The sequence below is a fragment of the Boleophthalmus pectinirostris genome, unplaced genomic scaffold, assembly GCF_026225935.1.
Source record: "Boleophthalmus pectinirostris isolate CB_2022bp ecotype Guang Dong unplaced genomic scaffold, ASM2622593v1 HiC_scaffold_14, whole genome shotgun sequence".
Taxonomy (NCBI): domain Eukaryota; kingdom Metazoa; phylum Chordata; class Actinopteri; order Gobiiformes; family Gobiidae; genus Boleophthalmus; species Boleophthalmus pectinirostris.
Genome location: NW_026571047.1, coordinates 16,978,701 through 17,122,879, shown reverse-complemented (window position 1 = coordinate 17,122,879; position 144,179 = coordinate 16,978,701). Strand labels below are relative to the sequence as shown.

Sequence of the window (144,179 nt, the reverse complement as noted above, 5' to 3'; positions counted from 1 at the left end):
ACGTTTGTGGGTAAAAACAACAAAATATTTTATCGGAAGTGCCTTTTGTTTAGACGGTGACGGCGTTTTTGGGGCTTAAAAACGCAAAAATCTGAAACTACCCTCCAGAGTGGAAAAGTTGAATACACTGCCCAAGATGCAAAACTCTGGTCAGATCTGCTCACGTCGCATACGTGCTTACGTCACATACATCACCACCTAGCGTCACCATCTAGCCGCCTGGCATGCATACCCATTCGAATTCCACACACTTTTGCGTCACTGTATACACACAGATTTCCTCCTGATTTTCCTCCTCATCTAAACGCGGAATAAAAAGTGAAGACGCGACGCCTCTTCATATAATCATAGCCTCAATATGCAGGGTTTATGTGTTAAACATGTGTGAATGAAGCAAAACACAACTCGCGGTATGTCTGTGATCAGGAAACAACGTTATAACAGTGAATATTGTAATATAGGCCCTTGAATAGAGAGACACTCAAAGGTTTTGTTTTAAAATCATATTCACTGACTCATGGTTCTCGTCAGTGTTCAATGTTTGATGAAGACAAATGAAGAGTTGAGGTTTGGTCAGGTACCTTTTGACGCTCCGAGTGTCCCGGCTGTTCTTGGAAATCGGTTTTGGACGCAGCCCTGTACAGTCATTTACTTATGCATATGGGCACCTTACCAGACATGATTCTAAATTTCTAACTGTGGAGGAATCGCTGTCTTCAAACGTCGGCCTGCCAGTCACGCTCCTCCCGTAGTGTAAAAGATCTGAGCCCGCGGTGATCACGCGCGACATCTTTCTGAAAAAACCAAGAGTCGATCAGCTTTGATGGAGCACATACGCCATGACAGGCTACTGAAGAGCCCGCTAATGAAGAGGGGAGGGGCCTGGGGGGGAGGGGCTTGGGGAGGGGGGGGCGCCGCTTAGCATGGCGGCGAATGGGCACGTGAGTGAGGGCTCGACGGACGGACGCGCGGACGAGGTGAAGCATCATTGACTCAAAGACATGGGAGATGGTTTGGACGGAGTCGTAAATGATATGATGATGATGTGTTAAAATCAGAGGAGCAAACAGATCCCAGAGCCCACCAGGCCCCACCACGTAATTAAATATTTATGATGTAAGCAGTCCCAGAGCTGGTCCTTGTGAGACAGGAAGTGGCGTTGGGCCCCGTGGAGTCTCATTTATAGAACTTCACATAGATTTGTACTAAAAGTGTGCCGTTCATCATGTGTAAAGTGTTTTTATAGATCACATCACATTTTTGTACGTACACACACTTTGACCAATCACAGTGAAGTGTGAAAGTAAACAACAATCTCCTGTCAAAATCATTACAGAATATGTTCAAAATCCAAAATAGTCAATATTAGCTCAGGGGTATGGCCATGTTTATCAAAAAGAAAATCTGAACAAACGCTATGAAATTTTGTGTTTCTATTGAAGGGGTGGACCTCTGGAACAGCAACCAGGTCAGGAATGGAAATACACTAGACGGTTTGCAAGAACCCCAAAAGCTCTAGACCGCACACCGGCCAATCAGTGAAGAGATGTGAAGCCATGACGTCAAACTCAAGCGCCTGTCTGTGTCCTTTTTGTGGTACAGCACAACAAAAAACAAAGCGGTCGAGATCGATGTAGACAAAGCCATATATTCTGTGTTGTCAACGATTCCCGAGATTGAGGATTTGAAGCCGGAACAAAGCGAATGTTTGGTGAATTTTATCAAGGAGAAAGACGTTATTGCTCTTCTTCTTACAGGATTTGGGAAAAGCTTAATATACCAGTTAGCTCCATTAGTGGCACATTACATGCGTCACAACCAAATAGTGGTGATTGGTTAAATAAAAAAAAGTACCCGCCTACCGTCGAGCGAACGAATCCTAATGCTGCGAGGTCAGACCATTTCCACAAAGTGAAACTGTCTGATGAATCAGGTTAACCCTCACCTCCCCCAGTTGCACAATATCACAAAAGCATACACTGACAGTTGGTAGAGCGTATGTCCACTGATCTGAAGGTTGGCAGTTCGAATCCCTCTCTCCACATAAACCTCATTAGTTGAGCGGTCAGATCCACACACCCACAGGTTGCCGGTGCGATTTCAGCTCCCACAGATGAATGTTGTTGTTGTGTTTTGACGTAAAGTGCTTTGAGTGCCTTGAAGGTGAAAAACGCTGTATAAAAATGCAGCCGTTTATCATTTATCTAGTATTTTTTTATGATTCTGATGCACCAGATGCCCTTCCTGCACCAGTCCATTTCATTTACAGACTCGGGACAGACACAAAGCACACCTAAGATCATGTGAAGCAGCGTGCAGTTCATACGCACGATATTTCCAGTTATTAGTCTCTCTTACAGACTCCCTCCCAGGTGGACACTAAAGCACACACTTATCTATAGAGAAGGATGGGGACGTGGCAACAAAATGCACAAGTTTTTGTTCATCTCAAGGACTTGTGATGCCCCAGTGAACTGTGAGAGGCCATATTGATTTTCACTGGTTTCAAGCTGCGACTCTGGGATTACCCATTTTCTCATTCATTTTTAAACACAACTTGTGAGATTCCCACTTCCTCTTTTGTGTTTTTTTCTTTTCTTTTTCGTAACTACCACCCCCATTGCCGCAGCGTAGCCACCTCTCGTCTACAGTAGTCCCTCCTTGACCCTGAAAATTGTAATTCTGCCATAGATCACAGCTGTTGAATATTAGGGCTTACAAAAGCAGTTAAATAAAATATGTTGAAATGGTGGTGATCCCGAAGGCCGTAGCAGAAATTCTAATCAGGTGAGAGAAAGAAGGAGCTGTCCAGGGATTAGTGTTAAAGAGAAGGGCCTGGATTCAGCGGGTAGCAGTTGACAGCCAGATACAACTGAGCTATGTGAATTTACTGGAGACAAGCCACTCACTCTGCTTCTCTGACACGGTACAATTTATAGATTATGGGTTTGGAAAAGCTTTTCTTATCTCGAGAATATTCAACAACTAATTTATGAACATGGGGTAAAAGTATCCATAAAGTGTCAAGGTTTAGACTTATGGGAGAGGTATTTTTCAAATTTGTGTGTGGACTTTGTATGTGGAGTTTGTCACCGCATCAGCTTACACATATTCCATCTAGGTATTCCAGCTCCAGTCTGGAAAAGGGCCCATGGTTACTGCATAGTCTAGTATTGCAATTGGATTAGCAGTTTGAACATTGGCCACACTTTGCAAATCTTTATTTAAAGGTGCACTGCGTAATATTTCTAGTGGAGTGACCTTGCAGCATTAGGATTCGTTCGCTCAACAGTAGGTGGGTACTTTTTTTATTTAACCAATCGCTGCTATTTGGTCGTGGCGTATGTAATGCGCCGTTAACGAGACTTACTGGTATATTCAGCTTTTCCCAAATAGGAGGAAGGGAAATAACGTCTTTCCCCTTGATAAAATTCACCGAACATTCTCTTTGTTCCGGCTTTAAATCCTCGATCTTAGGAATCGTTGCCAACACAGAATGTATGTATTTGTCTACATCCATCTGGACCGCTTTGTTTTCTGTTGTGCTGTACCACAAAAGGGACCCAGACAGGTGCTTGAGTTTGACGTCATGGCTTCACAGCTCTTCATTGATTGGCCGGTGCACAGTCTACAACTTCTGGGGTTCTTGGAAACCGTCTCGTGTACTCTGATTCCTGACCTAGTCGCTGGAGAGAAATGAAATTGAGCAGAGGCACTAGGTGGCTCCAGCCTGGCTACAGCCATCCAATGTCTTCATGAAAATGTCATTGCTTTGTCTAGAATGTTCCACAGTATACACTAAACCTACCTATCACTAGAAAGACAAGCAAAATGTAATGTACGCAACATTACAGTTCAGATCTGTGGAGAGTTGTTCCTGTTCAAAGAAGGAATTATTGAGCTTTTGAGCAAAAGAAACACAAGTAATGATTAAATGCTCGATGTTTAATGTCATACCATCAAACATCACAAGCAAAGCAAAAACATCTCCATGGAGACAAGCAGAAAAGTTGAGCAATGTATTTTTACGTAACATTTTCTCCTGCAAAACAACTTTACATATTGTCTCATGTATAATGTTTTTATATTCTTAATTTAGTTTATAATTAAGGCCGCCACACATTACATGAGAATGTGTAGATTTTGGCTGTGATTTGCTTCTCCCTGAGTTCGGGGAGGGGTGACACGACTTTGTGTCTTTGTGTGCGATTTTGTAGCCGCTGCATTCCTCGTGTGTGTGTGTTTGTTTGTGTGTGTGGTGTCAGTGTGATTCTGAGCTGCTCTGTCTGATCATAACCATCAAATTTCAACAGTGCTATAGAAATAGCCAATAAACCATAGTGTCAGGGGCAGAGGAGTGACGGACACAGAGGCTAAAGATACAAACTTAGGAAATAGCTAAAATTATTCTGACTCACCTCTCTTAAAGTGATAAATTTAAAGTGCAGCATCTCATCCACATTATCCATAGAATTTGTCCGCACATAATGACACCCACTCCACAAAACAGAGCTGTTAATCCAGTTTGAAGCGTTCTTTAAAAGTAAAATGGCGTGACTAGTTCCTCACGTGTGTCTGTTCACATCCACAAACTGGGGTAAAGCTGCAGATTAGTGAAAGTGACTCTACTTCCTTCATTGCCAACTTTCTATGCATTAAAAATCATGTATCTGAAGTTTTGCATCACATGTCACACATAATAATAACACTTTTGTTTGGCATCTAAAGTAGAAGTGCAGTGCTTTGATCTTTTGAACACTTAAGAGTCTCAAAGCAAGTGGTTTTAGTGTAGACAGGAAACAGTTGACGTGAGGTGCACTCACAACTTTTAGGTCTGTGGTATGTAGCCGTATCACGCTGCAGTCTTTGTGAACGGAGATTTAAAATCTCATGAGATTCTCCTCGTGTCTGTGGTGTGCACTTTTTGTCGTGTGTTTAAGAATCGTTTAAGACGGAAAAATCCTGTAGTGTGTGGCGGCCAGATCAGAAAATAGCATAAGATTGTCCCTTTAAGCCACTGACATTCATGTTTTGAGTATTTTACTGTCTAAGCACTTTATGATCACAATGTATATTTGAGTAAAGAATCATTTAACCTTATGTTATCTATGTAGGCATTTAATAAAAGTATAAAATTGTACTCCACACAGCACCACATTTGGTCTGATATCCGCGCTCACACGTGGGTTAAGAATCAAAAATACATTATGATTTACTGTAACCCATGCCATACTCTCATCCAGCGCTTCTGGCTAAAGGTCTTCAAAGTGGGCAGTGTTTCATAACCTGCAGTATCGAAACAACTATTTGCAAAATAATTGACTCTCTCGATATTAATACACTCACTTTATGCTAAATAATCCAAAAACACAGTTAGCCTATAGGGCCTTTCCTGACCAGCGTGGGAGGAGGTCAAAACACATTAATTATTCTGTTGGCATGCTTGTTAAAGAAAGGTTTTCCCAAATGTGTATCGGGACAAGCCTGTTTTTTTTTGTTCGTAGTATTTCGTATATGAGGTTAAGAAAAAGTGATTTGAAATAGGCTGTCAGGATTTATAAAAGCGAAAAAATAAATGAAAGACTTGAATGTAAGGGGGTATTTTGAAGTAGACTCGCAGCCTAAATAAATATATCTTTAAGTGTAGTTATGTTTTGGTGTCGGGGTGTGGAGGTCCAGGAGCAGTCACTTGTAAAATGGTGGGACAGTCCTGAGCGGTGATTGATCGCAGCCGTATTCTGTAGTGGGTCAGTACACAGGACGCTTGATTACTCCCAGTGGAATTAACAGGGAAAATTGGACTCAAGACCTTTAGCTGAACAAAACAAGTCAGCAGTACACAAGTTTGAATTATCTTTAACTTAAGTGCGTTGGTTTGTTTGTTGTTTTTGCATTTTCCTCTTCAAAACACTTACAATACCCTGTTAACCCAATTGAATTATCACATTTTCACAGTCAAATAACAAAATCAAAAGTCAAATAATTTAGATGTGTAGATTTAAAATACTTTCCTTCATTTTCACTATGCAACAGTATGGTATTAAACATTAGGGATGCACCGATTCATTTTTTTCAGTTCTGATACCGATATAAATACTTTGACATTAAGTATCTGCTGATATATTAACTGGTACCAATGTACCAAGGAAAATGCCACTGATTTCCTCAAAACACATTTATCATATAACACAAGAGATGAAAATGTGTTAAAAGTCATATATCTTCAAATGACGACTTTGTATGAATAAAAGTTCAAACATTATGAGATCAGCCAGTAAATAGTTGTATTACATCCAATTAAAGGCTCAACCTGGATATCGATTTAACTGAACTCATGGAAACAATACACAATCCAGCAAAATGTTCAGTATTGGTGCCAATATTTAATACCAATATCAGTGTTGGCACATCCCTCTTAAACTTCTGTAAGTGATGCCACCAGGCTAAGATACAGATCTGTGGAAAGATTATCTCACTCACACCAAGAATGCAGGTCTTTTGAACATCAAAACACCTGGAATTTATTAAATCCAAGACAGATTTAAGTTTAATGCCATACTGTGGTAGCCAGGCTGGTGCCACCTAGTGCCTTCACTCAATTTCATTTTTCTCTAGCGACTAGGTCAGGAATCTGAATACATTAGAGGGTTTACAAGAACCCTGGAACTTGTAGATCGCGCACCGGCCAATCAACGAAGAACTGTGAAGCCATGACGTCAAACTCAAGCGCCTGTCTGGGTCCCTTTTATGGTACACCACAACAGTAAACCAAGCGGTCGAGATGGAAGTAGACGAAGCCATGCATTCTGTGTTGGCAACGATTCCCAAGATCGAGGATCTAAAGCTGGAATAAAAGAGAATGTTTGGTGAATTTTATCAAGGTGAAACACGTTATTGCCATTCTTCCTACGGGATTTGGCGCATTACATACATCACGACCAAATAGCAGTGATTGGTTAAATAAAAAAGTACCCGCCTACCGTTGAGCGAACAAATCCTAATGCTGTGAGGTCAGACGGTTTCCATGAAGTGAAATCGGCTAATGAATTTATACTGTGGAGCATTCCAGGCAAAACAATAACATCATCATAGTGACAAGCAAATGCTTCTCCACTACCAGAAAAGTTACGTAGAGAACATAAAACATTACATAAAAAACATATAACATAAATTTTTTTTAAACTTAACATAATAGGAGTAACGTGTAATTTTATTGAGTGTATGCATCAGATCTTGTATTGCAGTGAAGACTCCTAGATGAAAGCTGGAGAAACATACAGTCCAGTGGCTACTTTACATTTGATTAAAAGTTTATATTTTTATTTTTGAGGAATTACAATCCATGTTTTTGTATTTATTTACATTTTTATTTAAGTCTACAATAAAGTGCTATTCAGTGATCTTGATATTTCTCCCCTTGTCTTTTCAAACACAGTTATCCTCAGTGAACATGTGATGTTTGTTCTCGAGTGGCCCTTTTTCAATACAGAAGAAAAGAACGAGAAGTCAATGTGAAGTAATTTAACGGTGATTACAGTGCGACTGAATCCACTGCACATCAGATGGAGTGATTGTACTGTGGCCTTGGGCGCGTATTGTTAGATAGTAAAATGCCTCCACAATCACATTCTTTATGTGATGTTGCTTCTGCATTTACACACTGGCTTTTGTATTAGACTCGAGATTAACAATAAAAATCTGAAAAAGCTCACAGTAGTACTTTTGTCTTGTATGAACAAAAGAAGTTAGCTTTTATTTAGTTTGAAACACATACGCTGTTTATAATGTAAAAATAAATAAAGGTCCTATATTATAGTAATTTGACTCTTGTGAGCTTTAAGACATGTTATTATGTTGTTACCTCATGAAAAACATACTTGGAGTTGTGCTTTGTTTCATTCACACATTTGAGTAATTGATCTGGGCTGATATCATCCAAATGATTCTAATGAAGGTGTATGGAGTTTTAAAAACACAGTAGAGCACTTCCTGTATTACCACATGACAGAAAAACGCGGCTTAAATATGCAGGATTTGTGTGTAAATTGAAACAAAACATGACTCTACATATGTTTATGAAGAGGAAACAGCATTATAACAACAACAACAAAAATCAGAAAACAGCATGAAGATACATAATATAAAAGATAAATATGTGTACAATATTTGACTAGTAATGTTAAAATGTACTTATGTTAGTTACTATGTTATATGAACTTCTAAACCAGAGACTTGTGGATTTCCGGTTGTGTCTGTCTGCATAGTCACAAGAGTCCAGGATTGCTTCAGCTGTCAGTCTGTCACATGTTGAACTGTGGAAGACTGAAAGATGGCTATCCACCTGAGAAGACCCCATCCACACAAGTCCAGACAAGACCAAGTCCGAGTGAACAAGCAGACCATGGTTCACAGGCTGCACTGAAGAACAAGAGGAGCTGGAAACTTTTAGATCACATTTGGGTATTTTCTGAGTCAGTTTCTGTCTTATTAATTGTTGTAGTTATCATTGCTGGTGTTTTATAAAACCGATGTAATGCTCTCATTAAGATGTGTAAATTTAAAAGGTCCAATTACTGACCCTTGAGGAACTCCACATGTTATAGCCCTATAGTTATAAAGTTGGTTCCCACCCAACAACCCTCTTTTGTGAATATGAATAAAATATGTGAGTTATAAAATTATTTTCCTCTGAGTAATTTAGAGTGACCAGTTTACCTGTCCAGTAGCTGATTGTTAAATGTGCACTATGTCACCTTTCTTTTGTTGTGTCTGTTACCTGCTTTTCTCATTAAGCTGTTATTGCTTTGCCAGGAATGTTCCACACTATGGTAATCACACTTTCTATCATTTATTAAATTACGGGTGATGTTATTGTGCAAAAATACCTTGAGCAGGGTCCCCTCTCCACAGATCTGACCTGTAATTTGACATGGTGGCATCACCTGATTGTATCGTAGTAGACAGTTCAATATTCAATGCCTTACTGTGTTAGCCTGATTCATCAGCCCGTTTCACTTTGTGGAAACCGTCTGACCTCGCAGTGTTAGGATTCATTCGCTCGACGGTAGGCAGGTACATTTTTTTATTTAACCAATCACTGCTATTTGGTCGTGACATATGTAATGCGCCAAATCCCGTAGGAAGGAGGGCAATAACGTCTTTCCACTTGATAAAATTCACTCTTTGTTCCAGCTTTAAATCCTCAATCTTGGGAATCATAGTCAACACAGAATGTTCGTCTACATCCATCTCGACCGCTTTGTTTACTGTTGTGCTGTACCACAAAAGGGACCCAGACAGGCGCTTCACAGCTTTTCACTGATTGGCCGGTGCGCGGTCTACAACATTCGGGGTTCTTGAAAACCATCTAGTGTATTCTGATTCCTGACCTAGTCACTGAAGAGAAATTCATTTGAGCGGAGGCACTAGGTGGCGCCAGTCTGGCTAATACTGTGGAACATTTCAGGCAAAGCAACAGCGTCTGTATGGAGATGAGTTTCATATTGCACCTTTAAATGTATAGCTCAAAATTGTTTCATTTTATGTTAGTCTGTTTACATTTCCAAAGCTCAAAATGCACTGTTCCACCTTGTGATGTCATGATGTCAAGATAACAGCTAAGTTTTACTGTTAGCTCAGTAAAGATGGGAAACTGCAGAGCTCAAATGATCCAAATGAGTTTTATGGAGTTTAAAACACAGTTAACCAGTCGATGAGAAAACAACATAACAACATAGGTCAGAAAACAACACAATATGGACTCTTTAAAATGTGATTTGATTCAGCTATCATGTGCTATTACCTCATTATTTTTAATCCAATGAAGTTACCACACAGTTATCTTTCAGCCACAAAGCAGCTCTATTACCAGAGAAAAACCAAAGTGAATCACGCTCATGGCCAGAGATGAAAAAGTTGTTTTACATGTAACACACACCGATACAGAGCTAGACAGGTTGGTTACACTGCATCTTTTTAAAAAAACACAAAACCAAAAACCAAAAAAAAAAAAAGTCCCCCGGCGCATCTCCGCGGCAGCTATAGGGAGCGGGGTCACCGGATCACGCACGCTGATGGATGGCACTCAGGAACGAAATGCGCGCCCAATCCACTGTAGCCCTAACCGCCGAGAGAGGGCCCCTACGCCGGTGAGAAATAAATAAATAAACAGCAACATCAAAGGCGTGTTCAAAAGAAAAACAAAGCCCGCTCACGTTCGTTCGCTAACACACACACACAGACGCACGCTAGCGAGAGAGAGAGAAAAATACAAAGGACTCCGGCATACACATACTTTAGTCTCCAATGACACCGGGTTTGAAGAAAATCTAGACAAAACAAGGCAGATTGGTGAAAATTGGAGCGTTTGATGGTTTGATATTTGAGCCGAACTGACTTGGTAAAAAACAAAGCGCCAGGCCAAATCCATATACACTTTCTGGTTTTCGTACAACACCCAAATGATCTCCAGAGTTTTAGATTTGTTTTAGGGTGGAGTTTGACATGAATTCACTCAGAGCAACAACAGACGGGGTTAATGAAGCTGTTTTTATCTGAAGAATACCCAATGTCCAGTCAACTTACTTTTTTATGTTGTTTCAAAATTCTACTTTTAACTTCTAGTTGGGGCAGAGTTGTTTTGAGGTTTGGTTTTGTTCATCTTAAAATTTTTATCTACTGAGAAATTTATTTCAAGAGCCCATATTACATGTTTTCTGATCTATGTTAAAATGTTGTTTACTTCTTGCAAACAGAAAACACTCGGTTCCACCTTGTGATGTCACCTGGTAATACATGCAGCCCAAATTTCGGACTTCCGGTCATCACGCAATTCATACTGGTAAGGATCCTCCGAAAAAGTGAGCATCAAATCGCCATATTTGATTTCCCAGTGTGATGTGTCTATTGTCAAAATCGATCTTTTCAAGTCTTTTGAACCGTATCACATTTGTTACTGGTTCTGATATTGTCATATTTGAGTTTAGTTATGGGATTCGGACATCGTAATTGTGTGGTTGTTGGATGTCCTAACAGTGGAAAACGGCTTAAGAAATGGGCTTTGGAAGTGTGCGAACTCCATAAATGCAAAAGGGAATCAGATCTGTGTGACTGCAAACCTCTGTTCAAACTGTTTCTCTTCCTAATGAAATTGAAAAATAGTGAAAGGCGAAGGCAGTGGGCAGTATTGATCCACAGGAAGGACGAAAATGGTAAAATCATCACAAGTTTGCAGCGAATATTTTGTATGTGGGGCGTCAACAAAGTAAAATCCAGTTTATTAAGCGAGAGGTACAGAAAACACGCAGGCTGAGCTGGCACTTTCTTGTTCAACTGACTTTACAGCAACATCACGTCTTGGTCGTTTTGCAGTCGAAGGTGTTTCTTGGCGAACTGTTGGTGCCTTTCGCTTTGGCGTTTTAAATTCGTAACCAAGGTTGACCGAGAGATTGGGATTTTGCTTTGTTGGCGCTCCACATACAAAATGTTCGCTGCAAACTCGGGATGATTTCTTAGGCAGTCAAAGGTTTCCTTTTTCGTCTTTCCTCTGTATCAATCCTGCCCATCATCTTCGCCTTTCACTATATTTCAATTCCATTAGGAACAGAAACAGTTTGAACGGAGGTTTGCAGTCACACAAATCTGAATCCCTTTTGCAGTTATGGAGTTCGTAAACTTCCGAAGCCCATTTCTCGAGTCGTTTTCCACTGTTATAATATCCAACAACCACACAATTATGATATCCAAATCCCATAACTAAAATATGACAATATCAAAACCAGAAACAAAAACGATATGGTTCAAAAGACTTGAAAAGATCGACTTTGACAATAGACGCATCATGGCGATTTGATGCTCACTTGTTTGGAGGATCCTTCCCAGTATGCATTAAGCGATGACCGGAAGTCCGAAATTCAGGATGCATGTATACAAGAAGTGCTCTGTTGTGTTTTTAAACTCTACGGTAGAACATTTCAGGAAACAAGTTCTTCATCGAGTCAAGCAGATGCAGACCGTCTACCAAAAAAGTAATGCAACTCACCTTTAACAAGTAAAAATATTATACATTGGCTTACTAGGTAACATGAATTGGGAAATAAATTAATAAAAATATCTTTGTCAAGGTTAGATGTAGTTCTCTTCTCCTCAATGGGACCAGCACACATAGACCAAACATTTCTCCAAACCAACAAATAGAAAGTACTAGAGTAAAAAGTTGGACAGCATTGTATGTATGAGGTAATACCACGCAATCATCGGTGAAGTTTGGGCTGAAGAACTTATAACTTCTTAGACCCACAGGAAGGCCTAGTAATTGTTGCACCCTCAAAAATTCACAAAGTTGTCTTTTTGTTTTCCTTTATTGCACCATGTGTCCAAACAACGCCATTGCACTTTCCCAACTTGTGAAACAGCATTTGAACGCAGCCTGGTCAGCTCCCTTTCATGACGGCCATTTTGGATTCTCTACCTTTGTCTCATTTATCTGATTCTGGGGAAATACAGCTTAAATGTTATTGTTTGTGCGATCGACAGTATTGGCAGGAGTGAACCTCAGCAGACTCGTGAGCTCTTTGGTCGGTGAGGGAGCCAGGCTTGCATGGCCTTGAGTTAGTCAGCGTGGGCCCGTCCCATGAAATATTGAGGAGGCTGGAAGGGTAGGGGCGGGACTGTTCTGGCTGTGTGTGTGTGGAGGGAGGGGAGGGGGGGCATAGAGGGGATTGCCTGACGGAGAGAGCCGTGGATGTTGTGTCAGCTCCCCCCAAACCAAAACAAACTCCTCACTCAGCCCCCAGCACGCTCCTAAAAACCTAAAAAGCGGATTGCAATATACAGTCAATTGAAAAAGATAGTCTTCTCTGTCTGGAAGTTCACCCTCCCCTCTGTACACACTGCTTTATTCTCCAACAAACAATAGTCTTCTAATTTTCATCTATGCTGCAGTTCCATCTCCTTTATCTCTTTACATTTCTGTTTCTCCATGCTAATCACTACAGAAAGATGAAAATTCTATACTGTAGTAAAAGTTTAAAGTTACTTAGTACAGTACAGTTCAAAATAGGCCAAATAATTCTTCCTGTAGTTATAGTCTGACCACTTACTACCATTGTTCTTTGTGAGGACAGGACATGTGGAGGCCATTCAGCTCTGACAGTCGCTCTGACCACCACCTGCACTCAACTGTTTGCTTAAATGTATTTTTTCAGTGCAGTTTGTGGCCGTAGTTGCTTGTCAATGAGTGACCTTGTCAGATCTCAGAGGCTAACCAGGACTGGGGCATGGAGGCACAGTGGAGCAGCGGTTAGTGCAGCAAGAAGGTCGTAGGTTCAATTCTTTGACAGCACAGGGCTTTTCTGTGTGGAGGTTTCATGTTCTCCCTATGCTGGCATAGGCTTCCTCCAGGTGCTCTGGTTTCCTCTACCACTAAAAACACACACTGTAGAGCTCCGTCTGGAGCCAAGACTCACCTGAAAAAGAGACTCATAATCTCACCGGGACTGTCTCAGTTAAATAAAGATCAATAAAATGGAAATAGAACTTAGATGAGAGACCACTGGAATTGCAGGTGCCACAGTGGGGTGATAGTGGCTCTAGTGGAATTTGTTGTGGTGCCCTTAGGCAAAACAGTTCACCCTCATTGCCTAGTTTGAATGTGGTGTGTGTGGATGTTGGTGGTGGTCGTAGGAGCAAGGGTAGGATAGAGCAGATTGGCAACCTTGTTTCCGTCAGTCTGCCCCAGGGCAGTTGTGGCCACAATGAATGAATGAATGAATAATGCATAATAAGGTGCTATCTCATGAATGATTGTTATTAACATTATGTCACTTTTAAGTAAATAAATCTTAGTTAGAGTGCATATTTTAATTATCACAACACACAGAAGAATGACCAGTTGGCAGATATAGTTTCTTAAAAATTCTGTAGTAAAAATATGTAGTTCCTCCCCACAGTTACTTGTCTTTCTTCTCTCTCCTTCCTCCTCTGCCTTTGTTTTTCAGTGTGCGTGTGTGTGTGCTGGTGTACAGTTGAAAGAACACATCACATCTGCCCATCTCTCTCTCAGGGCTGATAATACGGCCCCTCTCACCTGTTATAGGAACTAGTGAGCCGCTCCGCCTCCCTTTAAATGGACTTCAGAGGGGCGCGTCGGATTGACAGGAACACAGCGAGGCCTGCCCCGTCTGACTGGACGTCCTGACAAGGCCAACCCCAAGGCACTCCCCTCGGCCCGCTCCTCTTTCCACTAGGCTGCCTCTAAATGCTGCCGTAATGACCTAAACACGTCTGCTGCTATTGTGCGCCGATGAGAGAGAGGAGCTTTAAAGGCTTCATTTAACATCAGCTGAGGCTTTAATAAGCAAAGGTGAGGCAGCACAGGTGAGGATGTTGTTTTTGTATTCAGTGGAAAAGTTTGGTTTGGTGTGCCCCCACAAACTTCAAATACACAAATTTCAACTGCTGTTAAAGGTGCACTGTGTAACTTTTCATGTAGAGGAGGGGGGTGGGGTCTCCCTTCTTGTCTCCATGCAGGTGTTATTGCTTTGACTGAGATATTCCCAAATCTTGGAAATAAGTAATACTTGAGAATAAGGATATTATAAGTATTGCACCAAGGCATCATCTTATATTTTCACTTTTCCAAAATGACTTGCCCTGATGATGTCACCTGAATGGGGTAAAAACATTTGGATCATTCCGGGCAAGTAATACAACTCCATGGAGAAAAGGTATATAGTGTACTTTTAATAGTTGTGAATCAATATCTAATATGGGGGAGAAAGTAACAAGTGAAATGTTGCGTGTTAATTAATAGTCTCATATGTGGAAACACACACTTGATTGATTATGTTCTAAGAATCATAAAATATACCCAGATATCTTGAAACTCTAATGCTCAAAAGATTATAATAATGTTACTATATCTTTTACCCTGTTCTCCTGTAGTGTCTGGCCTTCATCTTAGTTTCAAACAATGGCATAAGAATATAAGGCTGAGCTTGGTAAGTGTTTGAGGAGCCATTAGGGGTCTGTGTGTGTTCCCCTGACAGACTGTGCATAGTAATGCAGGCTGTGGGGAAGCCTCTGTTTCAGCCCTGTAATAGTCCGTATGATGAGACTTTATCTATAGTTTGTGCAGATAATCACCAAACCAGAGGGGCCGACCCCAGGGGCAGAGGTGCCCCCGCTGACACTTGACATCTCTATAATTAACGGAGAAGGTCTAATCTCTGGCTCCAAACTGATGCACGGCCACACACCATTTAATATGCTTATAAGCACCATGTATTATTCAAATATGCAGATGAGGCCTGCAGAGAAAACAGACTTTTTGACACAGGTTTTCCTCCAGCGTCGTGGCGGGCTAAAGGGGGCGCCGACGAACGTGCGGAAATTTTTATTGTCAAAGTTTGCTTCTTCTAACATCTTTAGTAACTAAAGAGCCTGTTTGTAAGATACTGAATACTTATAAATAAAGGCAATACTTTCACTCTAAGTCAGACTTGTAACAAATCTGAAATGTAAATTCATTCTGGAACAGAAGGTACTCTCCCTTCTTTTATGCTGCCTTTGCCCATATTAAACGACATCACAGCAGTGTTACACAAACATTTTTTTGTCTGTGTAACAGAGGTGTGCTGTTAGCATGTTAGTTGGTGGCCTTATCCTCTGAAAGTCGTAAAAAGCGCCTAAAAATTGTTTCATGAGCAAATAATAACGATGCTAAGAATGTGTTTGGAAAGTGAACAAAAAGTAAAAGGAGTTAACTTGAAAACTCCCACTACATGACATCACAAGGTAGAACTGAGCATTTTGAGCTTTGGGGATGTAGACGGACTAATAAAATACTAATAAACCAGGGTGTTTTTTTGATGAGGTAACAACATTCTAACATGGCTTAAAACTTAACAGTGCATAATATAGGAGCTTTAATGTACTCTTCACCTTCCTCATTTGTCTTTGTCTCCTCATGTTAAAGATGCACTTTGTACAGTTCTCTGGTGGAGGGTCAGCCACCTGCATGTCTCCATAGAGATGTTATTGCTTAGCCCAGAATGTTCCCCAGTAAAGTCTTTTACTCCACAGAGACAATCAGCTGATGCCACCAGGCCAAGGTTCAGTCAGATCTGTGGAGAGGTAACCCGCTCACAGTAGAATGCATGTTTTTCAAGCTATTTTGAGCAGTAATGACACCTTCCTTGGATATATGCAGGATAAGTTTAATGCAATACAGTAGGAACATGCCAGGCCAAGCAATGAGATCACCCCACAACAGAAAAGTTACATAGCGCATCTTTAATATGATGTTCAGAGAATAGTTGGCCATCTTTGGGGGCTTTTTATGGATGCAGCGCTGGAAGAAAGGCGCTCTTATGTTCACTTTTGGCATGAGTTGCTTTGGAGAGGTGGGCTGTGAGGTGGGCTGTGGCCGGGTCAGACGATGCACTGAGCCGGTAACACTACATGAAGGTTCAGTCCTCAGAGGGCCTGGCCAGCACGAACGCACACACACAACCACACACGCACGCAACCACACACACAAAACCACACACACTTTCATTTTAGGAGAGGATTTCAAAAAGCAGAAGTGTATGGTGCATTCTCATTCATTTGCCTGTTTGAAATCCATATTCATGATTATGAGATTTGGAGCTGAATTAAAAAATCAATGCCTCACAGCAATTCAGACTACAGCGGGGTCATACAACAGGTCCCTTCAGTTTGGCAAGAATCCACGCAACATTATCATCACTGTATTTAGTGAATTTATCATTTAATACCAAACAAGAAATCTATTTTATGCTAAGCTGTTTGTAATATTTAGATGATCTAAAATTGACTTTATAGAAGATCTTACAAAACTCTTTTATTTTCTACAGGTTTAATCTGAAACATTTTTCCGGTTTTGACACATCATTTTGAATAGTCCAATAGTCCCCAAAACATGTATTCATTTAGTAAATACTTATATATTCTTTGACACTTTTTAAACTAAACTTCAGATACTAGACACTATTCTCGACTTACACCTATTTTCTGGAATTATTTTTTAATCATTTTGGTTTTCTTTAAAGAGGTACTACGTAACTTTTCTGACTGAGTTCCACCACGTACAGTACTTGTCCCCATGGAGATGTTATTGCTTAACCTGGAATATCCCACAGTAAAGCATTAAACTCTCTAAAGAGACACCACTAGGCTAAGTCCGATCTATAGAGATACTAGAGTAGTATTTATACATATATTTATTTGCCATAAAAACATCTGTAACTGAATAAGTGACATATAGAGGAGTTTAATGGAACGTTCCTGAATTCACATTTTTATATAGAGCATCTCCACCTTCAAGGCACTCGAAGCACTTTTACATCAAGGAACTGCTCACACATTCACACACACATGCTTTTGGAGGCAAAGTGGGTTAAGTGTTTTGCTCAAGAACACAACAACAGCATTCGCCCTTGGGAGCTGGAATCGCACCAACCTGTGGTTCAGTGGATCTGACCGCTCTATCAGTGATCACCTCAACTAGTCTGATGTTTATAAGTGCAGTGTGTAACTTTTCTGGTGGAGGGTCTGTCAAATTATTTTCTCCACAGAGATGTTATTACTTTGTTTGGAATGTTTCACAGTATGGCATTAAACCTTTCTGTCTTCATGGAGACCAAACATGACCAAGTAACTTTAACTTCTTGGGTTCTTTTTAAAGACATACAGTAAAGTGTATTTACCTCGTTGATCTGTTTCGGCTGCTGCTTTCATCTTCAGTACTGTCCCCGGTGTTGTTGGTGACGTGTCGTATATCAGCTGTTGTTACTTCCTGTAGGCGTGGTCAGCCTGATGGATCTGGCAGGTCGCTCAGACTGACCACACCTCCCGTCGCTCGGTGTTCTCTGAAGGAATGCTCCATCATCACGGTTAATGCTGTCCGTGCCTTATTTCCTGATTTTAGTGGCCTCCTTCATCCAGCGTTTGAACTTATTGTTTTCCGATCCAGTGACCAGTCCCTGTGACTTCATGACCAAGTTACAGGTCAGATCTGTGGAGAGGTGACCCCACTCACAGTCAGAATGTCTGTTTTTCTAGGTGTTTTCGAGCTATAAAACCGCCTGTAATTGAATAAATGTAAGGTAGAGCTTATGGTTAATGTCATACTTTGGAACATTCCAGGCAGAGCAATGACATATCCAAAGAAACAAGCAGGTGACCGACGCCCAACTAAAAAGTTACACAGTGAACCATTAAAATGAACCAAGTAATTTGTCATATTCACTGCCAGCACCAGCACAAAGAGGGGAAAGCTCAGTGCACAACCTTAACACGGGTTCAACCATTAACTAACCTCTAATTGTTAGTAACAGTATAACTAAACTCTTTGCTTACTTGGTCGCACATTCAAATACCACTAATGCTACAAATGAAATCACATATAGAGTGAATATTCTGTTTACAGTTTGAATTACCATGTTGGATTAGCCTCTCTATTGTCTCATTTAAACAGAAATCAACCCAAAACCCTGTCTGCAGTTTTTGCCCCCAGTGTCAGACGTATTCCCCCTTCACAGTTTGTCTGCTATTGAACCATCCAGTGATCGTTTTGTTCCTTAAAGCTGCTAAACATTTGTAAATGAGAGTTTGCATGTATCAGGCTCCATCCCTGGTGTGAGCCGGTGCCTGCAGCTGCCCTCTGCCCAAAACCCCACTGTCTCACCCCATCGCAACTCTGCTATTCAAACACTTCCACTTGTCTGATGTCCATTCTGTGAACATCCAAGTGTTTTTTATGTTTTGTTTTATTTTATTTTTATTGTCCCATTATTTAGAGCAGGTCCCTTTTTTCATTGATGTCAAATTGCAAAAAAACTAAACTAAATCTGATCTGTTATAATGTTTCTTCATCGAAAAAATACTTGGAGATTTGTATTGTTTCATGGGCAAATGTGTGTCTCTTCCACTTTGTGATGTCATGTGGTAATACAGGAAGTGCTCCACTGTGTTTTTAACTCCATACACCTTCACTAGAATCATTTGGATGATTTCAGCCCACTACATGACATCATAAGTTGAGAAATCATATGTTGTTATTTCAGTGAGCTTAAATTTCCTGAGTCCATTCAAAAACTGGAGTCTTTTTGAGTTTACAATTTAAGGAGGTCAAATCAAACTCCTGATCAAGATTTGGAGAAGGTTCTTTGGACGGTGCGCTTTCTTCTACTCCCCACAAACACATCTAATAATTACAGGTTTATATTACCATTTTTCATCCATACAGTTTAAACACTATTATCTCTCCAGGCTTATAAAACATATACTTTCCGTGTTTAGGCCATAACACACAATTAGGCTCATTTTATGATCTGGTAAACTGGTCTTAAAGAGTTGGTATGTTTTGGGCTGGGGTTACATGGGGCTGCTCCAACAGACACATATAAAGTATTCAGTTAAACAGCATGTGTGCCTCATTTATGGTTTTACATTGTTCTCACCACAGCAGCTATACGGGCTTTTCCTGTGCTACGTTCAGATAAGCTGCACAGACTTGCTTACACACATACTGTACTCATATTGATTTCAGAAAGTATGTTTTTCTCACCTAAGCTTTGAGCACTGTGATATATGAATACTGTATGTTATGGTGGAAAGTTGAATCATTTGTTGTAATATTGTAGTGGCTGGAGTGTCTTTATCTTGCTTTTTTCAATTGTGTTTTATTGCAAAAAAGACCTTAAAAACACACACATTCCTCCTGTGAGTGGACTGACCTGACCTGCCCTGTACCTGGTCTAGTGACGTCACTTGCTTGTCTCTAGATCAGTTTAATGCCATGCTGTGGAACATTCCAGGTATACAAGTGTGTCATTTACATTTCTTTAATTTTCATTAAAGGTTGTATGGAGGATTTTTTTTGTTTGTTTCAAATTGTCAATGAAAGTTTAAATTCCATTACAGAGATGCAGCAGCCTTGTAATTATGGTGAAAAAAAAAAAAAAATTATAATAAGAATGAAAATCTATCAACTGTGGACGTAGTGAAGCCAGAGAAAATCAGCCAGTAGAAAACGAGGCTCCCTCATTTTCTGTTGGCTGTTAGGTTGTCAATCAAACTCCCTAGTGTAACTGACTCGCCAGTGCTTGGGGATTAAGTGGTTTATGCAGCGGTTCTTTTTTAAACTGTAGCTTCCTCGCAGTTTGCACAAAGTTTGTTGCGATGGTGAACGAGAAACCACGACCAGTTCGCCACAAAAGAGGTCGCTGAAAGAAGAAGAGAAGGGGAAAAGGAGCAAAGCCAAACTGAGGTGATTCTTGGAGGTGTCTTCCAGCGATTGCATGAATGAAGCAGACAAAGGGTCTAAAAACTGTCTAAAAAAATTATTTCTACACAGGTCACTTCAACAGTAATTCTGAACACCCACTGGCTGTAATCGAGCTGTGGAGGAGGAAGGTGGTGTCGTGCATGCACAACATTTGTAAAAGGACTGTCACTGTATTTCTTTTCCCTTAAAAAATCCTCTATACAGCCTTTAATTTTATTTGTCTGAGCAAGGTACAACAAAATTCAAAAACAATAACACTAACAGGGATATGTAAATGAACATTTGTGGGACCTGGTGCTCAAAAGGAGTAGGATGAAGTTTAAAAAAGTTATAGTGTCCTACCCCAATGTAAAAACTACTAGTGCTTGATACAAAATTAGACGCTAGAAAATACGGCATATGTGATGCAAGGGAAATATATTTTAATGTTCTTGTAAAAACAAACTATTAAAGGGCTGTATTATTCTGCTCTATGTTGGATTCTAGCCCTGGAATTGGTCATCTGTGCTGAACTAAAGGTAAAATTTTGCTGTTAACTTGAAAACTACCACTTAATGACATCATGAGGTGGAAGAGAGCCTTTTGAGCTTTGGAAATGTAGACAGACTAATAACGCAGGATTACTCAAACATGTGTGAATGAAACAAAACACAACTCCACGTATGGTTTTGATTAGGTAACAACAAAACAAGGCTTAAAGCTCACAAGGGTTCATTTTGTGTAATATAGAACCTTTAAAAAAATTTTTGGCCATTACAATCAGTAAAAATGGGTGGTATTTTGACTGTACCAGGATGTGCAATATTTCTTGTAGAGGATGATGTTCAGTGCTAAACTTTTTTTTTTGTCATTTCCTCTAAAAGGTGCATTGTGTCACTTTTCTGGTGGAAGGTCCTTCAAAAGCTTTTCTTCATGGAGATGTTATTGGTTTGTCTGGAATTATTCACAGTACGGCATTATTAAACCTTCTTATCTTCATGGAGCCCAAACCAGGCCGAGTTACAGCTCAGATCTGTGGAAAGGCAACCCCGCTCACCATCAGAATGCCTGTTTTTGATCTATAAAATCTTCTGTAGTTGAATAAATGTAAAGTGTAGCTGTTAAATGTCATACTGTGGAGCATTCCAAACAAAGCAGTGACATATCCATAGAAACAGGGACCAAAAAGTTACATAGTGCACCTTTAACGTTACCCTGTCTCCTCTCTTTCTTTGCCCTTCGTCTCTCTCTTCATCCCTCCATCCCGCTGCCCGGCCGATCACCACCAAATCCAGTGGTCCGATGGAGAAGTGGTGTTTTTCCTGATTGAAGATCAAAGTGGCAAAGTCTGGTCCCTGAAGCCCGCCCCTTCTATTAGCTGCCCTTAAGAACAGAGGAAAACAGCCATTCCTCCTACATCAATGGGGCTTCATAATCAATTGAAAAAGACACTTGTATGGGGATGCAAATGTTATCTTTGTCTTATTAGCGCTTTTAGAAGACGCATGTCAGGATTGAATGTTATGATATGAAAGGGGGGCGCTTGTTTTAATCTAAAGATGCAGAGGCGTTAGTAATGGTCCGAATCAAAGCGCTGGGACTATGGTAATTACTGGGGGAGTTTGCCTATCCTTATTAATATTGATCAAATATGACTGTGATCCAGACTCGCTCCTCTGATGAATTTGGGAGGTGGTTAACAAGCACAAAAGACCAATGGGCCTCTTGTTTCTGAGTGAAAATCATAAACTTTGCTTGTCAGAGAAAGAAAGTGTTTGGCTTAAATCTGCTCACAGTGAAGATCATTCAAGGTCACTTTTCACCGGGTTAACTTGTAGAGTGAAGTTCAGGTTCACATGCGTTCACTTTTTGTGTCTTTTCTTAGTGTCAGTATCTCAATAATATTTGATTGAAATTGCATGTTAGTGCTGCTGAACAACTTGAGTCATGACATAACATATAATTCTACCACAAACAGACACCATTTGGTAATTGTATTGATAAAGGTAAAAACCCTGCACCAATCTGATACTGGTCTCTGAAAAATGAGCTGGATTGGATATAAAAATATCAGTTCAGGCGATATCCTGTTTGGACATATAAACCGCTGTAATAAGGCTATTTACTGGTTGTACTTGCCTCAAAAAGTCTCATAATCTTTGAACTTTTATTTATTTAAAGTTGTTCTGTAGTTACTTGAGAGATAAATCACAGCTACATAATGCATTTGGATCAATTCCTGTTTTCAGTTTCTGCATTGGTATTGGTTATTAAAAGCTTTAGTGTCGGAATCAGTATTGGAACTGAAAAAGCTGGTTCAGTGCGTCCCTAAATATAGCTACACCCATTTAGACTTAATAAAACATAAATGAAGACTTAATTAATACCCAAATCCTAACCCTAACTCTTAACTCCTTAATGAAGTAGTTACTAAACCTGAATCATTCTTCATAAACTCTTTTTCATTATGAGTTAAGTCTTTGTTCATGCTTTATTAAGTGCTTTACAAGTGTAGTTATATAAACTGTCTCCAGTTGATGTATTCTCTGCATGCTGTACATGTGACTGCAGGCCTGATGTGCGGCTCTGATAAAGAGGTCTTAAATTTTCTGGACAAAACGCGGCGGTGATCACAGAGCGTTAAAACAAGAGTATTTTGAAGTGTAAATAAGGCCTCTACTCTAAGTGCTACACAGTGTCTTCTCACACTCAGAGAGCCATCCACAGTTAAGTGAGACCTAAGTGGTGACCAAAGACGTGCTTAGGAAAAGACATCAAACATCACAGAAGACGCTGCAAAAAGGTGGAAGTGTATTAGTTTCATTGTGATTCAAAAAGCAGCTCCTGCAGCTATAGCAGGCGCACAGAGCCACCCATGTGGAAAGCATCGATCGCTGCTTACAGAAGCCTTCAGGAGCGGCGGACACAAAACTTCAGGCCAATTGATTTTTCTGCATTAATTTCTCAATTAGGAGAGCGGAGGATGACCCACAAGGGCCACAGCCAAAAACAGTGAGTCTGCAGGCCTTTGCTGGGAGATGTTCCGTGTCCGTGTGGTAGACCTCCCAAACACAGAAGCTGTGTTTTATGATTTTGAATGATTTTAGGATCAATGTTTGGGAAAAAGGAATACCTGAGAGCTAATCAATAACTGAGCCAACTGCGGCCTCCATCAGTGTTGAACATTAAAACAGAAAAGAGGAGACCTGTTACTGTAGCTGAGAGCGCATCCACAACAAAGACTTTAAACAAAGAAGAGAATATGCATTTAGAAACACTTTGTCTCCACTGCCTCTTCACTTTCACTTTACAAACTACATTCAACTCTTACTTTCTGACCTTAAGTTAAGCTAATAATTATCAGTTGCTAATTTCTGGTGCTTTGTTGGGGTTGCATTGGTTCTATAAGCTACGATAATGCTAAAATAATCACTAACATGGAAGGATGGATTTTGTTTCTTTCTCAAAAAATCCTCATATAGAAACTTGCTAGTGTTGAGTTATTTCTTCCATACAAACCAGCTAGAGAAAAAGTTTAGTTAAAGTCTAATAAGGTTCATTTGCTACCGCTATTTTATGTTATTAGGTTCTTTTTTCAGACCAAGAGTTTGTTTTCATACCAGTTTTGCTCATCCTCAGGGTGGTCACATGATGTTGCTGTGATGTGTCCAGTCAGTTGATTTATACAGGTTTTGGTGCTGTGTTCCTACTGGTGGAGGCAGGATGACCGTGCCATCTGTAGTCCGACTTCCGAGGTTTGTGAGAGTAAAAAAGCCCCCTCATCCTGGTTTATAGTCCCACAGCAACATCACATGACCACTCTGAGGAAGAGCGCTAGTCAGGTATGAAGACAAACTCTTAGTCAGAAAAAAGAACCTAATAACATAAGTTTAGTTAAATCTTAAAGGTGCACCATGTCTTTTCTCTTTTGCTTGGCATCAAACTTATTTATCTCCATGAAGACAAGCTGTTGATACTACAGGCTACGCTACAGGTCAGGTCTGTGGAGAGAGTCGACTCCACTCACAGATGGGTTTTCCGATGTATTTTTGAGCAGTAACAAAACCAATCAGTGGTTAAATGCAAAAATATATGCGTAAAATATCATACTGTGGAAGATTTCAGGAAAAGCAAAAATATCTCAATGGTGGTGGACGTTTAACTAGAAAATTTGCACAGTGTAATACAAAGCCAATTCCAGTGAAGTTTGGATGCTCCGTAAAACTTAAAAAAAATACAGAATACCATGATTTGCAAATCCTTTTCAACTTATATTGAACTGAATAAACTACAAAGACATGATATTTAATGTTCAAACTGATAAACTTTATTGTTTTTATGCAAATATTCACTCATTTTCAATTTGATGCATGCAAAAGGTTCCAATAAAGCTGGGACAGGTGCAATAAAAGAATGGGAAAGTTGAGGAATGCTTCAAATCCACCTGTTTGGAACTTTCCACAGGTGAACAGGTTCACTGGAGACAGGAAACAGGTGAGTGTCATGATTGGGTGTAAAAGGAGTTTCCCCGAAGGGCTCAGTCATTGACCAGCAAGGATGGGGCAAGGTTCACCACTTTGTGAACAACTGTGTGAGCAGCAGTTTAAGAACAGCATTTCTCAACATACAATTGCAAGGAATTTAGGGATTTCATCATCTACGGTCCATAATATCATCAAAAGATTCAGAGAATCTGGAGAAATCTCTGCACGTAGGAACGTTGGAACGTGTTGCAGGCATCAAATTGAAAATGAGTAAATGTTTGCATAAAAACAATAAAGTTTATCAGTTTGAACATTAATATCATGTCTTTGTAGTTTATTCAGTTCAATATAGGTTGAAAAGGATTTGCACATTATTGTATTCTGTTTTTTTTTTTTTTTTTTTTTTTTTTTTTTTTTACACAGCGTCCCAACTTCACTGGAATTGAGGTTGTACAAATACTCAGGCCTGTCAACAGAAATTTGGGGGTCCAGGGCATGAAGCCTCACATAGCCCCCCTCTAATTTAAATGAAATGGAAGAGGATCTAATTCTGGGCCCCTTAGAGCCCGTTACCCCGCTTCATATACTTTACAAACACACACACACACATATTATATCAGTATCATTTTGATCTGTATACTGTGAAAAATACAACTCTAAAATCCACTATCATGTCTTCCTATTTGAACAATGACTCTATCAAGGTAAGTTTTGTAATCACATCTTGTTCTTCTTCTCTTCCCAAAGTAAAGTCGATGTTATTCACAACACAATCCTGAGTCTGATTAATAGATTTGCATTTGCTATTCTCTGCAGGGGCTTTGTTAGTGCACAATGGTGGCAGTGTGTGACAAGTCTTTACATCCACTCTAACCTGCTCACAACTTAACCTTGGACGGTGCTTTTCTTTTTGGCTTCCTATTGTACAAAGCCCATAGAGTGATGTCTCATTACCACAGCTCCTTTGCCTATTCTTCTTAATGAAAAACATGGGCAAATGAACGCTACATTATTTTCTCTTTTTCTTCCTCTTGATAAACCGTGGCACTGAAAGGCAACCCATTTGGCTCAAGGTCATAACGCGCCGCTTTAGCTTGTTAATAAGTGTGATTGTTTCGGGAGCACCGCTTACAGGAACTTACGGTAATCAAAAGAAAACTGTTGTGGCTTTATCGCAAATGAGCAAAGGTGTCAAGTTTGAAATTTGAAGTTTTCACAGTTATATCGATTCATTTTGTGCAAGGCTGATGCTATAATGTATTAGTGAATAAAATGGTTGCACAAAACATAGCCATGACCGAGGTAATAGCTTTTTCAATGTCTTTTTTTTATCAGTTTAATGTCAAACAAACTTTCACTTTATTTATTTATTTTTCTTCTCTCAGCGTAGCCACTCAAAGGAACTGACAAAAGTGAAGCAGAGTTTAAAAGAACACACACACAGCTCTCAACCTGCCCTTCAATTTTTAATTACTGAGTCATTGTCCGAAGAAGACACCGGTCCTCCTACGGCTTCCTATTTGGGGCAAAAATACTTCCAGAGAAAATCACACAATCAGGGATAATGCCAGACCTGAAGCTCCATTCAAAGCGCTGGAGGATCCAGTGTGAGCCCAGGAATTTGACAAAGCAGGGGTCAACAGGAAGGACTTTCTATGTGTCCATCTGCCCAGCTAAAAGAGCAATTATCTGCCATTGATTCTGACCAGGAGGTTAGGAATTATGTATGAATAAAGCCGTACTATATATTCAATTAGATTAGACTAATTACACATTACAACTCTTTATCCATTAGCTGCTAAATACTTCATTTCACTATCAGCCTTATCGTTGCTTGCTAATTGATTTTGATAGTAGCATTTTGGGCTATTAGGCTACATTATATCTTATGCTGCATGTGTGTAATTAAAGGGCCCATATTACGCTATTTTCTAATCTATGTTAAAATGTTGTTTCCTCATCACAAACAAACCTGAAGCTGTGGGTCTTTTTCATTCGCAAATGTTTAACACACAAATTCTTCATGTTAAGGCTGTGTTCTCTCAAAGTGAAAACACTCTCTTCCACCTTGTGATGTCATGTGGTAATATAAGGAAGTGCTCCACTGTGTTTTTTAAACTCCATACATTTTGGGGAGTCCCTGCCTCAAGTGGAGGGGTTTAAGTATCTCGGGGTCTTATTCACGAGTGAGGGGAGGAAAGAACATGAGATTGACAGGAGGATCGGTGCAGCGTCGGCAGTGATGCGGTCGCTGTATCGGACCGTTGTGGTGAAGAGGGAGCTGAGACAAAAGGCAAAGTGCTTGATTTACCATCAATCTACGTTCCACCTATAGTCACCATATGGTCATGAGCTCTGGGTAATGACAGAAAGAACGAGATTGCGGATACAAGCGGCTGAAATGAGTTTCCTCTGCAGGGTGGCTGGGTGCTCCCTTAGAGATAAGGTGAGGAGCTCAGTCACACAGGAGGAGCTTGGAGTAGAGCCGCTGCTCCTCCACGTTGAGAGGAGCCAGCTGAGGTGGCTCGGGCATCTGTTCTGGATGCCTCCTGGGCGCCTCTCTCAGGAGGTGTTCCGGGCATGTCACACTGGAAGGAGGCCCCAAGGAAGACCCAGGACATGCTGGCTATGACTCTGGGCTGGCCTGGGAACACCTCGGGGTCCTCCTGGAGGAGCAGGAGGAAGTGTCCGGGGTGAGGGAAGGCTGGGAGTCCCTGCTCAGACTGCTGTCCCCACAAACCGGCCCGGGATAAGCAGAAGATAATGGATGGATGGTATGAATGAAACAAAACACAACTCTGGGTTTGTTTTTGATGAAGTAACAACATTCTAACATGGCTTAAAGCTAACAATTGTCAATTTTGCATAATGTAGGACCTTTAAAGTATACACGTTCTTTTTTGTGTGTTGGAAAAGTAGAAGAATTTTTAAGTTCATCTGCCGAAAATAAAAGTAGTTACTGTCCATGTTTGGGTCCCCAACCAAAACTTGGGAAACTTTTTTGCTTTTTCATGCTGTCTGGTTGGTTAGAATAGAGCACGTAATACGCATAACAGAAAATAGTGAAACTGAACAAATGCAACAAAGTCAACGTAACAGTGAATAAATATAGCTAGTGCCAGCATATTAACCATGATTCTTGGGTTGCATCAGTCTAAATACATGCATTATTAATAGCATTAGCATTTAGCACTTAAATTCTATGGTTTGTGTAAGCAAGTTGGAAAATACGAGGTGTGGTTTTCACTAAGGTTGGTTCGATAAGGATTTACTTGCCCATACAGAACATTTTAACATACGTAGACCCTCAAATGCTAAGTTATATTTATATTCACTAATTAATTTTTTACTTTTGTTTGATTTGGGCATGATTGACAGGTGAATTAGATGCACAATCCATCCTCTCCAAACAAACATAGCCACATACAAGGAGAGAAGAATGGACTGAAATCACCTGTTAGTCACCCACACGCTTAATGTCACACTGAGGAACATCCCAGGCAAAGCAAAACCATCTCCAGGGAGACAAGCAGCAGAAAAGGTAGATAGTGCATCTTTAATAAAATATGATGCATTTTCTTTGGTATGTGTATACTTAAGATGATAATATAGTTAATAAAGAAATTAAAACTGTCACTAATCTTAACTTAAATGTCCTATATCCTCTTGAGACCCGGCCCATTAATTTGTGTTCTCTATAGTGGACACTGAGTTAACCTGTCGATCTTTTAAGTGTTTTGAGACAGACTCTTAATGGGAGGGGACTAGGTTCATGTCCAGGATAGAAAAAAATAATTGAGTTAGTTTGTGGCTGCACTGTGATTAAAAAAAGAAAGAAATTAAAAGGGAGTCTAAAAACATTTTGAGGCGACTGTAGAAGCTTGTAAGAGATGTTGGTCATCAAAAAAGTTGTTATGATTTGGTGGTTAACTTCACATGGATTTAACACCAAAATGTCCCCGGTATCCATTACAGAAGACATGTTATAAAATTATGAAAAAAAATAAATCTAAATGTTAAGGTGCTCCAAATAGATAGAAAATTACACACACACAAAATTGCAATGCGCTTTTTTTTTCTTCAGGTCCCAGGAGGATATAACACTAAATTGCCTCTTTGAGCCACATTTTAATGTTGTTACCTTATCAGAAACATACCTGGAGTTACATTTTGTTTTATTATCACATTTGAGTAATTCTGCATTATTAAACTGTCTGCATCTCCAAAACTCAAAATGTTCTGTTCCACCTTGTGATGTCATGTAGTCGTAGTTTTCAAGTTAACTTCTACCTTTTAACTTTTGCTTTGTATAGATTGAAATTTCATTCAGTTTATTCTAGAGAAGCAGCACGGAGCACTTCCTGTATTACGACATAACATGAGGTCATTTTCATAGAATAATTCAGCCTAAATATACATGATGATTCGTGTGGTAAACATGTGTGAATGAAACAAAACGCAACTCCAGATATGTTTTAACTGAAGAAATAACATTATAACATAGATCAAAAAATAGCTTAATATATGACATCTTTAACCAATCACCCACCGCTATGACCAATCAAAAATCTAAAATATCGTACCAAACCTGAGCCACTTGAAGCCATAAAGAACAGTGCTCTTTTTGTCTCATTTGCCACAATTGTACTTTACTTTCCTGTTCCCATTGTAGCTAATCCGTGATGTTTATATAAGATGACTGACTGCCTGTAGTCATGTACAACTTCTTTAGTCAATGCACACACTATCCTCTTTATAGACATTTCTAAAGCACTCGTAAATGTGACTTCAGCTTTGCACTCGCTCCATTGTGTCAAGCGATTACAGCGCTGGGTCAAACAAACTACTTTTCTATACGCACAATAGCAGGAAATAATATATTAATCTACACACATGAGCCGCGCAGCCATTTTCTCTTCATTTGCACTGTTTTGATGTATAGAAATCCCAGGCCTGGAGTGACTGAGCACAGATTTGCACACAGTAATTAGAATAATTGCAAAACCAGAAAGTTGGACTGTAAAAAGTGCGCATGTGGATTTAACAAGCACCAGAAAGAGTCTCCCATTAACACGCTGTCTTCATATGTGTGTCCTCTTTGCCTTTTTAAATGTGACTTTACCAAAATAAGGCCATTAGGTTACATGTAATTATGCCCAAACCACTGTATTAGACTTGTGACAGTAAATGGCATCCGCAACAAAAGAGCAAATTTGACAAAAAGCAGCTAAAGCTAAATGTTAAGTTTCTCTGATTATCACTGGAACGAATCAAAACGCATTCACAATGAAACAGGCATAATTTTGCATACAAATGTCCAGTAGTAGTACTATGATAATGAGCAGGCTTTTTAGATGGAGAAATGCATGATGGGTATTTGTACAAATAATGTCAAGGGATACTCAAAGATGGGTGGTAATGAGTTAACATTTAATTTACGACTACTGTGACTTTTTAAAGTAACTACATTTTGGAAGGCCGTTTGAATGCACATTTACTTTTTCTCAATACTTAAAGAAAAAAAATTGTTTTAAAGGGCCCATATTATGCAATTTTCTGATCGGTTATAATGTTGTTTGCTCATCAAAAACATACCAGGAACTATGTTTTGTTTGATTTGCATGATTTACAACACACAAATATTACTACTACTCAACGCTCAAATAGAAAACACTCTGTTCCACCTTGTGATATCAGTTGGTAATACAGGAAGTGCGCCACTGTGTTTCCAAACTCCACGCACCTTCATAAGAATCATTTGGATGGATAATTACAGCCCTAGAATTGCTACTCTCTTCTGAACTAACTGTAAAAGGTAACTGTTAACTTGAAAATACCACTACATGACATCACAAGGTGGAACAGAGCATTTTGAGCTTTAGAGATGTAAACAGACTTACTCGAGGATTACTCAAATGTGTGAATGAAACAAAACACAACCCCAGTTTTTGAGGAGATAACATTATAACATGATTTAAATCTCACAAGAGTCCTTTTTGCGTAATATAGGAGCTTTAAATTCAAACAATATTTTTACCTAATAGCCTATGACAAGATGTTAAATTTGATCTTCCATTCAGAAAGTCTTTGCTTGGTTTGACATATTGTAAGATTATATAAGACATCCCAGGTTAAAGTGCCAAATTTAAATCTGTAAGAGTTAGGGATGTAACAATAACAAATAAATAAATATTGTGATATCGTATCGTCAAAAGTCTCACAATAATATCATGGGCTGTTACAATATATATCGAATTACAAGTTCCTTTGCTTAAATGCATGGTTTTATAATAGCAACAGCTTATAAACATCGGGAACTACATATCCCATGATTCATTTCAGTGCAGACGACATGAAGATATATGTTTTTTTTGTTTTGTTTGAATTCCTGGGATTATGACGGAAATAATTCACACCAAAAATAAAGTATTTTGGTAACACTTTATTTTAAGATGCATTTATTAACATCTAAATACCTGCTAATTAGCATAGTTGTAAATGGTTTATTTGTCATTCATTAGTATTTATTCAATCCTTATTAATGTCTAATTTCCCATAAGCTTATTCTGCCATTAGTTAGACATTTACAAACACTTTCCTATTAATACACTCCTTATTACTGCTTATTAATATGATGCTAGTCCATTTTTGTACATGAATTATGATTTTAATAAGCTTTTGGTAATAAGAGTGTTGTTAAGGACTAAATAAATACTAATTGATGACAAATTAACCATTTACAACTATGCTAATTAGTGGGTAGTTAGATATTAATAAGTGCACCCTAAAATAAAGTGTTACTGGTATTTTAAAAGCAATAAAGTGTCCCATCTACAATTATAGTAGCCTCTTCAAAATATCGCAATAAATATTGTACCGTGAGATGCATATCATGATAATATCGTAACTAAGGATTTGGATATCGTTACATCCCTAGTACCTTGAAAAGTGTGCTATAAGTTCTGGGGGAGGGTTGGCTACACAGCAAAAACTGGAGGGTTAAAATTTTAGGGTAAAATATTTCAGAGTTGTTTTTAACACCAAAAGTGTTATTTTAACTATTTGAAAGTTAAATGGGGGTTTGAGTTGGAGTTATTTGTCAGCGTTGATGTGGTTGAAGTTAATTCAATGTTCTCTAGTGTTAATTCAACTTCCCTTAGTGTTAATTTGGCTCCTACCATTCACCTCTTCAAACTCTTGTGAGAGAAGACCAGTTTGAACCAGTTTTGTACATAATTTCATCTTAAATTAATGAAAATAAAGTAAAAATAAAATAAAACAAAACAGATTGGACTCATATAAACTCTGAGAAAATGTTAAAGTTGATTCTGTGAGAGTCAATTTTAACACTCCACTTTTTGCTGTGTACCTGCTTGTCTCTGTGCAAAATTTAAATGTATTGGCTGGGATGTTCCACAACATGACATTAAACTTATTTCTCTCCATAGAGACAAGCAGGTGACTCCACTAGACCAAGTTACAGGTCAGATCTGTGTTTCTGAGTAATAAAAACACGTAGTAAAAACAGTTATATCAGTGATAGATCAATATGTCTAATGCTGTATGGTGGAACACTTAGGCAAAACAATAACATCGCCATGGAGACAAGCACATGGCAGATCCTCAACCCGAGAAGTTACATTGTGAACCTTATCACAGTAATAACTAACAAATTTAAAAAATAAAGGATTAAGCCGTATTGTGGACCCCATATGACCTGACCACATGAGTGAATGTATTTTTTGCCTTCCTTTTCTGACCTATACACAAACATTATGTGCATTGGGATTGAAAAACCCTTCAGAGCTCCCCCTAACAAGTGCTCTTCAGCTAAAGCCTTATTTACTTTGCGTATTCAAACAGCGGGTAATGACCGCAGCTCTACTATTAAATTATTCAAACAATCCATGTCCCTTGAATCTCCTAATGGCAAACAATGGTGAGAGCTAAAATGTCTGCTGTGTAAAGAGTCCTTATTTTTATTCTCAAATTGTCCTGTTTATGGCGTCAGCTTGATACATACATTTCAAGGTAAAGATATTTTTCCTGTACTTTATTTGTTATAGATATGCGGCGTATTGTGCGTTTGCCTCAAGGTCTTTAAATACAAAATCCCATATAATGAAGGAGCCCAAGTATATTGTTACACATAGGAAACAATTGCTCTTATATTTGAAAAGAATGATTTGGACAAAGCTACGAAAGGTTAAAACTCTAAAGAAATCTGAAAATCTCTTAGCAACACATTTTTACAACAGAATATAAAAACAATATATACAGTGCTAAGTTTGTGATATTTAAAATGTAATCTTTCAGTTTGAGGTCTTGAAACTGAAATAGATCAAAACGAAACTTTTTTTTTTACATTACATTTCAATTGTGATTAAACATTACCACCAAATAAAACACTTTAAAAATATAATATTCCTTAAAGGGTCAAGTAAATAAGGTAATATGTTTAACAAGCAGTCTATGTTGTCTTACGCAAACGCCCAATGACTTAATACAACCAGGTGGATTGTCTCTTTACGGCTTACTTGCTGAAATAGGACATTGCCACCTCTCAGGTCTACACGCTGTACTGGGAGCGAGGGAGAGAATGAGGAAGAGAGTGAGAGAAAGAGAGAAAGCGAGTGAGAGAAAGAGATGCTGACTTATGTGATCCGTTCCTGTCTTTTCTGTGGTCTGGTCATGGAGGATCCGGAGCAGCAGGATGTCTCTTCTCGCAAACGCTGACCATCAAACACAAAGACACACCCCCTCCTCCTCATCATCATCATCAGTCTAGTGCGTTAGACTTGGTTACTGAAAAAAACAAAAACAAACTAATGTTGCATAAATTAGTAAAAGAAGAAATAGTAGCAACTAATTAACAGTAATAGTAAATCCATAAGAGTGGGGCCTTATTTTACAATAACAGCCATTGTAACTATGATTAAAATATATAGATAACAACATTTATTAAGTAGCAGTTCATTTTAATGTAGGTACTGTCTTAAAAATATTGTAACCGTCTTCTTTCACTTTCTTAGTATTAAAAATAATGACTTATTAGGTTAAAAGTGCAGAAATAAAGTATTAATAAATATGTAATTAACAGTGTATTAACTAAGATCCTGTTTTATTAATAGATTTATATGATTTTATATGATGTATAGTGTGTATTATTAGCATTACATTAGCTCCTTTATAGTTTAGTTACTTAATCTTTGCATCTTGTTTATTCCACAGTGTCAATATGTTATCTGTAATGATTGTCTATTGTTGTTTTTAATGTCTCAAGGCATGGTGCACTTGGAGCTTTTTGCAATGTTTTTTTTTTTTTTTTTCCAGTGTGGCTTTTAATTATAATTGGCAACTATTACACATTCATAACAACACAATGGTAACTACTGTAGTAATTATGAAATTTAATGATAGGTCATGAATAATTAAATAATTTATTGCTATGAAAATGCAGTTCTGGTTTATGAGGCAATTTAAAAGCAGGTCTTTACTTTTATATGACAAAATACTGTATGATTTTATTGTGAAATTCAAATCCCTGTCACTGCCCTGCCCCCATGTTCATCAATGGAGCAGTGTAGCGTCCTAACATTGTGATGTGTTTCCTATAGGAGACAAAACCACAGCACCAGGCTACAGTACTACTGCATAATAATTCCCCAATCGCTGCATTTTTGACAAGCCTCCTCGGCGCATACAGAGAAATTACTGTCATAATATTTGTTTATAGCACGCTAACACATGTCTAACAATAATACTGCAATCGGTTTTGATCTTATGCAAATTTTCCTTTAAAAAAAAGAAGGGGGAGTCAAATGTGTAAGTGTCAGATTCAGGAACACAGTGAGACAGTAGTAATCTGCAGCACAGTAAAAAAAAAAAAAAAAAAAAAAAAAAGAAGTTCAAATTGCTTTCTTCAAAAATGTGCCATATAAAAAAGTGCATTTCCTGGTTTGGGGAGATAAGGTTACCCAATCAGCTCACACAGACACACACACTCACTTCCTTTATGGCAACAGATATTTTTTCATTATTAAATCTTGGTTTATCTGTGCTGTTTTATGCTACTATTAAATATCTATGTTATTTGCATGTAGAGACCTAAGTGAAATTATAATATTCAAATTGTAATAACGTGTTTCAGTGTTATAATTGGTAACATAATAAAGGCTATAATATTATGCATGTATTAAAATTGTCAACAGTATATTTAAATTTCTGATTGAAATGCTAATTTAAATCCACTAAATCTTAATTTCGCGTCCAGTCTGGTTGGAGCCGTGATAAAAATAATACAAATACAATAAATATTAAATCCTGTGTGCATCCAGTGAGGAATTCAGCTCCCATAGGATTTCACACCTGTCAAGCCACCCCTCGAAAAGCAATAACAACCTCAATCCAAAAAATAGATCAGAGGAAGCATTATCTAATGTAATGAAAAATAGATCAAAAGAGTGTGACAAAGCAGGTAAAACGGAGAAAAATAAAAGGTGGGAGGAGTTGTGCTTTGATAGGCCTTATTTCTTAAAACGACATTAAAATCAGCAATATATGAAGATTTGGAGTGTAAAAAATACGCAGCGTTATTGCCGGAGGAAGTGGCCCCCTCTTTCACCTTGAACCCGCCCAGAGGCTGTGTGCTTTTGGTGCATATTCTGCCCGTGATCCCTGTCCTGCTCCAAACGGGCTCCTTCCTGCTCACTTTGCACCACTGGCTCTTCCCTCTCCGCGCGCTCTCTCTCTTTCTCTCTCTCTCCCCCCTCGTTTTTTCCTCCTATTTATGAAAACGTCACTTCAAGTCCCTCCCTGTTTGAATCTCATTAGTTTCTTGTGTGTTTCTCCCTGTCAATAATCCCGAATCCAGACTCTCTCTATTTCCATCCCTCTCTATCTGTCAATCAGCGCCGCCTTTGAACTGAAAACCACTCCGACCAACTTCAACTCACTCAATCCGAGCGCCTCGCCTCCTTCTCCGGCTTCCCTTTTCTGCCAACATTCCCTTCTTTTTGACTTTTCTACCAGGCAGCCAGAGCTTTGGAAAACGCCGATACAAGCGCCGAAACTTCAACACGGACTTTCTACTCCATCGTCGCGGGTTTAAAACTTTGTGTTTTGCCCCCTGCAGAAGACAAAATAGCGCTTGGGTAAAATGCCGCAACTCAACGGCGGTGGAGGGGACGACCTGGGTGCAAACGATGAAATGATTTCCTTCAAAGACGAGGGAGAACAAGAAGAGAAAATTTCGGAGAACTCCTCGGCTGAAAGGGATTTAGCAGATGTCAAATCGTCTCTTGTAAACGAGTCAGAAACGAATCAAAACAGTTCGTCGGATTCAGAGGTAAGTTTGGACCTTTACGCCTCGGCTCCCGGCGCTGGAAGTTACTGGCCTACATTTTGTACATTGTTAAAGTTAACTATCACCCTCGTCCCTTGTTTTTTAACGCAATCCCTGTGTTTTCATTGCATTTCAAGGCGGAAAGACGGCCTCCGCCTAGATCTGAAACTTTCAGAGACAAAACAAGAGAAAGTTTAGAGGAGGGTGAGTGAATGCTATTTGTTTTTTTACTCCTTGTCAATGTAATGTGCTTGGTGGGGAGCGTAGTGAACACCCCGCGCTATTACGCAAATGTAATAAAGAGGAATTAAACTTATACGGCCAGTTTATAAAAGTTTTTCTCCTTTTCCCCCGCCATGTTAGCTGCGAAAAGGCAAGATGGAGGGCTGTTCAAGAGCCCACCGTACCCGGGCTATCCGTTTATAATGATCCCCGATCTCACAAGCCCCTACCTTCCCAATGGATCACTTTCTCCAACAGCACGCACAGTAAGTTCAATTCTTTGCCTATGTCTCTGCACAAACACCGCAGACGCACAGTCACGCACACGGGGGCTGGGGAAACACGGAGGAAAGCGGGAATACGGGGCTGTCACCGCAAGTGCAGCGGACAGCGAGGAGAGAAATGCAGGAGCTAAGTTTTGCCAACTCCCCGTGAAGTGTACAGTACAGCGGCATGCACGGCGGGGACAGCAGCTAGCAGGCTAACTATGCTAACTAGTCATTGCACTAATATGTATGGGAATATAGCAGCTCTTGTGCTAACATGTAAAAAGATAAAACATTATTATTATTATTATTATTATTATTATTATTATTATTATTATTATTATTATTATTATTATTATTATTATTATTATTATTATGTGTATTAATATTGTTGTACATGGCTGCTATATTCCAGGTGCATGATTTTAAGCCACTGAATAATGCAAATGGATTGTGTTTGCACAGCCTCATCAAAAATGCTCTTTTTTCTAACACAAGCTGCATGTAACCAGACCTTTACACTGGCTTGTGAGCCCTTTAAAGCAGTGTAAAAATGGCATCCATACAAAATCAATATGCAAATGAGTCTCAATTATTAGCATGTGTCACATTGTGCTTAGACATTATGTGCAATTTGCATGTGAGGATTTTTACTACTTTTTAATTAAAACTGAAAACCACCTTTATTTTGTTTTTAAAAATTTATTGTAAAACATATTTATTTATTATGATGCTGCCGTGGCAATGAGTTTGCATGTGCCCTTTATTTTCCTATACTGTGGTCAATGCTTGAAAGAAAAAAAAAAGAGCACGTGCCTTGATAATCATGTTTATAAATAAATTCATGTTATTTATTTAGCTACAATCAGCCATCCTATAATTATGCACACTTACCCATTTGCTCAGCACCTCGCCGGTCCCACTGGGCAATGGCAATCCTTAAGCGGCATAATTTTCTCAAACCACGGGGTGTTTTTTTGCCCCCCTATTTTAAACGCTTGCAATTACAAGTCTGCACTTTAGGACCTGTCATCTCATTTTACAAGGTTAAGGCAAAGGCAAGCGTTAGGGAATCTGACCCCTCTGTGCCCCCCACCACTTTACTAACGCCTAATAATGAAACAGATTTTTATTACCTATATTTTTATACACACCTTGAAAAAAATTACATTTGACACATAATACTTTCTTTTGAGTTGAACATGATCACCTAAGGCTTTTTACCACATATTCCCAGCTGTGTATGCAATTGTCTTTATATGTTTTTTATGTGTGTTGTTTTATAGATTGAACATTACTAGCATATGCCCATTCGAGAACATTTTACCATTCTTTCCCGGTTAGTCAGCCAGGCTTGTTAACGCTACCGACTGCTTGCTGGAATTAGTCACTCATTATTCCCTTTCGTGCTGGCATAAACACACATGTGAGGTGAGCTCTAGTTCCTTATTTCAGTGGCTGCGGTTGTCTGTGTGGCTATCACTATTATCTCCTATTCGACAGTGGACATCATATTTATTTATTATTACGCCGTAGTTACAAAAAATGAAAATTATGTGTGCATTTTATTTGCTCATATTTTATTTATCACATTTTAAGCATATATTCAGTCTCGTACAATTCTTTGCCAGGTTTATTATCTCTGAAGCTATACCTGAAGTGTGTCATTTCACGGTGGTCTTCCTACTGCAAAGGATTCGGCCCCCTCTGTCTGCGGCGCCCACTGTGTCCAGCCATTAGCTTTGAAGTCAGCAGTCCCTGTAATATAAATGTATTAGACTTAAAGCCGGCATAAATAATTCACCTGGACATTGATTAGCTGTCTTGCTCCCTAACATGGCGTATGTAAGGCTCCGAATATGACTGTTCTTGCAACGAGACCATCTCTCTTTTGTCACGGGAAGCCTTTGATTCTCCCTGCTTTTCCCTTCCTGCGGCTGCTCCACCTGCTTCATATTTTCAAATCAAAAGGCCTTTAAATCATTTTAGCTGTGTAGTCATTATTTATTTATTTTGTTTAATGTTTGTTTTAATTGCAACTCATGAATGAATAATTAGATCCCACTTTTTTGTTATCGGTTGCCGTGCACCTATGCTGTTTTTATTTTGTTTCTCTGTGTTTATTTTTTATTTTTTTGCATGACCTCAGGGATTTAAAAATTCCTCCTTGTGGCCGTTACCATAATTCCCCTGACCTCTGTGAGCTATAACCAGTAAGAATTTTGTGTTTCCTACCATCTCCGTCCAAGAAGGATCACAATTTAGTATCATTTAGCAATTTGACATGATGCTATGCCCTGGCTTCTTCACTCCCCCTCCCCAAAGCGCACACAAAGGCCCTGGATCTCCGGGTGCAGGTTGAATCAGGAGAAGTGGCCTAACAGTGCACCCTGGTTGGCTGCGTCTCTCCCATGTTCGTCTACCTTTTGTCTCCTAAGGGTGCTAGTGCAGGGCTTGTGCCAGAAGGCAATGGGTTAACTCCGGCGCTGTGGGCTATCGGCACACCTCGGCAGGTCTGTGGAGGCTACAGGAGGGAGAGAGGAGGTGCAGGGCCGTAAATCCACCAGCTTTATTTACTACCTCTCGGACTTATGAATGTTAAGATATTTGACGCCACCCCTGGCCCCATAATTCTCCAGGCCTCGAGACTTTTGGCGGAGGTTTTAAGTTTCGACGTATAATTACGAGTAGTTTAAAAAAGAACAAGTAAGTGGAAGAAGGAGGGGTGGATGAGAATGCAACACAGAGCTTTCAGCGCTGTGTTGGAGTGAAAAAAGATGCTCCCAGAACCCGTGGCGATTCCACTACAAGGCTTTGTGCCTGAAACAATAGCTCTTCTCCCCTCTTCTCCCTTTGTTTGTGGAGTTGTCGTGATGCGCCGGGATCACCTTTTGGAGAAAAATAGACCACCCTCGCACACACTTCTTTTTCTTCCTTTGTCATTATTTTTATTTCAGGAAGAAAAAATAGCGGATTTTCTGCCCAGATTATTGTAATAATAAACACACCTCCATTGTGCTCACGTGCATGGCCTTATCAGCCTGGACTAACACTGTCTGCTAAATGTGGCAGCAGCATAAGCATAACAATGGTATATCATATGGATTATGTTGCTTCGGCTGCTGTAAACGGATTTTTGGCTGTGACAAGAGGAAAGATAGTGTAATGCGGATTTAAGGGACAGGGCCCACACCTTATCAAATTGGCTTTACATGTTAATGGGGCCTAATTGGTGTCCGTGGGGGGTTCCATGGCATGAAGCGGCCATATTCCGTGCCTCTAGCTGCAAAATGCACTCTGAATCCAGTCGGAAGGTTGCGCTCCTTTTGTCTTGCAAATCACTTTTGTTTACAAAGTATGGCGGAAACGGCTCCCGCTCACTCCATTTCCCTCCCACTACTCTTTTTGTGCGGCATCTCTTCCTCTCTCCCTCTCTCATAGCCACAGAGGAGGGAGAGAAATGGTCCTTATTTTTCTTCTACTCAATAAACAGTCATAAAAAGTACAATCTGCTTTGGATTTGAGGAGTTAAGTTCGAGCAAGGGGAAGGGAGGGGGCCGCAAGGCAAAGTTTGGCACCATAAACTAAAATTGGGGCCTGCTAGACATTAGCGGCGCACAGCACATTCTCCGAGCTTAATTAGTCCGAACTGTAATTGTTCATGGTCTGCCAATAGGAGTAATGCTCAGGAAAAGTGGAGTTGCTCTAAATCGGCCCTGGGTTTTTAAAACAATAAATCACTCGCATATTTGTGCCGTGATTCAGATGGAGGCTCGACCTCTCCCATCTCGACATGTGGTAAATTGTAAAGTCAATGAATCGCAGATGTAGGGGTGGTGGGGGAGACAGGGGAAGACAGGGCCAGAGAGTACAGTAGGGTTTTGTTGGTGCCTGGCAAATGATTGGAAAAGATTTGTGCCGTAAATATTTACCGAAAAGAGATATATTTTTTGCTCTCCATGTGAGCGAGGTTTAATTGTCTAATGCTGATGATGTTGGCAGGCTGAGCAGCGTGCGCACATGAGTGTCGATCTGTCACTCTGCGTGAACCACAGAAGCACAGGGAAAAAAAAGAGTTTGGGGGTGTGTTTCTAATCAGATTTTTAACTCGTGCAAAGGGAATAGTCTTTCCCTGGTGGAGGAGGGAGCTATGGGTGTAGCTGCTGGAGTCAGCTCTGCTTTGGAGCTACACCTTGTTTTAATTATCTCGTCAGTGTTTTTAATTCAACAACAGCTAACGTGAAAGCTAATTTTGACAGCATTCTCATGGAGTTTATTTTTTGCATTCCCTGTGTCTGTCAGTGAGCCACCACCACTCTGTGCTTCTCTCCCTCCACGTGAAGAAAAGGGGAAAAGGCATTAGTTTAGCAGCTGTGCTCTGGTGCCCCCCGCCTCACCACAGCCGCGGCCCCCCAACCCTTAGTGTAACCCCCCCAGCGCCATCTCCCAGCGCCCGCCCTCCCTCCCTGCTCCTTCTTTTCTCCCATGCCTTTCTATAGAGTGTGCACACAAAGATAGCACTGTACATCTGGAATGCAACTTTTGTCATCTGTTAGATATAGGCTCACTGTGCTGCAGGGCCATGAGGAAGCTCCAACATGTAACTGAAATGATTGTATCAAAATGTTTGGAGAAGAAAGCTTATGTCACATGTCTTTGTGTAGAAAATCAAATAGTTATACATTTGACTTCTGTTTGATCTAGAAAATTATGACAGCAAAATAAATTGAAAGATAGTTTGGAGAAATGCTGGTCGTTTTTGAACCCAGATAAGACACAAAAATTTAGATTTACCAACTAAAATTGATTGACCAATTATCTTCAAAATAGCTTGTAATTGCAAAATGACTGTATTTTGGAGAAGTGAATGCCCCCATGCTGAGTAGGAAACATTAATAGGCCTGCCGAGGTATCACCAGAAATACTTGTGGCATGTACACTTCCTCTTTTCCCCCTTGTGTGAATCTGCATATTTCTCTAAGTTCATTCATAATGGGAGCTGAGAGCTGCAGTAGCCCAATAGAGTTTAGCGGTAGTCGTGTGAGAGGGAGGGAGGGAGGGGGGAGAGAGATAGAGAGAGAAGGAACGAGAGAGAGAAGCGGGAACTGTGTGTGGAGTGGCTGGGGTAAGGGTTGGGGGGGCCCAGCGGAGAGGGGGCCTAGGGTCGGACACACAAAAGCCGTCTGAATAGAGCGCATAATTGCTGTTAATGCCAGGGCAATGAGAGCAGCCACAGTTCCTGGTTAGATGTCCAAACAATAGTGCCCCAAGGCTTCACATTTATCTTCCAGTAAAAAAAAAAAAAAAAAAATGGGAGAAAGTTTCTTGCGTGTGGTTGTTGGCCCCCTCCCCTCCATGTTCAACCTATATACTCTGGTCACGTTCCAAGCCGTGCCTCCCACCCTGCTCGTCATCAGAAATATGTGCCCTTAAATGCTCAGGGTGCGAGTGACGCTAGAGGAAGGAATCCCGGGTCTGTTTGGATTGCAGAGCGCGTTTGGAAAGGGTCAAAGTTCGCCAGTGCTGACATGCTTTTTGTTAAGACCCCCCTCTAAACAACTGATATGGAGTGCTGGAGTGTATCTTTTTCTTTTTTCCCTTATAGCTCACTGCCATCATAGCACTTAATGATCATGTTGGGGGAAATAATGAGTAGTGATGCTAGTGTGCGGCGAACACCTGGGTATGGCTTTTTATGGTTAGGATGAAGCCCTCATTCTTACTATATGCTACGTAAAATGCTAATTTTAGCTAACGCAACAATGCAACATCAGCCATGACAATATAGCTCAAATTTAGCATACATCCAGCACTTTCCATTGTTATTATACATGAATTGTATTACCGCCAACACGTTCAGTATATTATGCGGTTTTTCGGCAGCCCTGTTTTCTTTCCCTATCTTAATGTAGTCAAGGGAGACGTAGATAATCTTTGGAGAAATGGGGTCCAATACGAACACTTTGTATGCGCTAAACACATAATGCTTAGAGTTTACGGCAATAAAACTCCAGCCTGCATATTTTTGATCTGCTAATTAAACTTTTAATTGTAGCCGGATAAGCCACGAGGAGCGGGCGCGTAGAGGAAGCCTTAGCGATAATGAGGTGATGGCGTGCCTGTTTGTCTTAAAGGTGCTGGAATCATAACTGCCCGCGAAAGGTGAAGGGAGGCAGAAACAAATTCATCTACTAATCTACAGCTTAAGCTCGGATTTAGAAATGTTGGCGAGATTACTTAGAAAATGCACAAGGCTAATAAAATGTAACCTCCTTTAGCCCTGCGTCAGATTTGAGTTCTTGTTTTTTTTCGGTTGATGAACCAATTCCAGTGCCAAAACAGATTAAGTAAATTCCCATGTTAGCTCTTTAACCAGCTGTTAGAAACCTATTTACTCACAATCATAATGCGCTTCTTGTTAAGAGACAGCTGTCAGCGTGTGTACGGCGCTAGATAACATTTCATGTGGACAGATTGTCACATCCCCACATGGCCTGGCACTGCCGATCCAATTGTCCACCATTGTGCAGGTAGTGGTGAATAGAGTGTTAATAATGGCAGTGTGTTCAAAATTCGTTTTCATTTTCCATTTGCAATAAGCTTTGGATTTGTGCTCTACAAACATGCGTGCACATTGTTTGGCATGTTACTAACGGCATCACAGCAGTCTGGCTCGAGTAAGGGGCCTTCGTGTCAGCCGTGTTCAGGGTCAATTCCAAAAGTGAACAAATTGACTCGCAGCTCTGAGTGAATTGTCAATTGGCTTTTCCTCCCCGAGGGGTCACAACCAATGGTGGGTCTTGTTTGGACAACTGTCCTGAGGTGAAATGAGCGGCCTTCACCATCCAGGCCAATGGGACAGACAGACACAGAGACACATAGTTGATCCAAATGAACTGGTAGAGAGAACAGGATGATGCTCTTGTGTTGGAAAACAATGCAATCTAGTTCCTTAAAAAGTGGGCTTGCTCTGTTGTAGTCTCTGTTTGGGATTTGGTGAAAGATTGCAAATGGAAAAAGCAAAATGAATGAACAAGGTCTTAAATCAATATTATGAAGAATAGTTTGCGATTGTTTCGATGATTGAATATTTCCAACTTTTTAGTACAAGCAAAGGTGGCTGAAATGTGTCTGGTCATTATGAAAGTTAAGATGAGCCTGGGTGTCGTCATGTGATGCACGTCACTCTGCCCTTTAGAACCAGGACATGTGTAATCTCTTCTTTATTGTCCCCTTTATCTTTATGGCCCACCACACTTTGCATATTTCATATGTCAATAAAGATAAATGCAGTGAGTTGTCATTTGAGGGGGTTGAGATTTTAGGAAGAGGCCTTTCTTTCTAAGGACATATTCACTATTACCATTCTTAGTGGGGCCTTATTGTAGACATAGGAGATACAGTACATAGAAAATGTCATAATATTACCGCAGTTGTTATTTCAGAGATATGCATCCATGTCCATTATATTGTCTAAAACTATTAAACATGAAGAAACAAAAAGTCAAATGTATTTCTCTGAAGCAAGAGTATAAAGCAATATTTCTTCCCTTTTGTGGTTAATTTTATGGTCCATTCACATTTAGTGCTAGGCTTTAACCTCAACCAAGGCATTTACAGGAACATTTTAGCACATTCCTTTCCATGCATTATTAAAATAGTGTCTGAATTTCAAAATAAATATACAGTATTTTCCATTCACCAACAGGGCACACAAACTTGTAATAATTTGGTATTGGCTTTGGACCAGATGCCCTTGATGTCTTGGACCATTTGTGACTAGATAATGGGTGTAACTGTAATGCTTCAACATAATAAACCTTTACACATTTTCAGTTGGATTGCTAGTTAAGAAATGGTGTATGAGTTAGTGCTCAGTGTTGCTTGTGGATGGTCCATAAAGGCCTTTTGAGTGTGTGATGACCCTGGCCCCTGACTCCTGTATCTCTCCTGCTCTTATGGCCAGAGGATGCAGCAGCTGGACACTGGAATGCTGTGTGTGCGGTTTAAACAGTGGCCCATCTCAGCTCAGGCGGAGAAGGAAGTCTCTGCGTGTTTACATAGCTGAATTGTCCTTCGAGCCCCCCCAGCGTCTAATGCACTTCTGTTCAAACATTCACAAGTGTGGAGATGACCCCCGCTGATGCTGGAGTTCACAGCCATGCTTTCACCCCGACTCGCCCGCCTCTTTCTCTGTCAGAACAATAAAAAGTCAACGCTCCAACTGTGGCCGTTTGTTGCTTTAACCTGCAGGTTCGGAAGATAGATACAAACTGTTACATCGCCCAATTTAGCCCACTGTGAGAAGTGTTAGCCTGACTGATGAGGAGATAGGAGCCACCTCATTGGTCTGTCCGCCTGTCAAGAATCTCCCAGCATCACCATACGGCGGCGTCAAGTTAATTGTTGTTTGAATTAGCTGTTATGATCCGATGACAAATCTCTGCTGCTCCCGCCACTGGAGCGGAAAATGTATCCGGGGGATTGGCATGATCTTTGCGAGTGTGTAAACCTGGCTTCAACAAGATGGATAAATGCAATTATTGGACAGACCTGGAGAGGAGAAAATCCATTTAAAGCCCGTAAAGCTAAGCAGGGGCCGTGGTTAATTCATTTGGCCAATTTGCGGGTGATGTACGAGTGTCAGGCCACATTAGTCAGGCGGGAGAGTAGATGCGTGTTGGTTTTGTCTTTTTGGCTTGCCCGTGAAGGCGTACTTTGCTTGTAGAGCAGTTTGTACAGACCTTGCCTCTCTCCTGACCCATCCCAGTGAGCAAAACAAATGGACCTTAGACAGGGGAATGACAAAAAGATGCAGTGAGCTCGGGGGAGCGGAGTGGCTGTGCAAATGAGCTATGGAAACATGGCTGTGGTCTGCTGGGCGCCATGACTGCAACTGTCCTAAAAACTACTCAGGTTTGTCATCACCACACTTCCCCCAAGTTAAAGAAAGATTTTTTTTAGAACTTGTAGCAGTTGTGGCCACAATAAACCAGTGTTAGAGATGTGTTCATACTAGGGCTGGGCGATACGGTTTTAAAAGTCAAATCATGATCTTATTTGGGATGTTGGTGAAATTCGTGTATCATGATTCAGTAATTGTCTGTTTAATTCAGCTGTCTGCTCAAACACAGATACGTTTCCCACCTATTAGTTAGTGCTCTGATTGATTGACAGATGGTTTCAACCAATCACAGTGAAGTGGGAACTCTCAGAAGAAGCAATTACCTTTACATGAATTGTGATCAAATTGTAAATGTAATCTCTAGCCAAAAAAATTTAAAATACAAGAAAGTTTAAAATAATGTGATTCCAGTTTTGCACATTCATAAAAGCTAAATCAATATATGTTTTGTGTAGCATCATTGGTCAGTTTGCAGTGTCATGTTCTCTGCACAGGTCCAACTGAAATTACATTGGTTTGATAAACAAACACATTTTGCAGTCGCTCTGTTCTCTATTTATATGCCATTTATCAGTGAATCCAATTTATTCATTTGGTCCATACTACACAAGGCTTATTCATGTGTTGACCCAGCTTGACTTGTCACTCTGGCTGAACTCAGAGAACTTTTAGCGAAGTTAAAATTACATTGTGGATGGCGATGTTTACTTTGAGCACCAAGTCTGCTCAGGACAGCGACAGCCTTCATGGAGAAGTCTTAGCATTTGACACCCGCCATGTTTGTCTCGGCAACTGGCAATTTCACCCTATTTTCTCTCCGTCTGTTGTCATAAAACGCACAACTGTTACTCAATGCCGTGAGTGTCTGTGTGTGTATCTTGTATTTGTGTTTATCAACTCTTTGCTTTGACGTTAGATGGCTTGCCTCTTTGCTTAGTCTGTTACACCGCCTTTGTCTCGTTGGAGCAAAACCACTCAACGGTTACACAAGCGCGGCGGTATGCAAAAACAGTGGTTAGCGCGTGGTCGGGGTTGTGAGAGGAGGAGAGGGAAGTTCTAAACCAGAGCCTGAATCAGGGCTGCTATCAGACTTCTCTCTCTCTCACTACTGTACGATGCTGGATTGTTCAAGTGGCTGGGATCATTCTTAAGAGCCTCTTGGTTGACTCGATTTGGCCCGCTGGTGTGCGTGTGTGTTTGTGCACTAAGTGTGTGTTAGTATTTGTCACCTGACTGGCAGGGAGCAGGCCTCAGGAAACCAAAGTCGGTGTGAATGCCGAGGCTTGTCAGTGACAGGTGCCGGCGTTGCGGATACTGCCTGTTGGAGCGGCAGCTGGGTGGGGAGAGAGAAAGAGCGCAGGGCCCATGGTCAAGTGTGGGCCTTAGGGACACAGGCCCAGCTTAGGTTCACTACTGCTGAGCGGAAAGAAAGGACTCAAGGCGGTGCTATGGATAAGAGCTGGTACATGTTATGTATTCAAGACTATTCAAAGATGTCTGCTCTGATGTACTACCTCAAGATATGTAACATTTTCTCATTTTAATATAGTCGAAAATCACAATTAGGGACTATACTGTAAGTGTGTGACTGAAATACAAGGTTTATTTGAGGTTATTCGTGGATTTCAAAATATTTGGGTCACTTGTCATAGTGATTAACAATTAAAATATTAACAATTTAAATTAAAATATTATATGTTTTGAATGGGGAAAACATTGCATATAACAGGAAGCTGAAACCCCTGAATATCACTGGGCTTGTATTACAATGCTCTAGGACATGGTGTTTTAAAGGGGGTGGAAATTTGTAAACACATTCTTCAAATGACATCTTCCCAAAATTAGGTCAGAATTTCACAATTATTTGGAACTCAGCTCTTTCAGCAGTTTTATGTAGTGCTTTTAATGATTGTGTAAAAGTATAATGATGCAGTACATTCCTCTTACAAACCTCTATGGTCATGTCAGGCTGACTGAAACTCCCAGTGCTGAAGGACACAGTGCAGTGGTCCTCCCTAGTCGCACAGCAGCAGTGGGACAGGAAACCTCCCTGTTTTCTAGATATGAGTATTCTGGAGTTATTTCTGTGAGCCCTCCAAGCTTGTCTCTCTCTTTTGCTGCTTTGGGATGACTTTCAATCGTTCCAGTTTCAAAATCTCCAGCTCTGTCAATATAGTATGCAGTCATCATCTCCTGTTCTCCCGTTCACTTCTCCTTCTTCCCAGATGCAGCCTTCAGCCTCGTGGGAGAACAACTGCTGTCTATAGGCCAGTGGAATTCCTTTCTCTGACAGAAAGAGAAAAACGTGTGGAAGTTTTCTATATGCTCCCGGATCATTTTACACCAGTGGACGTGCCTCTCCACACAACTGTTCCCAGTTAGTGGAGATCTGCCAGTCTAATTACAGTCACCAGTAGGACAAATGTTGCTGGCTACAACTGTCATGTACTTCATGGATGAGGTTGTTTTGATGTCCAACAAGCTGATTCAAGTTGTGGATTTACACAAATAGCTTATATAGGGCTTCCCAACAATAACAGAGCATTGGAGTGTAATATGACACTTAAATAGACATAGGGGAATGGAAGTGAATGTCCTCATCAACCAGTCACCTCAGGGACTATATAACCAAGCCAAAGCATATTTTGTTAGGAACTACCTTTTGGTCCAAGAAATGTCCTACAACAAATGTTATTCCTTGATGATAACGACAGTAGACAGCATTTAATTTAATGTCATTTGGTTTCACTATCATGTGAAACATTTGGTCAAACATGCCAGCAGTGAGTAAGTTGCTGGAGTCATCTTTGAGCATAAAGAGGACAGACACTATTGGACATTTAGCTTTACTGTCAGAATTTTCTGGTCAGAGATTGAGATGCTGTGGTCTAGAACGCCGGGAAAGTCGACCTCTAATTGTTCACAGAAGCCACTGGCAGGAAAAATGAGGCATTGGCGAGGGCGGATGCTGAGATGAGAACTTACACTTGCCATTCAAGCAAAAGAAGTCAAGCCAGCCAGGATGCTACTCACTGACAAACTAGTTCCTTTACTGCAGCAAACAACTAGGAGAAGTCTTTCTTTGGGAGACAGACACTTTCTTCAGGTTCTAAATTGGCCATGTCATGTGGTTTCCTCTACTGGGCTGCCGGGAGCTGGCTGTTCCCACACAGAGCCAATGTTCTGTACCAGTTTGGAGAAAAGTGAGGGTGTTGTTTTTACTGGCACTGATCACTGCTGCATTAAACCTCCCGGTCGTCCAAATGTTAACGGTCATGTGCTTGTGTTCTTCACGCCTTTTTGATGGGAACAGTTACAAGAGACAAGACTCAGTGTCCCCGACCTTTTAAAACCTGCCCTCGCCCCATTTTGAGCACAAATCCAGTGTTTGTGGTTAGAATTAAGCAAATAACATCAGAAATGATTCAATTGGGCATAAAGTAATTGAGAGGCGGCCTGCTAACCATCTGTCTGCTGAGATTACCACTTTCTGTGTAATTAAACGTGTGACCTTGTGGTCGTAGAGGGAGGTGCCAGTGGGTAGCCGTGGCCAGAGCAGGCTGTCTTATTTGAAGTTAGGCTAGTCTGGTCAGGGCGATGGGAAGGGGTGGTGGTGCAGTGTTAACTGTTTAGCCCAGCTGCTAAAGATAGCATAGTGAGCCAAGCTTAAGTGACAGTGTCTTTTACATGGATGCCTCCCGTGTTTGTGTGCGTACAGTGACACATGAAGAAAGTGTGTCAAAGCCCAATTTATGAAGCCTTAGTCAATTTGGTGATGCAGAGGTCGAAGTGATCCCTGTGTGCAGCCAGTGTAACAAAGGCTGTGTATCTGAGCTGCTGTTTTAGCTCCAGTTTCTATGTGGTTTTGTTTAGACGATCTTGGTTTGCTTTTCACTTGGACAGTGTCCAGAGATTACAAGGCCTGTGTCTGCTGGTCCACCGTGAAGGGCCCTGCACAGACTGTTATTGGATTTAGTGCTGATCTGGTTGTTTTGGTTGTAAACAGGACATTAAAGACAATGGAGATGGTACTAATGAGTAAGCAGGGCTAGTCCACCACAGTGTCACACAGGAGGAGAAACCCAAACTACCTGGACTGCCCTTTCTATTCACCCACAGAAACAGCACAGACTTTACTACTTAAAAAGACATCATTTACTCAGTGCGGCTTCTCTTGCAATACTTCCGCCCTGCACTCAGAAAAATCCCTCTTGTTGGCCCAAACAAAAATAACCATTTTAATTACTATGCTGGAGACAGGAGCAGCCACAACGCCGCTGGCAGGACAGGGCTGAGGTGGCACTGGCCACTGGGGATGGGGACGAGGCCTGGACCAGCCCGCAGGGAAATTACAGGGTGGTGTGTGGGGCAGGCACAGGAGGAGGGGGGAGGTGGGGGGCTCTGCTCTGCTGTCAACTTAGCACGGACCACAACATGGGCACAACAGTTAGGTGGAAAATACCCAGATTTGAATAACTGATAATTGAATGTTCTCCAGGAAAGTAAATTCACCTCTACAATATTTTCTTGAGTAAGTATATACTTTGATTAAATTAGAATTTAGTGGTGGACGTTGACTTCCTCTGGTTAATAATACCTTAAAGTAATAGAAAATAGAGTTTAATACTTTACCTTAATATAAAACAGCTTTGTGATTAAACTAAATCCCGCAGCAACAAGCATATTACAGAATGACTGGTTTGTTTATATATTGCCCATGCCTGTGGCCCTTGTCATCACAGCCCTCTTTATTGTATGTAATGTCAAGTAAAGTGAGGTGCGGGCCTGTCTGCTCAGCATGCACAGTTTGTTTCCTCATTCCAAGTGGTCTCGTCTCTCTCCACACATTCTTGCTGTTTTCTCTCTCGCCCCCTCAGCCTTCCCTCCTCTCTCACCATGCGCTCTGATTACCTCTCCAAACTGGCAATAAGTTGATTGCTTTACAGAGATGATGTAAGCCCCTGCCCTAGGGTACATCAGGTTGGATCTCTCCCGCTTTATCTTGTAAAGCCTAAATTAACAGCTGGTTTGGTTGGAGTTCTCCTGGATCTGACTAAAGGATTAGGCCTGGTTCTCATGCGAGTCAATCCGGTTTGATTTATCGCAGGTCTATCAAAAAAGATCAATGGGAGTCCTTTTGAAAGTAAATCCTTAATCGCGCTTTGCACTTACGTGTCATCATTGGGAGTTTTTTTTTCCCTTCTCTTCTTTCTGGTGCTCTCTCGCTTCTCAATTTCTCACTCCCTGATTCTTATTCTCCACCTAACACCCCTGCCCTGTGTCTTTCTTTTTTTTTTACTTTTTCCATCCTACTTTCGCTCCGTGTCCAATATGCAGTGAGGTTGTGCCCGTGTTGGCGATATCAGGGCCAATAGCAGTGAAGATTTCACTGGGTTCTCATTAGATTTCATTGGGGTAAGGCAGCCCCCGAGCCTGGCTTTAACCTCCTCTGGTCGTGATCACAGCCTAAATCAGAGGGTGCCTTCTGCCCTTGTTTTTCACCAAACTTCACCCAAATCATGCCCTTCCATCTTTTCTCAACATTACGCTTGTCACTCACTCCTGGCTCGAGGTAACAAGTCGGAATTTATGTTTCCCTTCCTTGGCCTGGACCTTCCTGCCAGTGTAAGTAGTAGACAAAATACTGACTGAAAATGCATCGAGATGGTCATTGTGGACAACGGAGAATGTGCACATCTGAATATTTCACAGTTTATTTTTCCTTTCTTGTGTCTAATTTATGATGGTAGAGTATTACACAATGAGGTGGAAGGTTCAAATTCCATGCTGACCTATGTGAATGTAAATTAATTCTCACTGTCAACAAACTAGACACTGTCACCCTCATAACTGGTTGAAGTCTTCTGTTTCATTCTTATTACCCCAGATTTTTATTTGCTAAATTCTGTCTATAGCGAACCAACAAAACCTATATAATACTATATACTGGGCCTGCTTTAGACAAGGCTAGGGTTATAGTTACCTCCTCACCATTGTCCAGATTCTCAATGGCGACACATTCTATCCATGTGCTCAGCCTATTCCCATATAATCTATACTTTTAGCCAACGCGCATGTTGCAACGCCACGCTTCTATTCCTGCGCATACTTCTCTGTCGACAAAATGATATAACGCTCCAACAACACCCGGGTGCATATTTTCTTGCAGACGTTGGTAAAGTGACCTGGCAGCTGCTCAGGAGTGGGGGTGAGGGATGGGGTTGGGGGGGGGCGGGGTGATTGGGGTGGTCTTGTACAGAGTTCCAGAGACTTCTTTTTTTTTCAGTGTAAAATTTGAACTTGGTTGAGTTTTACTTTTTACTTATTTATAACAGAATCACAGTCAGGGTCTGTAAGGCTGCGTTCAGACTGCAGCTTGAAGTGACCCAAATCCGATTTTTTGGCTTCTATGTGACCTGTATCCGATCTTTTAATGACAGTCTGAACGGCACAGATCCGAATTTTTCAAATGCGACCCAGGCCACATGGATATGTGGTCCTGAATCCAATACATATCCGATCTTTTGACATGCGACTTCAGTCTGAATGGCCAAAGCGCATCCATCCGACCTACACGTCATTAACAAGCGACAAACGTCACTATTCTGCGCTGAAGCAGGCGGAAACCGGAACTGTAAAATCGCCGGGTGCTCAATGCTCGCGACCATATTTGGACAACTTCCGTAAACACAGAGCACGCTCGCTGCGGTTGACGCATGGGGTTGACGTCATCGTGTCCTCCAGTGCGCATGCGGGCTGTTTACCGTTCACACTGAAGTCACAGACAAGTCGCATTTAATTGGAAATGTGAACAACCTCGCAAAAACTTCGGCTTTCACAAAAAAATCGGAATTGAGCATTAAGCCCTGCAGTCTGAACGTAGCCCAAGTCTTCAACAAAAATTCCAGTATGACTTTTACTTTATCCAAAACTAGGGATGCTATTATTGTGTGGAGTTGCTAACAGAATTGAAGAAATGCTACTTTTTCTTTTTAAAAAGCATTGACAGGCCTTTGGGGCTATTATATTAGTGTCATAGTCCAAAAAATAAAAATTCTAAAGTTCTATATAACAGTCATTTCGTCTGCGTTGACATGGAACAAAAGAGGATGGCCTATGTAGTTTCCTCCATTGTTAACTGTCCAACATTTAAGCAAAGAAGCTTATGATTCAATATATTGTGACAGCCCCCGATATTATTTTGAGAAGTTTGACGACATCACGATATTTCGGTTCATATTAAATCGATATTCAAAGCAAATATCCACTACATTGGCGTGACAACTGACCATCACAAATCTAATGTAAACAAACTGAAATTCAAATACTGATAACTGAATATGGATTTCGGTCAACATTATTTTATTACTGCAGTAACTTTATTCTGACACTCAGTAATAGTCTGTTTGCAATCCGCACCTACTGTTAACGTTTTGCAGCTCTAGTCGCTCTGGGCCAGTCCATGTCAAATACAGGTGTGTCTTCTTGGCATCCTCTCCGCAAACTCCACTGGGCAGGCTGGCAGCACTGGGCGCACACTGGAGAGGTGGGAGGGGCTGTGGAAGTGGAGCTGGGGCGGGGGCGGCGGGGGAGGTGTGGGGGCAGATCGACGGGATACGTGGGAAGGAAGAGCTTGCTGTCAGCCAGCTGGACCTCTTAATCCCAGAGCCTTGGGGAGAGGGTGTGTGTGAGTGTGTGTGCGTGTTTTTGTCTCATAGATATTTGTCAATTTTAGCACACCTCCGCTCCGCACTTTGGCCCAGCTGAGCCTACAGCGTGTGTGAATGTCCAGTGTTTGTTTATGACGCCGGGCGCGGGGAGGGACGGACAGGATTTCATGTGTGGCGCGCGTGTTTACTGTAGTACTCACTTTAACGGGCCACTGTGTATATAGACGACACAGACTCGAAAGCCCTTGATGTTGTAGAGCGCTGGCTTGGTGTGAGGTGGAGGAGGGGGATGGAGGTGGGGGCAGAGGGGGAAATGTGTGATGGCAACAAAAACTACTACCATGCTGAAGGAAGTTTATGGCAAACCTACAAAAACTATGATTGGTACAACTACTTACAATCTCTACTTATTATTAAAATATGTTAAACTAGCATTACATTCAAATACAGTAAAATATCATTATCATTTTGATCATTGTTATGGTTAGAATCAGCCGTCAAGCAAAGATCTAACATCTAACCACCAATATGATAATGCTGCTAATGCTGAATCACTGCAATTATTCAGCTAGTAATTTAGTAAATTTACATTAATATCAAAATAACTTGATTTTTGTGAAGGCAATATGTCACTGTCACTCTTTAAAGGATACTGTATAGTGCCCGTTTATAGGACATTTCAGCCATGTGTTTTCACTTTCACTTCTGTCTGACAATGGGCAGCCATTTTTGTAGTTTCCCTCTCACGAGCCGTATGCAAACGATCAAGCCTCACTGACACATTGCGTCATCCCCTTGTCGTTCATTACACACAAAGCTATTTAGCCACATTCCATTCGAGCTTACCATCCCTCTCTCTCCCTCTTTCCTGGTTTTTGACCCACTCTCTCTCTCTCTCTCTCTTTTGGCGTAGACTTTTGCATATATCACCGGCTGGCAGGCTAAGAGCTTGGGACTTCCCCACGCCACACTCCAAGCCTTTGATCCTTTGCTTTGGAGGTAACATCAAAAGGAGAGGCATAGAAAGGCAGCTACTACTGTGAAGTTCAATGTTCAACTTGATGGCTTGGCTGAGGGCTTTTTTTCCTCCTCCCCCTCTCACTCGCTCACCTCTCTATCCCTCCCTCCCTTCCTCCTCGCTGCTCCCTCGTTCCCTCCTCTGCATCCCTCAGCTGACAAAAACACACATTTGGTGGTTTAGGTGTGTGTGCCTCTGACCCGGGTTGTACAGTAGACTCACAACAGCCCCCCTCCCTTTTAGTCTTCAACATACAGATGGTGCAAACAAGTATATTTCTATGTAGTAAAAGCAGTAGCGGTTCTCTCATTCTCCCACAGCATCTTGTATTGCAGCCGGTTGCATCAATGCTGGGCCGACCTGTGGTGATGGCGGATAGGTGAGCGAGGAGGAGCAAAGGGCAAGCGCACCACGTAGCTTCCTGCGTGCCCTCTTTGCATGGATCCATCTTCGGTGTCTCGGCTCAAAATGGTAGAAAAAAGGCAGTCGATCAAAGCTGGAGAAAGACCTGCTTTTTGCCCTCTTTTCCGCTCTTTTTGCTGGTGTGTTGTTGGCACAAGGCGAGTGAAGCTTACAATCATGGAGGCATCTTCTAATGAACGCCCACGCTAAGTTTTGTATGCAAATGCAGTTCTTAAATGAAGGAATTATCAGATGAAACCATGCATCGTGGGTCAAAGCCGGGCTCCTCTGTGTTGTCGTCAGCTGCATTTAAATGGCACAGGCTTGATAAGGCCATCCAGAAAGCTGAGGTGCTCCACTAAATACTTTCTTGCCTTTTATGAGCTTCCCTGTCTGACTGAGCCAATTAGCAAAGGCGTACGGTCTGCTTTTCTTCTCCTCTTTTTTCTCTTTTTACCCCGCTCCAGCTCTCTTTCTAGATAGACGCTGTCTCGGGCGCGTTCATGCCCGCACAGCCGCACACACAGCAGCACACGTTTGGTGTATCATTAGCTTAGTGCGCAGGGAGGCGTGCGAGGCGCTCTCTCTCCTGCCTTATCTCCATGTCAATCACAGCGTGTGTGTGAACATCAGTTGTAATGATCTCCATCCAGCCTGTCGGTGCGTGTTAGCGCCTGGCTCCCCTCGCCCCCGGAGCAAGCCGTTCCCCAGCTAATAGATGCAAAATTAAGCTGATCAATAGATGGCCTCAGCTCATTATTGACATGTTATCACGGCGTGGGATTTTTGTCCGGGGGTTTTATACACTAGCACAGACTCGCAAAGATGTGAGGCAGGTTGAACCAAAGAAAAAAGTGCTTTTTCAAATGGCTCTGGACACTTTCTGTAAATGCTAAAATAACATTATATCCACACTTTGCATATTTGTGTATGAGACTCTCTATATAGTATGGAGCATCCTGGTTTCTATAGCACACATGTGGATAATCACCCGCTCAGTTGTCGGAAATGAGATGGAGACTTTGTAAAACGGCATATTAAAGATTCATCAATAATTGGCATGTGTGCGGCTGTTTGTGTTGCGGGCAGGAGGGAGGGGGCTCTCTTATGGACCCATCAGCACGTGATTGAGCTAAGTGCTAATTAACCGTGAGAGAAGTGCGCGCGCTGCTAGCTTGTGCGCGCCTGTTTGTATGTGCTGGGGTAGAGGCCTGTAAGGTGAGGCAGGGTTCAGGGTGCTCTCGGGTGCTCTGGAGGTGAGGGCTGGGTGAGGGAGACAGGAGATTGAGGAGGGGGGCACATTAGCCACCCACTCTGTCCTGGGCCACCCCTGACCCTCCGCAGGTCTTATTGTCACGGAAGCATCTCCACATTTTAATGAGCTCCTGTAACCAAGCCCTTATTACTTATTTATTCATTAAGGCATCGTGGCAAAGCGGCAGTACCCCACTGAGCCACTGTGCATGTAATTGCTTGTGTGGGAATTTTCACCCCTCCTTCACTCACATTATCATAGCAAATAACATGTTTTGTAACAAGCATAATAATTTAGGTTAAAGCTAATTAAACCTGCAATAGAACAGGTGAATTAGCCTCCTGGTTGGGGGCTAAATCCATAACCTGAAACCATATTTGAGATGGGAGTGAAAGCCTTAAATTCGCGGGCTTTAGCGATGCTCAGGGAGTCGACCTCATGAATATGGAGTCTGCACAGCTTCAAGGTGCTGTGGTGAAGTCAGAAAGAGAAGTGGAGCAAGCTCAGTGTTTGTTGGTTCCTATGAAGCTTTTGTGCACATTAATTGCCTGTTGGTGTGTTTGTGATGCTTCGACATAATGCTCTCTGATTGATGACGATGTGTAGGTGGAACTGTGTGATAGTTTGAAGCGTTGGCGCGGAAATATCGGAAGTCTTTGTGAAGCCAAAGAGTACACATTCTCTCCCTCTGAGGCATGTTTCAGAGTTTTCTTATATCCAGTCTACCATTTAACTAATTCATAGTGAACTCTCAGAACAAAACCAGACACCCAACATCAAGGGCAGCAATCAGCTCTCCTCCAGCACAATACCAAATACAGCGTGGAGGAGCACAGACGTGGGCGCTCTCTCTCTCTATCGCTCTCTCTATCGCTCTCTCTCTCTACTCTGCAAACCTCAGCAGCCGCCTTCACCTTTTTAACTCCTCTCTACACGCCCCTCGCCCCTCTCTCCTTGCCCCTCTCACCCAGTTTCCTCCTCGTGAAGGTGAGAGCAGAGCAGGGGCCTCTCTCCGCCCTCTGCCCTAGCTCGGTGTTAGGCCCCGGCACATTCACCTGCACTGGGCTGCAGAGGGCCACTGTGGTCCAACCTGATCTTTACCCAGGAAGTGCTCCGGTTTACTTCTGCTGGGCTGGGAGTCTTCCTCCAGTTCTACTATTATTGTTTTATTCATTTTTTGTGGACATAGTTGCTCTTACAGTCATCTAACATTGTAAATACTTTGCTCTAACAAGTTTGGAAAGTGACTATGATGCACATTTTATTTCCCTTACCCAGAATTCTCAGTGCTGCATGGCTCCCTCTCCTGCAGCCCGTGAATGTGGAGGCTTATGAAAGCTCATCACAGTCCAGGTTATATTTGTGTCAGAGTCAAAGAAACGCCAGCAAAAGGAGGTGTCAGCGAGATGGAAGAGCCACAAACACACGTGTGTGAAGTGGCAGGGACCTGAAAGCAGAGGCATTCTGCCTCCGAGCAGGATGCTAAAGGTGCCAGAGTGCCTGTTCATTAGCGCTCTGATGGAAGACTAGCCAGCTCCTGCTGGCCCTCACCCTACACCACTATTTATAGAGCAGCCAAGATACACTCCTAATGACACTGGGAAAGGGACAGTGAGGGGGGAGGGCGACAAGTCACACACTGCAGGCTCCTGGAGAAGTTTCTGGTCTCCCCCTTATTTCTTTGGATGGAACAATGTCCATATGTCCACCATTAATCTGCACTCTCCATAGTTTTTAGTCGTGAAGGAACTATAGAGCATATTTCATCTGTTGTGTATTGCATTCTTCTTGTGCAATCCCTCCAAACTTTCCGGTCAGTCAGCTGGTGTTTGAACAGCACTTTGTCCACACCTGCAAAGTAAACAGTGTCAAAGCAAGGCTATACTTTTCACTTGAACCTGTGTTTAAGGCAGCCCAGCTCACTTCCAGAACACACCTGATAAAAGTCTACAGAAATGCCCCTTTTTCAACCACAGACCACTTCCGATGACACATTATATCACAATATCAGACATATTTTTATAAATATAATCAAATATAATTTTTTATAACTATAATCAGTCTTTGTGAGTTGTAGTAACTGATGATTCTACTTGTAAAAACATTGTCAGCTGCAGTTTTCCTGTAAGAAAAGCAGTGAGGTTTACATGTCAGTGCTTGGTAAAGGCTTGAGCAGGTGAGGAAGTGAGCTTTGGGAGCAGGTACACGTTGCTGTGGGGGCCGGTGGAAACCCCCAGTGGTCTTGGCTTAGGAGGAGATGTGGGCCCAGTGGACCCTCCTGCCCCAGGGCACAGAAACCCCAGGCCTTTCCACATCCCACTTTTATTTTCCTGGTTGCAAAACGCCTCTGGCTATCTGAGCAGGTGGGGTGTTTTTTCTTTAATATTTACTCATAAAATGTGCAATAGCAGAACCAAAGCAATCATGATGGCCTCTTATGCGATTGCTAGTGTTGCCCTAGTTTATGGGCACTTTTTTAAACAAAATTTTGTAAAGTTTACATACGTGCATACAGAGGATTGTTTTCTCATAGACTGATATCAAATGACCTGCGTGATCAAATCAGTAGTGTCATTTTTGTGAGCATTATCTTCTGCCCCTGAAGTTAACATGTGAAAACAGATTAAGTCAATATGTTTAGCTTTTGTTTTTAAAGGGATAAACTTGTCATCACCGCAGATAGACTAATCACTTAAGCCTGGTGCAGTTTCCTTGCAGAGCTCTGAGCCGGTTCGTCTTACTAGCCTTGATCATTTGAGCCTTAAATAAAGCTCTTTATAGTAACGGTCTGATTGGTGTAATCTGCAAGCTGTCAATCCCATCTTTGTGCACTGTCCCAGAGGAGCTGCTGGGCCTGTCCGCCAAAGAGTGCCTGGAAAAGTGGGTGAGCGGTTGTTCAGGTGTGGAGGTGCATGGAAGAAAGTAGGGCGACAAGATTCATCGCAATTGAAACTGCAATTTACAGGGACACAATGTAAAAAAACTGCAATGGCTGCAATTTTTGAAGTACCATTATTTATTCTACAAACAACAAAATATCCTGTTTTATTCTGCATAAAGAACTGATTCTTGTATTAGTTTCAGTCTTTTGTCAATTCCTCTGGGTGTGTTTAAAATGTAAATAAACATAAAAGTTGCAACCACTGAAACCTATTACTTAAACATAAATTGCAAGATATAGATAGGTATTTTTTTCTTCCCCAATTTCACATTAAAAAACCCCAAACAAAAACAAGCCCTCCCACACCCCTCCCCTCTCTCCAAACTACACAAAGCTACATTAAAAAAAAACACAATTCAATATTTTTCCCAAATCGTTCATCCCTATTGAAAAGTGTGTCAGAAGTATAATCAGCATGCATACAACTACATGGTCCGTTTGATAGGGAGCCACAGATGGGCCAAAGATGGGCTGGATTCTCTGGAGCTGCACCCTCCCTCCATATGCTAACTCCGAAGCCAAGCTGTTTGTTGCGTAGCTGATGTCTGCAGTGAATGGCCGCTATAGTCCCATCATCATCTGTCCAGTGCATTGGAGCCACGTTGGCATACCACAGTCCCTGCTTGTTTGATTGCTTCAAAGCTCTCTGCTCTAAATCCAAAACAAAATGGACAAGCCGTGTGCTGGCCACCTCTCCAGCCGCCCAGCCTCATGCGATGAACACATCAGATGGAGCTGGATCCAGGAGCAAGAGCTGGGAGCTGACCAGAAACAAGCAGAAACAGTCCAGCAGTTTTCCTCTCCTGTCATTCACACTAAAAATATATGAGGGCAACTTCACCTCTTCCTGTCTATAGCAGGTATTGACGTTTGGTTAATGTTTGATGGGAAAAAAATGGTTTATTTCAGGAGAATCGGATGCTTGCAGCAATCCCAATAAGGACTGTTTTGGACTAAGTTACTTTGATGTTAAATTAGTAACAACACAGTGATGCGAGGAGGATGTGTGAGCCCATTGGTGCCCTTGCTTTTGTCAGAGGCCTCTCTCTCTCCTTTGCGGTGACGCACAGAGCAGGGCCCGGGCTTGTTGTCATTGTGATGACAGTCAGTGCGGATCTGGGTTAACACACTCCAGCTCATAACATGCCAAAGCTGAGAGCCGCAGCAGTCAGTCACACGCGCCTCACTGCCCTGCATGGCAACGCCAGGCCTAAACTTTGGAAAGGTGCACAAGAAAGAGAAAAATAGCTAAGAACAATTGTTGAGGGGCTTGTTTTTATCTTTTACATTTCCATAGCAACCGACTCACCTTGCCATTACAAAGGTTTTCTCATTTTATTTGCTAATTCTATGTATAAGAATTTGTTCCAGTTCTTGCTCAAATGTCAATACTCCTGAATGTGTTTGAAATGAGCACATTGAAAAGAAGCATATTTTTTTTAAATACTTGTCAGACAAATTTCGATTACATTTTCTGAAAATCATTCAACCCTAGTTAGTTAACAAAAACAAATGATCCTGTCTCCGTGGGTTGTTATGTATAAAACCTGCTAAACCTGTAGTTTAGACCTCTTAAAACACCTCCTGAAATGCATGGGAATCTTCTATTAGTTTAGGAACAGATATTTCTCTGTTCTTTCAATAGGTAATGTTAGTAGAGGTGTTTAAAATGTGCTATGAAAACCTAATCTTTAAAACTCTTTAAAACAAATCACACATTGTCCATATATTTTTTTCAATTAGATATTATCCTAAAGTCATTTAAGCTTAGCATTATTTTACATAATCACATCATAAAACCCTCCACATGTAAGTAAGGACCACTTACATCATAATAAACTGCCTCCTAATAGAATCAGGGCGGCTGGAGTAAGTTCATCCTGTGTTAGGATTAAGAGAAGTGCCTTGTCTTTCACTTCATCAGAGACAATTGAGTCATTCAGCGCCCATTGTGGGACTGGCCCGCTGAGAGATGGGTGGTGGGGGGGAGTACGTGCGGGGGTGAGGGGGGTGGGCAGGAGAGGGTGGGGGTACGACGCTGAAAGAGGAGAAAGGGGAGCAGGAAGCCGTCTGCTGCACAGCCCTGCGAGATCTGTCAAAGGGGCATGTTTAGTGTTTGTGTGTGTGGGAGGGGGGCAGAGAGAGAGAGAGAGTTATCCCCGAACTCAACTGCAATTTGTCACATCGGAATGGGTACTTGAGTTACCCACGGGGCCCCCACATAGCTACAGAGTTTTCAGACTGTGCAGTGGGAAAGAGGGAGGGGCTAGAGAGCAGCGCTGAGAGGTCAAAGGTCGTGGCCTATACTCAAGCCCAAGCGGTGTGTCCGTTAGCAGGGTTGGTGGGTCGGTGGTTGCTTTGGCTTGGGCAGGGTGGGGGTCGGTGAGAAAGGAAAGGAAGGAGGCCAAGGAAGAGGCGGGGCAATAATAAGTAGGGTGCTGGGGTGCTAGCCAGGGCGCCTTTTTCCTTGGCATGCTTGTAAAACTTGCAGTAGAGATTAGCGTGTGAGAATAGCAGGACTGAAGTGGAGCCTCTTGTCAGGACATGCGTTCTGGCAGCGTCCCCCTATAGTCCCCTCAGTGTCCCCCTGCCCCGTAAGCGATCATGGGTGTCACCTTCACGCTTCTTAACTGCCTACTCACAACGCGCACCTCCTCGACCTCTGACAGCAGCTGTGTTCAAATATCTCTGCCATAAATAATGCTCTTATTTAGCATTCCTGTGAATATTTGTTTCTAATGAAGCCTAGAAGGTAAAAGAGAAGCACAAAGTTTAATTTGAGCTCTCTCCAAATTTACACACTTGTAGCTTATCATACTTGTCTTGAATGATCAGACTGATGGCAGCCGTGGTACTACCCTGTCCCGCTCCTCTCTCCCTCCTCTGCCACGCCTCTCTTGGCAATTAATACCCAGCGTGGGGGGTCCATAAAAAACCCACATGAACTCAATTCTGGACTTTTTTACAACCTCTCCATTTTCCACTCTGAGGACATACAAACAAGCGTAAACAAACTGGGTTTTTAGCAGTAAAAGCCGACTTGGGGTCATAAATGAGTGGTAGTGGTGGAGAAAGAGCAGGCAGAAAGCAGTTTTTTTTTTCTGGGCAGGGGCTGTAACCGAGGACACGGAGTCAATAACTCCCTCCAGCGTCTCTCACTGGCAGGCACCCCGCAGTGAACTCTCCGCTAATTACCACTGATTTAGACGCAAGACTGTGGAGGGGTCGCGACACTCTCCCTCCTGGACCAGCACGGACTCACACACGTACACGTACACACACATACACACATATAGACGTGCATACAAACCAGCGGTCACCCAGACATCGAATCTAATGTGCCCACATCACCACACTGTCTGGGGCTGATCTAACCAAAGGTGCTAGCTTGGCTCTTGTGGTTTGTATATAATAACATGACAACCCTATAGTTATACAAGACAGGTACAGTTTCAGAATGTTCAGAATGTTTCACTTTTCATGGATCGTATAGCTATGGGTTACTATGCGTGATTAATCGCAATTGAATCAAAATCACAGTTTGAAATTTATGCAATTTTGTAACATAATTTCTGCTAAACAACAAAATATCCTGACTTATCCTGCTTACATACTGCTGTCCCTGTAGTTTAGGTCTGTACAAACGTGTTCTGAAATGTGATTCTTGTATTTATCAGTCCATACTTCAGACTTTTTGACTATTTCTGGACACGTATAAAATGTAAACTTTGAACAAAATCCTGTCATTCAAGGACAAATTGCAACAACAAAACTTGTCAGGAAAATAGCATTTACATATTTTACCCAAATTATTCAGTCCTAGCCCTTTCCACAACCTTCAGCCATAGTTTTCCAAATGGTATTCTTTACATTTTTGCTGTTCAATTACATTTACCTTATTGACACAATGCAAGAGCAATGACCCCTTTCCCTCAGACAAGGTGGCTGTGACATTGATAAGACATGTCAACCATCAATAGTGTATGAGGTCAGTCAACAAAGTGACAATAACTCATTTCAGATTTTTAAACACTACATTTAAAACTAGAATATTCAGGTTTGCCGTCGTCATCAGATCAGAAGGGCTCCACCCTTTTTTATAACACACATATGTTTCTCATGACCCCGGGTTGAGCTTATCTGCTGCCGTGGGCCGTGAGCGAGACGGCAGGGAGACACTCTGATAGGGCCCGGGTCAATCATTGATGAGGAGAAGAGCGTGTACGGGCACCATGCTCCAAACTCTTTATGGTTCACAATAAAAAGGCCAACGAGACACCTTTGTTACACTAGGTCATGACTCAGGCTGTCCACATGGCATACCGGCACTTACAGGTCCAATATTACGTAAAATTGACTCTTGTAAACTTTAAGCCATAGAATGTTGTTACCTTATCAAAACCATACCTGGAGTTGTGTTTTGTTTCATTCACACATGTTTGAGTAATCCTGTTTATTAGTCATGAAGCAGCTTTTGTTTAACAGAGATTGGAAATTCCAGGGCTGAAATTATTATTATGATTCTAGTGAAGGTGTATGGAGTTTAAAAACACCAACTGGAGCATTTCCTGTATTACCACATAACATCACAAGAGTGTTGTCTGTTTCACAGAGCCTAAATATGCAGGGCTTGTGTGTTAAACATGTGTGAATCAAATAAAACACAATTCCAGGAATGTTTGTGATGGCGAAATCAAAAAATAGTGTAATATGGGCCCTTCAGAGTATTCATAATGTCAGAAATCTGTTATCTGTTAACATTTTTGAGCTGTATAAATACTGAAAAAGTATTGACACATGTGGTCTAACAGTGATCATAAAGAATAGGTTGATCTATTAATTACCAAAATAGGGAAAATTGTGTAACTTCATTGTACCATTTGAGAACCAACAGAACTGAGGGCAGTTGAACACAAAATTAAATAACTGTTTGCTGGAGTATATATTGTCTTTTATCTGTGCAACTTTTTGTACAGGTCAGCCACCTGCTTTTCTCCATGGAGATTTTATTGCTTTGCCTGGAATGTTCCACAGTTTTGTATTTCCTTCATTATAGGTGTTTTAATAACTAAGTTGGGTTGCCTTAGTATTCACAGATCTGACCTGTACCTTAGGTTGCCAAAATAATGGCATAATAATGTCTGTATGATAGAATGTCATACTGTGGAACAATAGATATTATTACTAATTATTAACATCTCCTTGAAGAGAAGAAGGTGTGCCTTTAATATTTTTTGACCATGAAAGCGACTGGACTGAACAGAACAAGGGCAACGTTTTTTGTTTATATGAATATTGTAAGATAAATATGTGACAGATTTGTACATAAAATATTATGTTTACAGATACTGCAATAATCCCCAAAACTCTGATATATTGTTCAGCACTGTGTTTTTACTGTTAGTGTAATTAGCTGTCTGTTTGTTAGCCTTGCATGCTCGAGGCCACTCCATCCTCTCATCTGCCTTCACTTTTTGATTTGCTCGTCTCATGTATTTTAAGTTCACGCAGTCATACACCACCTCTTAAGAAATGTTGTCGATTCCTCTGTTTTTGTCCTTTTGGTTTGATTTTTTGCATTGTTAACATGTTTTGTTTTCTTTCTTTCCATTGTGTTTCCTTTCTGCCATTCAGTACCTACAGATGAAATGGCCCCTGCTAGATGTTCAACCAGGAGGTCTTCAGAGTAGACAAGCACTTAAAGATGCCAGGTCACCATCACCGGCACACATCGTTGTAAGTAATCCTCCCACTCCGCACCTTTTCCTCTGCACTGCTCTGCTTTTATGTTGTTGTTGGTATTCATGTTTAATGCTGGACCTGATTTTCAAACTGTGAAAGAAGGAAATAGATTTTTAAAGGTCAATTGACTCTTGTGAGCTTAAAGTCATGTTATAATGCTGCTTCCTAATCATAAATATATCTGGAGTTGGTTTATGAGCCTGTCTACCTCTGAGTGTTTTCAGTTTGAGAAAAGACCTCAGCCTAAATATGCAGGTTTTGTGTGTTAAACATGTGTGAATGAAACAAAACACAACTGGAGATATGTTTGTGATGAGGAAACAACATTATAACATAGATCAGAAACCAGAGTAATATGAGCCCTTTAAATCTAACTTGTTCCCAGCTCCCACAAACCCTTTGGCACATTGCTAGTATTCACATGCATGGCTTTGTTGACTACTACTAGAGCTTAAGAACAGCCTTTTCAGACGGAGAAGTGAAGCAGGGTGGACCAACCTTAAACTGCCAATGAGCTCTGATCCCAAAGCATCATATAGTGACTCACATGGCTCTTGTGCAATAGATAAATGTTTTCTAATGAGATTAAGACAGTGTGTAGTGGTGTGTTTTTTCTGGTTTAGCAATACACTTTCTTGAGTGAAAACAGTTGGGTACTTCAGCTTTAAAGGTGTATTATGTCATTTTTCTGGTGGAGGGTCTATTAAAAACATTCCTCTGTGGAGATGTTATTGCTTTGTATGGAATGCTTCACAATATGGTTTTAAATCTTTCTATCTTCTTGGAGACCAAACCAGACCAAGTTACAAGTCAGATCTATGGAGAGGTGACAAACTGTAATTTAAAAACTGTGACGTAGAGCTGTTTAATGTTGCACTGTGGAACATTCCAGGCAAAGAAATGACATATCCATAAAAACAGACCTTCAAACTAAAAGTTACATAGTGCAGCTTTAAGAGGATGTGGAAGCTATCACCAATGCACTCCTTTCTGATGTCATGAATAAGATTTGATCTGAAAAGAAATTTTGTGTTGACCACATTGCACAAATCCAGAGTAGCTTGAGAGTGTTTTTGTAGGAAAGTGTGGGCGTTCCTTGCAGATTGATTAGCCTATTCGTGGAGTTGAAGAAGCACGCTGGCACTGGAGTTTGCCTGGACGGCCATAGGGGGCATACGCTACACATAAGAATTACAGAGCATCCACCTAAGGCATGTCAATATCTGAAGAGGGTAGCGAGCACCCGAGCGAGCACCGAGCATGAACTTAGCAGCTAGCCAAAGGCGTGAAGTTTTGAAGAGGTCAGCAAAAAGGTTGAACTTTGGGAGGTGTTGTGTGTTTGGTCACAGGGTTAGCTGGGAAAATCAATGAGAGTTGGGGATTGAGCAGAATTAGTGAGGTGACGGAGAATGCCCTAAGCCCATATTGGCACAGTTGTTACTTTTGTTCCAGCGTTCTTCTACATATCTTATGAAAATTTGTAACGATTTTTTGATAAAGAAAAATCTGACTTTGTAAACTTATGAATATAGATCATTTCCAGTGAAAGAGTGCTACTGTATTGTTGGTTATAAAAAAAGACACAGCAGAATTGTATGTGTAATTTCCAACTTCCCTTTTGCATGGATAAATAAAGCATGTCTTGAAATAGAAATGAAAATGTTTGTCAAAAATGAAAGCAGGTAGTGACATTACTATTGCTAACAGCAGGCGTCCCTTTTCTCTGCTTGTGATGCTCATGATATTTTTAAACCAGAAGAGTTCAAGGGTCCTCTTTTACTCTGGTGTTTTGGAGGAGCAGCGTCTCAGCTCTTATGAAGTCATTAAACTGGTCGTGGGTTGCAAAAGCTGCAGGTAAATAGTTGAGGTTTGCGGCGCTCTGAGTCATGCTGCTGTAAATACTTCCCACCTTACATGTTCTGAAACCACCAATGAGAAGCACACTTAAGAGATACTTTTACACTGGGATTGTACTGAATCTGGATACTTATCTTAACTTTTTGGACAAATTGGGCTTTTTGGTTGATGCTGAAATTCCTTTTATTTCATGTGGATAGTAATAGGTTTGGATTTTTACAAGATTTATAATGAAAAAATATATATTGTGAAGTGAATTTAGGAGGGCCAAAAGCACAGAGATGTGTTGTAAAGTTATCAAATGTCTGGTGTCTTTGATTTGTCCATTAGGTGGAATGTGCAGACAAAAGCCAGAGCAGAACAGAGCTGTGGGAACCCCGTTAAATGAATATTGTTACAAGTGCTGACAGTGATCAATATAAAGGAATATATTGTAATATTTGTGGTCATATTGCCCAGCCCTACTGTGTTCTGTTTGATAGAGTACACAGGCTGCTAAGATCAGAGGCACGCTGCTGTTGCCGCATAGACACACACGGTTGCTGTTAGCACAAGTGATGAAATTGAATGTGAAATGCAGCTTGTATTGTTGGCGCTCCTTGCACCCTGCTCCGGCATCTACCTCTCGCCGAGGAGGAAGTGTGATTGGATGTTTCCCAGGTTTGCATCATACGCCTGTCGTACATATAGAAAACTCAGATTAGTGTGGACAGCTACGTGAATGCCAATGATAACCCCACGCGGACTCCCACTGGTGTCACTCACTCAAGCCCTCTCTTCTCTCTTATTCTCTACAAGATGGCCTCCATGTTCCACTACGTGATCTCCTTATCAATAAATTGGACTGTAAACGGTAGTTTCTCTTTGTTTACAAATGCGGAGAAACACTCTGGCACCTTGACCTGTGCTGCCTGCAGCGCTCGCTGCTGCATTGGCAGTGATAAGGCGCCGTCGATGGGTCTGCGTGATAAGGCCGATCTGAAGCCTGTGACCCTTACACAGTTGAAACAACAATAGAAAGTAATAGATGGCGCTGTGATAGAGCTGTAGAGCTGTGCGATGGATGATGCAAACAGGCTGCTGTGGAGTGCTGGAGGAGGAGAGAGAGGAGAGAGAGGAAGTGACCTCACGCAGCTGGTCTTTGGGAGGGCAGGCTCGTGCCCCTGTTTACCATGCCCTCAAAGGGGGCCACGCCGCTGCCTTTGAAGTGCCTGACCACCCCGCAGGCTGCCTCCAAACCTGCCGCTCCTGAACTTTTATGCCATTGGCTCAAACTTATTCAATATTTATTCACCTATTGATGTGTGTTTTTGAGGGGTAGGCTTCAAGACACATTTTTTCTGCCTCTCGCAGTTCCTGAGGGAAAGATCACAGACAGTCCCTGCTTGTCAACTCTCTTTTCATTGTGACGTTTTAATTTGGCATTATTCTCGTGGACAAACATATAAGGAGCTGCCCATTTTCATAATTGTTTATTTATGCAGTGACAGGTGCAAATGATGCACACAGCAGACAGCACAACACTAGAGACAGTGGACACCTCATCACAGAGTCTTGTAATGTTCACTAACGCACGTCCAGAATCACATATTAACCACAGAGAAACACAGCAATCAAAGTCACTCCAATGGAATCATGTTTCTTAATTTGACTGGGAATTGGGGCAGAAACTCGCATATGTTAAGAGCACACGCACCAACTGCCTCCCTGACGCTCACGTGCGCACACACAGCACATGCACGCACAGCCGCGGTCTACAGCCCAGGCCCGGCCCAACAATGTCTCCATTGTTTTATGAGCTTTCACTGGCAGCAGGGGATGGCTGGAGTGTTAACCATTTCCCCACTGCGACGCATTGTGCTTGCATGTGTGTGTGTGTTTGTGTTTGTGTGTGTTTGTGTGTGTGTGAGGTACTGAGGCATGCGATGAGGGAGAGGGAGGGCACTCGCGCTAAGTGTATGGTAATTACAGTGGAGGAAGTGATGGAATCTGGCCATTTTTACGGCAGCACAGACCTCCCACCTGAGCCTGTCCAAAGTGAGCATGCTTTTTGACTTCCATTGAAGCACACTTGTTTCACTGAAGAAATGTCATTGAGTGAAAAAACATGTTCGGATATTTCAAAACAGCCAAGAATGTATTATATAAAATGACACAATAGCTTAAATTCCTGTTGAAAAATGTTCAGGAGACAGATCACATTTAGGGCTTTTGACCACGTCCTGTCCGCTCTGAGGCCTGTGGATAAAAGGGGGCTTCCGGTGGTCTGAAAGGGCCGCGCACCTGGACTAAGCACACAATGGAGAGGGGCTCTGGGAGGGCTGGCCTTGTCCGCGTTAATGAGAGACCCCACGGACAGCGCACATAGCAGCACACAGTTTAATGCACTTTACCTACAGAGGCCAGTGTACTGTAGACTAACACTGGGCTTTCACTTCATTTACCAAGTCACTCCTCAAATACTTTCACCTGACTGTAGCTCAAGTAGGGTTGTCAAAGTATCAAAAATCACATACTAATAGTTACAAAAACTACAATTGTAAGTAGATACTTTTCATATCTTGTATTGGTACAAAAAAAAAAACACATAAGCAGAACAATTTGACCTTTCCTGAGTAGTTTTATAATGATCTTTAGGAGCTTTATCAGAACTAATAAAAGATCACATGGTAAGATAAAGAACTTATCTTGTCTTATTTTTCTATTCTCTAAAAAAGAGCATTTCTTCAGTGTTGAAATCAAGTGTGAAATTTTAGCATTGTGACAACAAGAAGCAATGTTTCTTCTATAAAGCTGCATTGTGGAATCTTTTAATTTTCTCTTTTTGTTAGTGTCCTTTTTCTGTCACAAGATCTTTGATTTGTTTTTTTCCCAAGAAGGAAAATGTCTTAGAATAACTTAACAGGCATGGCATGGCCTACATTGATCCTTATCCTTAACCTTCTGTAAACAGTCATAGATTCCAACAGTTTTTGTTTAGCCTTACAAAATCTGATTTATTTTAAATTTTTCAGACTAAATTTGATTAAGACTAGATTAATCAAAATACAATAACTGTATTATGGAAATTTCCAAAAGTGTTGCTGCTGAAAACACAAAATGAAACTTCAGAATTCATCTTTTTGAACCGATAAACTGCTGTGTGTTGCCTCTGTGTCTCCTCCAGACAAGAGGGGTCAAAGTGACACCAGAGTCTGGGGCCAAAATGCAGCCGGTCGAGACGTGGCGTCAGTCCCGGGCTCTGAAACAATGAGAATGGGAGCACCCTGGTCTGCACCCTGCTCTGCACCCTGCTCTTTGTGTGTCCAGCAGCAGCAGTCTGGGTGGCTTCTCCTCAGACAATCCACTCAGTGTTGGCTTAGTCAGCAACAATACCACAACAATGCCTCAAGTGTGTGTGCTCTGTCCCACAAGCAGAGAGCTTACACTGACCAGCCATAACATTACGACTAGTGATATTTCAGCTCAACAACTGAGGATCTCCACCTCAACGCACCTGTTTGTGGAGACAGGGCTGAGAGATACGGCCTCGATATCGATCAATAACAATTTCCAGTTTTATTTAGGCCTATCACAATAATTACATAATTACATATCGACTTATCATTCAATATATGACAATAATATAACAACAATAACAAGAGTTTTTGGGTTCAGTACTTTTGTCTTTGTGCTAGTGGGACTTTTTTGTTATTTTTTATGAGATATGATAAAGTTTTAGCTGTAGAATGTTGAATTATGAAAATTATACAATCTAATGACAAAAGTGTTCAATTTTGCTATTTATTTGTTGCAGCCAATTTTTTTTCTTTTCTTAAATTTTTTTTTACAATATTGCACATTTAGAATACATTTTATGAGTAATTGGCATCAATATCATCATTTATCGTGACAGGCCTATCTTTATTTTGTCTTTTAAAATAGCTTTCAATTGAATTACATAAACATAAGATGTACTTTAATCCAAAAAGTCAAATTTGAATTGTTGAATTGTTGTGCTTCAAACGACATTCTTTTACTGACAGAGGATCATTAGAATTGCACAGCCCCAAATTGAAGTGTGTAGTAAAGTAAACCTTTTATCTGTAATTAATTTGATGTGATAAAAGCATAAAGAAATAGTGTCAAGATTTTGGCAATGGAACACAGTAGTCACCAGTCAGTAGCTATAGGCGATATGCCAAATCATATCACAATTTCGTTTTAATCACAGTTTTAGTAGAGGAGTAGAATTCATTGATAAGGGGTTGTGTGTTTATTAGCCATGTGGTGCTCATAATGTTATGGCTACCAGTAATGTTAGGCCTATTAAGAAAAACTGCTGAAAGACTAGTTTTTACACCAACTATATTGAATTGTGATCAATAATGAGTCACCCGTTTGTAATCAACGTGAATAGCTTCCTCTTGTGTTGAAGGCTGTTATTGTCTTTTCTGTGGTATTTGACCCTTGCCCAACCTCAGTGAACTTAAGCTGCCACTCCACGGCGGACATTTAAAAGCATAATGCATATTTGTTTCTGTGTGTTTCCGACAAGAACTGCTGTGTGAGGCTGTTATGAAAAGTTATCAGGCCGACCCCGGGGTCAAGTACGAGCACAAAGAGAAGGAGTTGTGCAGTAGCGTTTAGGTAGAGAGGACTTTTAGTAAATACAAGACCGGCTGCTTTTGAATGTGTTGAAAACTAGCTTATCCTGTCTGTTTTTTCACTTACATTTTGTCATAGTTTGATGTCTATCGATCAAAGTTTGCAGAAATCTTTTAACATGGATGAAAGAGAAAATATCCAATATAGCATTTTATTACTGCAGGTTGTTAGGCATTTGGTTTTGAGCTATGCTGCTTACAGAACACAATGGTCACTGTGAAAATATTGAAAAATTCTGACATTTTTTAATCATGCGAAAACTAATATGATAATTTTTAGCTTTCTATTGACTAACCATGGTACCTATTAACAAACACATGTAAAACTATGAATGATTTTTGTTTCGTTTTTATGTATGTTCAATGTGCCTCATTCTTTCCAAGCTTAACCCTATCACTTAATAATCTGTGTTCTATATTGTTAAATCCTGCGCTACCTAACAGCATGAGACCATTAACATCAATGTAACCCAGTTTTCTCCTTTCCTTTCTGTGTAAAATTACCTATAATGTGGTCGAACAGGCTGCAGAGACAAGCTCGTAGTTTAAATAACTAAAAAGCCATGGGATGTCAGATTTCCAAGGAGAATGTTGCTTATTCCTGAGACTGAATGTGAAGCTTCTGTATGCATAAAGCTGAAATAATTGTGTGATCTGGGACCACTCATCTTTGCCTTTCAGGGCCCGCTCTGCTGGGAATACCCCGGACAGTCAGATGTGAGCCTATATCAATTTCATTTGGTGAGAGACCTCCTCCAGAAAAAAAATGCTTGATATTTTGAATGATTCTGAATCTGCTCTCAAATCCTAACACAATTTCAAATCAAAACGAAATCGGGCTGATGCAAATTACTGCAATCCAGGTGAAGGGTGTTGGTTGTTTTGATAGTAAATTTCACATTCGTCTCTGATCAAAGTACGTGATTAAATTTTAAAATCTCACACGGGAAACAACCGGCTGTTTTTTGTTATTTTGGCTTTGTTTGGTTTTACAGTCCTTTTTACATGTAAAGAATACTTGTTTGCAGTGTCAAGTATCTGGGTCATTGGGGTGACAGTGGCTTTGATGGTCCTGAGAAACTTGTGGTGCTTTTTGGAGTTTTAAGAATAGAAATAATATTCTTTGGACTGTTTTGTCTGTAATAAAATCAGCTAAATTTAGTTATTTACTGTATTAAGTGATAAAATTTGAAGATTTCATTTCAGAATTCAAATGAAAAAAACATTTAATCTCAAAAATGGGTAGATTTCAAACACAATAATGAAAAGGAATATTGACTAGTTGACATTTTATGCTATTGAATTTAAATAAATATAAACATTTGATGATTTTATTTACTATTTTAATCCTTCATAAATAATTTCAGATTTTATAACATGCTGGAAGTTTTTGATTAAAATGCTTCAGTATTCAATGAACTTATTAACCCATAGATTATAACAATAGGCCAGTTTGAGATTGCAGGGTAAAGGTGATTAGAAATGAGAAAGCAGGGGAATTCTTTCTAGTTACGTTTTGTTGCCTTTAAACAACCATTCGCAGTCCAAGTAAAGAAAGTTATGCTTAATTTAATCTGTTTGAATTAGAAAAAACAACAACATTCTCTCTGTATGCAGTCACCTCACAGCCCTCTCGTGAGTAGTTCAGGTACCTTGCTAGAACTTGTTTGACGAGGTCTGGCAGATTGGCGCTGGGCGTGGCTGTCTGTTTCTACACATGTGTGAGTTTGTGTCTCAGAAAATACACCTTTTGTGTCCTGCAGCCTGCGTAATGTAATGGAGAGTGGTGTATTGTGTGTAACATTATGACAGTGACTGAGGTGTGACTATAGTAGACTTTGGTAGGTCATCTTAGGATAGGACAATACAAAGCTTTGTTCTACTTTGCACTGTTATCTTCAAATCTACCTCTCACCCTTGGTTTGGAAAAATGTACAAATGTTGTAATCTAGGAATGTCACCATATCAAAACATTACATTATTTTGCAGTTATTCATGATTTTTAACACAACCATAACCAAGCAGCAGTGAAATCCAGCCTTTTTCACATTATCAGAGAGATCACCATTGTTCTATTTTGACAATAACTTTATGAAAACAAACGTTACAAGTGTTAGATGAATGATATTGTGACAGCTAGATATTAGAGATTAAACTTTTTTATTTTATTTGTTTTGTTGCTTAGTTCTTACAGTTATATTCACATCTATATACCATATCTATTCTATAAAAGTACTCATTAAAGTCATTATTTTCTTTTTTTGTTGTTGTCTTTATATGAAGCCTGTTAACAAGAAATGGGAGTGTCTCTTATTATAATGTGTGTCAACATGTAAAACCAATAATAATAGCTCAAGTCTCATTTAGGACTTAAATTATTGCGTTATGTAAATGAAATGCTGTTCATTCATTCAATCTTTAATTCCTTTACATGAAATAACAATGCATAGCTTTAATTCTAGTCTCTACTTTTACCTTAGGCTATTATTATCCACCTTAGCTGAATCTAAACATTAGCTTAACATGCTAGTGGAGCTAAAAAGCCGCTAACTAGCAGTGACAAAAAGCATTGCTCCGTCGCAGCGCCCGCCCAGAGCCTGAATGACAGCAGCCTCCCAGCACAACTGTACACTCAGCGAAGGCCCGATTCACTGGGAAACTTGTTGTGACAGAACTCCAGGTGTCTCATTGTTGGAGCTGGCATGGTTCAACAGATTTACCAATTAGCAAGTGGGCCGAGGGCACGGGAGAGGGAGGGAGGAGAGAGGAGACAGGAGCTAGGAGACAAGAGGAGGGAGGGAGGCTGGATCGTTTGACTGTAGTTATGGAATGAGGCTTTGCTAGCGAGGGGGAATGCTAAGAGTAAGAGGGAGGGGTTAGCAGTCAGCAACGTAACGCTAATTTGATGCTATTTGACTATAGAGCAAAATGTCCAGAGAGATACATTAGCATAAACAATGTAAAAATGTAAACAAAAGAGGTGTCAGGATACTCTTGAATGGACGCTAAGTTTGGTATTTAGCATCTTTAAATCTCTATTAGGCTAACTGAAAATTCTGATAAGTGACAACACAATGTGGAGCCTTATATGCCCAAGGAACATATGTTTTGAAAGAGTGTACATGTAATAAATATTGCTAACTATACTATATACAAACCATCCAGTCTCAAAAGGTCAAAATATTAGGTTTAGTCAAGTCTATACTATAAATGCAGCTCTGTAGGACAACTTTTACTCTCTGACTTTGAGTACAGGTTAGACATTTTTTTTATACAACACAACTGTTTCTTTTTAGCTTTTCAAGATTATTTTTTGTGTTATTGTTTGCTTCTCTCAAGTAATATGATATAAACAACATCCGTCTCCAGAAGTGCTCAATTGTTTTTTCAAGCCCCTCTTGGCTTCTCACTCCAGTCCGAGGCAATACTGACGGATTAAACACAATGTTATTGGTCTCACTAACTCGGCTTTGTTATTGCTTCTTGATTTCCAGGAAGTGTGGAGTGAACTTTGGGAAACAAGGTGAAGTGATTAAGTGGAAGTCCCTGGGGTGGCTTTGGAGTTTGGAGTGTTTTTTGGCTCTAGACTGTTATTGCAGTAACACATGTGGACATACACAAGTTTGTTTGGTTTGCATTGTAGATTTATTTGTGCAAATAAACATGAAGAAGAGGAGAAAGTGCTACTAAAAATTGATGATTGTACTGCCTGGGATTTAGGTTAGTAAAGTAATGTATTGATAAGTGGTGGGTGGAATGTGGACCATATGTTTTCTTCTTATTAGCTGAATATTCTATATGGCTGGGAGCTCTAGTTTAAGCATCTGAGTAGAACAACATGCCAATATCTAGCGGTCATGCTAGCATACATTTTCCACATTAATCAAACAGCATACATTTCTATAGGTTGTGCATTTAGAAGACAGTACATTTCCGAATGCTTGCTGCTGTTTCATATCAGGGACCTGCCCTTAAGCATTTTGTCATATTGCAGCCAATGTTTTGGGGAACACATCTGACCTGGCTTCACATTCTAGTACTTTATGTACTTTTAGTGTTGAAATCTAATGCTTTGTAGGAAGCCACACCAAAACCATTAGATTTGGCAACTGCAGTTTGTGATAATAGATGATTGATTTTTAAGTATTACCTGTCAAAGAACCAAAGCCAAAATTGACTTAAGTGTAAAGTCTATGAAAACAGAGAACTTGCACATACCTTGATTTGACAAAGTGTTGGTGATAGGATTTTGGAGGATGGGAAGTGTGAAAAGTTTGTGTGGAAAGTTAGGATAAGAATAAGAATCCAGGCCAAATTCCCCAAAGAACAATTTATAGCTATGGATGAGTACACTGTCACAGTCAGATGTGAACTCCTCTGTAAGCTTTGGTGGGACGCTCAGTGATTCTGGTGAGCACTTAAGCTTCACTTTTCTGATACCCACCCCTTATAACCGGCGCAGGGGCTTTCCGTTTGGAGTTTTCATGGCTAAACATCGTCTGGCTCACTTTCCTCTGTCACCCTACTCACATATTCTCCTCTAGGTTTGGACACAACACGACTACCCCCCTTCCAATTTATTCAGTTTTGTTCTACCACAGCCGTTCCAGCGAAGACCTATCTGAACTTTTGTGGGATTTGTTTGGCTCCTGTTTTGATGTGCATGTTGTTATATGCGTTTTCCCCTCCCCTCTCCATCTTCTAAAGTCTGTGTAGTCGACAATGTCTGAGTTGCAGGCCTCGCTTTTGTCTCTGCTTGAGGAGAAAAAAAACAAATTTGATGTGAGACTTCTTCCCTACCCAGCCAGTTTCTTTGAGCTTTTTGTTGTTGCTCTGTTTTGTTTTATAGTCCTGGAAGTTTGGGACAGTTTCTTTTTGAGGCAGGTGATGCAGAGAATTGACTTGCATACCTGCGCAGGTGTTCAAATAGTTTTTATTTACCCAGGGCTTTCGCAAAACTGTATGTGAAAAGATTGTTAAGAATGCCTAGAATCAGTCATGCAATAGCAGGAGGTAAGTGTCCTCACTCTAGGATACCTCAAGATGAAAAATGATCATTCAGAATTTCTACACATGGCTCAATACTGACGTTATCTGGGCAGCTAGTCTAAACTAATATGTCAATGCACTTTTTCTTATCATGGAGATGTGCTACTGGCCGCGTATCAAGTTGGAAAAAATGCAGGGAGAAATGCATGCTGGGTAAAAGAATAAACAAGCCTGTCACCAAAGTTGGGGAAAAATCCTTCGTAGCGGCGTTACTGTCAAAACGCATCCTCCATTTCATACATTATTAACATTACCTAAACGCATTATTTGTGTATTTATTCATTCATTTGTCTTGTTAACATCCTCCCGGAGTGAGATAAACAGCTGCGGCCAGACTGGATGTGTGACAGTTTGTGAGATTTGAATAAAATAGTCCCGGCAGCGTGATGGGAGTGAGACAGCAGCAGATTCGGCGGACACCCAGACTTCCTCTCCAGGCTCATTAAGGGACAGTACGAGGCGATGATGTCGGATAGTGCGCACTTTACCGCCGCGCCTTTTTCTTTGAACGCCGGCGCCCTCTTATCTGCGACATGCTCTGTTCCTCCATAACAAGAACGTGCACGCTCCTCCACTGTCTCCCAATCTCCACGTGCACACTCCTGATGCCACACACACGCCCGGCATTCACTTTGTGTGGATGGAAAACTCATAAAGCTCGTTCGCAAAATTTTGGCAGCTTTTGTTGTATTTTTCTCCCGTGTTATCGAAAAGCCCCATAACGTTGTCCCTCTTTCCCCCTGTTTTTTACTGCAGAGACATCACAAATGGATATTTTAATTGGAACTTTTGGCACTGTCTCCATCTTGCGTTGGAACAGCAGACAAGTGAGTGGTTGGCCCAGGCTGATTGGTGTGTAGCGAGCCATGCCTAAATCAACTGGCAGCATGAATAGCTCAACTGATTCTCAGAGGCATTCACTAGAATCCATGGCACTTTTTTAAACAAAAGTCTTTCTATAGAAAAAGTCTGGGCTAACCAACACGAAGGAGACAATACCTCCTGCCTCCTTGAAGCATGACTTCACCTTTGTTTTCTCAGGGCAGTTTACTTATCTCACTCTCAGATGAGTTTTGACTGGCATTTTAATTACAGATTTTTAAAATGACTGTGAAATATGGGTTTTAGCTTGAAGTGTTTGTCCTCAGTGAGATGTTCGATAGCATCATAACAACAGCTATCTGATCAATAGTAAAACACAAACTAACATTCAAAAGAAAGCATATTGAAAAGTCCTGTTCTACTATTGATGTTTTTTTATTCTTCTGAAATGTGAGTATGTCTAAATAGTTTATCCACGCTTGTACCTTTTGGACATTTTTAAGAATGGAATTCTTCCTTTTCCTGTGTTGTGGGAATAAGGAGGAAATGGATCAGTGGACCCAGATGACATGTTAGGCCTGACTGCTGCTCCTGAGAGAGTACCTCTTGGCTTGAGCTCAGCACTGTCTAATGTAAACCACATGCTCGTGTGGAGCATCTGCATAAGCACACACCTGTTTAAACTGTGCACACTCGTCACCTCTAACAGTAAAGTCAGGCACACTGGCCCGGGCCAGAGGCACTGTCTACAGCAGGTTAATCCCCCTTCACATAATGTGCTCCTTGTGTTTAGATGGAGGAGAATAGGTGTGTGCAGGTGGTGCTGTGTGATCTGTGTACTAAGCCCATGTAAATAAGTGTTATGTTTTTATGTGTGTGTGTGTGTGTGTGTGTATTTGTGTGTGTGTGTGGAGGGCCCTCTCTCTCTCTCTGCTCTGGAGTCAGTGCTGTGTAATTACCTGGCTGTCTGCCACAGTCCCACCAGAGCACAGACACAAGTGGAGCAGTGTCTTACACAATGTAACCGTCCCAGCAGCCCATCTGAAGCACTGGGCCTGTGCTGCTGCAGCCTGAGGTTCAGACAGCAGGCCAGAGCACACATCCACACATATCCACACAGGGTCATGGGAGATTTACAAAGCCATTTCTATTGAAGATCCATCTAATGCTTTTTGAGCTCCCTCACAATAGCTGGCTTTCCATAAACATATTTTATTGACATGTTGAAGTAGCATGTTAAGCATGGATTATCAAATCAATTAATCACAGATCCATCTTTTTAAAGTTCCTTCTATTGATATATATATTTTTACTTCCACACCTATACACCACACACGCATAAGGGCATGCACTTTTATGGTTAATTACTTCTTACAAGGGAGCAGCAATCCTATCAGCTGTTTACCCATTATAATGGATTGTATCTTCTATAAAATTTTATAAATTGTAGTCACAAAATAATAAAAATAATATGTTTGTGCAAAAAGTATGTAGAGATAGGTGTGTGGATCCACCTAGTGCAATGGCACGCGGAGATGTTTGTGTTGAGTAATGCCTAATAGACTCGTTTCTATGTTGAGTGACAGATCAGGAAATGCTGCACTACTGCTACAGGCTCGAACACTTTTAACAGACAGACACAGACGGAAACATGGCCGGCCAATCAGAGGACAGGAGACGCTCGGAGACAGATTTACAGCCCTGACCTAAAGAACACTTCTCAACTGTCGTGCGTCTTCAAGTTGCTTCATCAGCCACCAAGGCACCCCCCACCCGCCCTCTGCACTCATAACCTACGGAGGCCCCAAGTCCAGAACGCACATACAAACGCTGTGTCAGTCCGCCATTTGAATTGTTATATCTCCTTAGCCTTGATATGAGCAAAAAGGGAGGTCTCGGCAGAACCTGGCACATCAAAGCCTACCTCCCCCTAGTCTTACAAGTTGCCTGTCTCTTTAGAGGCTCCCTGCACCAGAGAAGGGGATTGGAGAGGCAGCAGCCGCAGTAGGTTCACGGCTGGAATGAGTTTGATGGACTAATTGTAGCCCCCAGTGGACACAGGCACACATCACAGTGGGCTTGCAGATTGGGAGAACTAAATATGAAGATGTGAAATGCTTTGCCAATCGCTATCATAATAGTACCAACAGCACATATTTAAAAGGATTTATCTTAACCTTGTAACCTGTTGACAAGTTAGAATTTTATGGGTTCAAATAAATTAAAATAAATTGATGAGCCCCTAAATATTGGCAAAACAAAAAGGATGATCCAGTAAATTCAGTAATTGACTTATTCTTACTTACTGACCTTTCTTTTTACCAGTTGAAAAGTCTGTTTTATGTACAAAATATTTCAAAAGTGTTCAGGCAAGTTGCCATAAAATAAAATAGAAAGGATGAGCCTCCAAATGTTGTAGCCATTAAAACGATGTATATATGTATATGTGTTTCTAGATGAATGAGAAAAGGCGACTTTTACTAACAACACTTGAATAGTCAGTTCAATGTTTGTTTACATTTTTAACAGAGGAGCTTAGGGCTAACATTCACACTGACAGTTTCCTCAGGCGTTGCACACAAGATGATGCAAGCCCTTCACCATTCCTTGATGAGGTGCATGTTGGTCAGTGGATGTAATAGGCATATTCTGATTGTGCCTGTAAACAGAACAACCACTACAAAGAAAAAAACAAACAAAAACATTTTACCATTGTTGTTTCTTACCAACAACATGACCAACTGCCTTGAGTGGTGATCAAAAAGGCTTTGAACGGCTAGCTTTTTTCTTCATCGGCACCAAAAAGAAAACAGGATCCCAAACTTTTGAGCATGCATATAGTTTTTATTTTCCCATTGCACCCCTCTCCCACTATCAGTTTGGCAGTTGTACATTAAGCCGCAAGAGTGAAGCACAGTTAAAAGAAGAAAGGCGCAGGGAGATGACATCGGCAAGGAAGCGCCTGGTGTTGGGTAGGGCCCTGGCTGCGAGAAAATCAATTGCAGGGAACACTTCCATACACGGAAATGGCACAATGGGAGGGAGAGCAGGGAGTAAAGACTTTTTTCTGAAAAATGATGCATTTGTTTTACCCAGGGAGACAAACAGCAAAGACGAGGAGAGAGAGAGAAAAAAGCTCTCTTCTGAACATCTTTTGAAAAAATGCTCTGTCTTTGGTGAGGTTGAGTTGTGTGGTTAAGGTTTGTTTTATCCAACTGTGCGGAAGCGTGTGTATCTGTCTTTCAGGTCTCTTTTGAGTTGAGGCGCAGAAAGACTACTCGTGGCATGTTCAAGGGCACTCAGTGGACACACATGCCCTGCAGGAGGCGGAATTATGAATACAACATGAGTAAACACACACCTACATATACTATTAAAATAGTAAGCCTAGTGCTTGGCAAGGGACCATTGTGAGGAGTAATTTGAGCCGGTCCGTAGCAGTTCAACCTCCCTCTTCTGAGGTCACTGATAAAGACTTGTGTCAAATCGGCTCTAATTTGCCTTATAGTGGAATGATTTGCACATTGGCAGTAATGTATTCCTGTGTGCATTCCTCCAATACAACCCTTTTAGTATTCCGTTTCGTGATAAAGGATTTTTTTACACAGCAGCTGTGAACAAAGAATACAATAGCTCACAAACTCGAAACACAATTCCAAGACTGAGCCTTGAATGGCATTCAGACTGCAGTGTGACTGAGCGTGCCCATTCAGAGGAGTGCGCAGCGGTGGAGATGCTATCAAGTTGCCTGCAGATGGAGGTCAGTGTGACTGGCACAGTTGGCACCTTGGCACTGGCAGCAGTGTGCAGAAGCACTTAGCTCTGCATTGACTGAAGGGGACCGGGGAGCAAAACGTTCTTCTCATTTCTCTCGTTTTTTGATTGTCTGCGCTTCCTGTTTTGAAAGCCATTAAGGAGCAAATTTCCTCACAGCGAGAGCAGAGATGAAAAGGCCCTGTCTTTTGAATCATGTCCAAGCACAAATGTGAAAAAGAGAGGGAATGATAGCTATCTGTAAACATCTCTGTTCGAGGGGTCGACGGAAAAGGAATTGTGAGGGGGAAAATGATACATTCATTTGCGTTCTTCTTTTTTGATTTGCTGATGAAAGCGATGCTGCAGTTTTTGTTTCACACCAGCTGTATTGCTCTATTCACAGCCACATTAATGTATGAGGGCAGGCTCAGATAACTGCTTCTCTCCCAGCCCTTAACCCCCTTCCGAAAAGGCTTTGTGACATCTGCATCCACACATGTCCCATTCACTCCAGCCACAGAATATTTATAGAGCTTTTGTCATCCATTCACTGTCTCGGAGCGTCTGATCATGTACTTTACACGTCACCAGAGCAGTATTTGCTGCATTATGAGGACATGCATGTATTTGAACTGGACCTGGCTCTGGACTCAGTCACTTTCGATTTTGGCATATTTCATATTTACACCAGTTTCCTCTCAGCTGTGCCTGCTCCTCACAGCAGCAGTAGTTTGGTGCTAGAGACTCTTTCTCCTCCCTCTCCTGTCTCTCCCTCCTCTACCCCTCACTGCCCCAAGCCTGGCCAGTCTGTGCCTCTTAATAAAACTGACAGGCTCTAATTGGGCTTAATTGCACCCTTCGGGCGTCGTCAAAAGGAGTGTTGCTAAACAAACTGCAGGGTCTGCAAGCAGGCCAGCCAGTCCGCTCAGCCCCAGCATGTGTGTGTGTACCCACCATAGTAGTACTGCTAATATCTGTGTGTTAAACAGCACATTAAGAATGTGCACCAGTAAGCTTCTGATTTAGCAGTGTGGGCGTCTCTGAGGCTGGGATGTAACTGGCCTATTCACTGCTCACAACAGAACAAGAGCTTACAAGTCGAGAATCTTATGCATTCAAGCAGCAGCATCACCTGACTGTGAACCTCTGTGCGCTCACTCAGACAGTAAAACATAGTACGTCTGTCTTTGAGGAAGTGTCGACAACTCCAGGTGTCAGAAAAGCCCTTAAATCCTTCTATTATACAACAAACCAAGCAAACAAATCCCCCCCTGCTTTCCTGAGCTATAGGCAAAAGGCTACAGCCTAGCACCCCAGCAGCGCCCCCTCCTGGCTGACAGACAGGGGGAGCGGGTCTCTCACTAAGGCCATATTAGCCTCTGCTGGGTCACCGAGCAGGATCGATGCTCTGATTGAGTCACTGAAAATGGCTCCCTCTATGTTTGTGTGTGAGCGCTGCTCTGTTTGTGTGTGTGAGCTGCGGCTGACCCCTGACGCTCTGACCTGTGTGGAGACAAAGAGATAATCACATTGTGCTGCCCATCTACCTATAGACCTATAGAACCTATACTCATTATAGCCTTTCACTGGCTGCTTTTGCTATGAAAAGTTTTTGGAGTTTGTTTTGAAAGCTTTCATCGACAGGATCATTTTGGTTGTGTACAGGGCCAGAGAGCGAGGAGCAGAGGGGAGGACACAGGGAAAGAGACCGTCTCCAGTGTTTTTGTCCCGGGCTCCAAAGTGCTGTAATGATGCAGTGGCCAAGCTGGAGGCCCTGTAAAGACCAGGAGCACCTCATTTCAGCGGCCTACTGCTGTTTGGTGTCTGACTCTGTGCCTGTGTCACCCCTTCTTTTAGGATACGAGGCACAGCACATAATTAAGATACACAGCCCAGCGTGGCCTGAATATATAGCCTGAAAGTATAGAGGAGCACAGCAGCCGGCCTCAATCGCAGCCTGTGGTTCAGTGTTTGGCTGCAAGCGGTGCCCGGGCCTGCTCCAGTGTGTGTGTATTTGTGTGTGTGTGTATGTGTATTTATGTGTGTATGTGTGTATGCGTCTGTCAGCGGTCGGAGCAGCGTGCTATAAAAGGCTGGTGAGCAGAGCCATCGCCTCTCTGTGTGCAGGGGTCACGCTGAGCCAAACGGAGCATGGCTTCCAACACGTACTCTCTCCACTCTAGGAGATTCTGTGTGTGTGTTTAAAGGATGGCTGAGCAGTACTACTGGTACTGCAATATCAGCAAATATATTGTCCTTATGTCTAGAAATGTCATGTATGCAGAAGTACATCCCACCGAATCTCTTTCTACTCTGTCAGCGGGAATATGTTGTCACAGAAATCAGTAATTGTCAAATGAAATGGGGATTTTGTTTAGATTTCCAACTTGAGTCTTTGATAAGCTTTGATTTTGACATAGTTTTGAAGGGACATACTCACATTTTGATATTGTGGTGTTGTTTTTGTTATTTCTTTTTTATTTCCTAGGGAATTTCAATTCTATTTTGGCATCATAAAAGGATTTTCAAAACCTAAAACAATAAATGTCAGAAATAGGGCTGGACGATTTACATAATTTTGTCATATAAAAAATATATATAGATATAAAATAAAATGTGTTCAATATTAATTTCCTGAACATAAACAAAACAGACTTTTAATCATAAAATTTTCAAAAGAAAAACTGGCAGATGTCTTACTCCACATCTTGTATTTTCTGTCATATTAACCCATAGTTTGAAGCATCCAACCCAACTGCCCTGACCCCACACTCGCCCCCTTTCTGTGCCCTGTCCTGCTCTGTGTCATATATAATCCTGCTTTCTGGGGGCAATAGCGTGTATCTGAGAGGACACATCCTACTGCCCACTCCCCTGTCCCGCCCCGGCCGTTCCAACGCTTTGTCAGCCCCTAATGATAACTATCCATCAAGAGCAGAGGCGCCACTCTTTGGAAATGAAGATGGATTGAATTAGCGTTAAAGTGCCCCGACCGCCGCATTGTGCCCATAACCCGTGATTACACTGTCTCGCTAACGCACTCACTGCCCCTCCTTTGAGCAAGGCATTGAACTTAACACATTCGCACCAGTGTTGATTACAAGGTCTGCGGTCTGGGTTGATTCGCTTCATGTGGTCACTAATGGCAAGTGAAGGGGCCGGTCGTTTGCGGTAGATTAGAACGTCGCCCCCTGTCTGCGTGTGTGCGTATGTGTGTGTATGTGTGTGTGTGTGTGTGTGTTCCCATGCTTTGAATCAATAGCAGTGATCGAGTCATTGTAGCCTCATTGTAGCAGCAGTGAAAACAATGCAGAAGGATTAGGAGTGTGTGATTTGGTGTCATTGTCCCAAACACAAAGCGGATCACGTGACTGCAGCTCATGTAGCGCTTTCGGAAAAGGGAGGGGGAATTGAAGAAATGCAGATGGATAAATTTATGGACTAATTTACAGCATTTTAGTGCATGTAAGCTGTGACATTCAATATATAAGTGCATTGATCAATTCATTCCAATCAAATTTATTTAGAATAGAACTTAAAAAACTGAAGACTTTATTTTAGTTTAGCTCAAGACAGCAGCATGTCTCAAATAAACTGGAACAGGGACAACAAAAGTACTACATTTTGCAACAATAGACATGATACTTTGATTTTTATTCTATTTTTCTATTTTATTTTTAATGTTCTTCAAATACTTTTTCTTCTTTTTATTGACTTATATAAGATGTGTTTATCTACCAGCAACCACTAAACTGTTTACATTTTTTTAACTTTCTCAGTCGAGAGTAAAGAATGGCTTTATTTAGTCAGTGTAAAATTGTTTATTCATAATTCACACAAAAGTAAAGAATGTCTTTGTAGTTTTTTTAGTTCACATAATAATAAAACAAAGCACACATTTTATAGGAAAAAAAAACATACAAAATCAAGTATATTTTACTTTTACAGCAAGAAAGCTTCAACAACCAGTGCTTAGTCTGCTTCTGCATCTCCCTTTTTTGTGGAAATTGGTTTGAAGTGTTTGTTATTAAAGACATCCAGGGAAACTCCAGGAAATAGACTTAATTTCATATAGGGGCACATGACTCAGGGGATGGGAGTCCAACCAATTAACCCCAGCCTCACTCATTAAAACTGCCTTTTCATGGCCAGAAGCAGCTCATAAGCTAACACGCTACATGAAAGCACAAATTTGTCCATCCAAAACTCTTAAAAGTAATTGGAAAGGTAGATATGAAGGGCCAGTAATGGGGTGACACACTGCAGTAAAGTGGAGTTGATTATTGGGAGTAAGAAGAAGTCAGTCATCTTGTGGACTGTAACTCTCTGAATGTATAAGCAGTAGAGAAAGGGCAATAGTATGCACAAGATCTGCATAGGCTGACCCCTCTGGATTAGCGCCGATTCACTCCTGGGCGCCATATGGTCGGTGGATATTCGGAAAGCAACTGTGGCGAGATAAAAACACATGAATCATTATTTACCGACGCTAAATGTCACAAATACGCTGCACATCTCAAGTGGCAAAATGTACTTCTAATTATAACGATTAATAAATAATACAAAATCATATCACTTAGGCCTGTCACAATAACACATTATTTGCCGTAAAGTAAATATAGACGATAAAAGATAATATTGAAACTAATTTATGTCACTAACTACCGTAACTAAACCACAAAAAACGATTCTAAATGTACAATATTTAAAAATTCATGAGCTGCATTAAATAAACAGCAGAATGAAACACTTTCGTACTTAGTTTGCATCTGTAATCTTAACTTAAAACTTAAATCTTAGCCACAAAATAATCAAAAACTCCCAATAGTGCAAAGAAAATGTACAGATGACAAATATATATCACATGTTTAGTATCACTGGTTAACTTTTGAATACAATGTGCGGTTTTACAGAGATTTGCTAATTCAGTTTTATTAATTCATTATTTTTATTTATTTCATTTGTTAAAGGACTTGTTTTTCTTTGTCACTGTAAGGTCAGAAGTCATGGGATTTCTTTTACGCATGCATTTTTAATTGTAGCGTTCAGCATTGTTCAACCTGTTCCATTGTTGTTTGGCCACTAAAGGTTTCTCATTGAAAGTCCATTTATGCCAGCAAACAAAAACATGAATATTAGTCATAAGATAGCCAACACAGCCTTGTAATTACACATGCACTGTCCTGACTTTTTATTTCCCCATTTTAAATCACGTCTCCTGGCCTTTGTGTGGACAGCTAATGGGTTAATGCAGTGGCAGTGGCTAGTTTCATGCCAACAGACTGTGTGTGTGTGTGTGTGCGTGCGTGTGTGTGTGTGTATTCATGGAGCCACATCCAAACAGTCCATCTCTGTCATCTGCAGCAGAATAATTACTCACAGATAAACAGCATTTGACCATTTTCACAGGGATCTAATCTGACGCTCTGTGGTGGGGACAAGGCCAAATCCAGTGTAATGCCATGATCACTTCTGTTTGTTACAATCTCACTCCAGATCTGTGTTTCAAATCTCTACTAGAGTTAAAGTCCTGTTAGGTCTAAGGATTGCCCAATATTTTTGGAAAAATGAACACTGCTACTGTTTACTGTTGCTGTTACATTTGATGTTATGGCCACTACGAATGCTTTGCGGTCTCTGTGATGACAACTACCATCGCACTGCTCTTTCAGACTAAAACAACGCTCACTAATCCTATTGCTTTGTTATTGTCATTTTTTTCTATCCACATTGCTACAAAAAAGAGGCATGGGACGATACTGGAATTTGGAATCATGATTATGACCAAAATAATTGCGATTAATGATTATATCACGATTAATATTAAAGTTGCTGACAGTTTTAAAATGTTACAGATATGAATCATTTTAATATTATGAATTGGTTCCATATTTAAACAACTTATAGAATCTTACCTTGTTATAAGTGAAAAAAAAATCAAAAACAAAAACAATGATCTAGAAGAGATATCTGGATAATGGATAACTGGCTTTTTTCTGAACATTCCTGTGTTATCACGATTATATAAAATGTCCCACGAGCGATTATTTTCTACCCTTTTTTATCACGATATTATTTATTGTCCCATCCCGATAAATAAATACTCTAAACCCTAACCCTACTACATCCTTTATTGCCCACTTCAATACTGACAAAAACAATTCTCAAAATTCTTATTTGCTTCCCACTTTAGGTACATCGTAGGTATTTTATTTTTTTTTTCTTAAAGATGTTTTATATTAATTTCATTTTCTTTCATTCAGATTTAGTTTGACGATAGCAGACAGAGCGGTGTGGGCTTGTGGAGGTCAAAGTGGCAGTGAACTGGGAGTATATTAGTTACAGCCCGGTGTCCTACGTGTTTTTATCTCCTTTTAGCTCGAAGGCAAACGGCATCCGAAATCTGATTATCCTCCATTATAAAGAGTGATATTTTCATCCCCACGCTTCTCGGCACTGCGTCAGAGCATTTAGTCGTCTTAATGCCGGGAAAGGCCTGCTCTTGTGACAGATAGTAGATATTCGTAACATCGTCTGTTTGGACATTTCTGTCTTTTGTGACATGGAATAAAAGACGGGCGAGAAAATATAAAGCAACCAAATAATGTCAAAAGATCAGAAATCAATGTACCGCGGGAACGTGATCCGCTCAGCTCCTCGCACCACCCGGCCTCTTTGCATTATGGGTGTCTTTCTGTGGCGGCCAGAGTTGCTTGTGTTTGCCCCCGTGGAGATGTAACTGAAGCATGAGGAAGCCAGCCGACAATGTTTGGACACGGAGCGAAAAATAGCCTTTTACTTAAAGGTTACGGCCGAGGTCTATAGAGTTACATGTTCATGAGTTTGGTAATGCACAGGTTTGAGTTTCATGTTTTGATGTAGTTGATGTGCTCGGACAGGAAATGATCAATGAGGAGTGGGATAAAATGGGACTTTGAATGGAAGTTTGGGTCAGATGTAACTAAATGGACGGAGAAGACTGGTGCAATTGATTGGGACAAATGTTTTAGCCTGACAGGAATGTTAGCATGAAGAGGTTTTACTTTGTGTATTCTTTTTGACAGTCCAAAAGCAATGCCCAGGGTCTCAAAATAAGTCCTGTATGGTTTAAACAGTCATTAATGTTAAAGCTGTGTAATATGTTATCTCTGGACTTAAAAGGACATAGGGAATTTTCCCACTTTTCTATCAAAATTGTAGGTCACTGCAGGGGATGTCTGATATTTGAAGTCATGTTTAAAACAAAATCTATGGGTTATTCGGGAGGTTACAGTGGAGGGTTTCTACTGCTTTGAGAGTTGTGATCTGTTCTAATGAGAAAAAGCCAAGGCAGCTCCACAATGCTTTGTGTCACCCGCTGAGGCGGAGAGATAGACACAGGATTAAAAAAAAGAAAGGAAAAGAAAAAAAAACAATTTCTGGACATTTCTAGGAGATAAATTTAATTTCTTTGCTATTTGGAGGTCTTCTTTGAAAATGCAATTGTAATGAACACATTCAAAACTGGAGAATAGATTTACTCAGGGCTTCAAATAAGCCAGCGTTATCGGACTCTGTCATTCGCTCCTACCCATTTTCGAGCTGCTAATTGATGTTTTTGATGTTGGCGAGAAAATTGAAGAAAATGTCATGTGTGAACCGGCGCGGAAGTTAATAAGATTGACTTCGTTGACTGAATCCACAATGAGCTGACGAGAGGCGTGTAATGGGACTGCTGCGAGCAGTGCGTCCATCTGCCCACGATGAAATGGACCCTCGTGCGGCGCTGCCCGGGCCCGTGGTATGGGGCTGGTGGCATGATGCCGGGGCTGGTAGTATGGGGCCGGCGCCGGTGGTATGGGGCTGGTGGTAGGAGCCCTCAGCCTCAGACATGGGACAGTGTCCCCTCAGCGGTGGTGTCTGTGGAGCCTCTGATTGGAGCAGCAGCAGCTGTTTCTCCAGCGGCTCCTGGCCTAGTTCGTCTGCAGCCGCTCTCAGGGCGGCCTCCGTGTTTGCTGCAAACAATGCTCGTTTTTAATGCTGTTTTGACTCTGAAAAGCCAGAGAGCATTAGAAAGGTTAGATTAAGATGTGGCTAAAGATGCACCCATATCAGTTAGGGTCATTGCATATGTTTGGCCAATGTGAAACAGAGCCTGAACGTAAATCCGCTTAAATAAAAGGACAGAAGCACCATCGGGTCGCTCAGTCTTGAGCCATTTATCGAGCGCTGGCTTTAAGCCAAGAATACTACTTTTGTTTCCTCTGCTACGTTTATTTGAATAACTGAATCAGTAACACTTGTGTGTTTAAAAAATGTTTTCACATATTCATCTGAATTATCTAGTAGAGTCATGTTAATGTATAGAGCGGTAATGGTTTCTGCATTTTTAATTAGCGCACGGCGGGGCTCATTTTGGTTCAGTGCGTCTGATTATTTGGTGGGCCTAAAACGGCCTACGCTAAAGCCTAATGTGACCGGTGCCCCTGAGCGCTGCTCTTTTGAAGACGCCAAAAAAAGGTGGCCTCTGCTATCGCTCGGCCTCCAAGGATCGCGGATAAGGGACGCGAATTCTGCGAATAGGCAATTAATTCTGTTGGCAACGATCGGTTCGAGCGTCTTCCCCCACCGCCCCTCCAAATGCCCTCCTCGCCATCCTCCACGACCATTTGAAATGCTAACACAATGAAATATTTTTCTATTGGTCCGTGTCCCTCGGCTAAGCCACCGCCGCGGGCGAAGAATTTCATCGACTGATGAGACCACAGGCGAGCCCGATAAAAAGGTTAACTGTACGTGACACACACTCCAAGTAGCCACGCTACCTTGAACTCTCAAGTTCTGTAACTTTTATTTGACTTTATATTGTTAGCGAGGCCGCTGTTGTTTAGCCGCTAAAGGCTAAGGGGGAAACACAGCGGCCTCTATAGGCGCCGCACTGAAGAGCCGATAATGACCATGTCTGTTTGAGGACAATGTTTGATTGGGCTTTTCCAGCGATGGCATTTTCTTGACGAGATTTTCATCGTCTGCAGATGACTTGCTTTGCAGCTTTTTCATAAAGATATCAAATGCATTATTTTTCAGATGATAATTTGACGAGGGTTTTAACCATGTAATGTGGCGTTTCATTCTCTGTGATTGAAGCGTTCATTTGTTGTGTTGAAAATGTTTCTTTTTAAAGACAGTGAAATTGATGAATATAACCAAACAAAGCCCAGATTATATTTATCCTGAACATTATTATGCCTGTGTTTTGTTCCTTTTGCTTTCATTTCCCTTCATAACATACAGTCTGTTTCTATTGTGCTATATTTTACAATAGCCGAGCTTTGCTGCGCGAGCGTATTTTTTTTCCACCTTCAGGGATAGGCGAGGTAGACTGCCAGAGAGTGGGAGGAGGAAGCCTGGCTGTTTTCAAATTGTTAGTAAAAGATATACGGGCACAGAATAGGTATGGACCCCCCAGCCCCACCCTGCACACAGCACAGCAGAGCAGTGGGACCAGGCAGGTGGCTCCCCATGGCTGCGGCTTCATGACAACATGCCATTAGAAATCGCAGGCCTGTTGATCAATCCTGCCGACATGACAGCTCCGCCGCCAGGCCCGCTCTTTGAGTGCTCCCTCTGCCGTTCTTCCACACTAATTGGTGCAGGTTTCTCTTATATATGCTCGTGGCACAGGGCTTTTTTCACTCCTCCTCCTGCTCTTCTTCTCTTCTACCCTCTTCCCCCCATCCGCCCCCGCCCCATCTCAGCCACCCATTTTATCTCTCCCCTTGCCGTATTTATTTATATAGCTATTTTTTGTTTTTCATTTTAACATTGTCACATAGGAAGCCATAACTTTGGGTGAAATATTGCAAGTGGGTTGAGTAAAGGGATGTGTACGCCGCGGGCACTGTTCGTTCTGTATTTTTCTCGGGACGACTACCGGAGCTGGGATTTGACATTGACTCTAGGCAATGTGCATGAGCAGCACATACACAATGGGATCATCCCAAAGAATGAAATCAGTGTCAGGTGAAATGAAGGAGAGTGGAGCACTTTGTGGAAGCCTTTAATTTGTGCTCAAATGCACTCTGCGTTTAGATATTTATACATTTCAAAAACAGCCTGGATGTATGCATTCTGTTGTCTTTTGTCATGTAATCCTCATCAAACAGAATTAAGTTGCCAAACGTCAAAACAATAGTCAGGAAATGGCTGATGTCTTGTGTGTTTGCATCACTCTTAAACCCGCCCACTCAGAGGGAGTCTTTCACAGCTAAATAAATGAGGGCAGATAAGCGCACATTAAATGTTTAACTGTCTCCATTTGTCATCTGTTTTAGCCTCTTAATTAAAGCAGCGCAGCTTAGCCCCGGCTCTGCTCTGCGCCCAGCGCGCACATCGGCCCGCTCATGATTAATTTGGCCGTTAATATTTATTTCCCTCCGTGCTGCTAAGTTAGCGGCTTAGTGGAGGGTGAACCTGAGATTTCTCCATGATGCAAACAGGAAAAGATTTATTTTCTGATCCCATTAAAAGTGAGGAGCGGCCTTCAGTCTATTTAGGTGCTGAAAACATTAAGTACTACCTCCACCCAGTGGCACAAAGTGAAAAAAGGCAGCCATGATTGGCAGCACACGGCATTAATGTAGCAGGAAGAGTTGCCTTAAGCGACGGGGGATGTATTCACGACACAATGGTGCCGCTATCTGGCGCTCTGCATTGTCTCTCTCATCCCGACCTTATTACATGCCGTATTTGGCATGAAGAATCCCCTTCTTATCCGCACTGAATTTTAATGCCAATGCGCTTAGATGGCCGGCGCATTCTAGTAGTTGTTTTGACATCATATTTCATATTCGGGGTGTATGTTGGTTTATTATTTCTTGTTGAATCAGAAAGAGGATCTGTCTGCAGTGCTGTACACTCAGCCTGTTTGTAAAAATGGAGTGAGATTGAATACAGTTGAATGTTGTTTTGTGCGCGTGCCTCTTTGCTGCAGTTTCAGGCCTGAGCGGTGCTGAGGAGAGGAGAAGTGAGGAGGACCTGGGCGTCGCACGTTTGGGCGCTCTGTGATAGCGCCGATCAAAGCTGTGTGTTTTATGAGGCTGCTGCCACACTTTGAAGTCCCTGAGTCACCTACAGCACTACTTCATCAGGTTCACTAGTGTCTTAATAACAGATCAATACCTTTCAGAGGCACGTTAATGTGATAGTGGGGCTGATGTGATCACGCTGGGCTGGAGAGTCCTTCCTCCTCTCCTGTCTCCTCTCACCTACATGGGACCTACACGGGACCTTCAGCACCCTCTCCACTTAAATCAGTCTCTCACAGTTTGTAAACACTTTTATCAATTGCATTTACTATTAAGAAATACTCAGAGTGATACACAAAATTCTTTTAACATACATATTTTGTTTAAAATATTTTAGTTACAATTGCATGTAATTTTAAATGAGAAAAATATTTGGAATTTCTCAGAAAAAAAATTGAAATATAAATTATTTATTAATTTTTTATTTATATTAATATTATGATTATTTTTATATTATGGTAAGTTTAAATAATTATGTATAAATATAAATGTTTAGAATTTGAAATTTATACATTTTTATTTGCTAAAATGTGGGAACATTTTAAAAATTACATATTAAACTTATATTAATGTAATTATACTTTTAACTTGAAATTAATATAGTTGTCTGTATTTTATAATTTATTTTACTAAAATTATTAAATGAAACAAAACAATTATTTCTCAGTTATTTCGAGCGGCGGCGTTAGCGTGGGCTTTGTACTTGTACATTTAAAGAGAGTTTTCTTAAGCGCACTACAGGTTTGTAAAAGGCCGTCTGTGTGAGGTGTGGAGGTGGCAGCTCTGCGCTGGGCCCAGCGGCTCCTCAGGAACAAAAGCCTGATTTGGAGTGTTCATCTGAGGGGAGCTAATGGCATTAGAGCCCAGGCCCGAGCCGAGCAGAGCCTGGAGCTCCTGCAGTGTCACCTCCTCACAGCCTCACAGGCTCTCACCGCTCACTCACATCTGCCAGCTCCACAAATCCCCCACACTTTTGTTTGTATTTATTCTGCTGTGAAAGTGCAAGTGAAAATGAGCTTTAAAGCGACGGTCAAAGACTGTGTGTGCTGAGGATTTGACCCGCTGCCCGATAGTTTATCAGGAAAATTTTTTTTTTTTTTAAAGAAAAAAAATGATAAATGAAGTTTGTCTTAAATAATGTGTAAAATACTTTGTGTTGAAAATAATGTGTAAGACATTGTGATGTAGAGGGAACGCAGGGAAAAGCACACGCTTGTCATGTGGTTAATTTTTAAAGACAGGTGCAGGTTGGGTTGTCTGGTTGTGGCACATATTTAGAGTGTCAAACGCTGTGTATGGAGCGTTCTCGGCTGTTTTGTTGGAGAGAATAAGAGCTGTGACAGATGAGAGACGATGAAGAACGATGAGGAGCAGGGCGTCCTCCCGGCGTCTCTCTGTGTGTGTGGGCTCTGTGTGGTCCTCTGCTCGCCGCTCCGCTGGGCTCCGCGTGCTGCGCTGGAGGTCCAGGATTTTAATGAATGTTTCATGTTAAATTTAGTGCCAGCGCCTCTCACATGGCGGCGCGTCTACATCTTATTCTGTGCGCGCCGAAAAAGGTGAAAATCCACATCCTTGTGAAAGAAAATGAGGCAGAATTCTGTGTAATCTTTAAAGAATGGTGCTCTTTGAATTAGATTCCGTGTGCGCTTGTCCGAATTAGTCATAGTTTGTAATTTTTGTTCTGTAAAAACTGTTAAAATTACGAGAAAATAATTTTAAATTCCTTTTTTTCTTGCCGTTCCCGCTGTTCGTGCACCATGAAATCTTGCTTCATTAAAAGTGTATTAATCTTGTCTGGTCTCATGGGAGGTACCTTAAGATGATGTTGTGTCTTTTTCTTTAAATTGTTGGAGGAAAAAAATCTTGCAGATTTGGTCCCTGTCAGTCAGAAATAATTGTGTGCTTAATCTTGTCCCTGATGGATGACTTGGAGTTCAGCAATGGGCCAGCTCCAATGACAAATACTATATTAATATTCATTAACTGCTTTGACAATGCTAATTTTGATGCAGTAGTAAAGGGCCTTCCAAAGTTAGCGGCCAAAGCATCAGAGCTGAGCAAGGTGGCAAGATAATTTGTGCTGCTTTGCTGAGCTGAGGCTTTTTAAGTCTTAAGCAGAGGAAAAAAAGGCTAGGTACCACAAACAAAATAAAAGAGAAAGGGAAAAAGTTCAGACGCATTGGAAACCAGCACTGTGGAAGTAATACGATCAGAAGACGGCTACAAAAATTTGACACCTCCAATGCTGCATCTTTGAGCAAATATTTTTTTAAACAAAAAAAAACTTTCAACAAAAAAGGAACACAACATGGTAAGTCAGCATTCTTGATTTTTTTGTTTAATCTTTTTGATCTTTTCAATTATCGCCATTTGAAGATCAATAGTCATTTTTTTCTGTTGTGGTTAAAAGGCTCACAGCGGTGGTTTAGTGGATGCTCGGATCACGGCTTTAAGAGTGGGCTTCCTCTCTTCAAGCCACCAGTTGGCCGGCGTGAATTTTCTATTGCCAGATCTCATGAAAACCTTACAGCGCTTGTATCATTTATTGGTATTTTTGCTATTGTTTTAACTTAGCTCATTGTTGGTGTGTTGGTGTCTGGCAGGTCTTACTTTGGAGTTGCTTGTAGCCTTTTCAGTTGAGAGAGTTGAGGCTTGAAAGTTGGATTTGGAAAAAGCTGTGCTGCTATGACAGGCGCTTTTTGCTGATAAATATTTTTCCTTTTTTCTCTTTTCCTGGATTTGATTTTTCTGAGCTTCAAAAAAATCCACCGGCAACGCAGAACCGTGGAGGGGCAAACCCGGTCGCCCTGCCCAGAATCGAAGCGCGCTTTCTGGGCTTCTTCTTCTCCCTTACTCTCTGACAGTTTTTTCCGCCAGCCGTTTGTGTTTTTGATTTTGTATTTAATTTAGTGTGACTCGCACTTGAATGGAGCGTAGCTAAGTTTTGGGGGGGATTAATGACATGACGAGAGATGACCCGCTGTGTTGAGATTTTTAGCCAAGTTAGGGGCAACTCCTAGACGCTATACGCACTCCGCTTTTACCTTTAAGTCCCGTGAATGAAAGCCCGGCGCGCTCTCTCCCCTCTCGCCTTCAACTTATCAAAAGAAAAAGAGATGGACACAAAAGGGCTTGTAGCAGGAGCGCAGAGGGGGGATCAGCCAGCGGAGGGTATCCCAGAAAGCACCACTCGCTCCCCTGCGTCTGCTGCCGGACGGAGGGTAGAAGAAGTCGCCACGAGTCCTTCTTCTTCCAGTGATTCCCGGGCCGGTCACTGCTTAACGGCTGAGCCCACCGTCCGCCGTGCACGCTGCGGTTAGAAGGAGGTGCTGCCCCCCAGTGGAATAGTTGCTGACATGGTGGTGGGAGTCTGCTTGAAGTCTGTGCACTACCGAGAGTGCCAGCATGCTTGTTTTAACCAGGAACCGAGAAGCATCCCTATTACAGCTCTTTTAGATGGTAAGACTTTTTATCATTTTAATTTGCTTAATTTTAATTTTCTGCTGTGTTTTTATTGAAATATTTCTGCATTTCATTGTGGATTTTTTTTTTATCTCCGCTGCTTCGTTTGGCAATTTATAACACTTATGTGGCTAAGTGACACATTGACAATTTGGGTAATGAAAGAGGCTGTTTGATTGCTTTGTCCTGACAGGCTGACAGGGCTCCATTATGGGGAGACATGCAGCTAAACACAGACAGAGTTCATTGACACTAAAAATTACTTACATGTAATAAGTTGATTTGTAAATTTGATTTTTATTTAGAAGAAATTTTGAAATATTAAATGTCAAATTTGCATGTAAATGTGAGCCAGTGAAGGAGCTTCTGTTCTCGTGTTTGTATTTAGCACAAATTTATTCTTTCTTTTAATATTTTTAATTCTAATATTTTGAGTGTGTTTTGTATAATTTTTTTTGTTTAACTATTATTAACTAAAATTTGTCAGAATCTACTTTAATTTTAATAGTATTCTTTTTAATTCTTTTTATTGTTAACTTATTGTGTATAATTTTGTGGTGACATCTTTTGACATTGCGAGTATTTTTTCCCTCTCACTTTTTATTGTGTTTTGTTGATACTATTGTTGCGCTGGTGATGGCGAGCTGTCCGTCACTCGCGGTGCCCCAGTAGTTTACTTGGCGAAGTGGTCCCAGGACAAAAGGAGGTGGCAGGAGCGTGGCGGGGCATCTGAATGGAGGGAGGGCAGCCAATTAGCCGCTGCCTTGTCCCACGCGGCTGCCATTGTCCCAAACTGTGTAAAGGACATTCCCCGGGCTTTTGTTTTGCTCCCAGGGCCTCAGGATCCTCCAGGCCGCTGCAACTGCTCGCTCGGGAAAAAAAAAAAAAACAATCTTGAAAAAAATAATGCAGGATTTTTTTGTGCAAATATGTTTTACGCCTAATTACTTTTCATTATTTTCTGTCGCCACTAAATCCAATCAGATTTTACATCCATAAAACACGTGTTAGCGGGCCGAGGTGCGCGTAATTTATTCCATAAATATTTAATTTGTCATGGTCATTAGTCAGGTTTAGGTAGTTAGAGGTTAGGAGAGATAATCTGAGGATGACACGTCCACTTCATTAGAAGATAGAACTAATCCAAGTGACGAGCCACTGTGGGAAACGTGTCAGGATTTTTATTGAAGATGATTCCAAGTCATTTTTAATGAGTCAAGAAAATTATGTTAAATTAAATGATTATGTATTATTAATGTGGAATTTTTCATTATTATTATTGTCTTTTTAATGTAAAATTGATATTTAAATTAGCATTTCCTAAATTAAATATCTGTGGGCAGAATGTAAAATTAGAAATTGCATTTTTTCAGCCAAGTAAAAAATATCAAAATGTTGAATCCAGATTCAAATTGAAATATTTATGTTCTGTGTGCTTGTGTACAAAAAACCTGCCTTAAAAAGTCAAATCACAAGAGTCTGGAGGAATTCACCTCCATCTTTGTTGAAATCGCGGCCAGGAGATGTGTGGAATTTGCTTTTTGTCTTTTATCTAAAAGAGGAAGTGTTGACCACGTGAATGTGAGCGTTTGACTTTCTGACAAAGGCGAGACTTGAAGAGCGCTGGTCCTGAGAGGAGGGAGCTGCTCTAGGCCTTGTTCACATGAACCTTGAATGGAGGAGTGTGTAGGATTCTTCTGCGAGCGATTGTTTAGAAAGAGAAAAAAAAAAACTCCAAAGGATGGCGACGAGAGGTGCCACGTCCATGTCAGAGCCACACTCTCTCTCCCCCCGGAACAAAAAGTGTGTGAGGAGCGGACTGTCACTACTGTTGGCCACACTTTGCTGCGCCTGCCCTCCCTTTGTGGATGTTGTTGTGTCTTGTTCCTTTTTTCCAGTTTTCCACCAGATCTCTCTCTCCCTCTCCACGCTGCTCTCTCCTCTTTGTCTCCTTTACCTTGTAGCCAGAGCTTTTCAAGCTGCCAGTTCTTCTCTGGGCATCCTGGAGGCAGAGCCGAGCCCACACACACACATACACACACACACACTCTTAAGAAAGGCATACACAGCCCGACGTACAGCTGGGATTTGGGTAATATCTCGCCTTTTTTTCTCTGTCTGTTTGTGAGTAGCATATATTTTTTGCGCAGTATTGCTGGTGGGAAGCAGTACTGAGAAGGAGGCACACTGCAATAATTTTTCCTTCTGCCCAGCGCATCCTTCTTGTGTACGTCTTGTCACAACCGTCTTCACAACTTTTGACTAGAGCAGAGGAGAAGATATGGCCGCCCTCCACCAAGCAGGATTTTTTTGAAGAATGGGTGGGAGGGGAGCACAGGCACTGCTTTGGTAGTGACTGCATGAGGATACTACTACCGCTGCTACTACTACTACTAGGCCTCAACCCAGAGTTCAAGGGGACAATGGCGGCTAAAGCTGGCTAAACACATGCTAAAGGAAGGACCGGAGAGACCCTACGAAGCAGAGCGTTGCGAGGAGGGGTGATGTATCCGCGGGACAGTGCCTCGGCGGGGGTGGAGGAGCAGGGGGAGGAGGAGATACTGGAGGAGGTCTTGGAGGAGAGCGAGGGGGCCAAAGCTGGACTGGGGATGGGCCCAGGACTGTCTCTGTTACAACAGGTGGGATGCTGGCACCTCAATCTCAGCAGCTGGGTGAGTAGCACAGATGGGACAGTAAACAATGTGATCGCCAGTAAAGATAATCACCATGAAACCACTTGAACGCTCAGGAAGAACCTACTTATGCATGATGTTGTCTTCTAGATCATTGTTTTCATCTGTAAAAAAAAGTACAATTCTATATTATTTTGATATTATTGATAGAGCTACTGATTAATGTATGGAGCTGAAGGCCTTGTGGACAGGAGCAGGGTGAACAGAACAGAGGAGAGGTCAGATTCAAAGGAAAAGCATCACAGGTTTGTAGGAAAGATAAAGTTTGTAATAAACACATGTAATTGTCATATGGGGTGACTTATGCAGTAGTGTTTAGTCATTTTTGATTCAGCTGTTCATTAAATACAGCATGTTTTTTTACAATAATATATGTTTGGCTGTCATCAAAGTTTTTAGTGGATGAAGAACTGCTTGAAAACTGAAACAACTGAGGCTCTCTTTTTTTGTCTCTCTTTTTTTTGTTTTTGCAATCTTTTTTTTATTTAGTACAAATTTGGCAGTTGTGTTGACGAGAAAAACTTTACAGTTAAGAGTTATAGGAGGTACCGCGTATTTCTTTTGAAGGATTTTGTTGTTGCCCTCTTCACTTGCCAGCTGGTAACACGTGCTTGTGAACTTGACCTAGAGTGGAGCCAGTGTTTACTCCTCTAATAGAAGCTGCTTGGTTTGGAGTTGGATTCGACTATTTAAAACATGTATTTGCTGGTTGTTGGATCACTTTGTAGTTTGTAGTACTTTTGCGTTGATGCCCTCAGCTCATCTGCGCAGTTGTTAAGTCTGACTGTATTATGTAAGGTAAATGTGTCTACAATGACGATTTCTGCACTCGAACCTAATTGGAATCTTTGAAATCTCTCAAAAGACGCCACTAAATTAAGTTTTGAAAGGGGCATTTTCTCTCTTGAGGTGAATTTTTATTAAAACCTTATTTGATCAAAACTCATGCAAAACCATGACATGTAAAGTAAGATTTTCAATAACCTTGCGCATTACCATATCCCTTTGTAAATGTTGCCACTCAATTCAAATTCTTAATTGCCTTGGCTTTCAACTGAAATTGTGAGGAGCTGATTGCATTTCAAAAAGCAGAATTCACGGCGCCTCTTAACACCGTGATACAATATCACCTCTTAGAGAAAGACCCTTTAACTCAGGTAGTAGCGCTCAAGAGCCTGTTTATACTGAAAAGACCAAGGCGAGGGCTGAAAAAAGAGACTTCAACACACGTCTAAATCTTAAAGAATACAACAGCGGTTACCAAACACCACTTCATATTTAAGCTATTTGCGTGCACTTTTTTTTAGCCCTGACATGTCCTTTCTGCCATTCCATTTGATGTGCTGAATATCAAAGATGGAAGCTGAAAATAAGCGGTGACGACTTGAGTGGCGAGAAGGAGGAAGGGGAGGCAAAGGCTTTGGCCCACATAATATTTTTGTTCAACTCTCTGATCAAGCAGTCGGCGTGTCACAGCAGCAAAGTGAATAGATTAACTTTTAAATATAGCAGGGTCTCGGGAGCCCCCAGCGCCCTCCGAGAGAGAGGAAAACTGATCAACACCCCCACATCTCCTCCCTCTTTCCCACAATCCCCAGGTTCTCAATACTGTGGAGTTCTTTCTTCTTCATTAACCAAGAAACATATAATTTGCCTGTGTTTTAATCAGCCGCATGAGATAAGACGTTAATTTGCCGGATTGCGTTTTTTAAATTTTTTCATTTCTCATCCCATTGGCGCTGATCTTCTAAGTACTCCTGAGATTATCTGTTTCAATGTGTTTTGTACAAGTTTTGCATTTCTTTTTTCTTTTTCTTGAAGTTGATCTTTGGCCTGGAGGGTGCACTCTACGTCTTAACTCACTGGTACATGCATTCTTATGGGATCTGTATCAGGTTTATTTATAACGCTCTATTAACAATAAAGTTGACCAAAGTCCTGTTCATGAAGATAAAACAAATCAGTAATAAAGGGAAGGGACACAATTACTGAAACAATACAAGCGAAGGCCTCAGATTAGTCAAAAGCCGAGTGAAAGGTGATTTCAAAACAAGAAGTAAATCAGCTTCCCTAATGTCTGGGGAACCAATGACAGAAAATGCCCTGTCTCAAAGTAAGTTTTACATTGTTTTGCTGTAATCAAATACAATAGATTTCATCAGCTGTAGACTCTCCCTTTTGTTCCCCTCTTTGGACTTCTGCCACCTGCATGTTGAGGGAGAGGCTCTGGCAATATTTTCTGCTTGCTTTGGAATCCAGAGAGCTGCTAGGAGCCCGATCCATCACTCCACTGTCATCCCCACATCTCCTGCTCTGTGTGTGCTTCCTTACCCTCCTCGCCTCCTCCCTCCTCGCCTCCTACCTCCTACCCTCGTCTCCTTCCTCCTGCCCTAGCCTCATTAGCGCCCCGCGAGCTGTTGTGACAACTCATCATATCATGACATAAAGCAGAGAGCAGTCCGAGCCCCCCGAGGCCTGTGGGGTCAGCACCTTCACATTTAGGCCCCAAATTGGCCCTGCGAGGTGCCACCAGGCGGAAATGCAAGGCCAACAGCTTTTTCCTGTCCGGCCTCACTCGCCCCCCTCCTCGGAGCAGTGTGCAGCCCCCGTCTATTCTTTGTGTGGCAGTGTCCCGCTGTCACTGTGGTCACACCCCCTCCCTCCTGAATGGGACTAACGGAGGACTAAGGCAGCTTATTCACGAGGCCAAAAGCTCTGAGGGCATATTAGGGAAAGTGGGGACTGTGCACTTAACTGGCTTCAATTTGGAAATGTGTTTAAGAATTAGAAGATTAGATTAGATTTGTGATATTAAAAAGTAAGATTTTATTCAAAGTGCACATGTAAACAAAAGCAGGAGCAAGCTGGAACTTAAAAACTAATATGAGAATCCAATGCATTTCTCTTTCTTTTTTATAAACTTATGGTATTTTCCTCGTTGCATGGGACATTCTATAATCTAAAACAGCTTTTGTGATTTTATGATTGTGCGTCCGTAATAAACTGTGTATCTACTTTTACGATAGGCAGAAACAATCTAGTCATCTACTGCAAATTTGATATGTTCTAGTGACCTGTCATAAACTAGACGTTATAGTATGTATGTCTTTGATTGCTATTCGTGGTCATTATGTTATTCGTGTACTAAAATCCTCCACATTTCTACTCTTTGTTCCCCTTTTAGCTTAAACAGTCAGAACACAAGTGCTGACAAATGAGCCATGGCATTATCAATAAAAACCCGTGTGCGTTTTATTCTTTGCCTCCACTTGACTTCACAACACCGGCCTCAGCAGCAGCCTCCCTATGTGTCCTGTGTTCACTCAGGTCCAACTCAAGTTCCTATTTTTATATTTTTCATTTAGAGTCTCTCATCACAGACTACACGGACTTCACAGGCTGTACGGGATTCTTGCTTGTTGTTTTATTTGCACAAATGTAAGGATAGAGCCAGCAGGGGTGTCATGGCAGGAAGTGCGCGTGCTTTCTTGTCCCCTGGCTTTTGTGGCGCTAAAAGGGGCGAGCTGGAGCCACCCACGTTGACTGCTTTTGTTTCTCTAGTGAAGTTGGAACTGCCAGCGGTCAGTCTGTGTGTGCCCTGTAACTGTCTACGGACAATATGATCCTGCTGAGGACTCTGTGACACCTGCTTGTGCTTTTTTTATTTACCTATAACATAAATGAGCACAAATTAGTAGAGGAGTGAGTTTTTGAGTGTCAAGTGATTTGATTCTTTAATTACCTGTTCAGCTCAATACCAAAATTTAGCGATTTGTTTGAAGAGTTAGAATCTTGATTTCTGATTTTTTTTTTTTTTTTCCAACTACCATAAAACTTCATACAGTGTTTTCCATTAATACAAAAGTCTATGGTGCTCTTCCATAGTCTGAAATTCTACAACCTGGACTATATTGGCGTAACAAAATCACTTTGTTGCTCATTATTTTATCATAAACTTATAAAAGACTACACTGGTCAAAATGACTTGAGTTAAAGATTAAAAAAAGCAGTAAGTGACATTTATACCCCAGAAATTGAATGAGATTAAATAATTCAAATAAAAATGATTTGTGCCATTATAATCTATGGGAAATGCTGCTTAATGCCAGTCCCAAACTACAAGAAAGACAATATTGCTTCAAGGGCAAACCTCATACAGATTTTTTTTTGTCTATGTTCAAAACAAATTTCTAAAGTGCATTGTATGATCGTGACTTCAAACTGTGAAGGAAATGATAAAGATGACACATAAGACTTATTGTTGAATTGAAAACATTATTGAAGACTAGTATAATAGATAATAATAGAACTTAAGGCTTTGTTAACGTCCACTTCATCAACTTGAATTAGATTTCAGCTGCAGTTTTCGTTTGGAATCTTGACAGCATGCGTTTCAAGGCCATAGGTTGCTGAGCTGAACTTTTTTTTATTTTGCTTTTGTGTTTATAACATATACTTATCTTATCTCACGATGTCCCTGTAGCCTGTTGCCATGGGTCTTCGTCTGGCCTCCACAGCAGCCCAGAAGTGCCTATGATGTAAATACATTGGCTTCTGGCTGCCTCTCCTTTGCCCCCTCAGCCCTTTGTAACACCCTCCATCTAAATGTGCACTCACTGGAGGGGCATTTTGAACTGCCTTCTGAATGGTGCGGGCCTGCTGGACAAAAGCCCTTATTTAAATGACCACTGCAGGCTTTTCAGCGCCCATAGACCGATGAAGAATTGACAACATTCTTTCACATCATTACCCGAGGGAGGAACGGACTGCGAGGTTAGGAGGTGAAGATAGGCCACTAGTTAGGGCTGTATGGCGTAACCTCTTCAAGCAGATTATGTTTTTATTTACAAATGTTATTTTTGCACATCAGGAGCACAGCATCTTGGTTTCTTCTTTACGAATCCTATTCCAACCCCCCCTTTGCCTTGACGCTATGCACGCTCCCTCTCTCTCTCTCTCTCCTCTGCCTTTTCAGCTCAGGGCTGTGAATGGGTCCCAAGAGCCCCAGTGCCTCCCCGGAGTTCTGCTGGGGTTCATTAATCTTTCATTGGGACCATGGCAATAGGGAATGCCCCCCTACACCCCCACGCACCACCCCCTCACTCCTCTCCTCTCTTCTCTTCCTACTCCACGCAACCTCCAACAGAAGCTATACTATATGAGGCTGCATTAGGCAAAAGAGCTACCAGTCTTGAATGGGGCATGGGTGTATTAGGATCTCAAATGGGCCTCATATAAAGTAAATCATTATGTCTCGAGTTCGGCCCACATTTGTCTAAAAGTTGCCCTTGGGCTCGCTGGCTTTGCATTTGTATTGTCAATGAGCATCGCGTAAACCAGGCCCCCGCTCCTCCCCTGCCAACATCTAGTCTTATTAGCGTTTTTCAAAGTGGGGTGCCACAGCGGAGCATTTTTTTCTTCCATTTCTCCGCGTTTGGGTTCGAGTCGTTAATGAGGATGTGTGGCCTCTGAGCCGGGCGCGTACGCAGGCGAGCTAGCTCTGAAAGCGTCATGTTATGATAAGCCTGATTAGTGCTGCTTCTTTGACTGCTAAGGGCTAGGATAAGGAGCTTCTGCAGCCACTAGCCTAGCTCTAATCTGGTTATCTGGTATTTGGAAGGGGGGCTTGTGTGTGTATTCTGTCCCGGGCTGGTTTTGAGGGCCCCAAAGGCAAGCTCCACTGTAATCTTTGTGGTAATTGAAAAAAAAGCGGGGTCTGCGTGCGCCACTTAGCAGCACAAAAAGAAGATTACATAGCTAAAACTAATTTGGCAAAAATGCAGAAATGGATTTTTAGCTCCACCTCCTACTCTTGCTCACCCTTTTATTACAATGCGCCCCTAACCCGCCATGAACCAAGAGCCCCCCAGGGAGAAAACGCGAGAGGAAGACCAGCCGAGAGAACCGGAGCTACTAATGACTGCAGATTTACACGCGCTGGCTTGATTTGTGTGGTTTACAGATGATCGATTACTTGCTGCAAAGCGTGGTTAAGAGTGCTTCATCTCACTTTGGGCGTAAATGTGAACTGGCAAACACCCCCAGAGCCTCTTAGATTGTATTACCAAATTCCACGGTGACACCACAAGTTGTGTTTTTAATTACAAACCGCACTATTTTCACTGTGGCTTCGTGGTTCGGCGCCTCTCGGAGAAGTCAGAATTTGATATCTCCTCTTTCAGACCTGGTTGTGAGCGTGCGGTAGGCCCCTGCAGTCTGAAAGCCCACGTTGAAAATATTATTAACGCGGCCGTCTCTTGTCTTTTGTCTCTTTTGCAGTCGAATAAAGTTCCTGTGGTACAGCACCCTCACCACGTGCACCCGCTCACGCCTCTGATCACCTACAGCAATGAGCACTTCACACCCGGCAACCCCCCTCCACACCTACAGACAGACGTGGACCCCAAAACAGGTATGCACCCTCCTACTACTGAATCTGTGTCATTTGATTGATCCCTCTTAATCTAAGCCCTGTGTATTAATATTTTCCACTAACATGAAGTGTCCAGACTACATATGTCTTAGAATTTAAGCGACCAAAGAGCAAAAAGAGCAAAAAGTGCCTTATGTCTTCCAATCTCAAAGAATTTAAACTTTACTAAGCCAATCATTTACTGACTTTTTAAGTGTAAAGTTGGTGTCATTGGCCTTGTCTTACCATTGTACATAACCGTGTATAAATATTTGTACATTTGTAAGTAGAACTTAAAGAACTTAAAGAGTCTTCAATCCCAAGTTATGCAAAGACAAAGGTTATAATATAAATGCAGAAAATGGGAATCATTTTGACTGTCCATATGGTGCCAGTTGTCCCATATTTTTCATATTAATGCTATTATTTTTGGTATTTTCATAATTATTAACCTGAGAAGTGTCTGTCAACTCCAAGATAAACCGTGGAATTTAGCGTGTAACCACAGTATCTCATGACCGCACTGCTTCCTGCCAGAATGTTATCAGGGCTGACACTGTAACTGCAGATCTAAAAAACTTGTGAATTTACCAAGATTATCACCAAAATAATGCTACAATTTTGACAATTTGATTCATTTCTACAAAACTCCCATCCACTCCATGTATTCAGGTGCCTTTAAAGCGGTAATTCCAGGCTTTTCATTCATCTCTCTGGTGGGTTTGACTGCGTTTTAGGTAATAATGTTGGTCTATTATGATGGCCCGTACAAAGGGGGAACAAAGTGCCAGCTGCTGTTTAATGTAGTGCTTAATGGGGGCTGCTTAATTGGGCTTAGTATTTAATTAATTAATGAGCTGTATTAGGTCTCGTGCACTGGGTGGCGATGGGATAATGTTGGCTTTTAATACACTTTCCTTTTGTTCTTGGATAAGACAGAGTTTACAGCTGATGGAGAAACTCAGTCGAAACGTTGTAGAAATGTGAAAGTGTTAGTGTCAACATTTGTGACAATTTTAGTACTCGAGCAAGGGCTTGTATTTAAGTTAAAATAAATAGAGAAGTATTACCATGACAACTTCTACCACCAATACTACTTCCATTACTGGTACTACTAAAGCCACAAATAGCCACATGTAAGATCAGTTACAACAGTGAGAAAGGGGGCAGCGTAATCTAATATGCTATGACATTACTCACTTTATGTAATATTAAAGGATAGATGTTACTTGACATTTATGAGCTGCTTTTAACCAGTTATACCAGTGTTACCTTCTCATTCATTGGCAAACTTGGATTTCATTTGATTCAAGTATGTATGAGAAATCTTATATTCTTCTTGTCTCAAATCATTTTTTTGTTGTTTTCACCCACCCCCTATCCCCACCTAGCCAATGCCTCTGCTCAATTTAATTTCTCTCCAGTGACTAGGTCTGGAATCAGAATACACCAAACAGTTCACAAAAACCCCAGAACCCCGAGTTCGGGCACCAACCAATCAGCGAAGAGCTATATATTCTGTGTTGGCAACGATTCCTGAAATCGAGGATTTAAAGCCGGAACAAAGAGAATGTTTGGTGAATTTTATCAAGGGGAAAGACGTTATTGTCCTTCTTTCTACGGGATTTGGGAAAAGCTTAATATACCAGTTAGCCTCCTTACATACTTCATGACCAAATAGCAGCGATTGGTTAAATTAAAAAAGTACCCGCCTACCGTCAAGCTAATGAATCCTAATGCTGCGAGGTCAGACGGTTTCTACAAAGTGAAACCAGCTGATGAATCAAGCTTATCCCCGCCCACATTGCTGTACTTACTTGAAATTATTCAAAAATGTAACCATCCACAGGGCTGAAAAATGTCAAAGCCATTCTTAACAAGTACTGCTGCTTATTACAGTAAAATGTCACTTTCAGTTCCTCAGCTTTGGACTGGAAGTCGATGGGTCTAATATTAAGCCGATGTTGTGGTTTGAACAAAACACTGGTGAACATATGTTATACTTAACTACTATACTCAACCACAAATGCATAATATGTCTTCTTTAACCATGTGTATCCACAGTTCACTTGAGTAAAAGTATTTGAAGTATATTTTTAATTCAATACTTATGATATTAAACTTGAACTTCACTTCTAAAACTATCTAGCTTAGTTTCCTTCACTGCCCTGATCAGTTGCAGATCTTGGGTGTAACCATTGATTCCTTCCAAATTCCCTTTACAAACATTGATGCAGTTTTCCTTGAGTGATACTGGCACGAAAATAACCAAAATATCTCCAGCATGTACTCAGACAAACCCGGCATCATACACAACCACCGTCCCTCTCTAAATCTCACTCTTTTAGCTACGCACTCTCCCCCGCTGCGTTCCTTTGCCCATTTTTCTCGTCTCAAGTTTGTCACGAGAAAAAGCCAAAGAAAGAAGTTATTTTTATACATCTAGACCTTTTCAAACCATCGATTCGGGCGACGTCTGGCTGATGCCCGTTCTGCGCCTGTCAGCTGCCACCGAAAGTAAAGGCAACATGGTGGACGCTGTGATTGTTTGGTTGTGCCCTCAACTAGAGCTGTCCTCAAATTGGACATCTCTGTCACTGTTTACCTGTGGGGGATAACAAATACGAGGCACCGCTGCTGTTTCTGCTGATTCAGATCCACCAATGAGTTTAGAGCAGTGTACCACCTGCTGCACCAGAGCTGTCCGCAACTATGATGGGAAAGAGTATTACTATAAACTGGTATGGAGTTTACAGTCAATATAGATTTGTAGTTTAGGTTTAGAACACGACAAGCCAGACCAACTAGTTTTACCCACAGTATATTAGAATTATCGTAGAAGCTCTAGTCCTGACAAAATCTTTGAGCTTTTAATGAAACTAAGTTGAATCCTACGTGTATCACCAATTTAGAAAATAAAATCTGAGGACAAAGTTAGTACAGAGTAGTGGGTGTTTGCTGGTGGAGTTGTTCTGCAAAATGGCGACATGAAAATAAGTGATTACAGATTGCTCAAACATGCATGAATCACTCCAGATACAACTTTGGGTGAGTAAATGGTGAAAAGAAACAAAGATAACATGGTTAAAAGTTCTGAAAAGTCAAATTTGCATAATAGGTCTGCTCTGAGACTTTTTTATTTTAGTCTTGGTTTTGTAGTTGATTAAGATGTGTTTTGATTAGAATCCAGTTTTCACATTTTAATTATCATCTCTGAAATAAAAAAATAAAAAAAAAGACATCACTTGTTATTGCAATGGCATGTTTACATTTCCCCATACACAACCAGTATCTACAATCAAACATCAATCTTAATGTTTTGTCATAACCTCAGCCGTTTTCTCTTATTAATTTGATTTAGTTGAGACAAATATGACAAGAATTGTATTTGTGTTTTTTCTCCCATTCACTTTTAGCTACACACTGTCTGGCTTTGATCAGAATATATGATTTGTGTACACAGCCTCCTCCTCTCCTCCTTTCCTCCTCTGATGTATCCCTCGTTCACTCGTGCATTTCGCCACAAAGGGCCGACCCAGTGCTGACAAAGATTCTTTTTTTCCCCCTCTGTCTTCTCTCTTTCTGTCCACCTCCTCTCTTTTCTGTGTCACCCGTTTCACAGGGATCCCGAGGCCTCCACACCCTCCAGATATATCTCCTTATTACCCACTGTCACCAGGCACAGTCGGCCAAATCCCCCATCCGCTGGGCTGGTTAGTACCACAGTAAGCAAAACCTTTTATTACTCTTTTTATATGGGTTTGGGAGTTGGACTGTGTTGCTGTTTAAGCTGTTAGTTGTTTGTGATCTAGGCCAGCGGTTTTCAAACTGGTGGGTTTGTTTATCCAAGGTTCATTGCTTTGAGGTCTACGTGATAATAAAAAAAAAGGTAGTTCAACAAAATTGGCGCCTATAATCAAGCAATACTAGTCGAGACTCACTGAACCAAGTTTGGATTGTTTCATCTATAGCAGGGGGGTCAAACTCAAATTCACAGAGGGCCAAAATTTAAAACTGGGACTAAGTCGTGGCCCAAACTAAATATTTATTGAAAAATTTGAATAACATCTGCATGTTTTCTCTTCTTTCGAGATATGTAATGTTAAACCTTTTCTTATTAAAATAAATGTTTTGCTTAATAATTGAATCCAGAACAAGCATAATATAAAATAACAACACAATTTTAAATAAATAATGTCTCTATAGCCTATCTGTATCCAGTGGGTCAGCTCTAATACAGATTTGAAATGATCTCGCAGGCCAAATATAATTGTATCATGGGCCAAATTTGGCTCCTGGGCCTGAGTTTGACATGTCTAATCTATAACATTTACCACGAGTAGACCAGCTACAGATATCTGCTAGAACAATTTACACAGATTGTCTATTACTCTCTAATAATACTATGATGGTGCTTCAAGTTGAATCTGAATGTGAAATATGAATCTCTTACTTAAAGGTGCAGTATGTAACTTTTCAACTTTTTGACTTTTGTTTCTTGGCCTGGAATGTTTCACAATATGGCATTAACATATACAGTATATCTAGGCAATAGGATTACATCAGTGGAGATAAGCAGGCAGCTAAAGTTACATAATGTATCTTTAGGTCAAGGTTAACCCAAAATATATATAACCCAAATATCGTGATATAAATTAAGAGGTATGGTTCAGCAATAGCTAAAAAAGACAGACTACATAGACCATGATCCTTTGCTCCATTTTAGTGTAGACTACAAGAAGAAATAACAATTCTAAGCACTTTGAAGTCTTAGTTGTTTGGATTAAGTCTTGTCAAGGCATTTTTGGAGGCTTATTCACAGTTTTGTTAGGTCCACAAAATATTGCATTAAATATCGTACAGTGAGATGTATATCGTGAAAATATTTGGATATTGTTACGTCCCTAATCGTGAGCCTTCCTGTGATATCGCAATAAATATCGAACCGTGAGGACTTGGATATCGTTACACCCTTAATGACAAGCATTAAGAGCCATTGTGAAATTCTTCTTATTATTAGCTCTTAAATTAGTTGTTTTGATCATGTGCAGCTCAACGTGAAAAGAGTCCAGCTTTGTCTCTCATCTTTCTGAATTGAAAACGAACTAGATATCCAGCCACTGCTCAAACTCTAGCTGCAAGGTGCCTTTAGTCCACCACGTAATACTCAGTCCACGTAAACCTGGTCTGTCTAGCGCCGGTCTCTAGAGTGGGTCACCTGTCTGCGCCTGTCTAACCCACTGTTTAACTTCATCTTTACTCATGGACCTATGAAGCCCACCAGAGCTCCCCCGACCCGCGCCAACCCCAACTTCCAACTCCGTGGCACATACTATTTTGCATGTCTCTGTATGGTCCAATTACATTAATGAACTGTGATTGGCCGTATTTTACCCACAATTCCACACGGGGGCTCTCCCTTGGTAACTCGTGTCAACACTTGTTAATATGACAAAAGGCTACAAATTAAGCTCTGTTAATTTAATGTTTTCTCACCGCGATCTAAATACCGAAAGAGGCCCCGAGCACAGCCACGGCGCCCTTTGATTTGCTGCACTTTATTTTGGTATAAATTTACATTCATTATTGTTTGTCTTTGGAAGTGTAGACCTCAATTAGCGTGATGGCTCCATTAAAGGAAACCGCGCTTCGTCTTTAATTATCACAACAAAACACCTAGTTCCAGCTCGGGGAGGAACAGGGCCCCGCTACGTCGTCACCGAGCGAAGGGTTATGAAATTTAATTAGCCATCGCTATCAAGATTTGTGGCATTCAAATTGTTCAGAGTTTTCCCAGTCTTTGATCTGCGCTCTGCAATCCCCCAGATTTTTGTCCTGATCAAATGAGAATAAAGAGGCCCGCGTTGGGGAGCAGGCGTGAGACACAGGGCCTTACCTTCTCTACACACATCCGTCAAGCATCCATCTTTACCTTTACACCTTTCTTCTTCTCCTCCCTCTTCACAGGCAAGGTCAACCTGTTTATCCAATCACAACAGGGGGTTTCAGACACCCCTACCCAACTGCGCTGACTGTCAACGCGTCCATGTCAAGGTGAGGCCTGCTACACACTCGCCGTACACATACACACACACACAAATACACACATAGGTGCCACTGGGCTTAGCTTCTCACTCAAAAGACCCTTCACCAGAACTCCCTCTCCACGTCTCCACAATCAAAAGGCCCAATCCTCCAGTGTGGCGCTCCAGCTCGCATGCTCAAATATTAATTATATTTATCTTTTTCTAATGAGGCCCCAGAAGTACATTTACCCCCTCCGCATGTCAGCGCGAGCCGTGTCCTTGCTTCAGATTTGAGCAGATAAACAAACACTGCAAAACACTTTGAAGGGGACTAGTTGATAGGAGACGAGGCCTTGACACTTTGGTTTTAGCCCATTACTGTCCCACTCGAGTGTCGACATTGCACCCGCGAGGCTAAGCTCTATGCGTTTCCATCTTGTATGTACATGCGTGTGTGTGTTTGCCAGCGCCTGTTAAACGACGGATTGTTCCCAAGAGAGGAGCGCCTCGTGTATGTATCGCCCGGAAAGCGAGGAGAATTAATTTAGGGGTGACTAAAAAGCCTGTGATTTGTGGTGTTAGAACAGCCCCAAAAAGCAGAAAAACAAACAAGCTCCCATTCGCTCTCCTCCTCCTCTTCTTCCCTCCCTCCTTCCCTCTCTCCTCCTCTCCTCTGTCTCTCCTCCCCTTCTTTTTAATGCCACTGCAACAGGGGACTTTTAGGACTTTTATTTTGGAGTCAGGGGACGAATCCATGCTTTGGTTTAATTACAGTCTGATTGTAACCGCAGCTCCTGAGGGCGGCTGGTTAGGCCCCGGTGACATTGATGGATCATGCAGATGCAGGGAGGAGGGGCTGGGGGGCGCCGGATAATTTAAAGCTCTGAAATAAAGTTTGGCAGTGAGCTTACGCAGAGTCCAGATGAATGAATGGATGTCTCCCTTCATATGACCTTACTCTTAAATTCAATTGGATTTATGTGCGTGTCAAATTTCAAACTTGTTTCGGGTGCAAGGGGGTCAGACATCGGCATCTGGCAAAACGCACACAGCCAAAACCTGGGCCTTAAGTGACTGCTAATCTGCCCCCATAATGACAGCCTCTACATTGTGATCATCGTATTTCCAATGTGGCTAATTGAATCTGCAGGCTGGCTTGTGCGGAGGGGGGACTGGCCACGGGGAAGAACTAATGTCTGTGATGAGGGCCTTAATTGAATTAGGATAACTGAATAGATGAGGGGCTCTGGGAGGGCTTTCCGCAAAGTGGGGAGGGTTTAAAACACCTCAGAAAAAAATAAAATCAAATTGAAAATAAAAGGAAAGAAAGTTGTGAGCGTACAGGACAGAGGAGGCTTCAATTTGTTGACAAAATTCAAGAGAAGCGCAACTGTCAGATGGTGGGTTTTGTTCAAAGACTTCAACCATTGTTATAGCTCAAAGATTTGTAGCAGGCGTGGGGAAAATCGCGAGCAAAAAAAGACATTCTTGGCCTTGTATTCTTGTACGAAGTCTACTCTTTTCTGTATCGCCGAATTAGGATGCAGAGAGCGGATGAGCTATCTTGTAAGGCCTGCAATGAGCACCTTACACCCAGGTCCTGTTAAAAAATACATTGTTTCAGGACGTGGAGGAAAAGAGGTAGTAGTAGTAGTCAGTGGAACAAATGAAAGACATTATTTTGATAATGGGGTTGGGCACAGGTTCCTTATATAATGTGTGACGGTGTGACAGGTGGGTGGATATGAGAGCCCCCCTTTGGCCCCTTCTGCTTAAGCCTGCCCTTTGATTCGGCCCCCACACCTCCGTCTCTCTCTTTTTCCCGGGGAACAGGGGAAGCCAACCAGCCCGATCATTATACATTAAACAGGCGCACGGGCTACTGCCTAGCACCGGCAATTAAATGGCACTGGCTGACACTGGGCTCGCCGTGCTTCTGACCCCCCTCCTCTTCTTCTTCTTCCTCCTCCTCTTCTTCCTCCTGTCCGTCCAAACGCCCTCACCTTTCAGATAGAGACGTCGCAGCCCCAGGGTTGGAGGTGGGAGGGGCCACGACGTTTTTTTTCTCCTTTGCTGTGTCGGTTAAATTGGTCCTTTGCCGCTGATGATGGTTGATGAAGATGATGCCTTCAAAGAGATGGCCGTCATGTTTAAACCATAACCTGTGCTACGCTCTGGGTGGAGGGAGGGAGGGAGGGAGAGAGAGAGGGGAGGAGGGGAGGGTGACTGGGGTGAGGTGGCGAGGGGACAGGGGAGGAGTAGAAAAAATAGATCTTGGAACAGAGGAAATTTTAACAAGAGAGAAAAGGAGGAAGAAGCAGGGAGCACAGGAAATGCGGCAGCCCTAATGATGGGCGATATATACAGCCAGTGTGCTGCCTGAGCTCCCCATCAACGCATGACATGGCACAAACACCAATGTGTCAGTGATGAAGGCAGAAGAGGGGAGAAGGAGGGAGAGAGGAGAGAGAGAGAGAGAGGAGAGGAGAGAGAGGGGAGAGGGGGAGCACACTGGCACTCCCCTGAGATGGCCTCCAACAGAAACTAGTTGTTCCTGGCGAGTTTATCCTCATCATTATATTCTGGCTCGGAGCCATGCAGCCAGACACAGCCAGATAATGAGCTGTTTTCAAAAAAAAAAAAAAAAAAAAAAAAGAATTATTCCATCTTTCTTTTTTCTCCTTCATCCTCTTCTCTTAAATGTGTGTGCGCTTTGTAAACACACACACACATGCAGATGCAGGTTGGAATAATCACAGGCGAATAATTAGCGTGGTACAAACTGTAGCGTAACATTTGGGTGCAGCGGTCTTCTGGCTTCTCTCTCGTTCTGAATCCATTTCACAAATAAAGGGTTCTGGCCTGAATGTGTGCAGCTGTGGAGATGATGAAATGATGATAGCGGAGGAGAGGGAGGAAGATAAAAATGTCAGAGCTGCTGACAGTGCTGAATTGGCAGAAAAAACCTAGGAGGAAGCAAATAGAGAGCCAATACCTGAAGTGATACTAGACTTTGATAGAACAGTTTAATCTATTCTTCCATAGCAGATAATAGCCCTGACTTTAAACCTAAAAACCAGCGTTTTCATATCACTCACATTTTCTCATATTCTGCCATAAATTATCATCGGTAAATTGGAATAAGTCGTGTGTGGTGACTAAATCAGATTTGGAAATCATTGGGAGATAATCGCGAGGCATGCACAGATGTTTTCAAAACTCGGGTGTCATAAAATCTACATCTTTAGTCACCAACAAACCACTGAGTTCAAAGTTTAAGGGCAACAAAGATAAATTAAAACTTTTATGCAATACTTATATGGTTTAGAAATGAAAGCACTACACTGTCATAGAGATCACATCCACTGAGTTTAACCTGTGTTTCTTTGTAATTGTTTTGATTTACATGTAATTGTGCATAGGCCTGTCACAACTTTTTCAATATTTATAGTACTTTATTTCAATGGCAGCAACTGTTTTGTTCATTTTTGTACTATATTAAAAATTTCAGCTGTAAATGCTTGCTGATTCTTAATATCAACATGCTTACTATGTTTTTTCATACAAATATCTATTCATTGCAGCTCATGTTTATTGGCGTAGACCTTATTTTGAGAGAAAAATGACTGGGATTTGTGCATCTTCAGTTTTATCGTTTATCATGATATTTTAAGAAACAATAAAATTTTGTTGTATTGTGACAGGCCTAATCGTGCATGGTCATAATTACGTTACGATTATGTCCTTGAAGTAGCCTACTGAATGAAAATTGAATAGTATTTTATCTCCGACCATATCCATGTGAATGCTTGTTTGTGCATGTCGTTGTATTTATCAAGTTGAAGGCCAGCCCCATTCCTGTAGTAAAATAATTGCACGTATATTAGATCTTGAACCCGACTTGGGGACTGGGGCTGAGCATTGTCCACTGAAGTGTTTTCGTTAGTGGTCTTACTGTGTATTTGTGCTTCATCTCCCCATTTCACCCGTGTCCATTCTGACGATTTACACAGTCTTCTCTCCTCCAGGTTCCCCCCACACATGGTGCCCCCCCATCACAGTTTGCACACCACCGGCATCCCCCACCCGGCCATCGTCACCCCCAACGTCAAGCAGGAGTCTTCTCACAGCGACATCAGCTCCCTCAACAGCTCGTGAGTACACTTTCAAAATACTCATATTTTTTAACATTTCTTTACACTACTATACAAGAGAAGAGCAATATTGACAATGAATTTCTACTTTTTTGATTCTCCTGCTGAAGGTGTATGGAATAAAAGTCAATAAACTGTAAAATTAAACCTAAAAGTCCAGAAATAATAGCTCAGATTTGGGTATATGGGGATAAATTTGTAACGTTGACAATCTGTTTCAGTAATTCTATGTTAAATGCAGTTTTATGTTCAACCACAAAGACTTTTTTCCATCCACTTACAAAAGAAAACACATCATTGCAATATAAACATTAAGTGTACAGGAATTGTGATAAAAATTGTGATCTGGCTTTTAGAAAATCAAACTTTTTTGGCATATCGCCCACTCCTACTCATACCCTCGTTTGAGTGATTATGTTGCAAGTTTCTGTTCTTCTATACATAACTTTTTGGACTTTTCCTATGTACTTTTTATTCTAAGCATGTACAATTTTAATATTATTTTATTTACAATAAATCACCCACCTCTGTCTACAGTGTTATTTACAATATTGATTTAGCCTTGTCTTCTATTTGTGCACACAGGAAACAGTCGGACGCAAAGAAGGAGGAGGAGAAGAAGAAGCAGGTGCACATAAAGAAGCCTCTGAACGCCTTCATGCTCTACATGAAGGAGATGAGGGCCAAGGTGGTGGCCGAGTGCACGCTGAAGGAGAGCGCCGCCATCAACCAGATACTGGGCCGAAGGGTAAGGCACACGGATAATGTAGAGTCTGTCATAATTACACTTTATTATACTGATATTACACTTACATTAGCTTTTAATGACATATCCACCTGTCCATTCTACACTATTCCTAGTCATGTAGATTACTCTAGAAATCTCTATAGTCGGTCTTAACTATGACAATGCTTGACTTTACATTAAACAGACCATGTTATGCTATTTTCTGATCTGTTATAATGTTGTTTCCTCATCACAAACATGCCTGGATTGGTGTGAATGTATGAATGTGTGAACAAAATGCAACTCCAGGTATGTTTTGGATGAGGTAACAACATTATGACACAACTAAAAGCTCATAAGAGTTGATTCTGCCTCATACAGGACCTTTATATTGACTTGATTTGGGGATTTGAATAAATTTCAAGGAAATTTTTCAGCCTCTGACCTGCAGCAACTTGAAAAAAATATTCCCTTATTGTGCCATGTCACCGTAGCAACCTCTAGATTTTTATTAATTACTTGTTTTTATTGTTTAAAAACAGCAAGGTGACATTTTAGAACCCTACATGTTTGACCCGTAGTCTAATTTTTTTTAAATAATTGCAAGTAGTTACAAGAGTAGTGGGCGGAGATAGGTGGTAGGTGACAATGCAAATTTTCTGAGCCTCAAATGTGGGACAATACAAGATAACTCAAACATGCATGGATCAACTGAAAGCTAATGAGTGTAACATAAAAAGCAAACAAAAGTCTGCAGTACTTAACGCGTCCCCTTTAAGTCAATAGTTCAACAGAAAGGCAAAGTGTTTAAAGGCAAAAAATGTAAATAGCTTTGACCAGTAGTTATTTTGTTCTCAAGTATACTCTTTATACACATGGGTCAAAATTACAGTGCTTTAAAAACCAGTCCACTGTCTAGGAATATGGCTGCCTTCCCAGACACTAAGAATCCCTTGTATTGTATCCTTGGCCTTCACAGTGGCATGCCCTATCGCGAGAGGAGCAGGCCAAGTATTATGAACTGGCCAGAAAAGAACGACAGCTCCACATGCAGCTCTACCCCGGCTGGTCGGCACGAGACAACTATGTAAGTTTTTATTTTTTCAAATTATAATGAACCCTTTCTCTCTCCCGAACATGCCCAGGACTATGTTTGGAAATAGTTTGTTTCTGATGCTTTTTAATCATCCAATCACAGCTTTGTCTGAGCAGTGGTGAACTTAGCATTGTTACTTGTTGAGATGCACTGGTTCAGATTTTCAGTTTCAATATTGATTCCGATACTGTAGCTTTAAGGATCTGACAATACCCAATATCAATACCAATACGATACCAGTGCAGCTTTTATTTCCTTTAAACAAAAATATAATAAGTCAAAACTGGTCCAAATGTGTTATGTAGCTGTTATTTATCGCTGAAGTAACTACAGAACAAGTTTTTCTATATAAAACTTCAAACCTATGAGTTTCTGGTCCGAGTACAACCAGCAAATAGTTTTATTACATTGACTGAACTGATGTTTGGAAGCCGATATCTGTTCCAACGAAATGTTCAGTACCGGCACCAGTGTCACACTGTTGCACCCCTAGTTACTTATAGACTCAGATCAAGTTATGTAGAGGCTAAAATAGCAATACAAAACAAAATGTTACAACAGAAGTAGATAAGGACCAGACAGAGGAGAGAAAGGAGGAAGTCTGGCCTGTAGTGACTGATTCAAAACTGCAGGGCAAAGACGAGATGAGAAAAAAAGAGCCTGAATAAATAAATAACGTGAAAAATCAAAACAAAAAAAACAAAAACTCCATTCTCTACACTATTGTCTGATTTATGTTTTGGGCATTCTGCAATATAATAACTAAGGTTCCTGTCTGTGTCTTGTTCTCTTTTTCTTTCTATTTTTTTGGCGGCTAACCAACAGGGGAAAAGGAAGAAGAGAAAAAGGGAAAAGCAGCAAGCAGAGAGCAATGGTAAGTGAGCTGCAATTATCTCCCATATTAGAAGACCCCCATCATGTGTCAAGCAGATGTGACATGTTGCCAGATAAAAGTCGAGCCAGTTTTTTTTCTACTTTTGCCTGCGTTATTGTGCCTGTTTTTTTTTTTTTTTTGTAGCGTTGTATGCAATATTTAAATGCTAGTGTTGCTTGTAACACAGACGCCCTCCCTTCCCACAATCCCCCTCCCCTCCCATTTCCCTGTAGCCTTCCCTTAGCTAATAATAACTGAATATGCATGACCCCCCCTCCTCCTCCTCTTCCTCGCTCCCCTCACAACAGTCTGGACCCTTCCCGAACCCTCGCTCTGCCCCTTCAGCGTATCGTGATGATGTGTGTTTTGAGAACTTGAAGCCATTAACTTTGCCAGTGCCTGTTTTAAGATGCCTATGCCCTCCAGTTACTACTACTACTACTACTACTACTACTACTACCGCAGTACTGTGTGTAATATTATTGAAATGCGTGTGTATGTGACTGCATGTGCCCCCCCCTTCAGTGCTCGCTTTTATGCATGTTTTTGATCACTCACATCTCAAATTAAGGAGGTTTGCGATTCTATTTATTTATTTATTTATTTATACCTATCCATTCCCCCCTTCATATCTTCCTATATTCTGATCATTGTTGATTTGCAAACCGGAGCAACTTTGTGTCATTGTATTTTGGTGACGGATTTCTTCTTGAAGGCCTCTCTATCTGTTCTTTTTTTCAGAACACAGAGAATATTTTCCAAATCCTTGCCTTTCACTCCCTCCGATTACAGGTGCTAATGACATTTTGACATTAATTTAAATATTTATTTATTTTTACTAACTTGTTTATTTATCTTTTTCTTATTATGAACTGTAAAATTATTCTTCTTGACTGTTCCGTACGGATACGTTATGCTTTCATTACTGCTTTCCTTTAAAAACTGCTGCTATGATAGTGTCAGGGTGTAGCCTTTATGTCGCTAGTTAGCTTAGCATATTTGGTAATATTATGTTTGACAAAAAGACAGTTAGATCATGTTAAAAGTATGAAATATCAGGGTAAACCTCCTTAATGGACTTCTCTAGTATCTGATCTGTGCTTGTGCCTTTCCTACGGGCCAGCATGAGATTGGTCTGCACTTTGAACACCTAGGCCCGGTCTCAAACACTGATTAGCGGTTAGCGTGTAGCTTTAATGTGGCACGTTTTCTGCCAATGCTACTGGAAGTGTTTGATGCCAGGTCTAAAAGGCATAGTCCCCCTTTCAGGTTTCAGCCTTTTTAATCCTTCCTTTGGCTAAAGCTAACTCACAACCAAGCGATTTTTAGCAACCCGCTAGCACTAGCTCCACTCACACTGGCTTTTTGAAATCCCAGACGACCTAATCTTATCTGCAGCTTTAGATAACATTACCGCAAGCAGTTGTTTTCCTTTTTAGAATAATAATTGACCTTTTTGCATGCGTTTTGGTATGACTAAAATCTTAAGGATGCTTTGACATGATTTGACTGCTAGCCTTCATAGATTCACTGTTTGTTTTCTCTTCTCATTTCTCCTATTATTTTGAATCATTGTTTGGGTTTCTATTCTTCCTCTGTGCTGGCTTTCCTCCCCCTGTCGCCGTGGCATCAGATCTGAGCGCTCCTAAGAAGTGCCGAGCGCGCTTTGGTCTCGATCAACAGAATAACTGGTGTGGCCCCTGCAGGTGTGTATGGTGTGTGCACAGGCCAGGACCAGGTCGAGGCTAGACTCGAAACTCTTCTAAACACTGGGAATTTCTCTTGGCTGTGCTGCTGCTGCTTCGTGCTCCATGTTTTCCTCTCTTGCTCTTGTGATTCTCGCCTCCGTGTGTGCATCAGGCCAAGCTATCGCCACCTCACAGCTTCCTCCAGCCGCGCCCCGCCGCTCTCTCGCTGGGCATGCACTGTTCCATTTGACCTCCTATTTGGGGAGCGGGTTTTACAGCTTTAGTCTGTGGATGGTTGGTGTGAATGTGTGGTTGGGCTGGGCGGTATGCCAAACAACTTTATTATAACACAGTTTTATCACGACTCCCGCAGGAAGTATGTTTTTATCTGTCATTAAGCGCCATCTGTTTCTCAGAATTCACAGTTTACCGTGATTGGTTAAACCCACCTGTCAATCATAGCCTTACCGAGACTGACCAAAAGGAAGTGTTTGATACCTAGGCCTGTCACGATAACACATTTTGAAGTTTAATATATTGCTGAAGTAAATATAGAGGACATATAGACGAAAAGAGCAGATTTAAACCACAAAAAGTACAATATTGTTAAAAAATAATAATATGAGAAGCAATAAGTAAATTGCAAAATTAAACACTTTAGTAGTTAGTTTGCATCTGTAATAATATAGTTATAGTTATTTATTCAAACTTTTACAGTAAATCTTATCATATAGTTGAAAAATAAACAAAAATTCCCCAGTAGTCCAAAGAAAATGTACACACAATAAATACTGACCCCAAAAAAATATCGTTTCAGCTTTTATATTGAACGATATATAGACAGATAGATAGACATAGATCAATAGATAAATAGATATTTAGCTGTTATTATATTTACAGAAATGCTGATGAATGTACACTGTCCCTGTTAAATAAACCAAATAAATAGATATAGTAATTATCGTGACAGGCCTAATCTCCCCAAGATAGCAGATTGTCTCAGAATCGGATCACAAATACATTTTTTAAAATGCATCGCCCAGCCCTAAAATCTGTTACTAAATAAGATCAAAATGTATGATTTAAAGAAACCTGGCAGGGCAAAGCTATAGGCAGATGTGAGCGGTGGTAGCTTGGTAAACACAGAGGAGATCCCAGTGTGTCCAGCCAAAGCCTAAGTCCTGGCTCCATGTTTTTGTCTGTGCAATGACGTGTCCATTTTGTTTCCTTTTTCCTTTTTTTCTTTTGTGTCTATGTCTGTGTACTCCGTTGGCTAACAGATGCAAATACCCCAAAGAAGTGTCGCGCCTTGTTCGGGCTTGACCAGCTGAGTTTATGGTGCAAACCATGCAGGTATAACTGCTGTACCAATGGGAGGAGGACGTCCACTGAGCAGATCCTTCCTCTTGATTATTTGCTCAGATTTCGCTCTAAAACTTATTTCCAGCCATGTTCTAACAGATGGCAAACTCCTTTTCCTAACTCAGAAATTTCCTGCTATAAATTTTTCATTTGGTTCAAGCCCAGTGGCAGAAAATGGATTTCTAACTAGCCAGGATAATTTATTAATAATGTATATATGTTGATGTTTTCTGTGTTTATTTAAAATGACCTGTTTCATTGTGAGTATTGGAATCCATTTTCTACCAGGGCAGTGGATAGTCCTCCCCTTCTTCACTGTCTGTATGTTAAATTGGCGCCCTTGATACTTGTGATGCTGACAAATTTAGGCCTGCTTCCTTTGAGGGCCTTTTGAGTGACACTCTTTTCTGTGCCCTCTTCCTCCTCCTTTCCCACCTCCTCTTCCTCTTCAATAACCCTTACTTAGTCCCTACCTGTTGTCTTTCTGTTCTGACACAAGCAGTCTTTGAATTGGGAATATTTTCATGGTAGGTATTTGTTTCTGCTAAGTAATACACCCTTCTCTGTGTCTTGGCTTCAGTCACTATTTTGTTCAACACCGACATTCTTTTTTTATTGTTTCACATTTACATAAACTCTTCTATAAAAAGCTAAACAAAAACAAACAAAAACCCTTGTAACTCAAAATCTAATTTGAAAAAAACATTTAATTCTATGAGCTGTAACAGTTTTCAGCTTCTTGTTATAGGCAATATTTTGAGGATTGTTTTAAACCTAATTTTACATTATTCTGAAGAAGAAAAAAAAAAGATAGGTGCATGGGACCAAGTCGAATTCTATACTTAAGAAACGCATTTAAACGAATAACTTTAAATAGTACTTATCTTGTATTCTTGGCCTCTCCTGATTGGCTCACTCCACCTCTGTAGCTGCAGTGTGTTTCATAAGAAAAACATCACGAGTGCACCTGGCGAGCTCCGGCGTTTTGCTTTGGGAGCCGAGAGGTTCAAACTTCTCCCTGGGCTCCATTTCCTAAAAGATGCATCTGCTGTAATTTCCCACGAGAGCCAAGAAATCAATAAGAAACACAGGCACATACTATGGATCGATATGTCTGTTCAAAAATGGATATTAGCTCATTTGTAGCAGTTTGACAGACAGTTATCGGGAGCAAGATGTCTATGTAGAGGCAAAATGATCGCTCTCCTCTCGGATCAATAAGCTGTGCCACCCAAAAGCGACCAGACACCTGTAGAGTAACTTATGAGCTTGAAAAGGCAGGCTGCAGACCGGAGTACATATTGTATAGGATCAAATCAAGTACACAATAAAACTAAACAAATGCTAATAAAAAATAATTACCTTAGAATATGTTGCAAGCAAGGCAAGGCAAGTTTATCTGTAAAGCACAAGGCATTCAAAGTGCTTTACAGAATAAGAAAGACATTAAAATCAATAACAATACATACAAATCAAAACAAATAATCATAAAATTCACATTAAAAGAGAGATAGCATAGAAAACACAAATTGAAGAAGAAATCTGACTAATTATTGTGATAAATACATTCAAAATAGTCATATAGAATGATGACATATAGTAGGATAAAAATACAATGTGTTTAGATGTGGCTCAGGTTGCGTTGTTGTGCTGTCAAACTAAATTTATTTCTAATTTGCCCTCCCCAAAGTCCAAATTTGAAAAGATAAAAGCTTGCATTGAAACATCAAGCTCCTGTTTCAACGGCATCTTTAAATAAAATATAAAATATGTCCCTCTAAGTTTGAAAAATAGACCATATCCTTGAGGCATCTGTGTGATAAAATACATAGCAGAGAGAGAGGTCACTGTCAGGGTCAGAGAGATGAGGTGGGCAGAGAATCCCCCCTGAACCAAATGTGAGCAGTCACTCCACATACACTACATTCAAGCACTCTCCCTCCTTTATTCTACTTCCTCCCAAAGCCGGAGCACCGCTAGGGCCTCGGGACTCGGCAGCCAATAGGGGGAGGGGTCACGACCTCAGGCGGGAGTGCAGACATGACACCTTGACCCCTCACGCGCACTCACACTTGTGTCTGTGGGGCACATGCAAAGGGTTAGCCGGGATCTCGTCGACTTTGTAAGAACTTGGACCCCCTCAGGAGAAGAGCGAGTAGAGACAGAGCTGCAGCAGAGGCCTTTTTACAGGCTCACTGTTATCTCAAGAATGCTAAGTTTATGTACATGTGCACTCCAGTGCAATGCAATTAGGACAAGATAGAGTTTTGGGAAATCACAGTAATTGGGACAAATTGCAAAAATGTGTCACACCATATTTCAAAATGTGTGCATAATTTAGTGCTGAAGGAGTACCCCAGGGCTCTGTCATCACCCCAGTTTAGTTTTTAACACAATTTATGTTTAGACTCTTACAGAAGTTATAACTTATTACACTAATTAAATGTAATATTTCAAATGTTAAGCCCAGATGTAGGCATACCTGCTAACAGTAAAAAACATCAATACTGCTAAAAAAAAGAAACTTACATTTAAAAATGAAGTATGTAACACAAGACTTAAACATTCAAATCAAAATAAGTGAATCTGAGTGAGGAATCATCCAGATTGACGTCTCATTTTGTCTTTGTTCTCCTTGTTTCTCTGCTGTTTCTTGTCCTGGCGCTAAACCTGTGCCTCTTTACTCCATGTCTGTCCTGTCTGGTGATTCTGAGTTTGGAAATATTCTGTCATTTCTATCATCTTTCTTTGGCATGAGAATGCAGCGCATTGTATCTGTAAACACCTCAATGCACCTGTGATTAGCCTGACCCAGTTCCCCTCTGAGAAAATACAGATTTTGTTCTGTAGCTCAGAGTTAAGACAATATCTTACTACTGTATTTAGAGCTTCGTTTTACACATTTTTACACACACTGTTTAGAAACTGTAAAGAAACTGAGTAAAAATGTAAGAATTTGATATTGTTGGTGTCTTGTACAATCAGAGGGGATCTTTTGTCAAGTGCAGGTGCATTGAGGTCTTTGAAAAGCAAAGAAATCCATTGTATCTAAACAAACTTCTTTCTCTCTCTGGCCTTGTCCCTCAGGAGAAAAAAAAAGTGCATTCGCTACATCCAAGGTGAAGGCAGCTGTGCCAGTCCTCCCTCTTCGGACGGAAGCTTACTCGACTCCCCCCCTCCCTCCCCCTCCTCGCTCATCCCCTCCCCCTCGCCTAAAGAGTCCAAACCTCAGACTGAACAAATGCAACCTCTCTCACTGACTATGAAACCGGCCCACCAGCCACTCCACCTGCACCACCACCCGGCGCACCTCCTGTCCGGCCCGCCATCTTTGGTTCTAGACAACAACAACTCTTCCTCCTCCGCGGCGCCCAGCAAAACGCCCGGCAGCGCCTCCAGTCACAACGGGTCCCTGGAGCACGGAGACGTGGCGCCCTCGCGGGGTCCGCCGGGCTCTTCCATGGGGCGTCCTGCAGCTTCGCTCTGTCATTCCCGCTCGCTGCTCTCGTCCGCGGCCTCGCAGCCTCTGTCGCTAGTGACCAAGTCTGTAGAGTAGTCCTTTTTTACACCTGTCTGTCACCTTCAGCTTCTTTTTCTGTGCCATTGAGGCGTTGGAATTTGAGTTTTGTTTTATTAAAGTTCATTGGTCAATATTTGACCCATCATTATCAAAAGTCTAATTATTATAAAGAAATACAATGAGCTGTAGTATAGCTTTGTGAATCTGCCAAAATTTTTATGAATTTTGTTTGATGTATTTTTTGTAGTGTTAAAACCGTGCAACAGAAAGGTTTATTTAGTTCCACTTCTAAAGGATATAAAGGTTGGCTAGGATACTCAGCAAGCCCTTTCTCAGAAGCATTGGTTCTCCTTCTTTATTTGTATTAAATACGAGCTTGCGAACCAATCCCTGACATCGACTAATGTGATGAGGGCACAGGCTGGCGTGGACACCTCACCCAGGAACAATATTGTGATGTTACTTGTTCATGTTTAAATGTACAGAATAAGGGGCGGGAGTGTGTGGGGGAGGGTTACTGTTGTTAAATATGCATTCTTCCACTGCGTTGTCTTTTTCTTTGTTGTTTACCTTTTGGGGCGGAGTCAGGTGAGTGGGCGGGGCTTGGTGGGTGGGAATTGTAAGTTGGGGGGTTATTAAATTCAAAATGTCACAACGCTAGGACCAGTAGTATTTATTGCTTTAGAGATTGCTTGTTGTTCCTTGTACGTGTCTCTTTTTGACTTTTGTTTATTAATACATTGTACAAATATTTTTTCTTAAGGTTAAGCGACTTATATATATATATGAATGATCCATTTTTACAAGGAGGATTTGAAAAACACTAAAAAAAGTTTTGTTATTATGGATTTCTTTTCCGCGCTGAAAACCTGGATTCCACTCACGAACAAAAAGTATGCACAAACTCATTTCAACCGATGCGTCTATAAGCCATTTTACAAAAGAAGAAAAGACGAACTTGAAGCCGACAGTGGGTACCGCGTCTTCAGTGGTTGGAAAAAACGCCCTTCTTTTTTATTGCACAGTCCCATCTCCCAGACTGTAGATTTGTGTACAGATTTTGCGTGCCAAATTTTTGTGATAATTTCCCCTGCCCCTCTAACCACGCTGTAGGGACATCTCTGTTCATTTCATTGTCATTTTTAATTTAGACTCCATTCTTTGCTGTGACGTTACATAGATTGCTATGTATGTAGTATAAATGTTGCTATAACAAATGTGTTTGGTAGCAAACTGTCAAATATTAAAATTTAAACTTAATAAAAAGACGGACATCATACTGTATAAACCCACGCGGGCCAAATTATGTATATTAGGAGGTTCATAAAAAAACTATTAAATACAAAAAAATACACAAACTGCCACTTTTAAGTACACTACTACATATAGGTAGATAGAAAAAATAGGCATGTTGATGTTGCAAGAGGCTGTAAAAAAGCTACAAGAGAATCATCCCCTCGGTGCCATTGTAGTTGACATGACGACTGTAAGCTGTCGATTTCTTCTCTGGTTTATTAAGATGCTAATGATAAATAGTTTGAATGTTTCCTTAACGGCTGTGATGTTCCTGTTCTATTTTATGCTCTTATCTTTTCCGTTTGTTTGTTTTTCCTGTTATTTTAAAATGGTTCACAAAACCATGTTTTTGTAATGAATAAATGTTTATGCTGTACAGTCTCTGTAGCATGCAGTTCTGTATTAATAAAAGCAACTTAGTATGTGCTCACGCCTGGCTTCCACTTCTTCACACAGGCCTAGACTCAGAGCAGTGGAGGGGCCAACTGCAGGAGAAACAGGTGCAACATTTACAGTCAAGAAAAATTGAAAAGTAATTTATTAAGGTTTTATTGTATTTGATAACAGTAAATCATCAAAGGTGAGCAAAAATGAATGACTAAATAAAGAGGCTAAGGAGTGTGCAGCATTATTTAAAGTGACGAAATCTAACACTGTTGCCAGTCCAAACAAAAGAAATCTATTATATGGGTAAAAGTCCTCAAAATGTCTCGTATAATCAGGAAGCTGAACCCATAAATACACACTGCAAATATAGTGCAACACTGAATACTGACCACTGATCATTTACTGCGTCTTTGGAAATACTGTGTGCAACTACCAAAGTTCAATTAAACATCACATCACAGGTTTAAAGGTCTAAAGTTTATTACGAGACAATAGAGAGAACTGAACTACTGAAAGATCTGCAGTATTCTGCATTACTAATGTGTTTATTGCAAACATGCTGAACATGAATACTGGTCGTAAATGAATGAATGTATTAATATAACATTTTCTGGGAAGGGTCAATATTTATGGTTTATATGACTCCCCAGAAAAAGAGATTCTTAATCTCAGCAGGATTCTCCTGGTTAAACACAGGTCAAATATGAACTATGGACTGTGTCAGGAAGGAAGCTGCGTGGGATCCAGAACACACACTTCTCCAATTCTTTACAAAGATGTGACTCTGGTCACTGGTGAATCTCCTTATTTTTAGATAGACGTGACTGACAGGTGAATTAGCCAATCAGGGACATGCATAGTCCGGCCATAGCAAAACAAATATGGGTGCTTCTGAGCAAAAAAGAAAGGGAAAAAAACATCAGAGGGAACTGAACGTTTCTGCAGAATCAGTGAGTGAAACTAAACTGTTAATCTGATTTGAGAGAAATGATGGGTGACCAGTGAGCTCCTTGGTGTCACTGAATAAAGGAATTCAGATCTGGATTTCATTCTGGATTTAGCAGGCGGTGAGGAAGAAGGCTGATGTAACACAGCACACTAAATCATACGAGTGAAGCCGGATTATTGCACCGGTACATCACAAGCTCTAAACAGTGCTCAAAGTGAACAGAAAGACATCGACTACTGGATATGACATCAACGTATTGATAGAAAATATATTTCAGAAAATACCGCTATTCTCTCTGTCAGCGTCTAAAAAGTTGTCTTTACAACTGTACCGGCTGCCTACCTAAAATCACATAATGAATTATTTGCTAAAACTGGTACAAGAAAATCCTGTGCAGATCTTCTAAAATTTCCCATAATGCACCTCTCACATCACGTTGCTTTACTGTGTCAATAGCCTGTTGGGAACCGTGTACACTATATGAAAACATGACATTGATTTGTTGTTTATGTGAAGTTTCCTCAAATCTACAAAGTGCCCATAAAACAGTGACATTGCGTGTGCATGGCCGTCATGTACAGACCCGTCGTGCATAAAAGAAGAAGTGTGGATTGTGATGAAGCCAGTGGTGCCTCGCCTTTGTTCCTCGGGTGAATGTATACGCTAAGCTTATTCTTAATGCATTTGTGCGGGCTATACCCTTGAACTATAAACCATTATAGAGGCGACATATTCCAACACAGGAGCCTCTGTCACGCTTCTATTTGGTTTCAAGGGGAAGTGAAGCCTTTGTATACCTGAGTAAAAGAAATGATGTTTTTTGATGTCCTACTGACATGGAGAGAACAATGTAGAAGGCCATCTTTCCAGGCACACAGCAGAACATTAAATAAAATGTCCCCTAGTTTATGACAAACAAGAAGGAATTGTTTTGAATGGTTCTGAGCAAGAGGCACCCGTGACCCTCTTTTCAAATAAAAACTGAAATGTCTGCAGAAAAATCGATGTGTTTCAATTTTCGAGACAACTTTATATTCGAAATCTCACCTTAATTAATGTTAAAGGGAAAGCCATATTTTGTGGGTTGTGTATGTTGAAAAGTGTCTTCAATAAGGTACATAGTATTACTTTTGTGCCTGTGTGACCTTGGTGTAGTGCTTCTTTCAGGACTGACCAGTGATCAGATGTAGATCTTGACCTCTGTGTCATACTCACCACTAACAGTTCATAGCTGCACATCTACAAAGAACATCTACAAAGAGCAGTTAATTTTCACTTTGGAAGTGCCATCGACACTCCAAATTATAAAATGTAACAAGATCGTCATAAAAATAAGCACAAAACTTGGATTTTAGAGTGAAAAAGTGCAGAATAAAAGTGATATAAATCTTAAAGCTGCTTGATCTTGTTTATTCAGTTATACAGTTTTATTTCTCAAAAAACCTTGAAAAACATGCATTCTTACTGTGAGCGAGATCGCCTCTCTACGGATCTGACCTGTAACATCAACAGAAATGCTATAGCTCACCTCTGAGGAACTACATTGACTATCTTTCATTTAGTTGCTGTGGTAAAGTTCTTGTCAGACACCACACTTTAACAGAAGGCAGATCCTCTTGTGTTCATTTCCCCAATACTTTAAAACATTCAGATGTGAACTACACCTACACTAAACCTGGATAAGACTAAACCAGGACTAGAATCAAACCAAGTCAGAACTAAACCAGGACCAATCAAGGACAAGTGAACTCAGCTCAAGTTCTCTCTCCATATCCTTCAAAAGTCCTGTTTCCAAATACATCTTTTAACTATACTTCAACTCATGACATGTAAGGAAAAGAACTTTCTTATTATAAAATCATATTAATACAAGTTCAAAATAACAAATTACAACATTTTAAAGCACCCCAAAGTCCTCTAACAAAAATACTTCACAAATTAAAATGCTACAAATGAGAGTGTTTACTGCGGCTCATATTTCTCCTACATCTTAAGCACTCAGCGTTTTAATAACCTCACGCAAATTAAACTGGGAAGCGCGCGCATTTACCAGCAGCATTTTTAAAAAGTAAAAATTTCAAAGAATCGTCCCACTCTTTATTCACTAACAATTGTCCTCTAACCTTGAAGAACAAACCAGCGCACATGAAAGGTGGCTATTTTTCAGATATTTCCTCTTTCTTACGATATGAAAGGCGAGCTTTTATCTGGTAAATAAATAGGGCCGACCACACAGGGGGAGCCTGCTGCACTGCTTTGTCTTGAGGACTCTCCTGCAGCGAGCCAGCAACAGGCCACACAAATCACACGCGCTCCGCTCCACTACTGCGCAGTACACAGGGAGGGCACGGGGGGGGGGGCACAGATGGGTTAGTACAGCCAACAAAAGGGCACTGGACCATGGACCTGGCAACAAGTTCATACTTAAAACTTCATCATAAAGGGTCCGCCACCTGCCCGTTTCCATGGAGATGTTTTTTTTTTTTGTTTTTTTTGCCTGATATATTCTGTTGTATCTATCACAGGGGTGGGCAAACTTTTTGACTTGTGGGCCACAAAGGGTTCTACAAATTTGACAAAAGGGCTGGATCAAGAGCAGATGGATGGAGTTTTTTTGTAATCCACCTCATAAGTGAAAAAAATAACATGGGATATGGAGAAAACACATCCCATGTTATTGAAATATCATAATTGAAAATCATTACAAAGCATTACAACAAAATATCTGTCTTTCAAGTCCCACGGTATTTACTAATTATTGAAATGACTTTTAAAACACTGAAAATTATTATTATTACTATTACTTAAGTTTGGTCAGCCAGATTAAAAAGATTTAAGGGCTGCATATGGACCTCGGGGTGTAGTTTGCCTAACCCTGATTTATCACCATGGAGTTAGTTACAGTTCAGATCTGCAGAAAAGCGACTCTTGTCAAAGTAACAATACATGCTTTTCAAGGTATTTTTGAGCAATATAAAACACTAATTTAAAAAAAGCTAGATTGATTTAGTGTGGAACGTTCCAGGCAAAGTCATATCATCGATTTAGAGACTAAAAAAGTTGTATTTTATCTAAAACTGAAATATCGTATCGTCAAAAGTCTCACAATAATACCTTGGACTGTCAAAATATATCGAATTACTTTGTTTAAATGCATGGTTTTACAATAGCAACAGCTAATAAACATCAGAAACTACATATCCCATGATTCATTTCAGTGCAGACAACATGAAGAAATATGTTTTTTACTTTCATTTTTAGGATTATGACAGAAATAATTCACACCAAAATCTTGTCAAGGTATTTTAAAAGCAGAAACATGTCCTATCTACAATTATATCAGCCTCTCCAAAATATCGCAATAAATATCGTACCGTGAGATTTGGATATTGTGATAATATCGTACAGAGGCAGTTGGATATCGTTACATCCCTATTTATCATGGATCTGGTGTTGAAGATCTGATAAAGCTTTGTGTCAGATTTAACATTGGCTCCAGAGAAAAGCATGTTGGAGTGTGTAACAGAGTGGACTCGACACACTGTAGGTGGGGCGGGTTGGCAATGATCTCACTAACCAAAGAGAACTGTGCCAACCTCTGGAAACAGTCTGAACTGTGCCAGACTTTAAGCACTTCCCAAAGCATTCTGGGACAGTTACTGAGGCACCTCCTTGCACAAGCGTCACTATGACCTCTACCGTCCCAGCCTGTGGAAATGCGGCTGTATTGTGCACCATAAAGTAAAGGATAGAAAGTTTATTGTTGAAGAGTTGGAATTTTGCCCTTTTAAAACCTAAGCCAGTTTTTGATTCTGAAGCTATAGTACGAACATAAAAAGTGCTACCAGCTCTTCCGCATTTTAAATGTATGAAAGTTGAGCTGTGGAGGTGCACATTTGAAATTCTGCTTACTGACAGTGTGATCATTGTTTAGTCCTGGGTTTGACAAGTGCCTAATGCGATGCCCGCAAGAGGCTGCGCGGGCACTCTGGTCACTGCACAGAAGACACGACTTGAGAGGAAGGCTGCGGATCTCTGTACAGGTGTGAGCGTGTGTGTGAGTGCGTGAGTGTGTGTGTGGCTGTCGGCCATGTGTCACCGCTGCCCTAGTCCCTAATGATGGCGCTGTGCAGTGAGCTAACTACCCTCACAGTGGAGCCAACCCTCAGGCTAGTGCCACATCCCTCCATCAAGGCCTGCCTTCATCCCAGCTTTACACTATAGGCCTAAAGACACACACACACACACACATACGCACACACACACACATAGACACACACACACGGTCAATGACAAATAATTCATAATATGGCCCTGCCTGAAAGTTTGCCACACGAGCTCATTAAGCAGCCCGTTGTAAGCGGCTGACATTCTGTGAGCACAGGAACGCTCCTTGGCCGGGCGCGTGTTTGAAGTGACATCTCACTAGAGGGAAAAAGCAAAATAAATAAAGAAACCAAAAACACCCAGTTGTGCTTTGTGTTGTTTTTCACCTTGGCAACTCTCAAGGTGATGCAACTTTAGCTGCCACATATCAATAATGGATCCCTCTTGTTTTCTGATGTGCTACAAGGTCCAGCAATGACATATCAAATGAACACTGAGATGTGATTATTTGTGTCATTCACTGAAGAAATACAACCAGCGTGCTTTTCTCTTTAAATAAATTACAGCGAAACAAGAAGAAACCCCAAAAATATCATTTGTAAAAAGATTTGTGTGAGAGTAGATTTGAGTACTGCTTCTGCTGCTCCCCATCCTGTTATACTACTACTAATACTACTACTTATGGAACTCAAAAGTTACGAAACCCCTTTTTCTAACTACTAACTATGACTGCTACTACAACTAATACTGCAAACGACTGTGTATTTCTCTACAAGCAACTGACTAACCCTATATTTTAATAAAGAATGATGTCTACAAACCTGCAACATGCTCCACCTAGTGCCTCCACTCAATTTCATTTCTCTCCAGCGACTAGGTCAGGAATCGGAATACACTAGACGATTGCAAGAACCCCAGAAGTTGTAGCCCGCGCTCCTAGCAATCAGCGAGGAACTGTGAAGCCATGACGTCAAACTCAAGCTCCTGTCTGGGTCCCTTTTGTGGTACACCACAACAGAAAACAAAGCAATTGAGATAAATGTAGATGGATGTAGATGGAAATTCTGTGTTGGCAACGATTCCCGAGATTGAGGATTTAAAGCCAGAGCAAGGAGAACATTTGGTGAATTTTATCAAGGGGAAAGACGTTATTGCCCTTCTTCCTATGGGATTTGGTGCATTACATACGTCACGACCAAACAGCAACGATTGGTTAAATTAAAAAAGTACCTACCTACTGTTGAGCGAACAAATTCTAATGCTGCGAGGTCAGACGGTTTCCACGAAGTGAAACCAGCTGATGAATCAGGCTATAAAGATTCTACTGTATATTACACAAAAGAGAAAGCCGTGATCTTTAAGTCATGTTAGAATGCTGTAACTTTCTCAAATACATACCTGGAGTTATGTTTTGTTTACAGCTACAGTTAAGTTAACAGCTCCTTTTACTTTTAATTTAATTAATTCCAGAGCTTAAATTATCCAAATGATTCTAGTGAATGTGTATGGAGTTTAAAAACATAGTGGAGCACTTCCAGTATTCCCATGTGACATCACAAGGTGGAATAGAATGTTTTCTGTTTGAGAGAACAAAATATGCAGGGTTTGTGTGTTAAACGTGTGAATGAAATGAAACACAACTCCAAGCAAGTTTGTGACTAGAAAACAACATTATAACAGATCAGAAAATAGCGTAATATGGGCCCTTTAATGTCAATTTAATCTGCGATTTACTTCATTTACACTAAAAGACAAAAGACCTTTAACTCAGTGCCAGTTTTTATTTCATTTATTCACCTGCCTTCATACAACTGTAGAGATACAATGTAAAAAAAAAAGCAGCATTGAAACTTATAAAGAGATAGAATGTGCACAGTCTGAAGAGCGAGTGATGAAGGTTGAGTGGGGCTCTTGTCACAACTGTGCTTTTAGCCTCCACACATATGGGGACGGTTTTGTATTCTGAATAAAAACAGTATTATGCAGATAAAGTGATTCTGTTAAGTGCACGGGACAGAAGAAATAAAACACCAGATTAAAAATGCACCTGAGATTGTGAAGTTAATGTTTTGCACTGTAACAATTCAAGATTCATGATTGGTTTTACAGAGCTTGGAAGGCGCCTGGTGTGGATCCATTACAGTCTGTAACGCCCACAGTACAGGTCTTTTCAAATGACATATGCAGTTATTGTTATACTTTTAACTAATCAAATGGGTTAAATATGAGCGTTGAACTGATCTGTTAGATTAAAGGTGCACTACGTATCGACTGTTAACTGCTTGTCTCCATGGAGATGTTATTGCTTTCCACAGTATAACATTAAACGTGTTTATCTTGACTTGCATTTACTCATTACGGGTGTGTTTATTACAAAAAATAAAAAATAAATGCATTCTCACTGTTAGAGAGCCCCGGGGTCTAAAAATGGCTGCCTATTCAAGTCAATGGGCCGAGCTCAATGGCGCATGACTCCAGATTCGCCTTTAGCCCGGCGAGGTTCTTCCGGTGGCTCTGGACAGATCGAGCATGTGCTGTAGTGCTCTTTTCTCCCACAGGCACACACCAATGCACGCGAGCACATGCACGGAGCGCGGTATCATGTGATCACTTTGACCAATCAGAGCGAGAGGAGTTCGAGAGGAGCTAGAGCGGAGCCGGAGCTAACGATTAAAAGGAGCTGAGAGTTTATGATCTAAAAATAAGTAAAAATCGCCACAAAATCCGATCTTTTTGAAAGTTGTTGGTGCCCTGTCAGTTGAACACAAACAGTTTGTGAATACATTGCGCTCTATGAGAAAAATCCTGTCTCAGCCCATGGGATTTTTTCGCTGCAGTACCAGTGAGTGTCACTACGTCAACTGGGGGCAGCTACAAGCAGCAACACCCTCCAGTTATTTTAATAGATCCATGACTGTCAGCAATGTCGCCTCTCCACTGATCTGACCTGTAACATCTCTATGGAGACAAGCAGGGCTAACCCTCCAACAGAAAGTTACATAGTGCCCATTTAAGATGAAACATTTTAGGGAAATTTCTTCTCAGGTCTTCTGTATACATTTTCAACTGGGGAGTCCACTAGTGGAGCTGTTATTGCTTTGCCTGGAATGTTCCACAGTATAGCATTAAAAACGTTGAAAAACATGAATTATTACATGGAACAAGGTCACCTGTCCACAGATCAGACCTGTAACTTGGCCTGGAAGCGTCACCTGCCTGTCTTCATGGAGACAGAAAAGTTTAATGTCATAGCAAAACAAAAAAACAAACAAAAAAACGCAAGTATATCACAATACAGAAACACTTAGAGTATCTGCAGAATTATTGTCACATCCAAACCTGAAGATTGAGTTTGATGTCCCACTTAAGCCTGCATTGATTTAGCCTCTTCACCTACCAGACCAGAGCACCACTTTTGTCACTACATTGATGATTCCGTTTGTAAAAAGTCCGCGTGCGTTCAGCGGTGGGAAACATGGCGTGGCGGTGGGTACATGACAGAGATACAGAGCAGCTCACACACAGAGGTAAATGGGGCTATGCTAACAGTGAGGAGGGAGTCATAATCAGCCTCTTCACAGGCTCGGAGCTGCTGGCGAGCCTATAGGCATGTGGCTCAGTGCTCCCTGTCCCGAGGCCAGACGGAGAGCAGCGCGAGAGGAAAGTTTGTGTAAAAAAAGAGGAGTGAGGTGAGATCTGTCCAGAATTCAAGAGTTTGTGTCAAAGTGATGTTCAATTCACGATCAGGAGAAATAGAGAGGAAACTGGGGTGGAAAAGTTAGTTCAGTTTAAAATTTGAATAAATATTAGTTAAAACTATCTATTATTTTTCATTTTTAAACACTTAGTCAACAAAGAACAAAAATTTTTATTAAAACTAAAAGACGGTTTCCCCAGTCTTGTTCCAATTGGCAGAGGTGGGACCAAGTCATTGTTTTGAAAGTCTCAAGTAAGTCTCAAGTCTTTGACCTCAAGTCCGAGCTAAATCCCAAATCAAATACAGACAAATCCAAGTCGAGTCTCCAGTCAGAGCCCATAAATCCAAGTCAAGTCCAAGTCGTCTGCTTTGAGCTTCAAGTCATTTCAGGTCTTTAAATCTAAGTACCAAATATAGCTTAGATTTTTGCAATTTATATGAATTTTAAACTAAATTGTACTTATAAATTCATAGTATATTTATATGTGAGTATTTATAGAGTAAATAATAGTTGAAGAAATGCTATTTTTTCCTTTTTAAATATCTTGACTAGGGATGGGTATCATTACAAAGTTGAGGACACGCTATATACCTCAATACATCAGCCCCACTACGATACATATCTTGATACAGTGAGCTTTCAATTTGGTGCGATATATTTCAAATCGATTCGATAAGGTTCAGTAAAAAATAATGGATAAATCATGGGTGTGATACTAAAAGTCTTTGTTAAACCACTTCTTGTGCAAAGTTCATATGAAACACACCCATTTTACTCATCAAAACAGTGAAAATGTCAAATGTGTTGCATAAATGAGTTTCCTTCCACTAAACAAACAACAAAACTGTAGCACTGTAACAAAATAATTTAGTAAAATATACAAAAAAATACTCTTGGCGATATATTGATACAGCAGCCCACGATATCGATATTGTATCATCACATTAAATGATATGATGTATCGATATTTTTGCACATCCCTAATCTTGAAAAGATCTTAGTGTGAATCATTACAGTCAGAATAGAAAGAATCTAGATTTAAAAGTGTTTCTCAAGTCTTCTCAAGTCACAGTCCTCAAGTTCAAGTCGAGTCCCAAGTCTTAGTCTTTTTTATCAAGTCAAGTCTCAAGTCCTAAATATAGTGACTCAAGTCTGACTCGAGTCCAAGTCACGATTTGCAAGTCCCCACCTCTGCTCTCAACTGGTGCAAACTGGTGGGAAAAAAAGGTCCAAAGTTTTGATTCTTGGCTTGGGTTGATAGTTTGCATGTTCTTCCTCTGAGTGTGTTTCCTTTGAATACTCTTTTGCACAATTTATACTTTGCAGTGACATCATGCTACATGTATCTCTATGGTGAGTGTTGGGAAGGTTACTTTTAAAATGTATTCCCCTACAGATTACAGATTACATATCCCAAAATGTAGTTTGTAACGGAATCCATTAAGTTACTTGAGGTGAGTAATGTAATCTGAATACTTTGGATTACTTGATTTGCTGTAGAGAAGCAAAGATGAGGAAATCTTCACATAAGATCTTTTATCTGCTAAAAGACAATAAAAAGCCCAGACTTTACTCAACCAAATTAAAAATATTACTGATAGAAGAGGAGGAGACACAGTCCGTGCAGCATGGTTTAGTCCTGTTTTAGTCCTGATTTAGACCTGGTTTAGACCTGATTTAGACCTGGTTTAGATCTGGTTTTAGATCTGGTTTTATATCTGGTTTTATATCTGGTTTAGATCTGGTTTGGACCTGGTTTAGAGTCCGGCAATGAGTGGAATTACGGAAAAAAAAACAAAAAAAAAAAAACTGTGAAAACAGGAAAATACCACATATTTCAACAAAGTAACTGTAATCCAATTACCACTCATTGAAACAGTAACTGTAACCAAATACAGTTATTCATAATTTGTACTCTGACTACATAACTCCGGTACATGTAATCTGTTACTCCCCAACACTGTCTATGGTGGAATGTTCAGAAGTTACCAAGTCGAACCAAAAAGTGTCACATTATTTACAGTGAGTGTTGGTGGAGTGTAGTTATAATGAAATCAACTGTACACCCCTGCTGAGCGTACGTTTACACTGAGCAGATAGTGAGAATAATCCGGTGTGATCCAGTCCTAATGCAGTCCAGATGTACCAGCCCGGCTCCTCTTCTCTGACCTCCTCCATGGGCCTCACACTTGTATTTACAGAGGAGTCTAGAAAAACAGACAGACGCACCCCCACTCCAGGATTAGTGTCCTGATCTCCACGGAAACAAATGCCAAGACTCCCTACTCCATCTTGTATCTGAATTAATGGGGAGAGAGTTTAACTGTTTTCTGAGATTGTGTTGAGGAAATTAATTCGTGGGTAAATTCTGCTCGTACTGTTTGGAAAATCAAAACCTACAAACTCAGCGCAGATGTTACAATCAAACTTTTGTACCAAACACCACTGACACGCGATTTAAAATCTGGATAGTGAAGGATATAGACACAAGACTCGTCCTCGTCTCGCAACACTGACAATAGGTTATAATCACGCTTACATCACAAACCAGGAAGACGTTCGGAAAGATGCGAGGACAACTTCCGGTGTGGTTGCCAACACTGGGCTCGCCAACCAACCGTGATAAAACCCGATGAAGTAAATGTGATCAGCGGTAAAATGGAGACTGCATACGTATGTGCTGTTTGGAATCATTATGAATTTGGAGCTCTTGTCTTTTCTAATCGCTTGTACCCAGTGCGCTCGGAGTTGTGTGTCAGTGAGGAAATGATGAAAACTGCAGTGTGGTTGTAATTGTCGATTAGCCGAACATAATGGAACACTACAACGACATGGAGATGAAGAAAACTGGGCCATTTTCAAATTTTTCAAATCGGCCAATGGACCAGGAGAGTGGAGTGTGGTGTGGTGCTTTTGTTATTATCGTATTACCGCACTCTGCTGTTAGTACGGCCGACGGTCTGAGGTTTGAGGTGGACCAGTGTTCTGTTGAAATGGGCTGCCCCGTCGAAATGAGCTACCTAAATCAACAGTGACGTCTATCAATTCACATTGCCCCGTCGAAATATGCTACTTTACGTTTTTTCCGTTTACAGTAGTATAAATCCAACAAAGATAAACCCTAACCCTGACCTCCCCAGTTTTACAACATATTTCTTTGGATTAGGGTTTGATACTGTTTACTTTATACTTTAGTTATATACAATTTCAACTCATTTATATGAATCTGTGTAGTTAATTTGGACAGTCAAATTCTGCTCAAATAGGGCTCCGACTAAAGGGCACACATATCGACAGGACAATTTAGCCGCTGAATAATGCTCCCACTGTAGAATCAACATTAGTCACTCATTTAGATCAATTTGGGTAGAGGTAGCTCATTTTGACAGACCTATATCTTCTATCAAATAAGGCTCCCACTACATAAGAGAAAGAAATTATTGGAAACACTGAAATCTTTACAGTAAATGAATATCATAGGCTACAGTGTGAATTCTACAGTGTGAATTTCCAATTATAATATATTATATCCAGACTATTCAGTTCTGCCACAAATCTAACACACACGTTTTTGCTCAATTGGTCAAAACATAACAAACAAGCAATAAAACCAGTACACTTTTTAAATGTTATTTGTCACTCCACTCCAACGGGTGCTTAAATCAATGGCATTTCAACTCTGAAAATGCTTGAGGGTTGTGCGTATGAGCAGTAGCGCTAGGAAGCACAAATTGACAAGGACACCAGCCCACCGAGCATTTTCCCAGTAGTACAGATTACCAGTCCGAGCCTGACTCACTCTCACCTTTCTGTGACCATGAACGCACTGATCACAGGATCCTAAAAATGTGTTGTTTAAATTCATTTTGTATTTCACTTGAGTTTTCCACACTGTTTTCGACCGTGTTTGCCAATCTGTGCATCGTGTCACCTGACGATCGTTCCTCCATACACATACATGTACAACACCCCAGCACAATGTCACTGCAAAGTATCAGCATCCTTCTTTCACTGCTGTTATGAGGAGACGGCAGTTGAGAAAAAGCAAAAAGGCTGACGAAAAACTAAAGAAAAATGTTGAAGATTAAGTTAACCAAGTTTTTAAGTCATTTCCGCAATTAAATTCCTGTTGTTCACAAATGATGTAGGTGATACTAGCCTGATAACTGCTTCATTCTTCAGTGCTCCGAGTTACTTTTACTTGTTTCCCAAGTTTGCCAGTTTAACAGATGCCCTTCTGCCACAGCATTAATCTGGTTTTGACATCCGCACAAGTGCACTGTTGTGAGAATGTATTGTATTGTTTTCTCAAATTCATCCATGACGCCCAAGAAATATCAGTATATAAACCTCTGTTTTTTAATCAAACTTTTGTTAAATCTAGAGTTGTTGTTACTTTGTGAAAGGTTTGCATTGACTACAATTTAAACAATGAACAAATGCACTCTAACATTGCCTGCGCGTAAACAAAATACACGCCTTAAGTTAGTAATCAAGTAAAATGGTAGACATCTTCCTCTTTTGTGGCGCTGTAAAACTTCCCTAAAGAAAACTTGAAATCCCTGTTAAGGTGCTAACAATAATGACCTGAAAAGCAAACAGTGACTCGCGTAGCCCCTTGTAAAACCCACTGTGCCTAAGCATACATAGAACTGTTTTATGCACAATAGACTCTTATTGTTCGGATTTGTTCTATTACTTCCTATTAGCTTTTTTAGCGACGCGACATAAGAAAGCATCCGCCACGTCAACAGTTAGCAAACAATTTCCTCCGAACACCTCAGTCACCTCAAAGTCTATCAGTGAATCTGTACGGAGTAGACAAAATTACCCGAAAACATTGCAGTGAGCTCTGAGTAGAGACAAGAGAAGCATTTGAAAATCAGATTAGCGTTGACACCTCCCTGCGTGGATGCGTGCCGTGATCACATAGAGATCGAGCGTGTGGGAGGGCCTCTGTGTCACTTGTACCATTCAAAGTGAGACAAGACGCCTCCAATAGATCAAACCTGAGCTAATAAACCGGGATGCTCAAATTAACAATGAGGCCTTGTTTAACTCTTGACTTCCTGCGTTACCACGGCGAATTTAAAGCGATGCGATAGATAGAAAGAAAGTACGAGAGATTTTTGGGTACAATTGCTGCACTCTGAAAAATCGGCAGAAATAAGTAAATAAAGTATGTTTTGTTGATGCTTTTGTAAATAAGATTCTGGGGTTCAACTCAGACGGAGCAGTTATCTCTATACGTGGACCTTGGAGAGATAATAGGCCGCCATTGTTCCCTGAAGAGGCTTGTTGAAAATTAATTTGGGCTGGTCAACAGTCAATAGCATCCTCTCTAGAGACACACAGTTTAACCCCAATAGAAGCATGCAGCCAGCGCAGACACAAACACTCCAGTCTGCATTCACAGTCTCTCTATAGTGAAGTATTATTGACCAATTTTGTGAGCTTAATGTAGCTCCAATTCACCCGCGGGCAGTGGGCCGGCACCTCCTCCTCCTCCTCCTCTGCTTTCATCCACTCATCGTGTTTTTGTGTTGTCATGTGTTTTATTCAGGTTGCACCTTCAGTGATTCAGTGGCGGGAGCAGATGTACATGTAGACTGGTGCAGGGAAAGGAAACTACTAAAGGAATAGTTTTGTGGTGAGGTAAAACAGTAATTGATATTATATTATTGCCACACCAGTTATACAGCAGAAAGTAATTATATGTGCAATATACAGCATGTTCAAGCTGCACTATGGATGTTTTTTAATGGAGGGTCTGTCACCTGCTTTTCTTCTCACCTGAACAGCCAGTCCCTTCTACATTCTATCTGAAATTCAGAATGAACTAGAACTGAAAAATAAAGAGTGAAAATCCTAATTTGAGATGATCCAAGATAATCCCGCTAATTTGTATGATTTGTCTCTGAAATGAGGAAGAGACATCTCCTCTCTAAAATTCTTGTATCATTTAGAACAAAATATGTAACTTCTTTCACTTGAGATAAATAAGAGTCTGCGGCTTCAACTGGGGCTTCATTCTACAAAAATCTGCGCTGTTTCTGAGTCCTTTACTTTGTTTTCTCCCCTTTATTCCATGTATGTTTTTGACATGAATGGACCATGCATCATTCTGATTGGTTAATCCGCCTGTCAATCACGTCCTCTGAAGTCAGGGAGACGTGATACAGTGCCAGATACAATTGTCTTTTTTGTTAAAATGTGTGGTTCTAGGCTTTTCTCCACAGAAATGTTATATCTTTGCCTGAAATGTCCCACAGTGTGGCATTACCCACAGTGTTTTTGGAGATCTGACCACAGTAAGACCTCCAAACACTAACTTACTAAAGTAAGTAAAATATAAAATAAATTACTAAACTTACTAAAACCTACCTCTATGACACCACCAGGTCATTACATAACAGGTTTAAGAGACAGCTATGGCCACTGTAAGAATGCATGCTTGTCTATTTTTTTTAATCTGTAACTGAATAAATAAATGATAAATATGTTTAATACCATAATGTGAAACATTCCAGACAAAGCTATTAAATCTCCATAAAGACAAACAGGTGACAAATCCTCCACCAGAATAAATACACCTTTAATGTCTAATTTATTATAATGCAAACCTTAGTTAATTATGGGTACTTCATGATTTCAAAATCTCCTAAAAGCTCCTTGAACTTTGTGTGCTTTTTCTTCTTCTTGATGGTTGTGTAACACTATTAAAAGTCCAAATGTATATTCATAAAGTGATCATATAAAGTCGAGTGTTGCTCATGTTGTTACTGTGAGCTGATTTATTGCAGTGGCTAAAGTCTGGAGTCTGTAGTCTGGTGTTTTTGTTGAGAAATCTCAGCGCTGGAGAGACTGTGAGAGCAGTAAACAGTGGAGTGACCTGCAGCCCCTCACACCACACAGTGTTGATGCGGCGCTGCTGTATTTTCATTTGAAATCAGACAAACAGAAGCACCTGTGTGTGCTGAGCTCGGACACTTGCACAAAAACACTGCTCCTCACATCAGGGCCGCACACATCTTTAGAGGAGTCAGCTATTTTCAATGTTCAGACACGAGCATGAGGCAACTCCGTAAAAGAGCTACACAACACTGGCCCTGTCCACCCAGTACATTTATTTCTTCCCAAAAGTCAACTCCAGAATCATCCCCGAGGGTCGCCCAGTGAGCAGTCTGGGTATAGTGACAGACTGAGGCAACAGCTGTAGAGTGTGCTGCAACAGCCTTGAACAAATTAAAGGCACTTACATCAGGAGGGTTTCTACGGACAGTTTTCTACTCGGACCAAAACAGTCTCCAACGACACAAACTCTCTTCTGTGGACCAGGGGCCAATCAAAACTACAACTCTCTCACTAATCATGGTTTGAGAAAAACTCTGAACACCTCTAAAACAATGTTATCAATTGTGCTGTTTTTGTCATTTCTTGTAAATGTTTTTTTTTTTTTTTTTTTATGATTCACATTAACACACACACAAAAACCACATACATACTTAGCAAGGTGGGTGAAGGGTCTTGCCAAAGGACACAACGCCCCACTTTGGCACCTGATATTCCAAGTACTAATCAGGCCCAACCTTGTTTAGTTTTGGAGATATGTATGGCCATTTATTAAGGAAGAAGAAGTTGGCGATATGATACATACCTCGATACACAGGCCACTATATGATATGCATCTCGATACAGTGCACTTTCAGTTCGATATGATATATTTCAAATTGATTCGATAAAATTCATTAAAAAATACAGGCTAAATCATGGCTGTGATAGTAAAAATCTTTGTTAAGCCACTTCTTGTGCAAAGTTCATATGAAACACACCCATTTTACTCATCAAAACAGTGAAAATGTCAAATGTGTTGCATAAATGAGTTTCCTTCCTCTGAACAAGCAAAAAAACTGTAGCGCTGTAATAAAATAATTTAGTAAAATATACCATTGATTTATTGATACAGCAACCTGCAATACTGATACTGTATCATCACATTAAACGATACAATATATTGATATTTCAATATTTTTGGACACCCCTACGATTTATACTTCCAAAATTGCATGAAATTATTTGTAAATCTCAAGTAAATCTGTTTGAAGCACAAGTATTTCCTGAACTATACACATAATTTACCTGAATATCATTAAAAAGATTAGAAACAACATTAAGATAAAATAATTATGGAGAGAGTGGACAACCCTGTAGTGTTCACCTTGGCCCATTTCAGTTCGAGGGGCATCTGTACAAAATGTATGCTATAACATTAAAATGATCAATCATGATTTAAATATCGAAATATTTTAGTACAGCTGAACTTTCCTGGTTTGTTTCCTCAGACACATTTTGGAAAAGAACATAAAAACAGAAGAGCGGGCTAAATAATAGAGAGGAGACTGAATGAAAGCTGTGATCCTTTAGTGCTCAGTCAAAATATTGAATCACAGGCCAATGACGGCACGTTTTGATCCGTGCTTTTACCATACTCTATCAAACAGTATTTCAAAGCTTTTCCTCTTTCTTCCACCTGTGCGTCCTGACATGGCGTAGACGAATCAAAACAGCGCTATCCGACCTCCTCCTCCTCAGAGATTCACATTAAAAACCCTCATATGTTTTGGTGTTGCGATGACTATAGAGGAGCCATTTTGTCAGAGCAAATGGTCGAGAATTTTGGCAAGAAGCTCCGGTATCAAGGTTGAGCAGTGGCGAGGCCGAATAGAAAGAATTGGGCTCAACCCCCCCCTCACTTCAAAGCGTTCCCCTGCAGCGTTGTCTTGTGATATTTATTTATTGAGATGATTTTGCCAGAAACCCAATGGCCCTGCTCTTTGATATGGTGCGCTGGTGTCCTCAGAGAACACTGGGGTCACGGGGTCAGGCAGACACAGACCCCCCCTAGAGGACAAAATGCATGGCTCATCGAGTACACCTACAAACAGCGCGCAGCATAGAATAAGTACAACAGATGATGCACCAGGGCGGGGAGGAGAGGGGGAGGTAGGGTAGGGGGCGCTACTGCTAGGGGGGCGGCATTGATTATCATTAAAGGGCCAATAATTTGTTTCCTCTACTTTTTCCTAACGTGACCCACATCTAAATGAATGGCAGATGAAGTCGTTAAACCGCGATCGACGATGTTATGTTTGGAACAAGCTAGAAAATAGATTCAAATGTGAAAATTTTTATGGTTTGAGCATAACAGCTGCCACAGGGTTCGTTTCAGTTATTATTTAATACGCTGTAATGACATTTTAAACATGCATAAATGGTTTGCATATGTTTGGATCAGACCGTTTATAATTTTTCAGCTAAAACTTTTCAATAGAAATGCCCATTTAACCACTAGCCCTATAGTTTACATTAGAGACATCTTTCATCTGTAATTCCTGGAAAATTACCAAGACCAGGAATTTAAGGAAACCAGAGACAGCCCTAAAAAGAACTATCAACATTTTCTGGATGCAGGCTACACGTTTTAAAGGTCCTACATTACACAAAAAGGATTCTTGCGAGATTTAAACCATGTTAGAATGTTGTTACCACATCAAAAACATACCCTGAGTTGTGTTTTGTTTCATTCACTTACGTAATCCTTTAATATTAGTCTGTTTACATCTGGAAAACTCAAAATGCTCTTTTCAACATTGTGATGTCATGAAGCGGTAGTTTTCAAGTTAACAACTACATTTACGTTTACTTCACCTTCAGTAGAGAGTGGGGATTCTAGGGCTGAAATGATCCAAATGATTTTAGCGAAGGTGTATGGAGTTTAAAAACACAGTGGAGCACTTCCTGTATCACCTGATGACGTCAAAAGGCTGTTTGAGAAAAGAAAAGAAAGAAAATATGCAGAGTTTGTGTGTTAAACGTGTGAATGAAACAAAACACAACTCCAGGTATGTTTATGATGAGGAAACATTATAACAAAGAATAAAAATTACTGTAAAATAGGCCCAAGATATTTAGTATTAAACATACATACATACA

The 144,179-nt window shown here is 40.9% G+C and overlaps 1 protein-coding gene across 21 annotated transcripts; it reads left to right on the top strand.

The window, feature by feature from the left end:
• The first annotated feature begins 35,444 nt into the window (after positions 1-35,444).
• On the top strand, positions 35,445-125,471 carry tcf7l2 (transcription factor 7 like 2). Of its 21 annotated transcripts, none has more exons than XM_055150089.1 (15): positions 35,445-36,121; positions 36,256-36,322; positions 36,482-36,606; positions 64,432-64,533; positions 71,724-71,783; positions 104,170-104,302; positions 107,925-108,027; positions 110,270-110,356; positions 114,357-114,482; positions 115,068-115,230; positions 116,189-116,296; positions 117,131-117,179; positions 117,921-117,971; positions 118,813-118,885; positions 123,317-125,471. In XM_055150089.1, the coding sequence occupies exons 1-15, from the start codon at positions 35,933-35,935 to the stop codon at positions 123,783-123,785; spliced, it is 1,905 nt and encodes a 634-aa protein (XP_055006064.1). In that variant the 5' UTR covers positions 35,445-35,932; the 3' UTR covers positions 123,786-125,471. The 21 variants fall into 21 exon arrangements, with proteins under 21 accessions (XP_055006064.1, XP_055006063.1, XP_055006061.1 ...); XM_055150088.1 differs by lacking the exon at positions 118,813-118,885 and adding an exon at positions 120,148-120,220 and having other exon boundaries at positions 116,189-116,297; positions 117,117-117,179; XM_055150086.1 differs by lacking the exon at positions 118,813-118,885 and adding an exon at positions 120,148-120,220 and having other exon boundaries at positions 114,342-114,482.
• Positions 125,472-144,179: the final 18,708 nt, after the last annotated feature.

Bases quoted from the DNA above. Each gene is read 5' to 3' on its own strand.
- tcf7l2 (XM_055150084.1), top strand. From the start codon at position 35,933: ATGCCGCAACTCAACGGCGGTGGAGGGGACGACCTGGGTGCAAACGAT. The intron at 117,180-117,920 runs GTAAGTGAGCTG...TCTTTTTTTCAG, and splicing joins GCAGCAAGCAGAGAGCAATG to AACACAGAGAATATTTTCCA. The intron at 120,221-123,316 runs GTATAACTGCTG...CTTGTCCCTCAG, and splicing joins TTATGGTGCAAACCATGCAG to GAGAAAAAAAAAGTGCATTC.